Source organism: Hesperophylax consimilis, chromosome 23 (genome assembly GCF_061612785.1).
Source record: "Hesperophylax consimilis isolate HC1 chromosome 23, BYU_Hcon_1.0, whole genome shotgun sequence".
In the NCBI taxonomy this organism is placed as follows: Eukaryota; Metazoa; Arthropoda; class Insecta; order Trichoptera; family Limnephilidae; genus Hesperophylax; species Hesperophylax consimilis.
Window position 1 is genome coordinate 21,836,135 of NC_142858.1, and position 144,179 is coordinate 21,980,313.

At 34.9% G+C, this 144,179-nt stretch overlaps 1 protein-coding gene across 5 annotated transcripts; it reads left to right on the forward strand.

The window, feature by feature from the left end:
* The first annotated feature begins 15,922 nt into the window (after window positions 1-15,922).
* Imp (IGF-II mRNA-binding protein) lies at window positions 15,923-120,348 on the forward strand. 5 transcript variants are annotated; one of them, XM_089646186.1, is made up of 9 exons: window positions 15,923-16,097; window positions 18,106-18,163; window positions 24,017-24,041; window positions 108,564-108,721; window positions 108,824-109,183; window positions 109,297-109,540; window positions 110,542-110,889; window positions 111,713-111,958; window positions 116,109-120,348. In XM_089646186.1, exons 1-9 carry the CDS (start codon window positions 15,923-15,925, stop codon window positions 116,211-116,213), a joined length of 1,719 nt encoding a protein of 572 aa, XP_089502312.1. In that variant the 3' UTR covers window positions 116,214-120,348. The 5 variants fall into 5 exon arrangements, with proteins under 5 accessions (XP_089502312.1, XP_089502313.1, XP_089502314.1 ...); XM_089646187.1 differs by lacking the exons at window positions 15,923-16,097; window positions 18,106-18,163; window positions 24,017-24,041 and adding an exon at window positions 75,892-76,363 and having other exon boundaries at window positions 108,551-108,721; window positions 109,282-109,540; window positions 116,109-120,347; XM_089646188.1 differs by lacking the exons at window positions 15,923-16,097; window positions 18,106-18,163; window positions 24,017-24,041 and adding an exon at window positions 75,892-76,363 and having other exon boundaries at window positions 108,551-108,721; window positions 116,109-120,347.
* The last annotated feature ends 23,831 nt before the right edge of the window (window positions 120,349-144,179 follow it).

The window sequence follows — 144,179 nt, forward strand, 5'->3', positions numbered from 1 at the left end:
TGTAGTCTGACGGCCTGTAGAATGTCTTCCGGAAGGATCTGAATGTCCGCTGTTTCGGCTATTGACCTTACTATTTCAAATATAGATTCATCCGCTTTAAGAGGTACTCCGGATATTTCTAACGAGTCAGCCAGCATTCTATGGTCGCTTTCGGCAGCCCTTATTTCCAGATTCTTTAGTAGAATACTTTTTTCGTTTAATGTTTTTTTTAATGTTTCGATATCTGTCATCATTGTTTTTTCCGAGAGAATGGATTGGTCAATTTTTTCTATTAATTCATCATATTTATTACAAAGAAAGTCTATGGTTTTTTGTCTTTCTGCTGCTTCAAGGTTCATTTTTTTGAAAAGTTCGTTTTTTAATTCATCTATTTTTGTGTCTATGTGCGACATTAGTCGATGTGTTAGGTCTTCGAGTAATTCGGCTGAATGAGGAGTAGGAGATGCACTGGTGTTTTTACGTGATTTCGACATTTTTAAATTTGTGCTTATGATTTGGTCGATAGATGTCACTTTAATTAAGTTAAATTTAGTTCTATTGCCTTCAGTTACAATTATTTAAGTAGTCACTGTAATCTATTCTCAAGTAGATTAGGTTATTTAGTTAATTTATTATTAAAGTAACAGAAAAAAAAAAAAAACTTTTTGAAACAGTAGGATTCGAACTCACTTGGTTCAGATATCTCCCCTGTCTAGACTGCCGCTTTTGTGACTGTTTACGCCACTGCGCTATTGGCCGCTTATGACGTATCGTGAAATAGGTGCAATATCAAATTTCTTGGTAGAGAAATTTTATGAAATAAGCTGATGGATTTTTTCGACAATAATCACTGTCACTTTGTAGAGATTGATTACTTGGAATCACTTGAAATCACTTAATGAAATCACCCAGAGTTCACAGTCCGTAGAATTTAACTGTAATTTATCTTCATGTAAACGTTTACTGATATCTTGTTTGCTTTTTTTTGAATTATACGCTAAAATTCGGATAATTTTTGTGGAGCAATATTTTTGCGTGCGCTCTATGTGACGGTTGGTAAGTTTTTGTATAATATATATTTAACATAAAATTAATAAATCTTAAAGACTTTTAATGGTGTGGTGACCAAATAACGGAATTATACTCTAATTGACTACGAACTGATGAGACAAATCCATTTTATGGTGAGGTGACCAAATAACGGAATTATACTTTAATTGGCTATGAACTGATGAGACAAATGCATTTTATGGTGAGGTGACCAAATAACGGAATTATACTATAATTGGCTACGAACTGTTGAGACAAATACATTTTATGGTGAGGTGACCAAATAACGGAATTAAACTCTAATTGGCTACGAACTGTTGAGACAAATACATTTTATAGTTAGGTGACCAAATAACGGAATTATAATTTAATTGGCTACGAACTGATGAGACAAATGCATTTTATGGTGAGGTGACCAAATAACGGAATTATACTTTAATTGGCTATGAACTGATGAGACAAATGCATTTTATGGTGAGGTGACCAAATAACGGAATTGTACTATAATTGGCTACGAACTGTTGAGACAAATACATTTTATGGTGAGGTGACCAAATAACGGAATTAAACTCTAATTGGCTACGAACTGTTGAGACACATATATTTTATGGTTATGTGACCAAATAACGGAATTATACTCTAATTGGCTACGAACTGATGAGACAAATACATTTTATGGTGAGGTGACCAAATAACGGAATTATACTTTAATTGGCTATGAACTGATGAGACAAATGCATTTTATGGTGAGGTGACCAAATAACGGAATTATACTTTAATTGGCTATGAACTGTTGAGACAAATACATTTTATGGTGAGGTGACCAAATAACGGAATTAAACTCTAATTGGCTACGAACTGTTGAGACACATATATTTTATGGTTATGTGACCAAATAACGGAATTATACTCTAATTGGCTACGAACTGATGAGACAAATACATTTTATGGTGAGGTGACCAAATAACGGAATTATACTTTAATTGGCTATGAACTGATGAGACAAATGCATTTTATGGTGAGGTGACCAAATAACGGAATTATACTTTAATTGGCTATGAACTGATGAGACAAATGCATTTTATGGTGAGGTGACCAAATAACGGAATTAAACTCTAATTGGCTACGAACTGTTGAGACAAATACATTTTATGGTTAGGTGACCAAATAACGGAATTATAATTTAATTGGCTACGAACTGATGAGACAAATGCATTTTATGGTGAGGTGACCAAATAACGGAATTATACTTTAATTGGCTATGAACTGATGAGACAAATGCATTTTATGGTGAGGTGACCAAATAACGGAATTGTACTATAATTGGCTACGAACTGTTGAGACAAATACATTTTATGGTGAGGTGACCAAATAACGGAATTAAACTCTAATTGGCTACGAACTGTTGAGACACATATATTTTATGGTTATGTGACCAAATAACGGAATTATACTCTAATTGGCTACGAACTGATGAGACAAATACATTTTATGGTGAGGTGACCAAATAACGGAATTATACTTTAATTGGCTATGAACTGATGAGACAAATGCATTTTATGGTGAGGTGACCAAATAACGGAATTATACTTTAATTGGCTATGAACTGATGAGACAAATGCATTTTATGGTGAGGTGACCAAATAACGGAATTATAATTTAATTGGCTACGAACTGATGAGACAAATGCATTTTATGGTGAGGTGACCAAATAACGGAATTATACTATAATTGGCTACGAACTGTTGAGACAAATATATTTTATTTTGAGGTGACCAAATAACGGAATTAAACTCTAATTGGCTACGAACTGTTGAGACAAATATATTTTATGGTTATGTGACCAAATAACGGAATTATACTCTAATTGGCTACGAACTGATGAGACAAATACATTTTATGGTGAGGTGACCAAATAACGGAATTATACTTTAATTGGCTATGAACTGATGAGACAAATGCATTTTATGGTGAGGTGACCAAATAACGGAATTATACTATAATTGGCTACGAACTGTTGAGACAAATACATTTTATGGTGAGGTGACCAAATAACTGAATTAAACTCTAATTGGCTACGAACTGTTGAGACAAATACATTTTATGGTGAGGTGACCAAATAACGGAATTAATCTCTAAATGGCTACGAACTGATGAGACAAATACATTTTATGGTGAGGTGACCAAATAACGGAATTATACTCTAATTGGCAATGAACTGATGAGACAAATATTTTTTTGTGACGGGAAGTGAATTAACGTTTTTAATGGTTCTCAGTTAAAATTCTAATGTTTGTAATGTGTACACATTCTAGTTTTCATCAAATATAACTCAGAGGTCCCTCATTTTATTTATTATCTCCAATGTTATATGGTCTAATTGTATTGGAAATTTGTTTCGACAGAAAGTTATTAATTTACATTTGTTAACATTCAGAAATATATTGTTTTTACACACCAATTATACAATTCATCAGATATAACTCAGAGGTCTCTCATATTAGATATTACCTCCAATGGTATATGGTCTAATTCTACTTGTATTGGAGATTTGTTTAGACAGAAAGTTATTAGTTTACATTTGTTAACTCACTAACAAGAATCCATTAAATCCTAAACCATTAAATCAGGAAACAAGAAATAATTAATTCGTAAACTATTAAATTATGTATTAAGATACCATTTAATCCAGAAAAAAGAAAAAAATAAATCCTTAACAACTAAATCGGGTTTCAAGAAACCATTAATAATAATAATGATTTGGAATAGCGCTGTTTTTGTGAGAAAATCACCTCAGAAGCACAAAATTAAATCAGTAATTAAGAAACCATTAAATCAGGAATTAAAAATCCATTAAAACAGGAATCAAGAAACTATTAAATCATAAAAATATTTAAAATCCACAAAAATTAAATAGTCTAAAAATATGGTTTGACGATAACCTCCTGTCGTAATATAATGATAAAGCATATGTCATCAGCATTATATTGACGATATACCTCCAAACAATCTTACATAATCAATCTCTCACACAATACCTAATCAGTCAAATTACTGTCAAACAAAATGTTCAATTCTGAAAACAGCGGATAAATTTACATATTTTGGAATAGTTATTATAAAAACCTAAAATGGAATATTCATATCTGCCACACAATAAAGAAAATTAATTTATGTATTCTTACGACATAGAAATTTCTTATTTACGAAAAATGTATACTCAATATGTTCATTAGTACAATCTGTTCCACAATGTACCTTTATCAGTTGGGTAGCAGGTTATAAAACTAGCCTGACCACCATAGAAATTATTCAAAAATTATACTTAAAAAACCTTCCAATTGAATGCGTATTCCAAAAATTCAAAGTTCCTACATAAAAACTTATTTGTGAAAAATTCAATTATTCAAATTATACAAGAAAAAGATAAATTCTCATTCGTAACTGAAAACCGTACTAGTCTTAAATATATGTATATTTACATTCCCTAAACTAAAGACTTCTTCTGCCCAACACTAAGGAAAATATTTCTTATTATTTAACCAGGCTAAATCAGAAGCATTAATATAATATAATACAAATTGTTTTTCTTTTTACATTAACCCCTCGAAGGAGACTATGAGAAACTTAATTTCTCTCAGGGCCTATGTCATCTTTTGGGATGCTGTGTGGGAGTCTTCTTAAAGAGAAGAAGTTCTGGGAAGGTAGGGGTGGTTAGGAATCTAGGGATCAGTGTATCCAGGAGTGACAGACGTATGAACATATCTCTCCCACTGCGGCGCAAGGATATAAGTCGAGAGATCAGTATGAGATCGATGGGTCTTCTCAAACCAGCCTCTTGCGATCATTTGGTGGGCAGGCGCACACTGAACACACCTCACCCGATGAACCCGGCCACCCCTACTAAATCACCAAATGTAGCGAACCACTTGGGGTGACCTATGTGCAGAATTGTTGGTAATCCAATAAATGGTTGCCGGGGAGGCGGTACCCAAACACGCCTCCCAATTATTTAACTCTATCGAAAATAATTTAGAGTAATCAACTGCTTTTCCTACTTCCACCCGATAATCAAACAAATAATTCTATAATATTTTTTTAATCGCCATAATTTTTTTCTTCTTTTAAATTCATAATTATGTCCGTCTTTTAATTTCATGGTCATGATTACGATGTAACCATTAATACATACATTTAAAAAAGAAAAATCCATAATTCGATCAGATATGTAAACTTTTTCAAAAAATTATGCATGTACCATAATATATTGTTAACCTGTTATTTTTTCCAAATCAATGATCATTCGTCTTATGTTACGTATACATCGCGAGCCGAACTGATGAACTTAACCTCAACTTATGGGAATGAAACGAAGCAACCGCAAATGTCGCGAAACGCCGCTTGGAGTTGATTCGTTCCTTTCCCGTAATTCGTGGTACGGTTCGTGTTTCGGTTCGCAAATGTATACGTACCATTTAGTCTATGATACGTACCCTTATATCCACAAGTAAATGCTTCCATTAGAATAGCAGTATATATAAATAATAAGATACAAAATAACCCATTGAAAAACATTAATAATTGTGGGTAATAGTTTAATTAATTTTATATTAATTAAGGTAAATCAGAAGGTAGTATCAAAAAATATTTCGTATAATCCGTGTCCAGCGATTCCGAATAATTACCTTAATTTTTAAATCAAATTACCCTAAATAACAAACCATTATATCAGGAATCCAGAAAGGTGTAAGTATATAAAGGTGTAGGTGTAGTATTGGTAGTGTAAGTTATCATAATACTTTTCAAACAAAATTATACAAAACACAGACACAACAAATATAAAGGTGTTTTTAAATATGTATAAGATAAATTAAACCATGTATTGCTCTGAAATACAAAGATTTATTTTTAATTTCACATTTAGTAAAATACTAATTAAATTATTGTAACGTTACAAACATTACATGAAATACAAAGAAACGATATTTAAAGTGTATTTGTCGATCTTTTTATAAACAAATTAAATATTTCAATCACTCAAATGTCAGCCACATCAGCGAATAAACAATATTGCTGTTAAATGTGTAACCAAGACAACACATCAATGACATTTGAAAAACGCATAAAATAAAATAAAAATTCATAATTCAAACACAAAGGAATCCTAGGCATTTCTAGGTACGTACTTATTAGTACTTATTCCTTTACATACATAATGTAAAGGAATAAGTACCTACTAATAAGTAAATATATATACTTACATAAGTACATTATAAATCAGAACTGCACCAATATAATTTCATAAAACATTGCATAATTGACCAAAGTTCTTCATTGTTGTGTCTATTTAACCAGCTATTGGGTGATTTTTGGTGATGGAAACTTCTCATTTGTCAAAAGTCCATAAAAGGACATCCGCAGAAAATATGACAGAAAAGTAAAATTAAAAAATAAATTAAATTACGTTTTAATTTTTATATATTGACTACTGGCCGACCGAAGTTTCGATTTCTATATATAATTATTGTAACAATATGTATTATAGTATTTTATTTAAAGGTTTTAACATGAAATCGTAAGTAAACAGTATACACAGGAGGATATAGTATGTATTAAATATTATAATGTACTATTAAAACCTACTTAAAAGTCCATAAAAGGAAGAATGTTTGCAAAAAATGCGACATGAAAACGAACAGGTTTTAAAACAATTACAGAGTATAAAATATGAACTAATGTATTATTTCAGTAAACCGAAATATTATTTAAGTGATCCTAAATATTATTTAAGTTAACGGAAATATTATTTAAGTGCACTGACATATTATTTAAGTGAACCTAAATATTATTTAAGTGAACAGAAATATTATTTAAGTGAACTGAAATATTATTTAAGTGAACCGAAATATTATTTAAGTGCACTGAAATATTATTTAATTGTAATAATTAAATAATAACAATAATGTTTCGTATCTATATAAAAGTCAATGAAAGGATTATTGCAAAAATGCGGCAATGGCCAAATATGGATAGTTGAATCCGTATGCACCGAATTCAATAGCGTTGTGCCGCTGTGTAGGGCGACTATATAAAACAGAATAATAATATATTATGATGCATACTGCACGCAGCATCGCGGCCGCGAATGCAGTACACGGATTGAGTAGAGAGGAGATTAGAGGAGGGGGAGCGGGGCACGGTGTCATTCAGCGGGCCGAGACAAGCCGGGACCGGCCAATGGAGAACTGTTCCCGTGGGGTGGTTGGTGGCTGCGCTCACACTGCCATATGACACGATATGCGCAGAAGTCACATACGGATCTGTACGCTTGCCCTGTATTCCTCATCAACGGATGACCTCATTGAATGGTTGAAATAAATGTTTTTCAAATTGGTGTAACGTCATTCATATGCAGATTATTTGTAATAATAAAAAATATTTACTTTGAAAAGCTTTTTTTATTTTATTTGTACAATTTCAACATTGTTGGATCCAGTCATCTAAATCAGTTAAACCATTGAATCAGGAATTAAGAAACCATTAAATCATGAATTAAGAAACAATTTAATCCAGAAATAAGAAAAAAAATCCTTAACCATTAATTCAGGAATTAAGAAACATGTAAATCAGGATTCAAGAAACCATTCAATCCTAAACAATTAATAATAATATAGATTGGATTATTTGTATATCGCCGTTTTCGTGAAAAAATCACCTCAAGGGCGCAAAATTAAAAAAAAGGGATTAAAAAAACATTAAATCTGGAATTAAGAATCCATTAAAACAGGAATCAAGAAACTATTAAATCATAAATACCAACAATATAAATTTGAAATAAATACCAACAGTATACCTCCAAATCTTCAAATAATCCTACATGATCATTCTCTCATACAAAACGACGCTAACCTATGTCGACAAACATGGTCATTTCTGAAAATAGCTATTAAAATTACATATGTAGGAATAATCATTGATAAAAACTAGAGATGTCCCGACTAGTCGGTAAAGCCGACTATCCGGCCACTATTGTAGTCGTCGATTAGTCGGCGACTAATCGGCAAAGAGCGCCGACTATCCGGCTTCTTATGTTGTATGTATTTCTAAATAATATGAATGCGGGGGAACTACATGAAATAAAAAACTTGATTATATATTATTTTTTTTATTTTATAATCAGTCTTATACATTGAAAAATGTAAAGCAATCTTTCCTTTGGTAATCAGTTTTTAAAATTACTTGCTTGTAAAGAAAACATAATTATGACATTTATTGAACAAAATTAGTACCTATCCTAATTAACATAAAAAACAACATAATATCTTCTTATCTTCAATGAACATTTATAAATATTTCTTATTATTAAAATAAAAAGTAGATTTTTTAAATTAACAAACTCAGTTATATGTATTAAAGCAAGATTGTATGTACAAGATGCACAGTAATATATGCGCGAATCAGCCGTAAACGAAGCGTTACGGAAATCCCCGAAACCGTAATCGGCTTAGCCGACTAGTCGGCCGACTAGTCGGTCTTATTACAACCGACTAATCGGCTAGTCGGCGAAAGTCATAATCGGCACATCTCTAATAAAAACCTAAAATGGAAAGATCTCATCTGCCATACAATAAAGAAAATTATTTTTTATAATCTTACGAATCAGAAATTTCTTATAAATGAAAAATCCATTCTCAATATATTATGCATTAGTAGATACAGTTTGTTCTGCGATATGCCATTATCAGTTGGGGAGCAGCTTACAAAACTAGACTGACCCCCATAGAAATTGTTCAAAAAGTCACTTCCCCACTGAACGCGTATTCGAAGAATTCAAAGTTCCTTCATTTAAAAACTTTTATGAAAAATTCAATTATTCAAATTATAAAAGAAAAAGGTAAATACTCGTTCATAAAAGATAAAATATGGTGAAAAATATTTAAATCCGCAGAACATATAAATAGTCTAAAAAAAGGTTTGACGATAACCTCCTGTCGTTAAATAGTGATGAAGCATATGTCATCACCATAATATTAACTATGTACCTCCAAATCTTCAAATAATCTTTTACATAATCATTCTCTCACACAATATCTTAATCAGTGAAATTACTGTCAAACAAAATGTTCAATTCTGAAACGGATAAACGTATGTATCTAGAAATAGTCATTGATAAAAACCTAAAATGGAATTTTCACATCTGCCACACAATTAAAAGAACATTAATTTATATAGTCTTACGATATAGAAACTTCTTATCAACTGTTTACTCAATATATAGTACAGTCTGTTCTACGATATGCCTTTATCAGTAAGGTAGCAGGCATAGACTAACTATAATACATCAATGGTAGCAGGTTATAAAACTAGCCTGACCCCCATAGAAATTCGCAGTCGGTGAGTATGACATCATTGAGCGATGGTATGCTATTTTTTTCCGCTAGACTACAAATCAAAATTTCTGAGAAAAAATTGTATGAGGTGAATTTCAAAGTTTCCATTGAATTAAAAAAGCAAATATTTAAAAAATTCTTACATTTTGTGCTTTATCCTTTCCTTAAAAACTTTTCACAAGGTCTAGGGAAATTTCCCTACACGTACTGGTTGCGCTGCTCAGTTTATTGCGGGTGCAATAAAAACAGCAATATTGATGGCCTAGTAATGTAGAGGTAAGAGAAGGAAAAGGGTGGGAAATGCCACAGATTTTCCTTTGTCCGCTGCGTGCTTTTCAATGCCTCTCTTCGGATGGTCACAGCATTCACAAAAAACAATTCTCTCAAACACATATGATAATACAATAATAACACAGGTCAACTGCATTCACGATAGACGAGATCGTATTGCGGGTTTTCCAACAAGGCGGCTTTTGTTCAACACAAGAACACTGAGGTTTGTCTGTCTGTGGTTGTAGGAGCTTTTGACATTAGAAGCAACAGGAATGCATATTTTTAGCCAATAAATACCAGTGTAGATATTTTTTTTGACGCGGTGAACTCTCTCGCTGCAGCAGGTGGTCCAGTTTATTCACCATCTAGGATTCTTGCTGCAGAGTCTCCATCTTCTATCTTCGTGTCACCTGTTATTGTACTTCATTTTACTTTACTTTATATTTGTAATATTTAATTTTTTGTAATACCTTCATCAACTGTAAAGCGCCCCTGAGGTGATATCTAATAATAATTTTAAAAAAATAAGTGGTATTGAATAAAGTAATTTTAAATACGTTTTCTTAAAATCGGTGCGTTCTAGAAGATCTGTAAGCAACAAATTGTTGACATACAGAATCAAGTATATAAAACATGAACGTGTTTGATAACAATAAAGCAAGTATTATGATGCACTAATATTATAATATAGGTGAATAAATCTCCGTAAGCGCCTAGTTTCGGCACCGCCAGACGCAGAGTATGCTTTGGGTAAAGTTTCGTTTCCGAGCCCAACAACACTATCGCGGCGCACAACAATAACGAATTTTCCTACCTTTAGCACCGTTCGAAAAAGACCTTATGTTATATGAAATATGCCATGGCCGATGGAAAACATACACGTAATAAAAGGCTTGTCTGCTGTGTGCAAAATGTTTTCAAAAAATCCAAGAAAAATTTAAAACATTGTGGCCCCAACAAAATGTTTTTGTTTTTGTGCATATTTTGAAAACATTTTGTCACGCGCAATAGTGGCTCTATTCCTTATAAGGACACGTCACGTCGGCGCGGAGTCATGAGTACTGAGAGGTTTGGAAGGTTTTATTTTGGGTTTAATTATATGTATATGCAAAACTCAAGACTCCCAACTCCCCGAAGCCAGTGGGACTATGGCATCCCCAATTGGGAGCTGGGAGGGGAAGGAGAGTTGAGGAGGAAGGCTTGGAAGGCTAATGCTGTTTCAAACAAAGGAGGCACAGCCGCCGTGAATTGTACAAATATATAAAAATGAATAAAGTTGACCTTTTAGTAACTAAGTGTACAAATGCGTCGAGTTCCCATATAAGCGTCGTAGGTTTTACAAACCTCGGGCCAGAACTGAGGAGCTACAGTACCCATTTATCTGCAACGATTACAAATTTGTGAGTTCTGAAGTGTAAGTTTGAGAATTGAAATTAGTTCGTCTTGAATCGTGGGTTAACCGATTAGACATAATTCTGAGTTGCCTTGGCAGAGTCGATGTTTGAGATGACAAAAGATTTGACAAAAAGCATAACGTGTTATCATAGAAATAAGAAACTCTATGTGTGTATATGTATGTAATAATAATATTTACCCGTAGAAGGTTAAATGGTAGGCACACAATATAAACACACGGGGTCCGGAAACTCGTATTACAAGTGGGAAACTAATGAATCTACATCACAAGGAGAATCCAAAAACCTATTTTCTCTATCTGAATATTTTAATATATATTACATAGGTCAAATAAAAAAATGTTATACCACAAAAACGACTCAAAGTGTAATTTGGATTCAACGATTTCCCGCTTGTACTACGAATTTTGGACACCGTGTATTTTACCACTTGGCACGATATCGTTAAGATTTTAAATAAATATACTCCCATAAACATGGACTGTCCTTTTTTTTAAATTTAATTAAAATCAAATTTAATAATATTAAGTTCTGCAAGTATTTTTGTTTTTTTTTTATTGTTACAGCTGTTTCGGCTTTCAAGGCCATTTTCAAACTGACAATGTAACACAAAAACAATAAATTTAAAAAAAGGTTGATTCTGTATGGATCTAAAATCAGAGCCTAGTACAGAGGTTCAACGAAAAAAAACTCTCAATTATCAACCGATAATAAAGTAATTGCACAAGTATGCAAAATATTTGATAGTCTCGTCAACTCTTGTGTAAGACATTTTGTACTTTAGATCAGTGGTTCCCAATTAGTTTTTCCAGAGTACCCTTAGAGAAAGAACCCAAAATCCCTTTCCCTTGTAACCAAAATGTTAATTCAGTCCGTACCGCAGTGTCCGTACAGTGCGAGCACGTACCTCTAGGGGTATGCGTGCCATTAATTGGGAGCCATTGCTTTATTTATTTAATATCAACGGTATAAATATACCATAAACAATGATAACATGTCACAGTTAAAATCGTAGAAATATTTTTAAAAAAGAATTACAAATATATGTGGCATTTGATTGTGAAATGACATTAGAGAGTAAGAAAGTAAGTAAACAAGAGATACAAGTACATAAGTTTATGTAGTGCAAATAAGGTAGAATTAGATTAAATTAATATTGATTGAAAAGATTTGATAGCATAGCCCTCTTGTACCTAACTTGCGTGCAGTTAAATAGATCTGCCACATCTGCGTATCTATTACTAACTTCATGCAACCTAGGTACAAGCGAGTGTTTGGAATACTCAGTCCTGATATTGTTGCATTTAAACAAAATTTTAGAACGAGTAGCTCTCGTGGGTATATGGAATTCAATGAGGTTAATTAAATCAGGACTGTCTATACTACCATTTACAATTTTGAACATAAATATTAATATTAAATCAATGCATCGAACAAAATGACAGCTACAGCAATTGTGGTTGTGAGTGAGGTTATGAAAGTTAGTTTCACGCTTCGAGAGGTGGTGGGAATCTTTGGGAAGCACTGGCCTTGCGCCTAGAATGCTGGTCCTAGTCTCGTCTGCCCTTGGGGAGGCTACTGGCCTTGTCCCTGCTATTATTATTATTGCAATGTTGAAGTTATTGTATAGCGGTCAGTGGGCTGACTAGACGACCGGCTAGGGCTAGGGGAGTGGTACACACGGAGTTAGATACAACTATTTATAGAGTATAGGAGCAGACGGGAGATGGGTGGATATAGGGAAGGGTATAATCGATAATGTTACACGTTATTGAGGTATTTATAGTTAGCAAGTAGAAGAATCCACTGAAGGTATAACACGATGGAAGAGTGTTGCATGCGCTCGAAGGTAGCTCTTTTTATTACATGCATGAATTATATTTTGAGGAGATTTCAGAATATGGAAATATGGAATGTATTGCATTGTACTATCCCTGCACATACTTCAAGACTGAATGCTGTAGAAATGAGATCCATGAGGCATATGTGTGCTATAACCATGTGTGATCGTATGAGAAATGTGGAGATCTGCAAATAATAAAGGGCTGATGTAAGCGTAATGAATAAGATTAAGAAAGGGACGCTTAGATTTTTTGGGCATGTAGAGCGAGTCAGTGTAGAAAGAAGTGTAAGGAGAATATAATGACGCAAATGTGAAAATGGTATAATGGTAGCAAAAGTCGCGGACAACCGAGGAATACATGGCACGATCAAGTGAATCAGATACTTGAGTCGAGCCATGTCAAGAGTCAGAATAATAGAAGAATATGTATGAGACGATATATGAATGTGAATGAGGCAAAAGTGTGTGCCAAGAATGAGTTGTTTGGCGGCCCGTACTCTCTGCCTACCCTTGCGGGAAGTGGCGTGATGGTTAGTGATGACAATTCAACACACCTTTAAAAATTGAGTCATTGCCATGAAAAAAAGCTAACCTTTAAACCTAACCTACGTAACCCATTTAATCTAATTTTTATTTCATCACTTTTCATAACTTTATATCACTTTTTAAAGGCGTGTTTAGTTATCATTGTGTTGGGTTAAGCCGTTACCGGTGAATTTACATCACAATGAGAAAGCAAAAGAACTGCTGTTTTCGATTTGAGCATTTTGAATATTTTTTTTCATCTTTATCCGGAACTAAAGGGTTGAAAAACCTTGGGAGGCGGGTCTACACTTAAACCCATAAAACACAATAAACAGCTGATATTAACTCCATAGCAACCGATTTTATTTTAATTTTACCTAAAAATACTAACATCAGAATCGATTTATTCGAAAACAAACACCACATACATACCACTAAATCGATTTATTCGAAAACGAAAGGTTAGTAAATCGATGTAAACGTGATGTAAATTCACCAGTTTCCCGCTTCTTCTACGAGTTTCCGGACACCGTGCATTTATCAGGACATTAGTTTCTAGCTAGGAAGATTACGTGTTCTAAGAACCAAAGGCATCAGCCACTCGAAGTTATTATTGTAATTTCTGTAGTTATTGTTGTATCCGCAACTTACGAAATATATGATTAGATATGTATGTTACTGCTGTCAGCTTTAAACCAATATATTTATTTAGAATGCAAATCACAAACTGACCAATGAAGTAAACAACATTCAATATTTATTTAATTATGATTTCCAGACAACTTCCAGATTTTCAACATGCACGCAGTCGGGTAGATATTATTGTGTACGAATGGCCGATAAGGAACACATATGTTATCGCATGCTCTGGTCGTCTAGTGTAGGACCCCGCAACCAAAACACAGATATTAATTTTAATAGTCACAGGAGTCACAAAAGGTATGAGTGAGATGATCGACGATCCGATATGTACTTAGCATCAATAGCCTGCTATGATGGTACCAAACAGAGTTCGAAAACAAGTCATCAATGACCGTACAAAAATGATTAAATCTTCCTTTTCACACGTCTTGTAAACGAAAAAGACAGAAGATACAAGAATGTCATGTGTCTTTAATAATATACAGGGTGTGCGGGGTAAAGTAAAGCACTAATCCCCGATTCAAACACGAGAAACGTTTTTCACTGTTGAATTGGGTAGTTACGTTAAAAAGAAAATATTTTATTGTAATTAGTTTTTTGAACCATATGTTTTTCTCCTGTAAATATGTCATATGTACGGAGGAAGTGGTCTGTTGTCATATGTATGTATTACAAATTTAAAAATAAAAAGTGCATAACCTTGGGAGGTGATTCTACATGTACAAGTAAAAAAGATGTATGACTTTTTTCGAAATTTCATATTTTTGTAGGGAAAAAAGCAACGGAATTTCTAAAAAAACTTTTTTACTTTTACTATCATGTAGAATCACCTGCCGAAATTTGTGCACTTTACCGCCGGATTCCCTATTATGCTTGTGATAAGTTGCGAATCTTTAAAATGACGTGGTTGAGGAAAGGTTATTGAACACTGGAATAATATTTAGTTAGATAACCATATACGCAGCGGGATGTATACATGATAAATTATTGTAATTTTAAAACACTTCCAAAAATGTGGAATATTATTACATGTTGTTTACTATAATAACAGATTATGTACAATGTTTCATAATAAAGAATATATATAATAATATTTTTACTAGGGAAATCTTCAGTCGTTTTGTTCGCGTTCATCGCTGATTTTATTAGTTCGAACAGACAGTTTTACTGATCTCTTTGGCGCCCGTTGAGATATAATAAAATGATGGATTTTAAATTTGACGATGCCTATAGATGACTTTGGATTTTAAAAACTTATTTTACAAATTCTTAAATACCTTTGTCAATCCATCAGTAGAGAGCACACGCTCAATGATATTATCAATTTGGAACTCCTATTCATATTCAATAATATTTTTTATGACCTAAAAAAAATATATTATTACTGTCAATATTACTGACCGTGCATAGGCGACCTATAGACTAGACATATTTTGTAAGTAGCTATCTAATCAACACAGTATCACTTTATTGAAAATAAGAATTGTAGAATCTTTCTTATATTCGAAGAGAAACATTTGAATTCCGTCACAAAAATTTCGTTCCGTTCAATGTTATTGTTCGCGTGATAGATTTTTCTATAGCTTACTTAATACTATCGGAAGTTAAAAGCAATCGTGTACTGCTTTATCGAAAGTTTATTAGTTTCCGTTAATTAGTTATCTAGTTAATTAATACTCGACGTATTTGTATTAGAAATTCCAAGCAATCATATCCCGGTTTATCGAAATTTTCCATCGAATTAAGTTGAGTCGAGCCAGCCCAAGGAACTGAAAACGATGCTCGAGCTGAAGGCGATTGCGACCATGAACAAGCTGTACATCGGCAACTTGCCGGCTGAAGTGGAGGCGGCCGCCGTGCATCGCTTGCTGCAGGACCAGAAGCTGCCCGCCACGCGCGTCGCCATCAAGCGTGGCGGGTACGCCTTTGTGGATTTCCCCGACCAGTCCTCTGCAGACAAGGCGGTGGACCAGCTTCGCGGTATGTACAAGAGTGTTCATTTATTAACTTTTGAAGCAATCTCCACTTTAAGCGATGGTTACTCTTGATGTAGGTACCAAAGTCCTCTGCAGACAAAGCGGAGGACCAGTTTATGGTATGTACAAGAATGTTTCTTTATTCTATTAGTCTTCTACAGATAAGGCAGTGAACCGGCTTCGTGGTTTGTACGATTGTGTTTATTTCTTAATCATTGAAGCCCTCACCACATAACTTGGTAATTATTCGGAATCGCTGGACAAGGATTATATGAAATATTTTAAAATAAAACCTTCTGATTTACCATAATTACTATAAAAGGAATCTGACTGCATTTGGGATATTTTTTAATTTTAGCATTTTAATTTTTAATTACGTAAATCGAAAATTCACTTTCGTTGTATGGGATGACAGCTGGAATGCTTTCTGTTGATAAAATTTTCTTTTGTTTGTATTCCTGATACGAGTGGCTATATTTTTTACCATGTGCAAATACTAGTTAGGTACTATTTTAACCAAACTCGAAAAATAAAATAAAGATATTTAGGTATGTTTTATAAAATAGAAAAATTAAAAAAGGTGGGGTTATTATAGGTAAGGTTGGATTATTATAGGTTAGGTTGGTTTATTATTAGGATTTAGGTTAGGTTAGGATAGATTGGATATAATAGGTTAGGTAGGATTATTATTAGGATATAGGTTAGGTTAGGTTAGGTTGGATTATTATAGGTTAGGTTGGATTATTGTAGGTTAGGTTGGATTATTATTAGGATATAGGTTAGGTTAGGTTAGGTTGGATTATTATTAGGATATAGGTTAGGTTAGGTTGGATTATTATTAGGATATAGGTTAGGTTAAGTTAGGTTGGATTATTATTAGGATATAGGTTAGGTTGGATTATTATAGGTTAAGTTAGGTAGGATTATTATTAGGAAATAGGTTAGGTTGGATTATTGTAGGTTAGGTTAGGTTAGGTTGGATTATTATTAGGATATAGGTTAGGTTAGGTTAGGTTGGATTATTATAGGTTAGGTTAGGTTAGGTTGGATTATTATAGGTTAGGTAGGATTATTATAGGTTAGGTAGGATTATTATTAGGATATAGGTTAGGTTAGGTTAGGTTGGATTATTATAGGTTAGGTAGGATTATTATTAGGATATAGGTTAGATTAGGTTAGGTTGGATTATTATAGGTTAGGTTGGTTTAGGTTTGATTGTTATAGGTTAGGTTAGTTTAGGTTTGATTATTATAGGTTAGGTTACTATAGTTTAGGTTAAATAAAACAATAATTATTATATTACCTAAATATAAATAATTTAAGTTTTATAAGTAACATAAAAATATTTTATTTTTCGAGTTTGGCCAAAACAGTACCTAACTAGAATTTGCATTCCGAAATGATTAAAATTCTAGCTACTCGTATCAAGAATACCAACCAGAGAAAATGTCATCAACAAAAATCATTCCAGCTGTCATCCCATACAACGAAAGTGAATTTTCGATTTACGTAATTAAAAATTAAAATGCTAAAATTAAATATATCCCAAATGCAGTCAGATTCCTTTTATAGTAATTAAGGTAAATCAGAAGGTTTTATTTAAAAATATTTCATATAATCCTTGTCCAGCGATTCCGAATATTTACCCATAACTTTAATGAATGACTCAGACTTGGTGCACCAACTTCTCCTACTCGAGGATTGAAAAAATAAATGGCGAATAGTGTAAGGCTGCTGATTTGGGAGAAGAGAAGTAAAAGGGAGACGATACTTAAACATCTTGCTTATGCACCCATAAGTAATTTCGCTCAAGGACTATCAACTTTAGGGATGCTGTGTGGAGGGAGGAAAGGAAGGAGTGATCCTGGATGTTGAAGAGACTCATGTTGTAGGAGGGAGGAAACGTCTAGGCCGTCAAGTTTTAGTACGTATTCTGATCCCAAAATATTATTTTTTTACATATCCGTTAGGTATATTCTATAGCATTATAATCTTTTATCTTTTGGTTGTAGGTTTCGATTACTGTGGCGTGCCCCTGGTGGTGGAACCTTCGCTGACCGACTCCAAGAAGTAAGACACCTCTCGCTTTTACTTATATACTGCTATTGTTTACTATGTATCCGAATAGGGGAAAATTGCGTGGAAATTATGTGCTAATTTTGTATTTTAATACAACTGGAATAAAACTATTGATTTGTATAAATATCAAATTGGCGCCGTCCGCCCGGTGTCCGCCACGCGGTCTGCCAGAACACAGAACACTCTACTTTATATTTTATTTTATTTTTACAGTTTACGTGTTTTATATATAAATAGATAGATTAGATGTTGTTGAGGACTGAGGACAGAATTTTTGGAAAATACTCAATAGTACCGAAAACATAAGCCGTCAAAATCTTTATAGTTGCGAAAGTAATACAAATTTTCGAAACATTGAAACGTAACAGGAAAACCTCGTGAAATCGAAAAACGGATTATCCGAAACCTTTTTTCCCGAAAAGCAGAGTACGACAGCATTGTTTAACATATGCACGTAGAAACTTACGGTTATATAATATAGCGGATCTCTTCAAATTATTCTTAATCCGGTTGAAAACGGGAAGCCCTAAACCAATGAATTGATAAGTTACTTAGGACGGGTTGTTTCGGAGAATTTGAACAATTCATCAAATTTCAACGTTCATTTTCGAGTTCTGTGAAAGACTTATTCAAGTTCTGTTTTTATATCATTGTAGGCTAGTTGCTTGACAAAACTGAAATAAAAACAGAACTTGAAAAAATCTTTCACAGAACTTGAAAATGAACGTTGAAATTTGATGAATTGTTCAGATTCTCCGAAACAACCCGTCCTAAGTAAACTTTTAGTAAGATACGAATGTACAATCACAATGTTGGAATAAGTGTTATCATCCATCACATAAAAATCCGTATATTTCCACATTTCAATAATTATTTATTATTAAGACAATAGCAATTGCGTGAACACGTGTTCCCATATATTTGGAATGTACTAAAAGTTTATTAAGAAACAGCCTGCAATCCCGATTTTAACCGGATTTTAATAAATCAGCAATACTCATTCTTCCCGTGTACATGGTGGACGAACTCACCCACAGGTAAAACAATACTGGGTAGATTGCCAATAGGAGGAAAATGTGTCAATAATGTGAGCTATATAGTTGATAGTACTGATGGCAATGTCAATAAGAGGACTCTTGAAGATTTATGAAGAGTTCGAGCATGAAGGTAACATGAATAACAATCCGAAAAAACAGCATTTTTTGCTATCAAACACGGCGATGGCGATGGTCCAAAAAACATTCACACACTTTTTACATTAACATACTTTTTTGAATGGTAGAAGCAACCAAATACTTAGGGCATATCACCACCAACAAGCTTACCAACAAGATGAAGACATCGACAGTAGAGGCGAGCAGTTAGTATATAAAATCTAGCATGCTTATAGTCATTGGTAGCCTCATGGAGTAGCCCGCTGGTGAAAAGGACATTATTCTTAGCTTTTTGTACCACCTTGTACACGTGCGAGCTCTGAGCCTCGATTCTCGACGAAGTCATTCCACTCGAACAACGAGTGGTTTGACCTACTCGAATTGTAATGACTTTTGACGTTTGACGTATGTAAGTATTGTAAGTATGTACTTTTGATGAAACTCAAAAATAAGAACGTCGTGAATGTATGACGACCATTGCGAGCGGCCTGGACTGGAGAATCGACACCCTGGGCCAACTTCAAAAAGAGGACGATGGAAAGGCTTCGGGTGCATTTCAACAATCAACAACGGTGCATACCGCATGATGTTCGGACTTCTCTGGCACTACAGTTCCTCCTCTTTGTTCACGTTGCTTGCTGAAGGGCGAGTTCCTGGATTTGCAGCTCAAATAAGAATCTTGTGGCAAGAATGAGGGAAAACATCCACAATTCCAGAAATGTCCTCATCATGGAATCTCGTCCTTCTTCAGGATCGACTATCGAAGAACATTGTAGAAAGAAACTGACCCCAACAACTTAAATACAATACAATTGTAAATGTTCTCCAAAATGCCCTGGAAAGAATCTCAGACTTGTGATGTCCCGAAAGAAACCATGCATCTGTTCTGAATGCAATTACTAATGTTATCCAAATTGACCCTGGTAATAAATTACATCTTTGTGATTCTTTCAAGGATAAAGAAACCATCCTGTCACTTCGAATGCAATCAACAATGTTCTCAATATTTGTTTTGACAGCATCGCCATTCCATTGTAAGAATATTATGTATTAAATACACAATTTGGCTGTCCTGAAACGGGAATCCTTCCCAGTTGGACAGACAAAGGTTCATTTTGTTTTGTATTGTTTGTAATTTATATTTATATACAAAATTAAAAAAAAATACAATGGATTACAATTCAACGCGTTAACCATGCTAAATAAATGATAATTTATTTTAAATTGTGTTTTACTTATTTTTTTTTTATTTTTACATAAACATTATTCTGATTTCCATATTGTGTTATTACTTATTACACTGGAATAAAACAACCAGGAGTGGAACAATAATAATTTATTTTTTTCCAGGACAACGAACTTCCCAAGCACGCAGAACTTTACAACTAAAGAGCTGCAGATGTTCTACGAGGAACACCGTTCGAAAGAAAAGTGAGTCTTTTTCCTTTATTTTGTTAAGTCACATTATCTGAAATGATTTTCGTGGGGGTCACGTACTCATTGTGCTGGGCGCGATAAGTTTGAAATTGCTTCGTTGCATCATTCAATTCATTAATTCAAAATATAACAGTGCATTCTTCTTCTTTCGAATGGTGGGGGGGTCAGAGGGTGACATCTAGGTCTGCGAGCCATTCTAGAGCCTCAGGCGTCGCCATGAGAACTTCATCAATCCCGCTGGGGAATGAATGGTGCGGACATTCGCTGAGCACATGTTCGGTGGTCTGCACCGCACCACATTGTGCAACTGTCCATCATGTGGGCACAGCGGCTATGGGAGCACCTTAACCTATTGATAGCGGACCAGATTTTGCGAGGCAATGAGAACCCAGGCTGTCTCTTGGTGGGGTCCTGTATGAGGTGGGCATTTTCCACGTTGGCCGTCTGCCACTCAAGTTTCCACCTATCTTCTGGGGTGAGAGTTAATCGGAGGAGCCTCTCTCCTTCCGCCCAGAAGGACTTTTTTTACTTCAGCGGCATGCCGGTGGAAGACGACATCTTCGTGCAAAGGTATTGCCCTTTTTTGCACCGTCTTCTTGTATTCCCTCAGTGTTGCAATTTCTCGCCTGATGTTTGGCGGGGTTATGTTTGCAAGTACGGGGAGCCAAGGAAGAGGAGTAGATTTTAAAGTCCCGCTGATGGTTCGCATTGTGGCATTAAGCTGAACGTCTACCATGGAAGTGTGGGCGCTTCAAGCCCATACTGGAGCACAGTATTCAGCCGTTGAAAAAACCAGGGCAATGGATGCTGTTCTGAGTGTGTTGGCGTCGCATCCCCAGCTAGTTCCAGCTAGCTTATTAACTATGTTAAGCCTTGTCCTAGTTTTTGTACCCACTGTTTCCATGTGTTGCCGGTAGTTCAAGCTCCTGTCCAAAGTAACTCCAAGATAGCGGGGGTGAGGGTCATGGTAAATATTTTTCCATCAACCTGAACACAGAGTTTGGAATTAGCTTCTGAATTGTTAAGATGGAATTGTTTTCGACCCATTTGGCTTTAGTCGCCAATTGAGAAAATATTCTTCCATAGCCTTTAGGTCAGAATTGAGGATACCTCCTGCTGCTTTAAGGGTTTTGATGTCATCTGCGTAAGTAAATTTTCTGCCTTCAGTGTGAGGTAGGTCTCAAGTGTAAATGTTAAAAAGCGAAGGGGCCAGCACTGAGCAAAGCCTAAACAGTTCATTAATTATTAAAAATATATCTTCTCAATATCCTATAGTTACTTCCTATGAAAATATTCTTGCCAGCAATTATTTCGTCAAATGCATAGGTGATGTGAGATGGGAAGCAATTGTTAATTGACACGTAACACGTTTGTGTGTAGATCTTGTATACGTTAGATACAGTAATGGGCTTAAGCAAGTGGACTCGCTATCAGAAATGACATGAAGAAGAAAATATTTCGTCACAAAAAAGTATTGATAGTCAAATACATAAAATTCATTGGAATTCTTTACTTAATGAGAATTTATTTTGTATCAAAAAATTAAAAATAATTTTATTAATTTATGCTGTAAAATTTTTTGAAAAGCAAACAAAATACTGAACGCGATAAAAAAATGGATTACCACTGATATTTTAGAGTAAATTAAAAAAGCGATGTAATGTTTCGAAAATGGAATAATTCTCCTACTAATAACAATGATGAAAATGATTACAAGCTCATACAAAATAATATCAACAAATTAATTACTAAACGAAAATCTTTTTTTTTTATATTTTCGAAAGTGGTTGATACTAAGCAAACCTGGGTTGAAATAACTAAAATGTCGGGAAGAAAACTAAAAGTAACTGCGATGAACTAAGGACCAGACAGTGGATAGTGTAGCAAAACAATATTCGAATTTTTATTGCTCAGATAGTATAAGCCAAATGTTGCACAAATGCGATTTTAAATCTTATGTCGATCCAGTAGAATTACCACATAGCATGTATTTTCTCAAGGCAACGCTGACTGAGATTCAAAATATTGTTAAAAAATATCAAAATTCCAAATCTGTATGAATGGACAATATAAGAATGTACGATTTAAAAAAAAAAACAAGTATTTTAGGACCTCTTTAGCATTTAGTAAATAGACTTTTTACCCAAGCTGAAATGCCTGATGACCTTAAATGTGCTATTATTAGACCGATATACAAAGGAGGAAAGCTCTCAGAAATAGGAAACTATAAACATATTAGTATACTAATACATACTGCACTTTGAAAAATATATTTAATCAAAATTAAGTTAATGTATTTTTTAAATTTTTGCATAGTAGACCAAAAACAATATGGCTTCCAAAATAAAAAGCACACATAGACATATGAATATTCATATGTCTATGAAAGCACAGAAACATTATTACAGGAGTTCTCGAATTATATAAACAATGAATTAAACCATAAAAGGCATGTGATATTTTCGATAATTCCAGAAAGTGAAAAGAAAGTGTTTGTCACAATTGATCCTCAAAATTTATGAATAATTGTAAAAGTAATTGGAATCAGAGGAAACCTACTAAATTTGTTTAAAAATTATTTATTTAATAGACATATATGTGTAAAAAATATTACAAAAAAATGAATGGGAAAAAATGTGTGCTAGGGTCCCTCAGGGGTCAATTTTGGGACCCACGCTTTATATTATATTTGTTTCATTGATGAAAAAACTTTTTTGACATGCTAAACACTTTTTTTAGGCTGACGACACAGCTCTTCTCATATCTGATGAACAATTATTATCCGTTGCTATCAAATGTATCCAACAAGACTTTACGTCCCTAATAAAATGGTCACATGGCGCAGGCTTAATCACAAATACCAACAAAACCAAATTGGTGCTCACACGATCTCCACATACATTTATATATTATAGATTTCTGGTATTATTTCTTACTTCCATCTAGTATTCAACACACTGACAACAATGAATCACCTTATTTGGGTGGCTTATCTTGCTAGGTAATGAGTATTTGTACATAGGTACAAGATGCGAAATAATATTTTATTATTAAAAAACTGGGCCACTAATTATAAGTTCGAATAGTACTTGGGATTTTACGAATAAATAAATAGTTAAATCCATATTAAAGGGTTATCCTACAGATAGTTCTTAACAAGTGGGTGGTGAATTACCCCCTGTAAATATACACCTACCTTATATTTGTATTAATGTTTAATTTTTTATTGAACTACATTAAGTGTATCCTTGAGGAAAAGATCTTTACTGGAAATAAAAGTCTATACCAACACGGAAAAATATGAGTATAGCTAATATATTATAAATCTCAGGTTAAAAACGGGAAAGCATGCCTTTAACAATGAATTATCAAGTTTCTTGATACTTTTTGTAAACTACCTACCTTATATTTGTATTAATGTTTAATTTTTTATTGAACTACATTAAGTGTATCCTTGAGGAAAAGATCTTTACTGGAAATAAAAGTCTATACCAACACGCAGAAATATGAGTATAGCTAATATATTATAAATCTCAGGTTAAAAACGGGAAAGCATGCCTTTAACAATGAATTATCAAGTTTCTTGATACTTTTTGTAAACTACCTACCTTATATTTGTATTAATGTTTAATTTTTTATTGAACTACATTAAGTGTATCCTTGAGGAAAAGATCTTTACTGGAAATAAAAGTCTATACCAACACGGAGAAATATGAGTATAGCTAATATATTATAAATCTCAGGTTAAAAACGGGAAAGCATGCCTTTAACAATGAATTATCAAGTTTCTTGGTACTTTTTGTAAACTACCTACCTTATATTTGTATTAATGTTTAATTTTTTATTGAACTACATTAAGTGTATCCTTGAGGAAAAGATCTTTACTGGAAATAAAAGTCTATACCAACACGGAGAAATATGAGTATAGCTAATATATTATAAATCTCAGGTTAAAAACGGGAAAGCATGCCTTTAACAATGAATTATCAAGTTTCTTGATACTTTTTGTAAACTACCTACCTTATATTTGTATTAATGTTTAATTTTTTATTGAACTACATTAAGTGTATCCTTGAGAAAAAGATCTTTACTGGAAATAAAAGTATATACCAACACGGAGAAAAATGAGTATAGCTAATATATTATAAATCTCAGGTTAAAAACGGGAAAGCATGCCTGTAACAATGAATTATCAAGTTTCTTGATACTTTTTGTAAACTACGAATATATTATCCGACATTCCCAAACTCCGCCATTTTCCAGAACAAAAGCTTTCAAGCATATTAATTTACTATATATTACAAATCGGTATGTAATTAAATATTTTATATCGAGTATTTTTTTACCTGCAAAAATCGAAATGTACAAAATGAACGGGTTTATCGGTCTGCTGGCACTAGACCAGCTACACTAAACTTTTCTTAGAGTGTGTACCTGTACCTAATGATGACTCTAATAAATTAATATTGTCAGACCGATGAAAAATTCTAATAACGCCCAGTCAGTAAATAATATTATGTTAATTATGTAAGAAAAATGGGAGAATTTGGACTGAAATTCGATAACAGGCGACCCGGCTGACAAGACCAGATAATCTGTCACCTTTGTTCCGTTCCTCTGTCGTGTTTGACTTCCACTCCTGGTTGTTTATTTTGGAAGCTGGGCGCTATCAATATATAATATACATATCAGTGGCAAACCGGTTTCTACTGCAAACATACGTATTTTACTTTTCACTACGTCTAATGCCGTAGAAATGAGATCTCTGGTGCGAATGCATACTAAGATCATGTATGATCGTGTGAAAAATTTGGAGATCAGCAAACTTTTTTTTAATTTTGAATATCGCACAAGAATCCCGACTGCTCCCAACCATCTGGAGCCAGTGAGACTTTGTTATATCCAATTGGGGTATGTAGTGAGGCCGAAGGTGGTGGGGAGTCGAAGGAGACGGGAAGAGTAAGGTGGGGAAGTACCTGGCTCATCAGATCTAGTCACCAGACACGGCTAAAGCCATTTCAAGCAACGTTTCAATACTGAATGATGGTCTTACAACAGGGCGATACTGAGAGTATCTTTCACTCTGAAATGATTTAATCGTGAAATAACACAAATTTTATTTTATTAATTTGTGATATTTCCCAATTTCTTCATTTAAAATAATACGTAGTATGTTTGCGGTACGTTTCAGAGTGCACAGAAAAATGAGTAATGCTGATTTATTAAGAATCTCAAATTAAATTATTGGTTATCCTGTTAAAACGGGACTGCCAGCCGCTCCCTGATAAATTAAATTCATAATAATATCGGAACACGTTTTCACGCACCTTCGTTTGTCTCATTAATATATCATGACGAAATGCAGAAATGTGAGGTTTTTTATAAACACGCGTTAGGAAAACATTGGTAGTTTATTAGGATACCTATCAATTCATTTGTTAATGGCCTACAATCCCTTTTTTAACAGGCATGCGAATAATTTGAATAGATTCTTAATAAATTAGCAATATTTTTTATCAGGAAGTATTCTCCGTGTAAAAGATACTCTCAGTATCACAATGGTGTAAGGTAACTATTCTCAGAATTGAAACATTGCTTGAAAAGGTACACAAAAATCTAGAAAATCTTATTAAAATTAGAACAAATATATCACAAGATGTCACACCCGAAAGGATCTCGTGGTTCCAGGGAGAAATACAGCAAAGTATCAAAAGTAGTATATATATCCGGGAGCGAAATTATATGATAAAATCCCCAAAGAATTAAATATTAAAACATGCGAAATGTTCTTCATCGGTTCAATAATAACTAAATAGTTGATTGGCTTAGGGAGGGTGGAGTCTGAAAACTATTAAATAATGTCACTTCAAATTTTACATGGTAACCTATTAAATGGCTCATTTATAATACTTAATAAATATTCAATTTCAATATTCAATATTGATCAAAAAAAATTACAATACAACAACACTTTAATTTTACAGAATAAATTTTAAGCAATTTTAAAAGCATTTGGTTCCTTAGAACGGGCAATCTGCCTAGCTAGAAACTAATATCGACCTACAACAATTCATAATAACAGTTGTACTTATTTTTAATATACTTATACATTTATTGCAATATTAGTATCTTGTTATAAAATCTTGTGCTTACCGCTAAATTTATTGTTGGTAAAGTTTTATAATTTTTTTAAAACCGCTTTACATAAAATATTTTAATGGTAAGGTACTGCTTTTATTAATATTAAATATAAATAACTTACATCCGATAAAAAAAATATACATATTATATATATATATATTATCGTAACGAACTCGTCGGAATTAATTAATGTGAGCCTCTAGCCAACCCCGTTATTAGAGTCTTGCACGACGATTACCTGAGGGTAAACGTAACGTGTGTTATAATCTACGCGTTCATAGATAGCCCTGAATTGAGTTATTTTATTAAAACACATTATTATGATCCAAAATATTAGCGTTCAAAGACGGTTTGAAAGTGAGATATGTACTAAATACGAATGTTAGAGGGAGCGCGCTAATATTAAAAATCGATAATAATTAATCGAAAATATTTTATAAAACACGACTCGTTTGAAATGGAGCAAAATTTAACTATACTAATAAGAGCATAAACTTAACTATACTTAAACTTAACCTTACTTAAACTTCACCTTACTTAAACTTAAACTTAACCTTACATAAACATAAACTTAACCTTACTTAAACTTAAACTTCACCTTACTTAAACTTAACCTTACTTAAACTTAAACTTCACCTTACTTAAACTTAACCTTACTTAAACTTCACCTCACTTAAACTTAAACTTACTTAACCTTAAACTTAAACATAGCCTTACTTAAACTTAAACTTAAACATAGCCTAACTTAAACTTAGCCTTACTTAAACAAAAACAAAACCTTACTTAAACTTAACCTTACTTAAACATAACCTTACTTAAACTTAACCTTACTGAAACTTAACCTTACTTAAACTTAACCTTACTTAAACTTAACCTTACTTAAACTTAACCTTACTTAAACTTAACCTTACTTAAACTTAAACTTAACCTTACTTAAACATAACCTTACTTAAACTTAGCCATTACTATTACTATTACTTTACTTAAAAACCTTAACTAAAACTCTACTGTAGCTTAGGTCTATTTATTCTGACTTATTAGTAATTAGTGATTGCCAGGGAATACCTATGTCGCTAAAGCTTTTCCTAAAGCCTGACGATCTACTTGTTCATTATGATAATATCGTTCTTCAATCTGTCAATTCGTATATAGAGTATAGTCATAGTTGAATAGTTCAGTAAAATGTTTGTAATTAAGTAAAGTAAGTACCTACTAATTAAGGTTTAATGATGCTGTTTTAGTGGCTATTCTTCAAAGATTGGGAAGGGCTGGTTAGGGCACCACTGTTAGAAGGGCTGGCTGTCTGAAAATTAAACTAACCGTCAAATGTTATGTGTATTTGCATAATATTAATTATGTGCTTATTCTAATGCCTGGCGGAATCAACTCAGGCCAGCAAAACGTTACAAATGTACCTATACAATAAAATAAGGGGTACAATGTCAATTCTAAAGAACCTCTTGTCAATTGGTCAACTCTTGATGTGTGCGTGTGCCTTCTCATCTTACTCTTTATTAATAAGCGAGTGGGTTTTTCACTACCTCTGAGTATGAAAGTGTTGAGTAACTAATGTTTATTTATGTATTCATCTTTAGTTAAATCACATCACTATGTGTTCTAATATACCAAACATTATAAACATTTCCGAGTGCCTAATTATATAATTTTACAGTGTCGAGTTACTTTCTTCGTAGCATAATACCGCTTTGATAATGTATTGTAATAATATGATAAAAATATATATTATTTTCCCTTTTTGTAAGAAATAGATATAATGATATTCTCATCGGGATCTTCCATGCTGACGATTTAATTCACATATTATTTGAATTTATTAGTATAGATAATAAAAAGTTTGTAGTGTATTTTTCTAGTTGTTATTTCTCGTGTTTTGTATTATTGAAATATTGTTTTAGAATACTGTTGTTTTATTGACGTGGTGTTATATTGTTGACGATATCGTCAGTGGTAGTTCTCACAGGGACTTTCAGAATACATTTTATTATGACTTTTAATTGGTGATTTTAGGATATTGTCATTTGCACTGCCCCATCCGATAATACCGTATCCTAACAGTGATTGGCAAAGAGCCAGTTAGATCTTAATGAGGACATTTTTGATGATTTAAAAAACATTTATAATATTATTTAAATAGTTATTATTACCTTGAAGTGTTGATAATAACTTTATTTAATTAAAAGACTGATAACTTTGTTTACATTCATTGATTAAATAAGACAATAATAATAATGTTTACATCCCTTTTATTTGAGGGTACACAATCATCATGTTTCTTGGACGCAAATATTATAATATTGTTTATGTTATAATATTGTTGTGAAATTGGTATTTAGATATTTCTCTTTGTAAAAACGGTCCTCAGTTCACCAATTGTGTGAAAAGACATGAAAATTCAAAGCAAATTTGAGTTCATTGTCACGCACTATTACCAGTTTTAATTTTATTTATTTATTTACAATGCTTCGCTATTGCTGGACTTCTTCCACCACCCACTGCTGTATATGAGATATTGCGTTAAGTATTCATCCCGACTTCTTCTGCTATTTAAACCACGCTTTAAACACTCCCGGCACCATAGACATATGAATATTAGTAGACCTGCCCTAAGTGATTAAAAGCGTATTATTCCCCACTCCCCATACCGGTTCCATTGGAGCCGGCTGTGCTCGCGTATGGCCTCAAGTGAATTTAGAAAACGTGACGTCATCATTCTTGTGCGAACTATGGTCGAGGCATCATCGGTTCATTTTACGAAATAACACGGCAAAATGGTGACTTGTGGTATGAAAACTTGTAAAAATAGATGTGAAAAAGAGAATAAACCCAATTGTCGTATTACATTCCATATATAAGCATTATTTTACTTTATTTTAAGCATATTCACATCGTATAATATGGATCAGTTGTAGAAACATATACTATCACACCGAGATACGTCTGGACGCGAAACACAAAGCTGGTTGGTTGCTGAGAAGTAAATTATGAACATTTATAAAAGTGTCTTAACTAAACACGTAAGCGAAATATTCGACTCTGAAAATAGAAGAAATTTATTTTGCCGAATTTGGACTTCGCAAATTTGTTCATAACGTGGCGAGTAATTTGCGCTCCCATGTAAAAATGTCTATTCATTCAAAAGCAGATTTTACTTTTAAGAACTAAATGGTGATATTATAATGCGAGATGCCTATATACTGTCAGATTGATTTATTGACGAATCATAGTCAGCTTTACCCCCTTCGTTCTTCAACAGTTGATTTTACCCCTCATCTTTAATTTCTAGTCTATATATTCATATGTCTGTGCCCGGCACTAATAAAAACAAACATTGAAATTTTCAGCGATATCAGTCGACTACTTCTCGAGTTTTGCGAGCGCAAACATACGCAGGCTGAAGTTTTATATTATATTTATTAATCATCTACGCCTTGATAGGCTTTTATATGTTTTTACGGTTTACTAAATGGTTTTCATTTCGAACGTTTCGGTTGCAACAATCTGTCCTTAGAATAACTTAATAGCTCACTTCGTAAATAAATCATTTTCACGTTATCAAAGAATTAAACACAGCTAACATGCCCGCACCGTTGCTATATAAGCGTGTTGTGTTCACTCCTACGATCTAAGTAATAGCTAAAAGTGAAGTAAATTCACTTCTTAAATTACATGTCTGTATACGGTGAGACCCAAACGGTTGCACTGAACACTTCAAAGGCATCTGACTGGATCAGAATCAGGCAAAACAATCCGCTTCCTTAAGTACCAAACATCCGTTTTAATTAAACTATTCATATAGTTTACAAACAAAAATAAGGCGAAAAGCTCTAGCTTATAATTAACCATTTTGTCAGTTGGTTCACATTACCTCTCGTGGGCCCATAGGGTCTGGCACAGTGAAACCGACAACATTACAATATCGGATCGATAGGCGTGACTACCTATGATGTTAAACCCATTTCCTGCGCTGTTGATAGCCGGACCGATTTTGATAATAAATAACAAATACATATTTTCTGGCAACACTGGCGCATCTATCTATGAATTGATTTTCCTAAACATCAAACTGCCACGTAAAAGTTAAAAATACTAATAAATTGACAGTATTGAGTTGAAATATAACTTAATCGTACTTTGGCAACACGCTTGTACCTTTTGACGCTAAAAAGAGATTTAATTAGATAATGAGGTATTTAGCCAAAACTAAAAACATTTGTTTCTTCAAGCTGGAACGAAGTCCGTTGATCGCGTCCTAAGATGAATTAATTGAGTACATGGATCTTGTATTATCATGATCATATGATCATGTACGATTTCTTGCGCATCTAAGAGCTTCGTTATTTCACCTCCATTCATTAATAAGCCAGTTATTCTGCATAGGGAACGACACATCTGACACCTTGGAGGCCGCGCTAAAAACATCGGCTTTTGTCTATTTACTGTCGAAATCATATTCTGACCGTGTTCGCAAATATCGCTAACTGACTGTATATGTATCGTGTTGATATTAGGTTATATCGATCTAACCTGCTAAAAACCCGCATTACCTTTGGGTTCCAGGGTATCTAGCACGGCTGGTCGATAAAGAATTTATCGTTAAGGCGAAGCTTAATGCCAAATCACTATTTTGATTCATCTTTATAACAAATTGGTGTACATTATGAATACCAAAAAATATGCTTTAAATTGAAGGTTCTTCTATCGTTTCGCTTGAGTAGAATACAGATAAAAAATAGATTACTCAAATAAAAAATATAAATGAAATCTACTAAAAAAAATTTTTTTCAATATAAATGTATGAACGCATAAAGGAAACAACTTTAAAAAAATACAGTTTTATATCTAAGATTATCTGTGACAGTTTCACATGATTAAGGGATACCAAGAATATACTCATTTTAGGCTTGTAGCTTCCTCTTAATGTCGATAACTTGTCATCATTCCCAACCACGACTTGGAATATGCAAACAATAGTTAAAGTCGAATAGATTAAGAACATTTAGTCGTAGTGAACTGTTCTTTTTTTCGTTTTCGATCTACAGTCGTGTTCGGGAGCGACGACAAGTTACCGACATAATCGATAAATCGTTTATCGATCAGCGTGCTAGGTACCCAGGAGAGATAGAATATCGCTATTTGAATATGTTTGTACAACGAGATCAGGTGAAGACACCTTAATTACATAGGCCGCAGCTTGTGCCTACCGACACACTTACAGCGTATTACACGGACATCAATCTCGCGGACCCGGGCAGAAGCGTGTCGCGCGGGCATTGTCGCTGAAGGAAGCTTAGCCCAGCCCTGCACCCCTTTGGTTTCCCGACGACACAACCCACCCGGCGCACCGCGCACCGTTCTCCCCTCTTGTCGTGTTACTTTTTACTGTCCTCTATTTAAATTCAAATTTCAAACGTTTTTATTTATGACCAGCATTATTTTATTGATGTTGATTCAGTACGATTATTATTGTACCTCTAGATTTCGAGGAAGACAGTATTTTTCATTTGGGAGGCGGGTATGGGATAACCAACACTTCTGCCATAGGTCACCCCAAGTGGTTCGCTACGTTGGGTGACTTTGCAGGGGTGCGCGGGTTCATGGGGTGAGGTTTGTCCGGGTCTTGGCGACAGATACATCTGCCCACCAACTTCTTAGCAGACCGGATTGGAAGAGACTGGTTGAGGGAGACCTTTTGACCTCTCCAGCAGGACTCTCTCAGAACGTGTCACTGCTCGACACACTGACCCCAGATTCCTACCCACCCCTCATAGCTTTTTTCCTTCCCAGAACTTATTCCCCTTCTTTTCCTAAAAATATAGATGTCATAGGCCCTGAAGGGAATTATTTTCGTCAAGGCCTCCTTTGTGAAGCTAATGTAAAAAAATAATAAAATAATAGAAATTAAGGTTTTTTATACAGATTTCTGGGCATCATAAAATAGTTCGAATTCAGTACAATACTAAATCAGTTACAAATTATGTATAATAAAAATTAATACTTAATGAAAAAAATAAAAAATCCGAGAAAAAATATGAATACCTTTTGAATTAAAACTTATTTATATAAAATATTGCTTATTTATTAAGAATAACTAAAAATTATTTGTTATCCCGTTAAGACGAAAAGACGATTAAATATTATTTTTTCGTTAAGACGAAGTTTTATTTATTTATTTATTTATCTTAAGTTAGCTCACATCTTCGTGTGTGCTAATAGTTTTATAAACATATAAACATGTACATTATTTGGAAAACATAATCTTTCTTTAAATATTTCACTAAAGTCACAAAAAAAAGAAACATTAATAATTGAGATAGACATATTTTCTTAATTCATTTTTGAACTTATTAATATTTTCTATCACAGCAATTTCCTTCGGGATTTTGTTATAGAGTTGAACAGCCTGGTACATCAGAGATTTTTGGGTGCTTGTTTTTTTTCTTGTTGGCAATCTAATTTGCTTAGAATTTCTCGTCCCGTGTCCGTGTATCTCGTTATTGTAATTTATTTTTCTTTTCAGTTCCTTAGACATCATCCCTAAGTTAATTTTATGTATAAAAATAAGTACATTAAAATACACAGTTTGCTTCACCGTCAAAATATTCAGCTTGTTATTCTTGTTAAGCTTTTAGTAAAGGCGGAATGTATTATCACGGTGTCGGAACACGTTAACAAAATGATCATCTCGTATTTGCCGAGACGTTTTCAGCGTAAAGAAACGGTGACATAATTCGCCCCTCCTCTGTCAAAACCTCTTAGATCACAAGACCGGGACACTTATTTAAAGCTGCCTAGCAACTTGTCCCGACCTTGTGATCTAGGAGGTTTCGCCTCGACCCGGTTTCACTGTACTCAGCCCATGTACTTGTGTAATAGGGTGGGCCATCATTTTTTTGATGTGTCATTTTTACAGCGAGTCTCAAAAGTTGCCCGTGACTAGTGATTATGAGTTGAGTTTTATTTTTATGAATCAATTGTTATTTTGGTCATCATCAACCATCAATCAAGGCTTAGGGACAATTAGATTAGTGATTTTGCGAAAAAAATCCTCGTCCTTCTTGAATCCCGGGCGTTCCCGGGGATTTAAGCAGAGTTTTTCGAAATAACATATAAGACAGTCATTTTTAACGTCAAGTGTACAAATTTTCAGCAAATCCACCCCGGGATACTCTTCTATCTATATAGATAGAAGATAAATTTTAGCAGTTTGATGACTCGAGTGAGACACGTAATAGGTGTTCCACAAATTTAAAACTTTACTTTTGAAAAACGGTTGCTATCAAAAGTCACACTCAAATAGCCGAAGAAATTCAGCAGTTTGATGACTCGAGTGTGACGAGTAATAGGTTTTCCACATAGTTTGATGACTCGAGTGTAACCAAAAATATATTTTCCATCTATTTCCAACTGGTCAATTGAATATTTCTAATCGCCAGCTGTTATTAAAAGTCAAATGAGACAAAAAACACAAATGCATTATAAATGTACTGAAAAATATAAGTACGTATTTGTTATAAGTTAAATTTTATACAGTGAAATAATTAGTATAAACTAATGAGTTTTTACATGACACGCGTTACTTTTCAAATATGTACATCTTTTTTTTTTTAAAGCAATAATTATTAGCCTGAAACACTCATCCACATTGAAAAATCTCCTGATAAAAGATACATGACGCCAACGGGACATGAACCCGTGTCCTTTCGATTTCCAGTCGACAGCTCTGACCACTGAGCTATGACGGCTTATCTCTTATCCGCGAAATAATTCAATATATACTAGTGTTTCATTCAACAATTATTGCTTGTTACATTTTTTCACCTGAAACAACCAACATTATTTTATTACCAAAAAAAATAATAACACAGGTCTGCAACGTTTTTTTTTCTTTGAAATAAGAGGTAATTCCCATGTATTTTTGGTTGCTGAATTCGGGAATATTATCAAAAAAATTCCATCACGTAAGGTTTTTCCGCAAAACGCAAAATACTGTGGGATTGCCTATCTTAAGTCGCAAAACGGGGTTTATTGCGGAAATATATATTTTTTTATTATTTACATCTTATTATAAGATAATATTAAGTTTTATAGACTGAAACAAAACATTTAGTAACTCATGACGATAAAATTAGTCAGCTTTGAATCATATATATTGGGAGAGAGCCTCGAAACCACAGCGATGACTGCTACTTTTGTTCGTGCAATGTGCAAGGGTATAATACCAAAAATAAAAAACAAATTCGCTACCCAAACAGATTCAGCATTCCGCCCAGTCCCTCACGGACCTGGCATTCCTACACCACAAGAACCCCAAAGCCTGGACGATTTGCCATCATCAGAAAGTGAATCAGAAGAAAGTTCTAGTGACGAGTTTCAAGTAGGCGACTCCAGTGGACCTCAACAATTTTCTCAAGCTGAATTAAATGACCTGATCCGAGATTTAAAATCTTGGTGCAGTTAGTGAAGAGCAAGGTGAGAGGTTTCACCAAGATATCAAGGAAATGGAGAGAAGGTATCAAGGTCGATGGGATATAAATATGATAGGCGACTACTGCTGGATGCTGCATAGGGAAAATATAACGTCCCACAAACGAAAAAGCACAAAACGAAGCTTCCACTAAAAAAAGCATATTTTATAAAGATTTATAACTGCATATGATGTAAATAAAATATATTATGACTTAAAATTAATTAAATTTGTATAATTTTATGATTTTTCTTTTGAACATTCCCTACAGAAGTAGTGTAAGGCGGGTTTTGCCTATATTTTAATTTCCACTTTGCGGAAAATCCTTACGTGATGGGTCAAAATGGATGGCATTCTCGAATTCAGCATTCCAAAATACATATAATTCAACCATTACCATTTAAAAAAAATTAAATCTATTTGAATTTTTATTTTGTTTTCTTGAATGAATGAAAAGATACATGAAGGAATGAATGAAATGGAATCTTGGAAGTTAATGTCAATCGTTGTTGATGACAGTGCATTCTATCAAGTTTGATGCCACTCAAGCGCTAACACATGCACACACACGGATACGTTATGAAAAAATATATATACAGGGTTTTCCAATAAGAGGTGTTATTTTGATATACAATCGTAAAAGATCAATGGTTTCGTTGCTTGTGTGGCATGTAGCGCCGTTTGGTTGAAAGTAAACGTTGTCTAAATCAATACCATCCAATTCCAGCCATGAAAAATTATTAATCATTTCTCGATAGCGCAATCCATTCATTCATTCATTCTGTAGGGAATGTTCAAATCCACCGTAACTGTTGCTCCAGCCTCATTTTCGAAAAAGTAAGGTCCAATGACTCCGCCGGACCATAAACCGCACCAAACAGTCACACGTTGAGGATAGAGAGGTTTTTCAACAATAACTCTTGGGTTTTCCGAGACCCAGGTGCGACAATTTTGCTTATTGACGAAGCCACCGAGATGGAAATGGGCCTCATCACTCAAGATGATTTGCATTTGATTCACTCAAGTGAATTTTAATAATTTCAATGCGTTGTTGAAGCGTGTATCGTTCCATTTTTATTAATGACGTAGTTTTTACTTGTCAAATGTCAAAAGATGACAGCTTCAAAAGTAACATCTACCGAAATAGCGGGCTATTCAAAATAACACCCCTTATTGGAAAACCCTGTATATCGTATTTCTTTTTAAAAACGTCTACTAGTAACAATTTTTTTACGATTTGGTTTTTTAAGAAACTTAAAATATCTGTGGATATATCCACACATAAATTAAAGAAGAACTAGAAAATGCCTTGTGGGTGTGTTCCGTTATCCAAATATTTTTCCATTCGAGTGTATTCCATCATTTTATATTCAAATTAACAACTTTTGAGACCCCTGACTTGTTCAAATAACTGTTCCAAACCAAACCAACTACACGTCGATAGATATTGTTGGTTGATGCAACTATATAAGATTATAAAACATACACGGCGTGTCTATTTTGTCCCCTTACATAAAATAATGTAATCTACTTCGGTCCACAATCGAGTCCCCGTTATTAAAAAAATACTGGTTATAAGTGCAATATCAAATATTCGTAGTACGGCTAACAAAATACACGCCTTGTTTGTTCTCCCGTTTTCGGAATTAATTCACAGGAAAGGTCCGGCGTCGCACAGCGGGCTGAAAATCGCCTTTCATAGACATAGAGATTTGAATTTTCAAGGGTATTTTTTTTGGCTAGAGATGGATTCTGCTGATCATTACTACGCTATAAAATGTCGTACGAAGCAATTGCGTGTACAAATGAAGGAGTTATAATTTTTTAAAGAAAAATTTGTATGGCGCTGACATTAAAAATGAGGCTATCTCTGGAATCATAAGGTTGGCCGTTCTCTCCTTACACACAGATAATACTACTATTTATTTGTATTTTTTTGACATACTTCATATTGTGGCGCAAGGTGCGATTTTTTTTTTTTAAATCCTCAAATTTAAAAAAAACCATTTTTAATGTTGATGATTCATTTTAATTCTTAAATGCTTTTAGGCTTGCGGTGTAAATAAAATATTGTAAACTAGACAAAGCATACTCATATGTAAAGCATTTAAGCATTAAAATGAATCTTCAACATAAAAAAGTTTTTTTTTCAACTTTGAGGATTTAAAAAAAAAAAATCACAAGTTTCGCCACAATACGAAGTAGGTCAAAAAAATACAAATAAATAGTAGTATATTTGTGTGTAAGGATATAATGGTCAACCTTATGATTCCAGAGATAGCCTCATTTTTATTGACAGTTCCATACAATTTTTTCTTAAAAAAATGATGACTCCTTCATTTGTACACGCAATTGCTTCATACAAAATTTTATAGCATATTAATGATCAGCAGAATCCATTTCTAGCCAAAAAAAATACACTTGAAAATTCAAGTCTCTATGTCTATAAAAGGCGATTTTCAGCCCGCTGTGCACAGTGTTTTGGCTTGCAGTGTAAATAAAATATTGTAAACTAGACCAAGCATACTCATATGTAAAGCATTTAAGCATTAAAATGAATCATCAACAAAAAAAAAAAAATTTCACTTTAGGATTTTAAAAAAAAAATCGCACCTTGCGCCACAATATGAAGTATGTCAAAAAAATAAAAATAAATAGTAGTATTATCTGTGTGTAAAGATAGAACGGCCAACCTTATGATTCCAGAGATAGCCTCATTTTTAATGTCAGCGCCATACAAATTTTTCTTAAAAAAATTATAACTCCTTCATTTGTACACGCAATTGCTTCGTACGACATTTTATAGCATAGTAATGATCAGCAGAATCTATTTCTAGCCAAAAAAAATACCCTTGAAAATTCAAGTCTCTATGTCTATGAAAGGCGATTTTCAGCCCACTGTGCGTCGTGGGATGGGATTGGTAGAGAGTAGAGGTGAGTCGTACCAGCTCATCGAATACTCATACTTGGAACGACTAGTACAAGTGAAAATTAATACTTATTCCAAATACCTGTCCCCTAGTATTTCGCAATTGTACTTACTTACAAGTGAGATGGGATTGGTAGAGAGTAGAGGTGAGTCGTTCTAGTTCGTCTTGATACTTGGAACAACTAGTACAAGTGAAAATGAATACTTGTTCCAAATCTTCGTATTTTGCAATTGTACCTACTTACAAGTGACGATATACAAAATTTCACATTTCCGAAGTATGATTCCCTACAATGATTTTTAAATCCGTGGGGGGGAAAGTGGCTGGAGAATATCAGGAAAAACTTCTTCTCCACAATATTTTATTTTAAAATCCATGGGGGAAAGTGTAGCTAGAGAATTTCCAATGAAATTATTCCCTAATTTTTTTGTGTCCTCTGGTGGATTTGCTTTACGGGTGTTTCATATTTGGATTAGAGAATCACTCGTCTTATTAAGCGTCTTGCACGTCTATTGTATTGCATATAGGGGATACGAAAGACGCGCAAGACGCGCAATACGTACAATATTTATGAACAAATACTAAGTACTAAAGTATCTTAGATATCTGTTCCAAACATCTGTTCTAGTATATACGCTTCACCTCTAGTAGAGAGAGGTGTTGGGGGTGGAGGCGCGAGCTATGAGCTGTACATGTGAAAGGCCATGCACTCACGCTTACTTTGTGTACACTGAACAAAGTGCTGCACGCTGTATACTTATATGACTGTTTACAGTTGGTAAGGGTAGAATTCGCGCCGTTCTAAAGTTCTTTGGAAAGTAAGTTTCTTTGTTCACTTTTGGAAACAGTTCATAAAGGGATTATAGAAAAATCGTCGCCTTCCTTATTGTCATGGCGAGAAATATGATCTAATCAGTGGTAGAAAAAGAAAAAACCACGTTTTATATTCAAATCAAGAAGTTAACCATACCTCTATGATTCCAAAGTTTCCGACTACAATTTAAGAATAAATTTGAAAATCGTGATTTTTTATTCATTGTTTTATACGAAAAGACGAAAACTGTAATGACAATTGTGACACATTTGTCTAATAAAACGTGTGATTTTTCATTTTCGGCAAGTTTAGTTACAAAAAACGTAAAGTGAGTAATTTTTAAACTTTCCATTCTCGAACAGAATATGGAATTATAGGATAGTTATCTGCTACATCTAAGTAAATAAATAACCTTAATACATTAAAAAATGAATCATAAAAACCATGCTGAAAGTACCCATAAGAACAAAAGTTTTGACGCACCATATGTACAACAAATATATTCCAAAAATATTCTATCGAAACTATTCCAAAATACGGAATCCTCTACTATAATTAAATATCTTTAGTCCATCTTACCACAGGACCCCTGGTGAAAAGTTCTTTGAAATACCATTGTTATAGACCATAGTATTAACATAGATATTTTTTGTTAAACTTATCATCTCACCCTTTTCTCTTTGCTCTCCTGAATTATTAAATATTATTTGATCTATGTTATAAACTAATGTGTTCTTAAATAATAATAATAACCAGATAAGTATGGTAATGTATAAAATATAAATAAATATAAATTATAACATATGTACATTCTAGCAGCACGTTCATCCATCAAATGCATTGTACATATAGCTTTGTATTAGTGATCGACGAACCAGTGGATACAATCTGATAGTTTGACTAATATATAGTTAGTAATAACATAGATCATTGTAGAAATGTATTATTTATGTGATTTTGCAAAAAAACGGCGTTATAAAAATCATCCAAATATTATTTTTATGAATATATTATTTTCTCAATAGGACAAAATTGCACCCTAAAGAAGATTCTTTTAAGAACCTTTCCTTATTTCGAAGTTCTAAACTCTTATGTCATTAAATCATTATCAAACCAGGTATAAATAGTGGCTAGGCTAAATGTCGAAAGCAGCAAGTTAAAGAAGTAACAGAAAAAACTACGATAAGTAAATATATATTTTAATCAGAATTTTTAGCCTGTGAACATTTTTCCTGGAGATAGAAATAATAACAAACTGAAATTATTTTTTCTACCCACTCTTTGGGTCTTGTTTGACAGAACATTTCACGTATCAGACAGAGATGCTCCCTGACAGTTTGACAGTTTAATATTGCCTAGTACGGCGAAGAAACGGCTGTCACCAAAAAAACTAGCCGAGCTTATATAATGCGAGATGACAATTAAGATTTAAAAATAAAAATCCACCACTGGGTGAGTAATGGCGACAAACACGATCATACAAAATATAAGACAAACAATTTTTTTCTGTCATATTAATATTTGAAAATGGTATCTCTTAGCAACGAGCTCCACAACAGATCAATACAATTTTTTTTTTCAATTGGATTACGTTGTGTTGAAGAAAGAAAGGAGATGTGAAAGATGAAATCTGGATATTCGTAATTGGGCACTAAGCACGGCATTCGCCATTTTCAAGCAACCTACATTTCGATTCTAAATGCTGCAATTCCACATGGCTGTAGCTGTTAAGCGTCAGCTACACTACTCGCTTCGACGCTTCGACGAAGTTCTCGACGAAGTTAGCCGAAGTTCGAAGTGCGTGCCCACACACTCGTGCAACTTCGCGAGTAACTCAGTCCAGTCCTTTGACTCGGGCGCATTTACCGACAACAATCGGAAGTCGGGCGAAGCGAAGCGAAGTTGCCCGAAGCGAAGTGAAGTTCGTGCCCACACTATCGTATTCGGTCAACTTCGATCAACTTCGCGAGTAGTGTAGCTGGGCTTTTACAAACAAGATTTCGATTTTTTAATAGCGCCTTGGAAACTGGAACCAGGGCGATACTGAGAGTATCTACAACTTTACTTAAAAACATGATCTCAAAATTTAAAACTGGTCCGAACTTCTCTTCCGCTTGTACCTACCCCATTTCCTTCCGTTCCTCACAAAAATTAAAACGTTCACCAAATGAGAGTCACTCGTTCCGGGCAATATAACTTTGAAAACTTAAACCCCCGAATTCCCAATTATTATCGATTTTTCTTTTTAACTCTCTTAAGTTTTTGAATTCCAAAAAAATGTAATTTTTGAAGATAATATCCATACATCTGTTATGCCGAAACATTAATTATATATATGAAATTCCCTCGATAGAAAAAAATCGCAACGTAAGTTCTGAAAATATTAAAAACAGGTTTTGTTCCGTTATTTAATATGTTATAGTCATGATAAAATTCACAGTTTATCTTTAAATGCAACTAAAGCATTTGTCGAGAGATTTTTGATCTATTTCACACGCGTCGGCTTTTATTAAATATTTTCACCGTTTTCGCTTAATTATTATCGTTTTTTTAATATTAGTGCGCTCCCTCTGACATTTCGTATTTATATATATATAACCCTTTCAAACCATCTTTGAACGCTTACTACGGTAGAATAAAATGAGCATTTCCTTACAACGAATGGACCTTTTCAATTCGAGAACATTAATTATTATACTGTAGCAAAATTCGTAACATGCCAAGTCAATTCGGTCGAGAGGTCTCAAGGGTGCCTCACCTCTCCTCTCCACTCCTCCTTGGTTCCCTAAAGGCACCACTACTACTTAAAATCAATTGAATTACATGTGTACTTATACAGAGTGGAACAGCATGTACCCAAAGGACTTTAACCAGTGATTTCTGACCAGATTTGGAGTAAAAATGTAGAAGTCATTTTACTGCCCGACGATATTATTTTAGATTAAAAATAAAATAAAAATATATATTTTTCCTTCACACGTCGCAACTGTGTAGTTGGGTACAATCTAGCGGGTCACCTGATACGCTCTCCGTCTCGTTCCAGCAGCACGGTAACAGAGGAGACAGAGAACGTATCACGTGATTCGTCGCGAACGTAGCACTGTGGTCAGTGGCGACTTGTTATAGTAAGTATCACCGGACAGCAAAAAGACATCTGCTTTTCTAACTCCAAATATGCTCAAGAATTTCTGGATAAAATGTTTTCCCTTATCCCACTACCACCGCCGACCAGTTTGGCCTCAGTTGAACCAAAACCAAAATCACTTTTGGTTGAACTCCAATATTGAAACAAAGTCGAGGAATTGGTGGGACTCAGACGCGATGCTATTTCAACCACTGACCGCTGCACGCCGTCGAAATGCGTCGCCGGGAAATTCCTCCATCCAGGAGATAGACAGGCGTCGGTTGTTAACATGGATCATCATCATCAATACGGACATGTGTCTAGTGTGGTAGTCGAAAAGCATGTAAAAAAAACTGTATTCAATTATATTGTTATGCTGGCTTCTCGAATTCTATAAATTGGGTACAGCTCCTCACTTAGTGCGCGTGTACCGATACGATATGTTTATTAGTCTTGAATACCTCATTTTTAATTTTAAAAAGTTAATTCATTCAAAGACAAACATTCTAGGGTTATGAATAACCTGGCAGTGTTAGAAAATCGCCTACTACCACCACAGTAAGCGGAATATATTGCTTGTGTTGTGATGGAGGACTTAGCCAGTCGAGGAATTGAACACACTACGCCTGGGTGGGACCCAAGGCAATTTCAACTCAGCCACCGACCGGTCATTATTTATTATTTATTTGTTGGTTTATTATTTATTCACTTCTATTCTCTTATATGCAGCTTACATAATAAGTAACAATTGTACAAAAAAACGTTAATAATAAGTATCACTACACGGAGAAAAATGAAATTGCTGGTTTATTAAGAATCTCTTCAAATTATTCGTAATCCTGTAAATAAGGGATTGTAAACCCTTAACGAATGATTTGAAATGTTTTCTTTTAAACTTTTAGTAAAAGATGATTTTTTTTTAATTGATTTCGATGAAAAATGAATTCCACGATGTTATCAAGGCAACAACCGATATATTAGGATTTTACCAGGTACCAGGAAATGGCCTGCAATTCCGTTTTTAACCGGATTACGAATAATTTGCAGAGATTTTTGATAAATCAGCAATACTCTTTTTTCTCCGTGTAGGAGAACTTGTGGTGTAAACCGGGGGTGTTTTAGGTAAAGTTTGATTATGCCGTCATTAGTAAAAACACAACATTCTCCTAGAGATTTTCAGGGAGGATACTGTGTTTCTACCCATGGCGGCAGTATCGTAGTATCGTATACAAATTAGGTTAGTAGCAGTTAAAGTACCTACATCATAAAATTACGTAAACACAGTGTAGTAACAATTTACTAATAAGGGAATGATTCTTAATGAAGTGTTTTAAAGATGCAGGTAAGACGAAAAGAGTATAAAAAAAATAAAAGTCGATCATAATTAATGCAAGCATATAAAAAAATCTTTATTGCAAAATTCTAAACATGCCAACTAGTTTCCAATAAAATTATAGCGAATGTTAGAGATGGATTCCTGAAAGGCCAGGGGCCAAGAGACCTCAAACTTCGAACATCGTTAATGTGAAATCTGAGTTTCTGATTAGTTATGGGAATTATCGACAAATTTTAATAGCAAATACCAGATGCTCTATATTCCAATATCGTTGTCATTTTTGCGTCGTAATATACAATTCCACCAGTTTATTATTAATTTCCAAAGTATTATTTATTAGAGTGGTAGATATTCTCAGTATTGTTCCGGTGGAAACAAACAAAATCAAATTGGTTTATGTTTCATGGTCTCCATAAAACAGTGATACAGCAAAATATTACACTATACATATAGTTTTATCCGTGTCTGGTAACACAATTTACAACCTACTACTTCCCATCCTTTCCCACTCCCTTTAACCTCCCAAAATACCTCAATTGTGATGCCATAGACCAGTTGGGGCTATTTAACAAGATTTTAAATAGATCATAAATTAGAGGCATAAATTATATCGAAATGATCTATTTAAAATCAATCCGGGAAAAATTAGATATCCAAACAACAATTTTTGAAATGTCCAAAATACAAGAAGTTGGAATCAACAAATTTAAATAGTCGATATAGAGAGTTCACCGCTAATTCCACACTCATTTCAATTTCCCCTTTCTAAATGAAAAACAGATTCATTTTAAAAATCTCTAGAATTTTATGGAAATTTTCATCACAAGTTTATCGAAATAGATATCTCATTGCGGATTTTTACTAGTTCTTCTTTTGGTTCTTTGAACATGACAAAGCAAAATCACTTAATACATTGTAAAATGGATTCCAGGGAGACGTCATCAACATAAAGCCTCGGGACTTAATCCCTCCCTAAAGCGCCTTCGTGCTTCGTGCAATCGGGCGAGGGTATAAATAGCTCTGTAACTTTGATGCATTTGCTTATATGATGTGCTGTGCCGTTGTCGAATCAGGGATACTTTTTATGAGGGGAGAATAAAAACATTAAACACATAGTTAGAATATGTACCATTATGTATACTATTATAACCGAAAACCAAAGCATTACATGTTCTATGCACGACAACGAAGTATTTCGTAGACTAGATATTTATATGTCTGATATTATTAGAGATTTTCACTCCCCAAAGTAGGTACTTCGATAATTTGGTATTTGTGGTACTTATACACATAGTTAGAATATTTACTATTATAACCGAAAACCAAAGCATTACATGTTCTATGCACGACAACGAAGTATTTCGTAGACTAGATATTTATATGTCTGATTATTAGAGATTTTCACTGCCCAAAGTACTTCGATAATTTGGTATTTGTGGCTAACTAGGCGTGCTGCGCTTCCTCTTACATTAGCCAACGTTTCGGAAAGCCTCACAGTGTCCATTTATGGGCCGTTTTGATAATAATATCGCAGGCCATCAAAACAATATTTCATAAACGACTTTACTAAATTAAAGCATCTGAGATCAGGACAAATAACACAAACTCTAATTATTCCCTTTTGAATTTTGAGCGATGATATTGAACTAGCAGATAAAACCCCGCTGCCGTGGTTTGAAAACTTAAACGGTTCATTATGAAATTATAAGAGGGCGCCACCTCCGTTTACAATAATCTTAAAATGACATTAAGATGATAATACTATTAGATAAGTTTTTGCCAACAAATTGTAGCAGTATGAAAACTCAAAAGCGGTTTTCTCTAAATTATTTTTACTCACCTTATTGTGGCACGAGCATTTTTGAGTAGGGAATAGATAATTTTATTAGAATCTATATAATCTATCAAAAGTCGCAAGTAGTTAGTTTCGGCGGCGAAGCTACGTCGTGGAATAAAATTAAGAGGAAGCTACAAGCCAAAATATGTATATTCTTGGTATACCTTATATTGTAGGTAATAGGCATTAAAATCGCTTGAGAAACGGAGTGATTTCAAGCACAAAACTGGTTTTTATTTATTTTGTAAATAATTTTATAAGAAACCAAAAAAGTTAATCAAGTGAAACTGTCACAGATAATCTTAGCTATAATAATGTATTTTTTCAGTTGTTTCCTTTACGCGTTCATACATTTCTATTGAAAAAAAAAAAAAATTTTTGTAGTTTACATTTATATTTTTTATTGAGTAATTTATTTTTTATTTGTAGTCTGCTCAGGCGAAACGATAGGAAAATCTTCAAATTATCTAAAACATATTTTTTTGGTATTCACAATGTAAACAAATTCGTTATAAAGATTAATCAAAATAATGATTTAGCATTAAGCTTCGCCAAGGACTCACTGGGCCCACGTACGAGTACGTAATGTAGGCAATCCATATTTACACACCTAATTACTTTTCAAACCTTAATAACATAAAATTAAGCCAGAATCTTAACGACGTAAGTGAAACAGAAGAGCACAAAAATATGCGACGCCCGGCCTTGGCGAATTGGACAGACTTGCGGTTGAATTTACCCTATAAAATCTTTAACATAAAGTGGGAACCTTAACGACATTAAGTGATGTTGTCGTGTAAAAACATATACGGCGCGCGGCCCGGCGTAATGGATGGACCTACGGTCGACTTTGTCCTAGCAGTCCTAAAAAGCGATCTTTCCGTGGGTTTATTTTAATTATTTCTGATGAACGTATTACTAAAATCGCAAATGTTTCTAAAGGGATCCCTTGGTAAGTTACTAATTCATCGTCTAGAAACAATAATATATGGTGCTTACCCACTAATTTTATAGTTGAAAAACGTTTTACAAAATTTTAAAACCGTTTTGCATAACATATTTTGACAGTAAGGGCCGTTTTTATTAATCTTATATATAAATAACTTACATCCTTAAGGATCCCTCTGGAAACTTTTGGGATTTTAGTAAAACGTTCATCAGAAATAATTAAACTACGATCGTCGAGCAAACTCCCTTTATTCTCGGCTTACGCCGCCTTCAGTCATTTGGACAGCTTACAATAATTACAATTCATACACTTGTCACACGCAACGCAATCGTATTCTGACTGAGCTCGATACGTAATGCTACGAACACGTCCGCGAGCCGAACTGCCGAACTGAACATCAACTTATTGGAAAGAAACGAAGCAACCGCAAATGGCGCAAAATGCCGCTTGCAGTTGATTCGTTCCTTTCCCGTAATTCGTGTACGGTTCGCGTTTCGGTTCGCAAATGTATACGTACTCTAACGGTACCCAGGGTCCAGATCGGGGTGGGACGTGTGAAAGAAAGGCGGTGGTAACGGACCTTCCAACAAGTTCTTCCCCCCCACCCCCCCTTAATCACCCCCCTTTAATTAGCGTATTAAACCCGTTATCATATCTGTTACCGAATAAAATTTAAAAAGGTCCATACTGTAGCCTCGTAAACTCACATTTAAATTACTTGATTGAAATCTGGGTAAACAAATTTGAAACATACATAAATGAACTACAGGTAACACAAAAAAAGTAATCAAAAAGTTATTTCACTTCAAACCCAGAACATCCACAAAAAACATTAAGAAAACTATATGAATATAAGACATGTCTCCTTATATACAAAATAAATAATAAACTCATAAACGCAAATTATTTATTAAAACGTCCCAAGTACACACACACTTTACACGGCAACACGATTACATACATTTAAACACCATACATACTCACTATGGCAAGTAATCCATTGGTTACAAGGGGGGCATCAAATATAATTTCCTTTCAGACAACATTAAAAATGAAAAAAGTGTATGTACAAAATTTGTTGTGTTTTGAATTCTTTATTGTATTTTAGTTTGCATTTAAAGTAAATTGTTAAAAGCTTGTAGATAAAAATTAAAACGCTATAGAAAACACTATTTTAAAAACTAAAGTTTCCGTTTTTTTAATACCACCACTAGTGTTGACTGCTCACAACTGCCCGGAGGCACTGAGACTATGGCATCTCCGATTGGGATATGTTGTGGGGAGGGGAAGGAGATGAGGAAGAGGAAGGTGGGGGAGTACCTGGCTATTTAGATCTGGTTACCAAAGACGGCTAAAGCCATTTCAAGCAACGTTTCAATTCTGAAAGATTGTCTTTCACCAGGACAATACTGAGAGTGTCTTCCATTCTGAATTTACAATTACTTCAAAAATTTAATCATTGCTATATTCTGGATTATTATAAGCCACGTGTTTTTATTTGCACATTACCCCAACAACGCGAGGAATGTTTACTTTCACAGCCACTTAACAAATGTATTAATTAGGAATATTATGAAATGAAGTAAGTGACTAATGTGATAGAGAAAATACAATTCAGTACGTAACAGGTTATTAGTAAGGGCATAATGTCTTAATTGCATGGCTATGACCAACTCCCCAATTTCACCACTAAAATGACGTCGTTCGGCAACAGCTATATGAATAGTTTTGTTTTACCACTTTCTCCCAACTTTCTATTGGATTAGTCCAACTTTTTCTGTCCAATCCCAACTTGCAAATTAGTTAATAAATAAATAATTATAAGCAATAATTAGTCATCCGAAATACTAATACAAATTGAAAATATCTTCCGAGTAAAAATAAATGCCGCCAACAGGAATTGAACCCGTGCCTTCTGATGTCCGGTCAGGTGCTCTGTATCCACTGAGCTATGTCGGCTTATTTCCAACCCACCAAATGATTCAATATGTACCAGCACCTCAATCAACAATTACTGCTTATTATATTTTTTCACCTGTAAACAACCAACTTTATTTTTGTAGGAAAGGCTTTGTTAGTGCTAAATTTCTCACTAGATGGCGTCGAGACATATTATATCTTCATTTATTGGTGAAATATTTTTTACTTGTCAAATATTATTATTTTTTAATGATAAACTAACGTTTATAAGACAAGGTTTTATGCATAGCATAAAGGATAACAAATAATTATAAGCAATAATTAGTCATCCGAAATAATAATACAAATTGAAAATATCTCCCGAGTAAAAATAAATGCCAACGGGAATTGAACCCGTGCCTGGCACGAATTTCGGATGACTAATTATTGCTTATAATTATTTGTTATCCTTTGTGCTATGCATAAAACCTTGTCTTATAAAAAAATAATAGTTAATGATTTAATGAATAATTGAACATTGATTTAATAAACGAAGATTTATTTATTTATTTTTGTCTATTCTTGAATACACGTTTTACAAATTATTACAGTGGTTTATATTGCAGTACAGAGAAAAAAGTACAGAAAAAAGGTATAAAAAATAAAGAACATAGGTTGATAAAGGTAAAACTGTGTGTGGGTGATATTATATGTAACGTGAGCACCTCACTAGGAGAACCTGTGCTGAGGTGTTAACGTGTTTGTGATTAATTCGACAGGTATTATTTCATTTTTTTTCACAGACATATATTGAAACATGAAAACACACTTTTATATGCGAGTCTTTTTGGATAATTCTTGAAGAACGTGTATAATATTTAATTTTACTTATTATATTATGGTTATGTTTGGTTTGGAATTGAATATCTTGATTTTTTATCCAGGCTACGATGTGTTTTTTGAGAAAGTTTGTTGATGTGTTTGTAGTCAATAATTGTTTCAAAGTAATGGGCATACTGTTAAAAAGTTTGGTTGCGTAGTATTGAAAGTGTATTTGTCCGTGTGTGGTGTGTGTTATCGGAATGTTCAGTGTTTTATTTGTTGAGGACCTGGTTTTTATTATGGCTTTTGCTTGATTTGTAATATGAAGATTATTATGGATGAGGTGTAGGAGAGCAGTTTTGGCGTAAAGTTGTCTTATTGACTAATTGTTAATATACTTTGAATAATCATTATCAAAATGAAGCATACAGTTTTAATAAGTAAAATATAGTAAATAATAGTAAATAAAGTAAAGTAAGTAAATAAAATATAGTAAATAAATAAGTAAATTATAGTAAATAAATATAATTATATTCTTTTCAAACATACTAAAAAGCATCTTATATTTTTGGCCGGTGAAACATTGGGTTCTAAAAATATGATTTTTTTTAAGTTCTCTGTCATATTTAGTTATTTATTACATATAGTCCCGGGCATTATAATATAATTTGATAAAAGAGGAGACAGTTGACGTAAAGGTCTAGAGAGCACTTAGGCTATGGACTCATTGTTCTGTAATATAATAATAAATGTGATCTCACTGGGATCTCCCGTGCTAAGGTTTTATTGAATAATATTATGAAGTAATTTAAAATATATTTTGTAGTGGTTTTTTTGTAATAATTACAGGTTTCGGTTTCAGTCTATATTTGTTGTCAGTATATTTTATATTTCTGATCTTCTTATGTTTTGTATTCAACTTTTTATTTGAGATTTAAATGATATAAAATTGGGTAATTTTTGGATAGGGCCTGACACGCTTATTACGAATATTTTTTAGAAAAAAACTTTATATTCGCCTTAATTACTATAAAAGAAAACTTTTTGCATTTCGGGCGGCGGAAAATTATGAATTTAAATTTTCAATTGCGTTAACCAAAATTCACTTCGCGAATCGATGCGGCGGCAATCAGCTGCCATTAGGTACGTCACTGTTATGTTGGTATCCCTTGGGTAGATACGACTATGGCTAACTTCGTGGAGTCAGCCCTTTCTTTTGTATCACAAACCATGTTACACAAACCTAGCGTAGCCGTTAAATTACTTGAAAACTGGGATGTTTTTCTTGCCTTGACGCGAGCAGGCGTTATGAAGGGGCACTTTCTTTTGTATCACAAACCATGTTACACAAACATGTGTATCCCACGAAGATAGCAACGGTCGTATTTAGCTCTTGTTAATGCATCAGTGATACCAACATAACAGTGCGTTCCTAATGGCGGCGCATTGTCGCCACATCGATTCGCGAAGTGAATTTTGGTTTTACGCAATTGAAAATCAAAATGCAAAATTTTCCGCCGCCCGAAATGCAAAAAGTTTTCTTTTATAGTAATTAAGGTGAATATAAAGTTTTTTTCTAAAAAATATTCGTAATAAGCGTGTCAGGCCCTATCCAAAATTTACCTAAAATTGTTACGATTTTTTAATGAAAGTGGTATTTTGTCATAGAGTTTAGTACCATATTATAGGAAGTTTTTTGCAAATTTATTTCACTGCCTGGTGTTTACTTACGCATAGTTTTTCGAAATCAGACGTATAAAGTATATTATTTCCGTCTTATTTTGAACATCAAGTATGCAATATTTTAATGTGCGGTTTTTTTAAATCTCGTGTAGATCGTAACATTCCTCTTGTTTTGCATGTCAAGTGTGCAAAAATTTTCAATCTCGGAATAAAACTGGAGATTTGTATGAAAAACAAAACCACGCCACCAGAGTATATTCTATAAAATCGTAAAAATGAAAGTGTTAGTTTCTAGTTTATCAGAAATGCAATATTTCAGTCAATTTTCACGCTCTACAAACCGCAAGATCAAATGATACAAAATAATAAATCGCGTGTGAACACATTGTTGTTTCAACTTTGTCATTCTATGTAGTCCTACTAGTACTAACTAAACGTTGCTTGAAATGACTTTAGCCATGTTTGGTTTCCAGATCGGAATAGCCAGATACTTCCCTTTTTGATCTCCTTCCTTTCTGATGTGACTCCACACATTTGGGAGCAATTTGGACTGTTGTGAGGTGGTTTAACATTTATTGGTACGGAAGAGTATATTTTTGTTATCGATCTTTTTGCTGAACTGTTTTGTGTCGTAACCGTAAAAATGGCGCCCGGTTGCTTATACACCTCTCAATCTGAATAGGACTCTTGGTGGGGGTAAATACATACAGGGTGCCCAGTGGTACATAACCTTTGACAGTGGAAAAATAAGTTGGTAAAATTCTTGCTCACTTTATTCAGTGCCTTAATCAAACAAAAAAAAATTCTTAGTATATTTTTTAAACATCGACCAATTTATTATATATATATCCATATATCCATAAAGTATTTCTACGCCAATTGGCTTAAAGTTTTCCCGTTTATGATACGAATAATGAAGTGTGTGCTAATAGAAATACTAAAATGCTATTTATATTTAAAAACAAGGATTATTTCTATTTCTTTGGATAAGGAGTTAGTAGATTTTTTTTATTAAAAACCAGCTAAAATAAAATAAGATGTAATATAATTTTACCGTCAATGAAATCTTTAAAAATATCAACTATATCTATTGCACGTCACATGCGTGCAAACCAGAATGGTGTTTGATACTCCCATTATCGCCTTGGTAAACACCACCATTATTCAGAATCGAAACGTTACTTGTGTGGCTTTAGATGTGTTTAGGTGACCAGATCTGAATAATCATATACTTATCCAGCTTCCTCTTCCCCATCTCCTTCCCATACTCATACTGGAAAACTAAAATTTAAAGGTTTTTTGTTGTTTAATTTAATACAATGTGTATTTTTATTTATATTTTATATATTTTTATTTTTATTCATAGTCCTGAAATATTTTATCTTATATTGTAACAAACAAACAAAAATGTACTTATATAATAAATGTAATAAATAAAAAATAAAATATAAATATAAAAAATAAATAAAAAATATAAAAATTTTTACAATAAGTATACAAATATAATAAAGAATTTTTTACATGCAGCAATATAATAAAGAATTTTTTTAAAGTTTTCCTCAACTTGGAGGTTCTTTTATCTGGTGAGGAAATTCATGCTAAAATAACAAAGTCATGTGTCTAATTTAAGTATCGTAAATAATAATGAGAAAATAAATAAGTAAAGCGTATAAGATTTGTCGATAACGGAAAAAGAAGATTAAAAAAATATAATCACTGATAACAAATGTGGCGCTCATAGTAGTTTTATATAATTTCTACTTCTTGAATTTGCCGATAATTTTTAGAATTGTAGGAAAGTCGTTACAGTACTGTTATTCCTAGAAAGTTATAGGTATTCCGAATATGCTTTGTGTTTAATTTTGGAAATTAATGTTTTTTTTATATCTTGGCGATGTGTTAAATTGTATGTTATTTAATCGCCTTTCTTTCAAAATATATATATATATATATATTTGAATATTTTTCATACATTTTTCATATCGCAGGTACATGAATATTATTAAAAAAATATATACATCTCCATGCAATAATTCTACCTTTTCATCCTCACAACACACCCCTGTTATTGGGGATTCCATTCCATAGTTTCACTGACCCCGGTTATCAGGGAGCAGTTGGAACCAGTGCCGTTTTTCAGTTTTGCAGTCAACTCCCATTAAAATATGACGCACACTTGTATTATATTGGCCACAGACATATGAATATATAGACTAGAAATTAAAGATGAGGGGTAAAATCAACTGTTGAAGAACGAAGGGGGTAAAGCTGACTGTGATTCGTCAATAAATCAATCTGACAGTATATAGGCATCTCGCATTAAAATATCACCATTTAGTTCTTAAAAGTAAAATCTGCTTTTGAATGAATTGACATTTTTACATGGGAGCGCAAATTACTGAAACGCAAACGCAAATGACGGCCGGCATAGTCCAGTGGTAACGCATTGGACTGCCATTCCGAAGGTCGCGGGTTCGAACCCGGCGTGCGCAAATAAATTTTATTTGATTGATTTGTGTTATTTCACAATTAATTAATTAAAATAATATATAGTATATTTGCGGCACGTTCCAGAGTGGAAGATACTACCAGTATCGCCCTGGTGTAACACCACCATTCAGAATTGAAACGTTGCTCCAAATGGCTTTAGCCGTGTTTAGTGACTAGATCTGAATAGCCAGGTACTTCTCCACCTTCCTCTTTCCCTTCCCCACTTACCTTCAGCCTCACAACATCCCCCAATTGGGGATGCCATAGTCTCACTGGCTCCAGACGGAAGCAGTTGGGACTCTTGTGAGGTATTCACTATAAAAAAAAAAATTAAAAAAAAAACTCGCCACTTTATGAAAAAATTTGCGAAGTCCAAATTCGGCAAAATAATTTTTTTCTATTTTCAGAGTCGAATATTTCGCTTACGTATTTAGTTAAGACACTTTTATAAATGTTCATAATTTACTTCCCAGCAACCAACCGGCTTTGTGTTTCGCGTCCAGACGTATCTCGGTGTGATAGTATATGTTTCTACAACTGATCCATATTATACGATGTGAATATGCTTAAAATAAAGTAAAATTTAATAATGCTTATATATGGAATGTAATACGACAATTGGGTTTATTCTCTTTTTCACATCTATTTTTACAAGTTTTCATACCACAAGATACCATTTTGCCGTGTTATTTCGTAAAATGAACCGATGATGCCTCGACCATAGTTTGCACAAGAATGATGACGTTACGTTTTCTAAATTCACTTGAGGCAATACGCGAGCACAGCCGGCTCCAATGGAACCGGTATGGGGAGTGGGTAGTAATACGCTTTTAATCACTTAGGGCAGGTCTACTAATATTCATATGTCTATGATATTGGCATATATTTAAAATAGCGCGCCACTCAAATTCCGCGTTTAAAAATCCACGCGTCCGATTAATACGGTTGAAGAGCAAACCGATATGTGCATTATTGAGTAAGCACATATGAACTCACGATCCCAAGCAAATACTTCATACAAAAAAAACAAGATTATTGCAGTCCCCATGACAGTCAAATGAAATAACCTATGCCAAAACCGGTCAATTTTTGTGCGCAGCGATTGTGAATGCTTGACGACCGTCTTGATTTCCGGAGTTTGAAGAATGTCACCGAGATAGCTCAAGCTCTATCGGAGATCGTGCCGCTTGTACCTACTTTGAGCGCTAGTGATGTAAGTTAAATATTATTTAAATTTTTAGTAAGTTTCGTATTTTTTTCTTGTTCCTGCTTTTCTACAGCCGTAATTGCATTTGTAAATATTCTAATAAAACTAACAGATTTAAATGTGTGCCTTTATCTTCTTCCATTAAATTTCTTATTGAACTCCGATGAAAAAGACAACGAACCACCACTGGTAGGGAATCTTGTGCGGTATTCACATTATGATGTGATGAAGTCCTTTATTTAAAGACATGCAATACTTTAACTACCAAATCAGCACAGGGGACAATAATACATTGCTTGTGGACATATTTTCATTCTACCTTTTACCCATTGAACCCATTTTACACTCTGTATATTTGGCAACATTTTTTTTATTCTTATTTTTTTTCTTATTACTATTTATTAAAACATCCATGTACAATAGTGTAATTTTTTAACATCTGCCTGTTTTATGTACTTAAATAAAATTAAAAATAAACTCTTCAACATGGAGAAAAAAAAACAATTAATGACTACAAATACATCTACAAACTTTGTCAAAAAACATATCTTAGCCTGGATAAAAAATCAAGATATTCACTTTATTCAAAAGATTATAATTCCAAACCAAAAATAACCAAAATATGATAAGTAAAATTAAATATTATACACGTTCTTAAAGAATTATCCAAAAATACATACACTCACATATAAATGTGTGTTTTCATGTTTCAATATATGTCTGTGAAAAAAAAAAAAAAAAAAAAACTTTCTACTACAACACACTTAATCACAAACACGTTAACACCTCAGCACAGGTTCGCCTAGTGTGGTGTTCACGTAACATACAATATCACCCACACACAGTTTTACCTATATCAACCTATGTTCTTTATTTTTTATACCTTTTTTCTGTACTTTTTTCTCTGTTCTACAATATAAACCACTGTAATCATTTGTAAAATGTGTATTCAAGAATAGACATAAATAAATAGATATTATCCTGCGAGAGAAACTTTCATTCCTTCATTAATCCTTTATCCGTGTCCATGGGACTCAAATTTAGAACATTTCAAAGAGTTCAATTTCTTTATTCCAACTTCTTTATTAAAAACGATATTCCCTTTTCGGAACGGCTTGGCGGTCCCCCATCAACAGTCAAAAGGTTATCTACCACTTACCGGACACCCTGTATCTAAATATGCATATCATGCTTGAAATAAATACTTTATTCGGACGGCACGTGGCAATGATAATATGACATACTCGCAGCTAACAATATGTCTAATGTTCAATGCCAGGTGGCCTGCACTATTTCAGTATTTGCTACGGGACAATATATCATTAGCTACACACGAGTGCAAGACATTCAAGTAAAATTAATAAGTACCTACATTGTATTATTGATATAACTACATGTGACATACATAATAACTTTTGGTATATCCGGTCAATTGTACCCAAATAACTATTATCAACTCTAGAATTGGAGTAAACGTGGAATTTGTATCGATTACTGAACTTCCATTAAAATTTGTTCAATTAATTTTGATATTTTATATCGCTCTTCCACTTGTAAATTGCCGTAAGTTAAATTTATTTGATTAATTTTTGTATTTCACTAACTAACTAACCATCACGCCGTTTCCCCGCAGGGGTAGGCAGAGAGGACGGACCGCCAAACAACTCGGTCTTGGCACACACTCCTTGCCTCATTCACATTCATACATCGTCTCATACATACTCTTCTATTGTTCTGACTCTTGACATGGCCCGACTCAAGTATCTGATTCACTTGGTCGTGCCATGTCTTCCTCGGGCGTCCCCGACTTCTGCTACCATTCACATTTGCATTGTATATTCTCCTTACACTCCTTTCTTCGCTCATTCGCTCTACATGCCCAAACCATCTAAGCGTACCTTTCTTGATCTTACTCATTACGCTTACATCAGCCTTGCACTCTTTGCGGATCTCCACATTCCTCACACGATCGTACATGGTTTTACCAATTTAATTTGAAAAAAATATATAGTATATTTGCGGCACGTTCTATAGTGGGAGATACTCTCAGTATCGCCCTGGTGTAAGACCATTTTCATTTCATTGGCCGTGTTTGCTGAGCAGATCTGAATAGCCAGGTACTTCCCCTCCTTCCTCTTCCCCATCTCCTTCCCCTCCACACTACCTTCGGCCTCACAACATGCCAGAGTCTCACTGGCTCCAGACGGATGATAGCAGTTAGGACATCTGTGAGGCTTCACATTAAAAAAAAAAAAAAATTAAAAAAAAATAATAAATCCAACGAGGATGACTGCGAAAATTGTGACATTTAAAAAAATATATTATACTCGTAAATAATGCTTTATACTGACATCGGGTACGAACTTTGCCATAGAAACAAGCAAAATTTATAAAATTTAAAATGGACTCTTAATGTATATACTATACATGGTGTTAAGAGATGTATTTGACTTGCCAGTGATTCCTGACATTATTTTTAGATGTTGGTCTCCGGTTAGATTCTTGAAATTTCAAGTTAAAACATTAAAAAAATCATTAGGTATTGGGCAGCAAGGGTCGGGGTGAGGGGGTGGGCGGTTACTCGGCTAAGTAACCAGTGACGACACGTGGAAAAAAATGTTTTGAAAAAAGTCACCCGAGACCAAAATTTTCTTGTTTTACTCCAAATAATATCAGGAATCACTAGTTAAAACCAGTCAAATACCTCCCTTAATACTCTGAATATATAAATGAATAACTAACAAAACCCTCTCTACATACAAGCCGAGCTTTATTTTGGTCTTATATATAACATTATGTGAAATGATGACTATGCACATAGTTAAGTATTTTCTGTAAATGAAACATTATTTTTTTTAAAAACATAAATACAAAATAATATAAATCAATCAATTTGAAAACGCTCCAAACGCGCGCCCATCATTTGTATACGTTTGTTACATGAGAACGGGTCGTTTCCACGACTCTTTCTTGAGTTTAACAGCTATAATGATTTGCAGGCCTCTGTGTTCCTTCCCCCCTCCATGTTCACTTCTCTTAAAAAGGCCCTCCACAAAGCTTACCCAAAGATGACACAGGCTCTGAGAGACATATTTTCCTCAGGGCCTCCTGTGTCATTATAAATATAAAAATCGGAAACAAAACTTTCAATTTTAACGTATAAATAATATTGTTATGTTATGTTTGGGTCTTATTAATAAACGTTTTCTAAATTTTACACAAATTTTACGTAAAGGGGTTAGGTTTATTGATCTAGATGACTGTCCACTATTTCCAACTGTGAAAGCCAATGTTTTCAAAAATTCCAATGATGGACATAACGTTAAAGATTTATATAGCCTACATCTGCTCTGATGATGGCCATAACGTTAAAGATTTCTATAGCCTACATCTGCTCTGATGATTGACATAACGTTAAAGATTTATATAGCCTACATCTGCTTCGTTGATGAACAAAACGTTAAAATATAGTATTATCTGTTACATACTTATTACATCGTTTTAAGTTTGTTATAGTAAAGCGCACTTGAAGTGTTATTATTATTATGATTATAACATATGTTAACGGATGATACAGTAAATGATGGTTATAAAAATGTGTACATTAAATAATTAGTAGGTACCTATTAATAAAAATGATTGAAGAAAGTACATAACATGTCTTGATGATTTAAAACAACCCAAAATATAAAATCTGTATCAATGAACGTAATATAATATATTAATGTACCTATACAATTATAACAGATATATGCTTGGAATAAACTTCCTGCTTGGAATAAACCTCCTATAGAATTGAGATGTATACAGAATTTAGATCCAAATTAAAAACTCACTTTTTCAGACACTCATTTCCATAAATCCGTCATTCTATCCAAACATTGCATTGTTTTCCTTTTGTTATACCGTAATTGATGATTCACACACATACATTCCTTAGCGATTGCGTTCAACTACGATAAAGTCAAAATGCTATTGACTTGCCTACCAATGGACAATGGACAATATCAGCGGGAACATAACACGTCAATCGGTTTAATTGTTAGCAGATGAATCATTTGAATGCGTTAAAGATCGACGATTAATTTCATTCTTTCACTTACGATATATTTCCAGCTAATAATAAAAACTAATTTTAAAAACACCCTAATATAATAGAACTTCCTCCTTCTTCTGGCGCTTGTAAAATTAATTTTAGTTATAAGTTTCTACAAATGTAAATATATATTTTATTAAGATAGCAGTTATAGGCCTTAGACGTAATACAGTAGTTAAAGGCCTTAGTCGTAAGTCTCTAGATATAAGTCTCAGACGTAAGTCACTAGTTCTAGTATTAACCAGTTAGACAAGCGTACAAAGAAAACATAAAAACTCCGACAGTAAATTCAAGCTTTGGACAAAGACACTAACAATACCATGCTATAAAAGCTTTCAACAGTGTAAAACTTTAAATTAAAATTGAGGAAAATAAAAATAAATTCACACACAAAATTACAAAATGGATTAAAGAACAAAAAAGACAATATTATCAAAATGTCATAGCATAAAATAAAAATAAAACCTACACGTAACACACAAAACCAATATAAACACACATCACTCACAAACACACAAGATTATTTTCAATGTATTATTTTTTAATTTTAAATATATTATTATGTATTACGTATTTTTAATTTTAAATGTATTATGTAGATTATATTTTCATATTATAAAATGAAGGCCTCAGCACGGGCAAGCCTCCCAGTGAGGCCTACATTACTGGAAAACTTAAAATGTAAAAAATATTGTACCAATAAAATTTTTTTTTTTAAAAACTATTTAAGAAATATATTACAATAAAATATATTGTACAGCGTCCTTGAGGTGATTTCTCACGAAAACGGCGCTATATAAATTAGCCAAATATTATTAATATTATTTTTTATAAGGCTTCGCAAGAATCACAAGCCTTATCTCAATCTGCTTCTGTGCAACAATCAATAATAATATTGGTCAGTCGATGTTTGAAACTAATGGCTTTGAAAAACTATTAGAACGGAGGATGTGAAAGGATAAAAACTTGTGCGCAGGGGAACAATGCTTGTCTGTAAGAAGAAAGATCGCAGGCTTACATCGTACAAATAGACATCTTTACAAATCCTGTTTCCGAGTGCTAGGTAAAAAATGGGGTGGGTACTATCTCTACACTACCGTTGCTTTTTTGCGCGACAACGACTTTCGTTCGTCAGTAGGCATAATTCATTTTTTATGCCTACTTTTTAGAACACCTCAAGATCTACATGACGACACAAGAATAACTCGTTCTATTCGATTCTTTGGTCGTGCAGAGTGAATTTGACCCCCTCCCCGCTCGATAACGCAGGGGACAATGGTCTATTTTTAGAATATACGCGCCACTAACTTGGCGCCACAACCCTTGGGCCACGAAATATATATAAATATTTGGAGACAACAAAAGCTATTTCATCGCTATCTCTGGTGGGAACTTGTTATAGGAGCCTTTTTAAAAACGTTTTCACGTTAACAGGCATTTTGGAATACGATCTAAAACCCCTGGTGATGAAAAAATTATCTAAATAATCACCCCTAGAAGGCGAAGTGAATTGTTTATTTAAATGGAGTCTGGCGAGTGTCTTGCGAAATGAAGCAGTAAGTGGTGCGATCATATGCGCATACACATGAGGAAAAAAAAGCGCGAAACAAGCCGGCAATTATGGGATAGGAACGAAGCAAACCAATGGTGCGAAACGACGCTTGCGGTTGCTTCGTTCTTTTCCCATAATTTGTGGCTCATGTGTATGCAAAGCATGGGCACACGACACAATTAAGACTATACTATTTCAAATGGTGGTGCAAACACAAAACTACGATTTAAATGGAGTGTTTATGTTCATAAAACCCATTGGTAAGTAATTTATTTAGGTAATGTTCCGGAAGAGTCGATGAATCAAGTAGTATTTGCCAAGAGTGAGTTGTTTGGTGGTCCATACTCTGTGCCCACCCTTTCAAAGAAACTGCGTTAGTTAGTTAGTTAACACATTAAAAGGCGTTAGAAAGAGAAAAATACTGTCGAAAGTGTCCACAATCCTAAATATGTGTTGTTCATTTTTCTTATTTGTTTTTGGGGTGTTATGCCGTGTTTCGCTAACTCCTTCTTTAGCCAACGTTTCGGACAACATTGCAGAGTCCATCATCAGGGCAGACACATATAGCACATCTGCCCTGATGATGGACACTGTAATGCTGTCCGAAACGTTGGCTAAAGAAGGAGTTAGCGCAACACGGCATAACACCCCAAAAACAAATAAGAAAAATACTTTTGGCCGTGAAAATCTTAAATCATATGTGTTGTTCACCTCATCTCTAATATCGCCACTGATTGGCAAGTATCGCCAATGAAATGAAACATTGCGAAATTGACCCTTAATTACGTACAAATCCTTAAGAACACTTTCTGACAAAAAATGTGAATATTTAAAATATTTTGCAAATTTGTGAGACCACCCCTGCCATGAGAATTCTGCAAGTGAGTGCCCGTGGGAGTTTAGGTAGAAGGCAAATTATTTTAGAATCATTGATTTTCTTTCAGACAGATGTGACGAGACAACTTCCTACGCAATTAGCGGTAGGGTAAGAAGCAATCTTGCGCACACCGGCAGAGTTTTCTTCAAAAAAGGAGGTAGGAGATAGCAACCTATCGGGTATCAAAATCCTCACACCAACCAGGGATCGCGGAACGTTACTGGTTTTCGCATTATGGTTAATAATAATAATAATAATAATTGGATAATTTGTAGAGCGCCGTTTTTGTGAAAAATCACCTCAAGGGCGCTGTACAATTTATTTCCTAGGATCTACATTTGTTATTTAGAAATGATACCAAAACATACTTACCTGGCAAGTCACTTCCAACAAACACACTTATATTAAAAAGTTTATGCTTATAAAAGATAGAACTGCACGCAGAGGACACTATATCAAAAAACACTGGTCGTCGCATGATCTTAAGTCTGCTATAGTTTTTATTTTAATTTAAATGTATTTTAACTGTCTTAAAAGCCTACAAATTGTTAGTTGTTATCATTTTTATTTATTTATTTTTAATTATTATTTTTATTTATTTTATTTTATTTTTAGTATTTTTTACATTTTGTTAATTTAAATTTAAATTGCCGTCAACTGTGAAAGTGGAGGTTTCTGAAATTATGGATACGACTGTCTGAAAAGGTGCGTTTTAAGTTTAGACCTAAATTCTGTCGAGTCTGCGATCATTCTCAAATCATGTGGCAGTCCATTCCAGGCTTTAGGTCCTGACACGGCAAAAGCACGCTCACCGAACTTAGTATCTGGTGTGCGCTTTGGTTCCTTCAACCTTCCGATAGCTGATGACGTTGCTGACCTAAGGGTTGACTGTCGGGAGTTGGAATCTTCTGGAATACACAATTCTGATAAATAAGCCGGAGCCATTCCGTTAAGTGACTTAAATACCATCCAGCATACCTTGAACTGGATTCTTTCAGGACATTTGAGCCAGTGCAGATTTTTGAGATGCTCTGAAATGTGGGAGTATTTAGATACTCCGGTGATAAGCCTTGCCGCGGCGTTGAAAACGGATTGTAATTTGTTGATTTGACATTTAGGGAGACTTGCATATATTCCGTTGCAATAATCTAGACGTGAAACAACATAGGAATTGACTAGCAATTTAGTCGCCTCTGGTTGGTTATTCCGTATTATCTACGAAACATTCGTGTCTATTATGTAGGACCGTCTCAAGATGCCTTAAATTGCGCTTTCCTTGGGGTGTTTCAAAATCTATCCATTTGATGACCATCTAAACGACGAGCACCACCAATATGTTCTTCCAAACCTTCCGCTATCTCATCTCCTCTCCCTCCCTAATCCTTCAGTTTTACAACATACCAAAATTGGGGATATCATAATCCCACCGGCTCCTGTTTATTTTGTTATGCTTGCCGGCTGATCATCTTACATATATATATAGACCTCATTTTATGTAGACCGCCTTTACCTGTCGTCGCTATTCTCGGATATTTTACACATTTGACATACATAGAATACATGCGCAAGTCACATCCATCGTCGATATTGTTTTGACGTTTCATTTGATATCGATCAATTCAGCAGATTGTGATTATTGTTCATTACGATAACTAAAAATGCGATTCTATTCTCTTAAAACTGCCTTGAAGTATATGTCTTTCACATTGTGTGACAGATTGCCGTACGAATACGGTCCATAGAAAACACTTTCGGTACACATTTTTTTAAATTTAATTTTTCATTCATATCATATTCAAGAGTAATAAATAAAATGAAAATTCTTAATTGACAATGTATCCAAATTAAATTAGTTAAATAAACATTGAGTCTTAAGGCTCAACAATATTGTTGTTTTAAATTATTGTAATGAATTTTAATTTAATGTAGTGCGATTTGTTGAACAATATTTTTTGTCGATTGGAGAAGCGAATCAAATATTTACGTGTGGTAAAATGGGGCGTGTGTGATGAACGAAAAAAGGGGTGTAAGGAAAATGTTTTTTTTTTCGAAAATAATGTGATCTTACTGGGGTACCCCGTTCTAAGGACACATTGTACATCGTTATTTGTGTGAATTATAAATTTGGTCTAGTTTTTTAGTAAGCTAATTTTTTTTATGTAGTGTTTTGTAAGCTTGTCAAAATATGACAAGAAGAAAATTATAAAGCGAAATAATAGAAGAAAAACATAACATTAATAAATAAAAATATGTAGTTGAAAAACATACGGAAGAAATAACAAAACATAACGTTAATCTTGATTCTGCGTGAAATTAATAATGTAATATCTACAATAATATAATGTACACTTCTCTTCCAACCACAAGCTAATGGCTTTTATGGAAGCTTTGTAATAATGTAAATAAATAAATAATACAAGTAGATAAAAGTACAAGTAGATGTTTGACGTGAAAATGAATGGTAGAAGTCGAGGACGCCTGAGGAATATGTGGCGCAATGAAATGAAACAAATACTTTAAGTTTCCTCCATACTATTCATAACCCTGAGCAACACCGGGTACACGTCAGCTAGAAACTTGATAAAATATTAAAACAAGCCGAGAAAAAAAAAATTAAAAATAAAATCGTCGTTTAAATTTGAATAAAATCAAAATGGTGACCAAAAAGGTTATCAAATGAAAGCAGTTTGAAACACCCCGACCTAATTGAACCCAATGTATACAATATGTACGTATGGTCACGGACAGAGATGTGCTTTATTTCAAATAAATCCATTTCAAATGGAAATGCAAAATGCAAAATGGGTATTTTCCATTTTGCATTTTAAATGCTTTTCTAAAAACCATTTTGCATTTTGCATTTTAAATGCTTTTCTCGGTGCATTTGCCATTTTGCAACATTCTTCCTACTATCTCCACTCATCTTTTTTTCATAAGCCCCAAATATCAGTCGGTCCTCAACCTCGCTATGAGAGATAATTTACATTTGTCAAGTTGGTCCCTGGTAGGAGCCCTGGGCAATTGAGTGATACCATTACAAAAAATACTGATTCAAATACTGAACATGGGGCCATGACGCTGTAATATTAAATGTTAGATAGCAGTTTCTATGTTTTTACGTTGGCAACATTAGTCCCGTTCAAATTTTTTGTGGTTCATAATCGGTAGTCGTGGTGTTTTTGGATTTACCATCATGTAATATGTTTGTTCTACATTCATGTCCATTATTAAATGACAAAATTGTTTAAAAATTCTATAATTATTTTAATTGTTTGACCTGAGAAACCATTTTGCATTTTCAATGCATTTTGAAAATAGGTATTTTGCATTTTGCATTTGAAATGCTTTTCTAAAAACCATTTTGCATTTTGCATTTTCAAATGGAAAAGTTTTGACCCATTTCCATTTTGCATTTCAAATGGTTTTGGGTACCCATTTTGCACATCTCTGGTCACGGACAACAGTTAGCAATGTGCCGCGACGTATCATAGGATCCCTGCCAGGGGAGCGTAAGGTCAAGGTTGCCCCCCCCCCCCCCCCCTCCCCCAGGGCCATGATACAGCCACTATAAACTAGATCGATCCGAGCGACAAATTTCCATCCATAACGCTGCCAAAATTAAATTATTCAAATAACCTACTTATAATGTGCGTGTAATTTGTACCGTGGACCGGTTCCAGGTGGGATGGCAGTAGACGGCGGAAGGGGGTTGGAGAGGGGCACAAGGGTCCGCTCTGCACGAGGCTCAGCGGCCCCAGCCCACATTACAATGCAACGGGATTTCTCCAAGAGAAACGGGTCAGCGGGCTCGGGTGTCCTGGCACATTCAACAATGCGATTTATGCACACACTCGCGTCAAATAACGCACACTCTTGTACTTTCAACGATTATATTTGGGCCGTTAAATTTCAAGCGGCAACCTTCCTTTTGACAGATGTCAATCATTATTGTCAGGGTCGTTCTCGAGCCTAATAAGCACCCTCGTGCAAATATATTGGCGTGCTGCTGGGCGCTGGGCACTGCTGGGAGCTCCGCTATGACTTCTCGCTCTTTCTCAGGATGACGCATGAATCGGAAAGATAGGTTGCAATGGATATCTCAGCAGCAGAACTATTAGAACGCAACCTTGAGTTCTAAGAGCTTAGTCTTCTGTGGGGTTAACTTTGAAGGGTAACGGGGGAGTAGAAATTCATCATAAGGTATTATACATGTAGGACGTTATATTTATACAGGGTGACGTTCCATTTTATACATTCAATCAAGAAAACAAAATCTAGATTCAAATTTCGAATACCTATTAATTATACTTGTCCCTCTTTCGTTAAAAACAATAAATAGGCGTGGGCGAGACTATAAATGCCTTTCAAGGATATAACTTCTGGAAGGTACCAACACATACAAAGTACATGAATATGTATTGTTTTATAGTGCTTTTACACAAATGAAATATTGAATTCCGTAAGTCTATACTTTAACTTTACGGCTGACCTCTAATTGCGCGATCTACACAGGGTGTTAAGGGACGTACTAGACTTACTTCTAATGATTCCTGATATTATTTTTAATAAAAAATTGAAACGAAAGTTTGGTCTTCGGTGACATTTTTGATGTTTCTTTATGTACTAAAAAAATATTTTTTTCTGTAGATATTGAACAGTTAGGGCGGGTGAGGGGTTGACGGTTACTCGGGTGAGTGACAGGTGATTATATTTTCGTTCGTTTAAAACGATGTAAAAAAGTCACCGGAGATCAAAATTTCAATGTAAAAAATTTTACATTACTTTTACTCCAAATTATGACAGGAGTCCTTGGTTAAAGTAAGTCAAGTACATCCGTAGCACTCTATCGATATAAGATAAACCACTAAACCTACATTACCAACGCTATTATAATTTGTAGCATTCAACAAAGTGCTCATATAGATTCTAAAAATGGAGTCAATAAATATATCAATAGTACCCCCAAACTTGTTGCCCAGATCATGCATCATATTGGTTAGTGAGTGTTCTGATAGTTGGTTGTGTATGTATTCCAGAAGAATGTTACATTTTGTCTTGTCTTGTGTGTTAAAATGTAATAGTGGCAACGATGGCAGGGCCGTCAATTAAGTTATTAATGACTCTGTGTAACACAACCAGGTCTGACATAATTCTCCTGTCATACAGTGTTATTAGATGCAATTGATTCATCAAACTGTCATAATTAATGTATTCTATTGGATTTCTGAGCTTAAAATTTACGTACCTAAGAACATTTTACTAATTTAATCTGTGGAAATATACTTAATCCACCTATGTTGAAAGAGGTCAACTTATATATATATATCTAACAGGTATACTCGTGGGAGATCCCATGAACTTTTTTGTGCTCCGAAAGCAAGCGTCGCCGCTCCGAAGTGTACGTGTAAATAGTTTGTTGTAATGCCTATAATATTTTATTTGGTCTAGCTATTTTTACAAAAGATATCCACACTAAATTGTACATCGCCGTCAATAGATCCACATTTTGTCCATTCTACTATTGGTCAGATTGTCCGAGGAGCAAAATACCACATAAACATGATTCCCACGGGGTAAGATGCACAGCTCGAGTGTGAAGCTGTGGAAAAGAGAACATTTTAAGACATTATATTTCAATTGAAAATGTGGAAAACTCGCGAAGAATTTTCTCTGATGGCCTTAACGGAGTATGGAGTTCACATAAAATAATTAATTTTAGATAGGTACCTACATACCATGTGGCAAGCAACGAGCTAATACTAATACTAGGGTGTGACATTATACATATTATGTTATATTAAATGAAAAAACACACTTTGTAATACACCACTTTTTATTGAATTAATAACTGACAGCCAACCAGGTTTCGCCTTTATCAAGCTTCACCAGAGATATGATATTAACTAATTATAATTACACACAGACACACATATTATATACATAAGAAAATACAACGAGAGAAAGTGATCATTAGTGAAGAAAACAGCTTATTGGTGACAGAGAGAGATACAAATTGAAAAGAGGGAGACAAAATACTACAGGAGGGTGGGTAGGGTTAACGGAACAAATTAAATATGGGACTATCAGTTAAATTTATTTGATTATTAATTTTGATTGAGTTATTATTGACGGCTTTCCTAATTTCTAAGGACGGGTTGTATCAGTGAATTTGAACAATTCTTCAAATTTCAAAGTAAATCTTAAGAAAAAATGAAAGTTCTATTCAGGTTCTGTTATTATTTTAGTTTTGTCAAGTAACTGGTCTATAATGATATAGAACCCGAAAATTAACGTTGAAATTTCACGATTTGTTCAAATTCTATGAAACAACCAATCCTTAGGCTTCTAAACTTACATTAATGAAATTGATGTGTATAGTATTAACGCTAAAAATAATCTTGTTCACAGCATACGTAAATCAAGGTTTAGTTTTTACTATGTGGAGTATTTCTTTGAAGAAAAATGATTCGTTTACGATACAACCACATTGTACAAATATATTTTTTTAATCGGGCGAACTCCGGATTCGTAGCCAAGGATCGTAATCACTCAACCTCGGAGCCCGTCAAATTATTGATTTTTAAATATTTTTTAACATTTGAATATCCACACGGAGAAAAATGGGTTAATGGAAAAATCGCCTCTTCGTTCATGACGTACCCTTCATTTTACCACAAATAATTATTTGATTCGTATATTCCTCGGGCGTCCCCGACTTCTGCTATTCAAACTAATCTCTAAACAATCCTGGCACTAATAAGAACAAACTTTTAAAATTTTTGCGAAATCGGTCCAGTAGTTTTGAGTCTATAGGGTACAAACAAAAAAACATTCATTTCATATATAAATATATGCACTACCAAAATGAATGAATTCACAACGAAATTTATGGACGACTATCTCTAATCTCTACTACAAACTTTATTTTTTCAAAATTACCAAAGTTAACAGGTTAACTTTGTTTTCATAATTTATTTCTGACTGTATATGATTTAGGAGGGGTTGTTTCTCAGAGTTTGAACAATTCATCAAATTTAAAGGTTGATTTTCAAGTTCTTTGAAGGTTCTATTCAAGTTGTTTAAATATGTTAATTGCTGAAATTAAAAACTGTTCCCAAAACAAACAATTGGTAAACTTACTGAAGACTTGGCTTACTGAAAGAATTAATTTGTATTAGCCTAAAATGATATATTATTCAAAAGACTTTTAAAATTGTTATTTTTCATAATTTTCTTTTGCTATATTTCTGTAAAATTTTTATTTTTTTGTTTTATACATATAATTGTAAAAATTTAACTACTGTAAACTCACTCTAATAAGATTTATAATGTAAATAACCCGTTAGACAAACTGCTAAAAAGCAGTTTATCGGGACTTTTGAGTGTGTAAAATATAATAAAATATATATTTTTTTAATTTTAAAAATTCAGTTTTATGAAACAACTGGCCAATAATGAAATAATAACAGAACATGAATAGAAGCTTCACAAAACTTGAAAATCAACTTTGAAATTTGATGAATTGTTCAAATTCTGTGAACCAACCCGTACTTAATCCACTAACTTTTTAGCTTCCAAAAACAAAGTATATTCGACCATTATTGCGGTGTTACTATTGTACTGACATAGGCAATATTTTATCCCTACTAGATACAGGGGCCCCTAGTTTAAGAACCACTGGTGTAAAAATCATCTTGGAAGTATAGTGAGAAGGATTGCCTTTTGAGTACTGCAATCAACATAAATTATTAAAATATGTAAATTATAATAAATCTAAGTAAGGTAACTACACTAGGGAGTAGTGCACACATCGCGAAATGGCTATTAGGTAATTCATTTTATTTTACCTCTGTTTCTTATATTCACGTACCCAACCTTTTTTTATAATATTCTTCTATCGTTTCGAAAATATATATATATGTCTCAACAATAAATTTTATTTAATTTTTTTCTAATTACGCTCTCATTTTAGCTGCATTCAATTTTACGGCTGATTTCTTTGCATTCTATTTCCTAAATTTCATTTCATTTCCATTACTTCTTTAGAAAAACGTAGAAAAGACTCTGATCTATTTTGCAAATTCAAAATTATCTGCAGTATTACTGACACATCTGTTTTGTTGCAACTCATCCAGTTCAGCATCCCTTCCCGTAGACTCCGAAATAATGAATTGCTATTCCTCAATCAACATTCCACTAATTATGGTTACCATTCTCCTTTGTGCAGAATGTCGAGACTTGTCATCTGACCGTCAAGTCAAAGCATTGAATTTTTTGGTGTAAGCCTAAATGAATTTCGACAGTCGGTACGTACCCAGTACCCAGGTACCCAGGGGTCGATATCGGCTTGCTGGGGGTCTATGTCAGCGATAAAAAAAATTGGGGGTACATACGAGCGGACCCCCATTTACCTCAACTCAATATTTAGGAGTTCCGTAAAAGACACAATACACCTAACACAAATAACACAGTTTACGTAAAGTTTATACACTGAGAAATTACTTATTTGATATTTGTATGTTTATATATCGTAAAGTTGTTTATTGAGGGATATAAATAGAGTTTACGTTCCTTTTCTCGTCAGAATTAATATATTGAACCAAAACATTGCACATTGGAAGCCGCGAATTTTCCTAGTTCCCCCACTTGTTTTCGAAAAACGTTCAGAGTAATAATGATTTTCAACATTTAGATGTACTTCACACTGACTTCAAAACTAAGTTTGAAGACATTTTGACTGTGGAAATGGAATTTTGAAGAATCGGATATCATATATGACAAGAAGAACTGATCGGAATAAGCGCTAACAAAGAACTTAAGGGGCAGTTCTGTAGGGCCAGCTACAGAAAGAAATTCCCGTTGCTTATCCTTGTCTGCACAATATAAAAACAGAGGAACTATATCGCCACTCGGTTGTAGGGCAGGCAAGGGAAGGGAATCTTTTTACAAAAAAAATGATTATCACATAGGACGTTAATAGTTTTAGGAAAATTCAATATTCGGCAGGCAGTGGGGGTCTAGGGAAAAAAATTGACAAGTGGTCTACGGGGCAAAAAAGTTTGGAAACCTCTGCTTCTTCCTTCATTGTAATTGTGATTGTCTTGTAACACTTGTAATTGTCTTCCATCTGTACTTTTTACATTATATATATGCTCTCCTTTGACTGCCAACTCTGTTTCAGTGGCGGATCCAGGGGGGGGGTCACGGTGGTCATGACCCCCCCCCTGGGCCCCAGCCCAGGGGGGGTCATGACTACCTAGGTCCTGGGCCCATCCAGGACCTAGGTGGACCACTAATTAAAATTGTTAAACATAATGTTTTTATATATTTTTTGTCACAATATAAATTTTATTTAAGTACTTTCAATATTTAATTAATTTAATATGATACTTTGTTTGACGGCAAACGCATTATTTGGGAACGAACGCATCGAAAATTCGAATGTTACCGCGTCACCGCGCACCGCCACCGGCGCGCGCTTCGGCCGCCACCTTTCATATTATTATGACACATTTCGTGTAACCACGTGTGACGCTTGCGCGCCCTTTGTTTCGACTAACGTCTAGCGTCTAGCAAAACCTAACCTCAATCGGAACGACTAAACTTTATTAATAAAGTGTTTACTTTTATTTGTTTACTAAGTTAAAAAAAATAAGTTCCAATATAAGTAATAGTGTTCTTAAAAATTTTTGCTGCAAATTCAATTCATTACAAGAAATGGTAAGTTATCTAATCAGTTTCTTAATTATGCCAGTGTATGTGTGTTTAAACTCAAATGTTATTTGTTAATGTTCTAAGGCTGGGGTTAGACTCGTAAGTTTTTTTCCTGTAAATCGCTCTTGAAGGCGAGTTTGGCCAAATTCCCAATGTAAACGACACCAAAAGTCACTTAACGTAATTTTAGTAAGTTACAGAACTTATTCTTTCGGAAGTTTTTTGACAGGTCTGGACAGGTCTAACGCGCCCGCGCGAATTACCAGCCTTCCTATACTTCCTAAAGCAATTCTTAAGGCGAGACACAACCTCGTTCATCGAGGTTTTGCCCAAGGCTAACATTTTAATTTATTTCGGCGAAATTATAATTGAATTTAAAAAAAATAAAATTATGCCGCACGAGGGATGCAAGTTATTTATATTTTAGATTAATAAAACAATACCTTACAATTAATATATTTTACGTTCAACGATTTTAAAACTTTATAACCCGTGTATAACTATAAAGTTAGCGGACTTAGCGGTAAGTACCAGATTTTATTTTTCTAGATGATGAATTAATAACTTCGGAAGTGGACACATTTTTAATATTTGTAACAAATTCTTCAGAATCAATTAAAATGAAGGCTAAAAGTGTGGATAGATTTTTTTACTAAGATTACGAAAACGTTAGTAATTTTTTTTAGAAATGCATAGTATTATTTTTAATGATGGATTTTGAATGATTTACATGAAAATGTTCCGTCTCCGATTATGTTCCCTTAATTTTGTAAAATTCCACACTGATTATTTTTTTTATACGGCAACACTTTGATATCCGGTGAATTTTTGAATTTGACGTTTAACGTTCACTAGATTTATTGTTTGTTCTCTGCGAACTTAACCACTTAACCTTTGATTTGACTTTTTGTATGAGTAGGTGGTTTGGTATATTTATGCTTTTTGCTAAAGATGGCGGTGTTTTGACAGATGTTATGAACTTTTACCGTGTACTTATGATTTTATATATGATGGCGAATAACTACAACGAGGAAAAGGAAATTCAAAAAGTTGCAAGATTCCTACACACAATACTATGTTGAAGACACACCTGACACCATGTTATATTGTGGTGAAATAAGAACACGATTAATAATTATAATCTGTACTGTATTGGTTGACAATTGACATTACACGAGCCTACGCCGCCCGGGCTTGCGGAGCAAAAGACAATCTTAATGATATACCTAGTGTTACCATATCCAACAATACATACTTTTTACTTGTATATATTATTATCAAAATTAAATTATAACTTCTTGTAACTGTAACTGACCGGACCTAAGTCCTCCATCACAACACAAGCAAGCATTTTCAGCTTTCTGTGGTGGTGGTAGGAGTTATTGTTGGGTTATTCGTAACCCGGGAATGTTTGTCTTTCTTTAAAAAAAAAAATCAACTTGACCACGACTACGTGACCCCCCCCTGGCGCCAAAGCTGGATCCGCCCTTGCTCTGTTTCTTATTCGTGTAAAAAAATATGAAATTGGTAATGGACCATTTGTCCGTAAATAAATAAACTAATAATCAGACATTCGGACTTCAGTCAACCCTTGCATCAATTACTCCAAATGAGTGTACATTTGTCAGACTGAGTATCTGGTAATACCTCCATGACGTCATCGTTCAAAAATATTTAATATTTATAATACTTTCTAGCTTGTATGGGGCTAAGAGTAGGTAATATCTAAGGTATGGGGTGAAACACAGTGCGGCGCTGGTTACGAAACTGCGAGGAAATGGTTATTTAGTTAATTATTATCAAGTAATTATTAATTACCATAATATATGTACCTACCGTTTTATTGGTCAATAATGTAAGAAAATAAAATAAAAGTAACAGTAGAAGAAGCGGGGACCCCCGAGAAAGATGAATGAAGTGTGCGTGTGTATGCATGTCAAGGCAGAGTCGTGTGGCAGTCCATAATATATAGCGCAGTTTAGTGTCATTTAACTTCAATTGACTTTTTTATACAGGGTGTCCGGAAACTCGTAGTACAAGCGGGAAACTGGTGAATCTACATCACATTTGGAGTCGATTTTGTAGTATATTTTTTTTATTTGAGCTTTCGTTATCGAGTAAATCGAGTTTGAAGTTGATTTTTTTTTTTTTTTTTTAATCAAATTCTTATAAATTATTACTGAAGATCAAAGTACCCAACTAATTAAAACTATTTGAAAGTAAAACAAATGAAGAAACTCGGATTTGAAGCATTATTTTGAAATCACCCTTCATTTAACCCGGTGTAATCATAAAATATTTCTGCTCTGCAGGGTTAAAACATCTGTTATTCAACCCTAAACACCAGAAAAAACTTTAACCCTAAAATAGCCGAAAAATAGTTTTTTTTGGTTTTTTTTTTTTTTTTGAAAATGTTCAAATCAAAAAACTTTATGTTTTTTTGGGTTCCCCATGTGGTGTAGATTCTCCAGTTTCCCGCTTGTACTACGAGTTTCCGGACACCGTGTATAGTGGCATACAGATCTCCGGGCCAAAAGGGCCTCTTTCTCTTTCATCATGAGTTTTAATTGGGTTGTTGGAAATTATGATTTAGTTTTTGTGAACATTTATTTGCAATGGTACATGGCTGCAGTTAGGGGGGTAATTTACGTAGGATTTGTTTCGGTTTTTTAATTTAGTTTTGGCGTTTACATCGTACTGGGCGAGACAATTGATAGACGCGTTTTTATGGGTTGGAATGTCAGAGTAAAAAGATTCCGCGAGAATTAAGATGTGGTATTTAAGGAGAGGGACTTCAGAGTCCCGGTGAAGCTGGGAAACCCACATCCACTTCCAGGACAATGCGAATGGCTTTATTTTGGAATGTTTGTAATCTATAAGCGCCCAGATTGGGCTTGCGTGGGTTACTTTTGGTCTTATCGTGGATTTGTATATTAAAAGTTTATTTCTTGGAGATAATTTCTCGTTTCTTTTGCATATCATAGGGTAAAGGGCTACAAGGGGTTTACTTCAAGTGCGCTTTACTATAACAAACTTAAAAATGGTAATTTATTGGTGGTCAGTTCGGTAGTCGGTAGTAATATTAGTAGTCATGTTCTTAAAATTATTCCTACAATGTGCCTTACCCAATACAGATCTAATGTTATAACACTTAATATACTGTTTATACAAAGTGATGACAAAACTTAGAATAACAATAACAGCAGGACAGGACAAAACAAGAACATTAAAACTAAAACATAATCTAAAACAATGAGAATCTTAGGTAAAATAAGGAGAAAACCAAAACCAAAACCATCCTCTCTGCCTACCCGTGGGGAAACGGACTAAATAATTAAATGCTAACGTTCATTTTGGGGGCTTTTTAGTAAAATTATACAATAAATATAAATCTCTTTATTTTATTTTTTTACATAATTGTTCCAGTAACAATATTTTGTATAATTTAGTGATAAAAATTAAATATGTTATTTCTTTTCTCATACATACATATTACAGATGATTACAGTTTAAATAGATAATAATCTCCGATAATACAAAAAAATGTTCATAATCAGTAACAGTATGTAAATAAGTTATTATTTATAGTAATATTTTGTGAACACCTTACTAAGAGAACTTGTACTGAGATGTTCGCGTATTTTTGATATGGCGTTATTCTACCGTCAAAATAAATTTTAGATAGGTACCGTATTAATATATGCGGCGACTTTTGAATTGGGGGTAGGGGGGACTTTGATTATCGCCAAGGGCGTACATAAGGGAGGGGGTTTAGGTTGTCCAACCCCCCCCCCCCCCCCACCATCGTCCCAGTGTTGCGTAGGAAAAAAGACGATAGTACTCATATATTACATTCCTGTAAAATACAACAATACTATTTGCACTAACTCTTTTATAAATGTTTTATAAATAATAAGCGGGGGTAATTAGAGGTCCCTAGAGGTTCTGATAAATTTTTGAACCCAATAACTGGCAATTATTTGTGAGTTAATGGTAATTAAATTTCGCTTTCTATACTGTGCAAATATGATGAAATAATAATAAAAAATATATAAAAAAGTGTTGTCATGGGCGTAAACTCAAAATACAATCGTCTGATTTATGTTGAAATAAAAAAATGTTCATTAATAAATTTAAATTTCTACCAAAAAATATATTTTGTAAATGTTTTTATTATTTTTTTATTTTATATCTCATTCTATTGAAACAGTAGGTATGGTAAGGTTATTATTTTATGAATTAATTCATTAACTCACAAAAAAATGTTAAAGTTGTCTCTAAAATCATGTTAAATTTAATTATTTAATGGCATCTATTTTATAATTAAATACACATATAAATATAGTAGCACATATCCGTAATACAAATTTGCTAAGTATACCTTTTGGTTAAAATAATATTTTTTCAGTTTTGTCAAGCATTTTGTCCTCAAATCCAAATTTTATTTTTGTTTGAAAATGGCCGTGCAGCCGTTCCTCAGTCCTTGACAGTCATAGTGCTTTCATCAGCCTAGCATTATTTGCGAATCTTCATAATATTTCTCACACGATCATACATTGTTTTACTACATGTACGTCTCAGGGATCTCATTTCTACAGGATTCAGCCTCTTGTCTTCATGCCTCACTACCATAATATCGGGTAGGTACTAATAGCACTACATGGAGGACTGCCAGCTTCGCTTCTTTGGACAATTTTTGTTAGCGCCAACCTGTGTTCGGTCCTCCATTTGAAGTTTCTTGTTTCCTCTAAAAGTTTAACAAACTTAAACAATGCAAGTATTTTTATGTACGGCACCCTTGAGGTGATGCTTTATAAAAATGGCTTTATACGAATTAGCCAATTATTAATAATAAACTCTTTGAAAGGAGAATAGAGGTAGGTACCTAGATATTATTGTTATTTGTCCCGGCGTGAGTGTATTGTCCGCAGCGAGTGAGAGCGACGGGCAGGCACGGCCCCGAGCAGCGGGCGCCGGGCTGCGTGCACGCGTCGCGCGAGCCGAGCGCCGGGAGGGTCGGCCCCCTCGCGCCGGGCCCTCGCTTGCTCGCTAGTGTGCGTACAGTGCCGGCGCGGGGCCTCTGGCAGGAGACGCGAGGCGTGCCGGCGCGGGCCGCGCTGCCATACTCTTGCGGCGACTGTACCGGCGCGCGCTCCCCCCGCCTCCCCGGTGCCCTCCCCGCTGCCAAACTCCGTCTTCTTGCTGCCCGACCGTCATACGATACGGACGTATCGCGCATCAATTTTTCATTCCTGCACCCATCTCCGGCGAATTCTTTTTTCTGAACACATTCTGCCCTTTCTCGATTGTGCCCGAGTTTTGTCATAAGTCGGAACGGTCCCCGATTAAGTTAATTGCGACAGAGTTTTCTCTGGAACACGTGTATTCCCTACCGTGTAAGGGTTTTTGGCGGCAAGGTTTTCGCGGCAATCGTGTAACAAAAGTGGTTGTTGGTGATAATTTCGCTAAGTTTAAAAGTACTTTGATTGGAAGACAGTTGTCCTAGTGAATCGCATCTGTTCAGTGTATCTGTGAACGAGCATCTTTAGCAGATGTCCAATAACATGGAGCAGCAGTTCGATCTAGGCTTGTCTCAGGAGGGCCATGATCAGATCTTCGAGCCCGAAGACCAGGAGACCCAAAGGTACCTTTCCAGTTTATTGTGGCCTAATTGAGATTAACCAGAGTGCGGAGGCGTGGGCGGCTGCGTGGAGCCGGCGTGACTCGCCATGTGTCGGCCATTCGCTGCTGGCACTGGTGCAGCCGGGGCACGCCGCCTTCACCGGCCGCCAGGCTCCTATTCCCGCCCGCCATGCTTTACAATTACAATTCTAGTAGCTCTAGTAAAGTCAAGAAATGCCGACTAGCGCCCTGAATGTAGCTGCTAGCGGAGTAGCTCAACAGGGCGGACCAGAGGGCAAATTTGTCGTCAACAAATGTTTTTGCTGATCTTTTGACATGAACCATTTGTTTTTCATATTGCTCAAATATCATTACCACAATCTATTATTATTTGTACGTACACATTTGAAAATCGATCATCATCGTATTTTAAAATCATTCCATATTATATTCCCGGCTCGTGCTAGTCACTGTGATAAGACGCCGTCTGGCAAATCTCACGCGAGTAGAGAGATAAAAGCGGCTCACGCGAGCCGCGGGTACGTTTATAGAAATCGTGTGCCCCTTTTTGCCCGTTCTCACAGATGAAAACAACAAGTATGACGTACGCCATCGCCATTGTACCTACGTGAAAGTATCGCACGCTCCCATTGGGCGGACACGCCCCTCGCCCGGCCGCCGGGCCTCATTGGCCGGCGCGGATATAGAATTCAATTATTGAGATATTATTTTAGGGGATGTCAAGGTGCCCCAAGTGGGGCCTGCTGGCATCGAACGGGAGACCCAAGGTTGCCCTTCAGGGCCTTAAACTCGCAACTAAACGTGCCTATGTTGAAGCCGCGAAACTCAGTTTTTAAATGCTTATCCTTTCTGGGGTCAGGTATTGTAAATAACTTCTGCCAAAACTTGACCAAACCTTACCCTCCCGTTTCTTGTGTTTACTTGTCAGTTGTAGTAATAGCCTTCTGTCAACCGCTGACACAGATCGCCGAGCCTTTAGGTTTTATTGGCAGGCAAATTTCCACATTCTTGTCAGCCTTTGATTGATTTCCTGTGAGAGACGGTGGTCAACTTACCGAAGTCAATAATGTAATTTGTCCATCGAATGATCCGGCGTGGTTGAATCACACTGTTGTAGTACATTATCTTACATTTGTGCAATTTGAATGAGAATAAAGTGAAATAGAAAAGTTACGGGTAAATATTTACCTAACCTCCGCATTTTTAATCTGCACAGATTATGGAAATTACAATTAAAAAAGGTGTTAATTAAGTGAGGCGTTTTTGTGGGAAATATTTGCTCAAGAAATGTATGAGAAAATAGACGATGCAAGATATACAACTAAATTTAATAAATAATGCACATTATATTTGCCTTCCATGTGGATTTAAATGAAAACCAATGTCGCCATTGATTTCATACCTTTTGGTTCTGGCCCGTTTCATTCCTGTTAAACTCCGTCTACAAGCTCAATCTTATTTGCACGAACTCAAGTTCGCAAAAGTAAGCATATACGTTAAGACGGCAAAATGTTACCTATACCGCGCAAACGGCTTACACACACGTTAATTTGCTTTAATTTGCACAAGTAAGCATGTGCAAAGACTTGGGTTGCGTGCACTCCAAATGATTGCGACAGGTTTGCACAGGTTATCTTGCGCGTATGTACGGGGGGAGGCACAAGCTTATCTCCACAACACAAGCTTATCTCCACAACACAAGCTTAAGCGTGTGATCACAGTGTTCTGTGTTTGCGCAAACTTTTGCATAAACCGTTTAGACGGACCTTTACACTTGCGCTTCGTACCTATATCGCCATCCATTTAAATTTTATAATGATGATGAAACACATTCCTGTATTTGAAATTTAATGTCCGAAGAAACATGTCCACGTCTATGGTCGGAATAATATGAATGTAGTTAGAAGATAAAGTACGACTAATGAGAAGAAAGTGGAAATTAAACATGAGAACACGTGTTGGCCACGTGAAGCGCCGACCTGTAACAAGTTACAATGGCGAGGGACAGTGTTTTGGTCCTGTTCTGTTCGATCCCTCCAAATGCATTTCTTCTCGAAACACTATACTAAACCGGTATTATGGGTCGACAACAACAATAACAATAATAATAGGCTAGATTACTTTGATTTGGTTCTAACCGCTGCTGGTATTATGCTAGCATCTTCGAAAGCGTTTGCACATAAAATTTCTTGTGAGAAACCTCAAACCTAAAATTCCGTAAACTATCTTTAGTCCAAATTTCAGGTATTTTCACTTATTGGTATATTCCTTCGTAAGGGATAAAGAGAGTCCATAAACACCTTCAAGTATACTCGGGTTGTCTTCAGTGTAGTATACTTGATGGGTGTATGGCCGGCCTGGTAAAGAGACGCATAGATGGTTTGGTCATGTAGAGCGGATGAACGAAGAAAGGAGAATGTGAGGAGAACGAGAATGTGAATGGTAGAAAAAGTCGGGGACGTCCGAGGAAGACAGCACGACCAAGTGAACCAAATACTTAAGTACGATCTATTAAGGTTACGTTTGAATGTGAATAAAGCATGAATCTGTTTGTAAATAATTAAATTCGATAGAGCTTAAAGCCCTTGAGGGTTTTTCGATCAAATCGACGATCAGCGTAATTTAGAAAGCTTACCGTTAAACGCCGATACTCGGCCCGTTTTAGCATTTGATGAAATTTATCAAAGAGCTTTAAAAATTTGACCGCTTGCTAGAAATTTGATTACAATTTGATCAATCACTGAAACGGGACGGTAATCAGCATTCACAGGAAAATGTTTTCTTTTATCGATTTGAGTTAAAATGTTTATCAATTCTCGGACAGTTTCAGCTTTTTATCAAATTGTTAAAAAAAAATCAAGCATAACGTCATGTTTGTGATGCTTTTCAGCTGCGATTTGATGGTCAGCAAATATATAATAGTTTGAAAAATCCCACTCTTAATAATACTGATTTCACGGTGTTGTGATTTGTGATGTTGTTTGCATTTCGCGAACCTTACATAAAAGGCTAAATGGCTGCCAAAAGAACATCTTATATGTAAATTCTCTGAAACCACTGAATTACCCATGGTCGTTAAAACCCCGTGCTTCTTGATTTGTTGAAAAATATATTAGTTGTTTATGAATTTGACACCCCCTTTGTGTTCCGTGATACCAATCATATCAAATTTCATGAGCTTAGAATTTTCCAAGGGAAGCCAAAACATGATGTTTTGAATCAATTAAAAACATGTATCTATTTCTGAGCGTCTGTGGCCATCAAAACAAGAGGAAGGTTACTGTCTACATGAGATTTCGAAAAACCACCCCATACCCCTTTCCCACCAAAGCAGAATGTTGATACTTCTTGATGAAGTTGTGCACACTCGACGTTCAAAATGAGAGGAAAATTCAATTTAGTTTCTAAATAAATTACATTAGAGTAGTTTTTTGTATGCTAGTATTATATATATTCATTTAAATACAAGGAACAGCTGTTTACACTTTCGAAGGCATTGCGTGACCATACGTTCTGAAGGCGAAACAGCTGCCACTCGTTAAAATGAATACCTGTCGGTAGTTGTTGACGAAGTTCGGCAAAATAAATATGATTTTATCATCCTTGTTCTATTGGGGGTGAAGTTGACCCATCGCCTCGTCACCTGGCGTCCCTGTCCTGTGATACCTACTTCTCCCGGCCTCCGTCCATTGCAGGCCCCAACCTCTATTCGCACAGTTTCTGAAACATTGTAAGTGGTGTTGCAACCTGGATTCTTGAAATCCTTGAAATTGTGCAGAGATCGCTTTTCTCGAATTTTGATATTGTTCAAGCCACCCCTTTGCTACTTATGAAGGATAGGTTTAGTTCTGTTTTGACTGAGGATTGAACCACCTTCCCCCGGGTCTGGAGTCAACCGCGCTAACAACTGAGCCAAATACCTTTTGGGCAGGACCGACATTTATTTCGTAGGTAAACTGCTATAATGTCATGCAATTTCGACAACGTGTGTGTTTGCCGAGTTTCAGCTCTGTTGGATGTCGGGAAGTGGGTTAATTTCCATAAGATTAGACATTCACGAAATTCAATAGATGTACATATTTAAAATTATTGATGGATGAACTGAACTCACGTCCATTTCGATTGGCCTGAATTAATTTCAATCTCTTAACAATCAGGCGCACGATCATTTCCTGCAGCTTTCCATTAAGCCTGTGACAGACTACGGCTATATTCTTTTGGCTTGACTGATTTTAGCATATCGCTCGCCATACATTCCAATTAGGATTATATGGCGACTGACATGCTATAATAGGCGAAGCCATGATGCGTGTAGCGAACTCTGTCAGCTCCATTAAGCTGCAGCATGAGCTCGACTTTTTTCCGCCCGCATTCCAACGAGATCGACCCCCGGTGCCGCCCTGGGATTAGCGTAGGTTGTGGGTCGTCATGGTTACAGCTCCGGGCCACGTGGTGCCATGGTAACGAACCACCAGACCCTCCCACTTCCCCCATCCATGACCACCCACCCCACAGCCCGCCCACCAGATGCTATTTTCCACCCGCCCCCGAGCCGCAAATAACACCAGCCCTTGGCGAGAACCCCACACTATGCATGAAGTTAATTTTGTCGCTAATTTCCCAGCGAGATTCCGCACACATTCCTCGGGAAACGTGTTTTATTGCGATGGTCCCCCTCGGAACTTCCATTCAGATAAGATTATTTTGTTTTTAATATCACATTTGTATCGTATCTCCACCACGGGATACCTCTGGAGTATTTCTGAAGAAATTGAAGGATTATCTTCATTCAATGGAAGCGGGATTGATTGCTTCCTGAGTCTGATCTTCTGCTAAGAAAGTATTTTTAAAGCCAATCTAGTACAGAAATTCTCTGCTAGAAATAGCTACGTTATAAAAGGGAGAAAGCACAAAACCGCCAATCTAATCAATCATTCGAAGATTATTATTTTTTTTACATTAACCTCAGACAGGAGAGGCCCTGAGGAAAATAATTTCCCTCGGGGCTAATTTTACCATTTGTAATGCTGTGCGGAGGATATTTTTTAAAGAAATTCTGGGAAGGAAAAGGTACTTGGCGTGGGTAGGAATCTAGGGATCAGTGGGTCCAGGAGTGACACGAATGTAACCCTTCCACAGACCAATCGGAGAGGTCAAAAGGTATCCCCAAACCAGCCTCTCCCGATCTGGCACACCACGTAGTTGGTGGGCAGGCGCATCCTGAACACACGTCACCCGACGAACCCGGGCACCCCTTCTAAACCACCAAAGTAACGAATCACTTTGGGTGACCAATGGCAGAAATGTTGGTTATCCAATAAATGGACCCCGGGGCGGCGGTACCGAAACCCGCCGCCGAAATTACCATAAATTATTATACATATATTTTATCGTTTAACGTATCGCTTTAATTTATTCTCTTACAAATTTGTCACGTGCACCGTAATCGAAATACGAAAAATGGTACGACTTAGTATAGGTTGTTTTAAAAAAATTAAACAATTCGTCAAATTTGAAAAATTCATCAAATTTCAATGATGATTCAAGTTCTGTGAAGGTTGTATTCAAGTTCCAGTCCAGTCATTTGAAAAAACTGAAATAATAACAGAACTTGAATAAAACCTTCACAGAACTTGATTTTTTTTAAACAATCCATCCCAAGTGTCACAAATCTCTTGTTAGTATTCATCACTTTGTAGCGTTGGTTGTTTAACATTTCGTACTCATCTTGAAATGCAACACGTTTTAAATGGGATCCATTTAAGTCTGCGAAAGTTTATTTACCTTTTGAGAGATTAAAACGTGTTGAAATGACAACCTCGAAAATGACACGTCCTTCCTCTTTAACTAAATATTTACTGTACGGTGCGCCTCGTACGATGTACAGAAGACCCGAAATTATCATTTATGACTAAGCAATAATTTGTGGTTTATTAGATCAAATTGAATTTGCCCTCTGCGACACGTAAATCCCGATTCCAAGCCTAACTTCTGTATTTTTAATGTTTTTGCGTTCTCTACCAAACTAACCAATGATGTGCTAACTTTCTTGCTTTGTTTTTTCTCTGCTGTTTTCTTCCTGTGCATGCGGCAAACGATTTGCGAAACTCCTCCAAGATACGTAGTCAAACCAGCAGCACTCAGTTTGATTAAAGTGACGCAAGTCAATCGTTCCTGTGTTGCCGACATGTTCATCTTTCAACTAAGTGCTTTTGGTGATCCAGGTTTACTACCGATTCTGGACATAATGAGATTTCCAACAAGTCGGTTGCCGCCTGGGAACTAATTTTACCGCTGCTTTATCTTATGCATGTAGCGCCGCGCCGAATGGAGGGACACAATCAAATGCGAATGGAATCGAGCGATAAATGAATTCTTTATAAATGGAATGAAAATGTCATTGTTTATAGTAGCGTGTATCACAATAGAAGCGTGACTGTTTGAATGCAAGGTCGCTTGAGTCATTGTCCGCCGTCAGCAGTCTTTATCAGTATATTGTCTGCCATCGCACTACTTTCCTTTCTCAGACTTACGTAATGCATTAATCAGTGTCACGATGCAATCTGATACATTCCCGTTTGATTGTGTCTCCGTTTCATTTTAAGGGGCGATTTTTTTAGTTTAATTCATACATAACACAAAGGTAAATGCAGTGTGATGAATTATTATCATAACACTTGAGATGTCCGGTCGAGGGGCGAGGCCGCGAGGTGCTGAATGGAAATAAATACCGCATCATTAACGGGTCACTCTTTGATTCCTGCGGCTGTCTTTTGTGCGACCGGAATGCAGTGTATACGGCCTCCATTGTATGCAGTGCGCCCATGCAAGCAGGTGCCGGTGCATGTCGCCCCTCGCCTGTTGCGCATTGCTCCTGCTGTGTGCATTCGTTTTTATCTCGGTAGAGAAGTTTGCACTTTGCCCATGTTTGCACTGCACTTGTTGAAACGCTTGCACTCAAGGAAATTATTAGTTTTTTTTGCTCGCCGTTACACGAGTACCACAATGCAATCAGCCAACTACTTACTCCTTGTGTTGGCTAGCGGCCGAGCCGAGTCAACGGGGGAGTGTTGGCCCTGCGTTAAAGCGAAGCTTAATTCCAAATCACTATTTTGATTAATCTTTATAACGAATTGGTGTATATTATGAATACCAATAAATATGATTTAGATAAATTGAAGGTTTTCCTATCGTTTCGCTTGAGTTAGAATACAAATAAATAAATAAATTACTCAATAAAAAATAAAACTAAAGATACTAAAAAACATATTTTTTCAACAGAAATGTTTAAACGCATAAAAGCAACAACTTAAAAAAATACATTATTTTAGCTAAGATTATCTGTGACAGTTTCACTTGATTAACTTTTTTGCTTTCTTATAAAATTATTTACAAAATAAATAAAAACCAGTTTTATGCTTGAAATCGAAAGATTGCAGACTCCGTTTGTCAAGCGATTTTAATGCCTATTACCTACAATATAAGTTATACCAAGAATATACATTTTTTTTTGACTTGTAGCTTCCTCTTAAGGCGACACGAGACTCTAATAACGGGTGTAACATAATTTAATTCATTCCGACGAATCCGTATAGTATATTTATGTAAGTTATTTATATTTAGGATTAATAAAATCGGTACGTTGGAATTAAAATATTATAAAACTTACTATAAAATTAGCGATAAGCACCAGAATTATGTTTCTAGACGATGAATTATACTTCTCGAGGGATTCCTCTAGAAACATCTGAGATTTTAGTAATACTTTAATCAAAAAGATTAAAAATAAACCCAACGGAAATATAAATTTTCTAGGCCTGCTAGCACAATTGATAATATCTTGATCACTTTATTCTAGAGATTCGCTAGGGCAAATTCAACCGCAGGTCTGTCTAATACACCAGGGCCTCGGTCGCATATTTTCGCGCATGACTTCTTAACTTACGTCATTAAGATTTTAAGTAATTACCCGTTGCACGTTTGACCCGGCTACTGGCAACAAACATACTACCCACAGGCATATATGCTCGCCAGGATAAACAAAATCGCCGCCGCCAAGAACATTGACATGCCTTGCATAACTACATTACGGAACGTGGTTTGCCTCGCCTTGATCATAAATCATCTTAACCAACTAAATTCTGTTTCATGCTTTGAAACCAATGAAAGCTAATTATTATTATCAGCTGAAATTAAGTATAATCACATGGTTAAAGCACTACCTATGACAGTATATGCATGAAAATGTCAGGACAGGTCCATTCATATATCATTGGCGTTGCCGGTTTTTTGGGCTTGATGATTTACGTCAAACGTATTCATTTAGCTTCTTTTACCATCATATCATTATTTTTAATTGCCTAAAATAACAACAGCTCTGAAGATAGTCACGGTCATGAACCGAATGCTTTCTGGCAACACTGAATCCATATTTGCCATTTCGCCGATTTCATCAAAAAAATAATAAAAACGGAAAATTATCACGTGATTTGCGAACAGTAATTTTATTTCCGTGTTCGGTTATGCTGAGATAAAGGTTTATACTGCCTGTGGTGAGAATAAATTGTAATCTCCGGCAACTCAGTTGTTGACCAATGCGTTTAGTGAAGTGCATGTAGTGGTGGAGAGATTACGCAATATGCAAGCCACGATAATATGGTCTTGTCAGTCTTAAAACGCTTTGTATACGCTTGCCTTGTAGGGCGCGGATCGGTGAGTTACACCGAGTATCCGTGAGTTCACGCCGAGTATTAGTGAGTTCACGCTGATGAGTTCACACTGAACATCAGACATGGTGAGCTTATTGACTTGCGGGACTCCTCTGTAATAGGCACTTGTATGTAAAGCTGATGACTCATTTAAACCAACTCGTCCTCTCAACCTATTTGTTATAAATGCACTTTGAGGGTTAGGAACGGCTTCACCAAACATAACATAATCCTCAAAGGCGAATAATTTCCCCAGAGTCAGAAACATGGGTTCCGATAGTCTTTCATAGATATTCATACATACATAGGGACAGTAAGCTTTAGTGCCTTTTTCGGATCCTACACTCCAAATGACAGCGCGTGGGATGCAATTATTTTCAATTCCTGACAATATTTGAAAATCTATCGTTATAATCAAAAAGTTTTGCTCGTATCATGATGAATAACTTAAACTTATTTAAGGAACCGAATGCATTCGTCCACTCAGTTTCTAACCGTATATAACCGATCTGAAAGAAAACTGATGTCTCCAATTCTTTTCAATGAAAATAACTATCTCTTCAAAAAAGAATCGGAAAATGTTGGACATTTTTCACGAGAAGTACGGAAGAAAAGCTTTTTCGGGTACATGTCGGTCTTAAAAGACACTGATTCTCACTCGCACGAGGAATTATAATTTGTGGTTAGAATTTATTACGACATAAAACGAGGAAGTTAAGAATCATTAACATGGTGGTGATATTTGTTGGAGTTGATGTATATTTACTATTACAATAAATAATGTGATCCGAGTGCAAATGTTGGCTTTGCAATCCTCACAGTTTTGGCCTTGTCTTGAAGCAACATTAACTTTACCATATACTAATTTTTAGAATTTACACCTAATCAACATAACTTTACTACCAATTTTTGCAATATTTAATGCAATTTATTTTAAATAATTTCAAAAGTCAATTCAAATACATGCAAAATATTTCGATATTTTAAGTATTTTCGATTATGAAACGATGTTTCTATAAATTTTTTTAAAAGGATTAAATTTGCCGCCAGAACGCCATATTCGTTTTTTATCGTGAATTCGGCAGCGCTGACGTCACGCCGCGCCGGGCGACATTGGTGTCAACTATCTTACCGTACCAGCTTTATCTGTCAAAATGACGTTGTAGCGAGTTGGAACCATTTAGAAATGTGCGATTTTAGATCGTTATTGAAATTAATATTTATTAGTGAAAATATTATAATTACATATTTTTAGCACTATAATCAGAGTCTGAAAAATACACTTTTAACTCTTACACACATTTTAAGCGGCCTATTCATAGTTTGTGAAAATATCACATTGCTGACTGACTAATCGTTTACTGAGGAAAATTAAGTGATTGACAATTGAAAACATTGACGGGGGAATTATGTGTATTTTGATTGAGCGCGTAGACGCCATAGACGGTCTCCGTGGTCGAGGGTTAAGGCTCTCCACTAACAATTTCGATGGTTCAAATCCTGGGGTGCGTAAGAATTTTTTATTTGATTACGTTGTGTTAGTTAATGTATACATTAAACATAATATATTTGCGGAACGTTTCAGAGTGGAAATTCGAAATTGAAACGTTGCTTGAAATGACTTTGGCCATATTTGGTGACTAAATCTGAATAGCCAGGTACTTCTCCCACCTTTCTTTTCACAATCTCGCTACATTCAGCTTCATAACATGTCATAGTCTCATCATTGGCTTTAGACGTCTGGGAGCAGTTGAGACTCTTGTGCAGTATTCCCATAAAAAAATAAAAATAAAGACGATGAAGAAAAATCGTTTCGCTGTGCAATTGTCAATTGTTCCTTGAATTGCTTTATCGAGCCCTTTGAACTTCAGTTTCATCGCAGAATGAGATTTGTTTTGTTTTTTTTTTTGTAGATTAATTAATTACAATTGCATTGTCTCGCCATTATATATGGAAAATCCATAAATATGGAAAATAAAACACACTTCTGTTCTGTTTCCGCAGACTTCAAAAAAGCAACCGAGGTGAAAAGATTGACGTGAAGTACCGTCAATCGTAAATTGCCAATGAAGTAAGCACATTGACCCCCCCCCGTAAGAATGTTGACGTGTATAAACGTAATTCCTGCGAAGTTTGCTCACTCTGCGTTGCCCTGGGGCACATGGAATCGAGTCTACTCGATACGTCTCTGCTCGGAAACATTATTTCCTTTCATCCTCGTCTACCAGTCGCTTAATTGAAATTCCAAACATACTTGGATCCTAAAGTATTCCCAGGCAGAGATCGTATGCACGTCATCACGGAGCATTCGAAAGGAACGTACGTCGTAATTTTTTTTATTTTATTTTGGTTTTTTTTATATTATAGAAACAAACAGTCCATGATTTACAGAGGTGAAACAATATACATGAATAAGATACTTCATGTTGTGTACCTATGATATGTTTCCTTGTAATGTCTGCTAAGTGATACGTTTAATCCTTAATTACCAGGTGAGTGTAGGTTATAGGTGTGTGTGTGTGTGTGTGTGTGTGTGTGTGACACATGTGTAATGTATGAGTGAGTGTGTGTGTCTTTATGTATGTATGCGCATTGAATAGTTTAAATTATTGACATTATGCCACGTTTGAATTTGGGCAGTGAATCCGAAAAAATGTCAATGTTAGAGTTAAGACAAATATTATTTAGAGTATGAAGAGCTCGGTTAATTGGCGAATTAGATGCTGCATTTGTTTTATAATTTAGCGTGTGGAATAGCACTGTATGTCGTGTACGTCTCAAAGGTATGTTAAAGTTAATGATCGACAGAAGTTCAATACAGTCAATGTCATTGTTTAAAACTCTGTGTATAAATATTGAGTCAGCTACTGCTCGTCTTCGCTGCAAAGTTTCAAATGTATACTCAAAGTTATTGTTGAATCTGTAGGTAATATATTTTATAAATTTGTTTTGGATACGTTTTATACTATCTATGTAAAGTTTATTTTCTTATAATATAAATTATTCAGATACGTAATATATTTGTTTGCGTCGTAAAATCGAAATAAAAACTCTAGTTAGTGCAAGAATTTTATTTATTCATATATTCGGCCTCCGTGGTCGAGGGGTAAGGCTATCATACCAGCAAGCTGGAAGTCGCAGAGTCGATTCCCGGCGTGGGCAAGAAAATTATATTTTATTCATTTGTTATTTCATAATTTACTCATTTAAAATAATATAAAGTATATTTTCGGCACGTCCCAGAGTGAAAGATACTTTCAGTATCGCTCCGGTGTGAGACCACCATTCAGAATTGAGACGTTGCTCGAAATGGCTCTGGCCGTGATTGGTGACCAGATCTGAACAGCCAGGTACTTCCCCCACCTTCATATCGCCCACCCCTTCACTCCTCACTACCTTCAGCTTCACAACATACCCTAATTGGGGATTCCATAGTCTCACTGGCCCCAGACGGTTGTGAATCGTGCGGTTTCACAAAAATGTACATTTTATCTTGTTCAGTGGAGAAAAAGTCTAAAAAAATATATATATGAATCTACAGAGAAACATAAAATTTAACAAATCATTCGTTAAATAATATTTTCACAAATGAAAACCAGTTAAAGAGGTAAATAAAATGTAATTAACATTTCGTTAGGTTTAAATTTTAATTCGAAGTGTTACATATGTAGAAATTAGTCTTCCCGGACAGGAACTTATTTAAACTTTATGACGATAGTGTCTTTATTTTTTTCGGTAAAATTACTAACGAATCTCAAAACCTGTGCGAATTTTATTACCAATGTGTGCATTTTTCTGGCTTTATAACTGGCAATACTATAATAATTATACGATGCGAAAGAAATAAACGTTCGCGAAATGCGTACAGGAATATGATTAAAAACAATCGACATTCTAGTCTTCCGGTTTTCGTACAAGGAATGTGATGAGGAAGATTTTTATGAACTGATTTAGGACGATTGTCGCATACGATTTCTCCTTGAGATTAGTATATTATTTACTGCGGGGTTTTCAGTGCAGGTTGCCTTCAGTCCACCTATACAGGGTGTATCGGCACGTAAACTTTAACCAGCTATTCCTTAGCACATTTGGAGTAAAAAATGTTATTGGCACTTTGCTGTCCGGTAACATTTTTTTTAATAAAAAATTTACCATTCATATTTTCACCACATGTCACCACTGTTTTATCCTTTGTCACAGTTCGAAAACCCATCTGGCAATATTTTATTCGAGTTTCGTTCAATAATATACGTACGTACCTACATTGGCGCGCTTTTACCATCACAACGAAATGGCACGGCACCATTCGTCTCATTTTTAACTATTATTATTTAGTGTGTATGAAAGAGCGAAGACGCTTTTTGACACACTTGCTAATAACAGCTGTTGAACACGAGAAACAATGCCAATGACAGTGACGGAGTGTGGATTTTTTTATAATTTTTTGTTCTTAATTGAAAAAAAAATGTTACCGGACAGCAAAGTGCCCATAACATTTTTTACTCCAAACGTGCTAAGGAAAAGCTGGTTAAAGTTTGTCGGGTGCGTGCCGATACACCCTGTATATTCGTGCATTTCATGCATATACCTACGTCATATTTCATTGATGTATGTATGTATTTTTAGAGGCATGCTTACGTGAAATATCTTTGCTCAAAATACACGTTGCATTATATGCACTACACGAGTTTATATTTGGTTTATTTATCAGTATTCCTTACCGCAGTTCGCACGGGAACGGCTGCTATTCCTATTCATATAAAACTTAAATTTGGATTTAAGGACGAAATACTCAACTGAAAAATAAATATTTTTAAAAGGGTATATCAAGTATCTTGTACGGATATGTGCTACTTTATTTATTTATGTTTATAATTATAAAATAGAGGGCATTAAATTTTAGAAGCAACTCTTACATTTTTGTGAGTCGGTTGTAAAAAAAATTACCTAACCCTACCTACTGTTTTAATATAATGAAAAGAAAAATAAAAATCTTAAAAAATATATATACTTTTAGTTTATTTACGACCATTTTTTTCAATGCAAATCGGTCGTTTGTAATTTGAATTTAAGCCCATGAAAATACATTTTTATAATTTTTTTATTTCATTTTAATCTTTTCTGATTTTATGTCCGGGTTAAATCTTCCCCATAGGAAAAACTAAACCCTTCCACACACTTTTCCACAAATGATCATCTAGTCAATCAACATTATGCAAGTGCATTATATAAGCAAAATAAATACAAAACAATACAAGAACAACACGTCAACTCACCAGAGATCAAATGTGAAAATAATTCACTGACTCCAGATATTTTCATATCAGAGGGTTCGGCTCGGTAGAACTTCTAACAGGGCCTATAAATCCTACTGATCCCTCAACATAAATATTTAAAAAATCTTTCGTAATCCTACATGTATTTAATATGACTGAATTTTGCATTTTTATGTATAAATTTTTTGATAGATCTAATACGCCTAAATTTTGAATGAGAGAGCTAGGTATAATGCCAGTAGCCGAAATAACGAATGGTAATAATTTTATAGTCTGAGAATGCCAAATTATTTTTATCTCATTTCCTAAATCTTTGTATTTTCTTATTTTTTCATTAACAGATTTTTTAATATTACAGGAATTTGGAATAGCGACATCAATAATATAAGTTATTTTTTTTATTTTTTTTATTTTCATATTACCATTAACTTATAACAAATAATTACCAAAGTTGCATCTGAAAACATGAAAAAATGAATTCTTTAATGCTGTATACAGGGTGTATCGGCACTAACCCGACAAACTTTAACCAGCTATTCCTTAGCACATTTGGAGTAAAAAATGTTATGTGCACTTTGCTGTCCGGTAACGTTTTTTTTTAATAAAAAATTAATTAAACATATTTTCACCACATGTCACCACTGTTTTATCCTTTGTCAAAATTTGAAAGCAACATCGCAACTCTCGCGTGTTGCTGCGAACGAAGCCCGTATTACATAATCCAGTACCAGAAAAGAAATATTTTATTTAACAATAATGATTATTCACATTTTTCGTATGCGAATCACTGATTGTCTTCTTGTATTGTACACATCAGTTTTATTTTTGTATCTAAATTGTTTCACCTCTGGAATGCTTTGGTTTCACCTCTTACGCGTTTCACGTATTAAATAGTCTAATTTTGAAACTAAGAAACTAATTAGTAGATTTCCTGAATTTATAATCGAAGTCCAATAATTCTGAGCACTTTTAAAAACAATTTTCCTCACTTAGGTACTTATCAATAATAATAATTGGATTATTTGAACAGCGCCGTTGTTTTTTAAATCACCGTAAGTGCTCTGTCAAAATGTTACTTGCTAGGCTATCCTACAACGTATATTTTTTAATAAATTTAGTTATTTACAACTTCGCGGAATGTGATTTATGAATATTATTGCTTATGTTAAAAGCCTTCCAGAATTACCGGAATATAACGAGCAGCTTGACACACTTAAGTTTATTTCCACTAATTTGAAGGTACAAAGAATGTATAGTTTTAAAAACAATCCCGATGAATCAAAAAACGGTTCATATAAAACTGCTGCGCAACACACTGAGACAAAGGAAAGCACTCACACAGACGTCATGACTGCATTGGATTGACCACCTGCAAATGAATGCTGCCAGATTGCTAATTTATTTAAACAATAATTATTAAATTTTATTTAAAATATCGCAATTTTTTTAAAAAATCGACAATAAATTACAACTATAATTTAAAAAAAATATTCTTAACCCCACGCTTTTTCGTAATTGATTAATTAATTCAGAATTTAAACGTTGCTTGAAATGACTAGCCGTATTTGGTGACCAGATCTGAATATCCAGGTTCAGAATTTAAACGTTGCTTGAAATGACTAGCCGTATTTGGTGACCAGATCTGAATATCCAGGTTTAGAATTTAAACGTTGCTTGAAATGACTAGCCGTATTTGGTGACCAGATCTGAATATCCAGGTTCAGAATTTAAACGTTGCTTGAAATGACTAGCCGTATTTGGTGACCAGATCTGAATATCCAGGTTTAGAATTTAAACGTTGCTTGAAATGACTAGCCGTATTTGGTGACCAGATCTGAATATCCAGGTTCAGAATTTAAACGTTGCTTGAAATGACTAGCCGTATTTGGTGACCAGATCTGAATATCCAGGTTTAGAATTTAAACGTTACTTGAAATGACTAGCCGTATTTGGTGACCAGATCTGAATATCCAGGTTCAGAATTTAAACGTTGCTTGAAATGACTAGCCGTATTTGGTGACCAGATCTGAATATCCAGGTTTAGAATTTAAACGTTGCTTGAAATGACTAGCCGTATTTGGTGACCAGATCTGAATATCCAGGTACTTCCTCACCTTCCACTCCTTCCCTTAGCCATAAAACTTACCCCAATTCAACATAAAAATTGTTTAAATTATCGGATGTAATGAAATGCATAATAATTAGACCCCAAAATACTTAATTATTCAGGGAAATAAACCCCTGAGTCATCAGTTGGAAATACCAACGACATTAAGTGAAATTAACAATGCAATAATCCTATTATTGCATTGTTTAAAATTTCACTTAATTATTAGCATTAGCAAATAATATTGGGATTAGCAAATAATAATTTACGACAATTTACTCGGAAATCAATAAAGCCAGAATAATAAAAAAAGAAAGTTATCACTTACGTCGTCTGTAAGTGGCTTTACCAAAGTTTGATAATGCCGTCAGAAGGTGAAACAGCTGTCACGCGTAATAATAATTACAACTAGCAGAACTTGTTTATAAACACACTGTTTTTATAAATTTTTTAATAAGACTGTTAAAATAAAAAAAATCTCTAAATTGAAATGGAGTTCTACAAACTAAACTTAAAATCAAATAAATTTATTGCGAAGGTTCAAAGTACTGTACTGTAATATTATATTAAATAATTTTTACGTGTTTAATTATTGTTTAAAGTCAGATTAAAGCGATTAAAAAACCCACCTGGCAATTCTTATTCGAGTTTCGTTGTTTTTACGTATTGGCGCGCTTACAAGCATCAGTCGTCTCATTTTTAACCATTAATATTTAGTGTGTAGGAAAGAGAGAAGACGCTTTTCGACACACTTGTCGAAAAACTTGTTGAATGCCGACGGGCATACTCTTCTACAGATTTTATTAAATATTGATATGTAGGTAATATTGATGTGTAAATGAATGACATTGTGAGAATTTTACCAATAAATAATAAATGAAAATGCGGACATGTAGTTTATGTTAATTTTTTTATTGGAGCATTTGTTCGAAGTGACTACCATTATTTTCGATGCAAGCGTGTAGTCTTGTTATATTTTGATTATTTAAGTTTGCAGGATTTGCTTTAATTTCTGCAGCGGCTTCCATCACTCGTTCGAGCAGTTGCTCTCTTGAGGCTATTGGCTTAGCATACACTTTTTCCTTGAGAGCCCCCCACAGGTAGTAATCCAGGGGGGTCAGGTCGGGTGATCTTGGTGGCCAAGCAATGGCCGGACTTCCACGGCCTATCCAACGACCAGGAAACTCGACATCCAAGTAGTTCCGCACGGCAATCGAATAGTGTGGTGGGGCTCCATCGTGCTGGAACCACATTCTCCGTAGTAATTCGAGGTTCACATCTTCCAGAATCTCGCCCAGTTGCACTTGTAAGAACTCCAAATACATCGGTCCATTTAGTCTGGGAGGCAACTCGATTGGACCGAGTATTTGATTTCCCAGGATTCCTGCCCACATGTTGATGGAAAATCTGTCCTGGCTCGACGACTCCCGAACAAGCTTGGGGTTTTGTTCAGCCCAATGGTGCAAGTTGTGCACATTTAGCACTCCTGTTTTAGTGAACTGTGCTTCGTCGGTAAACAATATGTTTTTCATGAAGTCTGCATCTCTTATGACATTATGCAGCATTCTTCTGCAGTACACGACTCTGGAAAAGTGGTCATTCTCCATGAGGCCTTGGCAGCGCCTATAGTGAAAAGGTTTGAGCCCGTGCTTCTTCAGAACTCTCCATACCGCCATGTGTTCCCTGTGTCCTATCATCAGAGCGACCCGACGCACGGACAGCGTGGGGTCTTCGGTAATTAAGTTCAGGATTCTCTCCTCAACTGCCACAGGAACGATGTTGTGTCCTCCGCCGGCGCCTTCAATCCGTCCGATGCCACAGTCACGCAATTGTTGATACATCTGAAACAAAACAACAAATAACAACTGCTTTTATTATTCAGCTCAGTAATAATGTCAAATAAACAATCGCGGGCTTTTTCACTCATTTTATTTTTAAAGAACACTTATTTTAGGCACATATCAGAAAACTTACGTTTTCTCTTCATTTATTTCATTTTTTTATAGTAAAATGTATAACAAAGTGTTTTAAATTATAATTTTCTTAACTAGGTACGGTTGATATCTTGGATTCACAGGGGTGAAATTGAATTCAAGTAATTTAAATAATCCCATGGTGAGAAAGGGAGTGAATTCAATTGCAGTGAATGATGCATTTATTAGAGATTAAAATTAATTAACTTTTTAAAACGCCGTTTAGTGACCACTGAACACAAATCACCTAAAGTACAATTTACATTTTTAAAGTTGGTGGCCCCTTGTTATGTTTTTAATGTTCCCAGTTTAAATTTCAAAAGCGCTTTTTGGCATTATCAATGAATGTAAATAGTTTCAATAAACAATTGATAGGGTACAAACCTGGACAAAGGTAGCATGGTGTGGGACGCGTCTTCCAGGAAACCTCATGCGATACTCCCTTACGGCTGCTCGTGAATTTCCATTGCAAAATCCATAAACAAAAACAATATCTGCTTGCTCGGCAGGTGGATAATTGAGGGGCATATTTCAACAGTAAAAACTTAGATAACAAAACAAAAACGAAACTAGAAACTTGATGACATGCGAACTCCCAAAACAGCACTGACCACTGATACGAGACGGGGTGGCGGGAACCACACGGGACTTGAGACAGAATATGTGTGAAAGAGATGACAGTAGCGCGGCGTTGCCAATTATTTTACCCCTATACTGTGGGCAGTAGCGGAGTGTGGAAATTTTATTTATTTTTTGTTTTTAAAAGAAAAAAAATGTTACCGGACAGCAAAGTGTACATAACATTTTTTACTCCAAATGTGCTAAGGAATAGCTGGTTAAAGTTTGTCGGGTTAGTGCCGATACACCCTGTATTTTATAATTAAAAACATAATAAATAATGTAGCACTTATCAGTTATACATATATTTTTTTTAATAAGTATGTAGTTTGGTTAGGTTTTTTGCCTCCCAGCCGTTCCCCTTAAGGTTTGGCAGATGTATTTGTGTTAACATTTCTAATTAATAATGTTTTGCGGCAACGATAAATGGATTCCGCGGTCTGATGCGTAGACCACTACGGTACCGAGGTCGCCGCTTTGTTAGTAATATCGGGGCCAAGCATGTAATGTATATTTTCATATTATCTAGTAAGGCACGTGGATTATAACGAAGACGATGCGTAATTTCTAGAGATGTTCCGACTAGTCGGCGACTAGTCGGTAAAGCCGACTATCCGGCCACTACTGTAGTCGGCGACTAATCGGCAAAGAGCGCCGACTATCCGGCTTCTTACGTTGTATGTATTTCTCAATAATATGAATGCGGGGGAACTACATGAAATAAAAACCTTGATTATATATATTTTCTTTTTATAATCAGTCTTATACATTAAAAAATGTAAAGCAATCTTTCCTTTGGTAATCACTTTTTAAAATTACTTGCTTGTAAAGAAAACATAATTATGACATTTATTGAACAAAATTAGTATCTATCCTAATTAACATAAAAAACAACATAATATCTTCTTATCTTCAATGAACATTTAAAAGTATTTCTTATTATTAAAATATAAAGTAGATTTTTTAAATTAACAAACTCAGTTATATGTATTAAATCAAGATTGTACGTACAAGATGCACAGTAATATATGTATATATTAAATATATAAATATCCAAAAATTCTAAACATGAACTGTTTGATAAAAACAAAAAAAAATGAAAAAAACATATTTCTTATAACCATACCTACATAATCTAATCAAATCAAAGTCACAATTGTGACAACCAAAAATATCATAATCTCCTTATATTTTTTATAACTTACTTATATTTTTTAATTAAGGGTAAATTATGATGTACGAAGACTAAAGCTTCTGCCCTTTCTGGTAGCAATCGATTTCTTTTTGTTTAATATATGTTTCTGGCCTCTGAGAACATCTTCTCACTGTAAACAGAACTTGCGGGACAGCAGAGGTACACTTTGGCCATGCGCGACATTTCAGGGTACCTAGAACTATCCCCGAAACCGTAATCGGCTTAGCCGACTAGTCGGTCTTATTACAACCGACTAATCGGCTAGTCGGCTAGTCGGCGAAAGTCATAATCGGCACATCTCTAGTAATTTCCATTAAAATTCATCAACAGTAGGCATTTCATGTTAATTTTACCTCAACTCTCCACTCTAGTGAGTGAAGTAAGTTTTTAATCTCGAAAATAATAATTATTATTATTGGATTATGTGTATAGCGCCGTTTTCGTAAGAAAATCACCTCAGGGTGCTCAACAACTTAATTTGTGCATTCCTATCCTTACACTTATTACTAGTGGCTTGTAGCTAAGATTAATGTCTATTGATTTAGAACTAAGAACGGGTTGTTTTTTCACTTGGAACAATTCATCAAATTTCGAAGTTCAATTTCGGTGATGGTTTGAATCATGTTCTATCATTATTGGTCAGTTGCTTCACAAAACTGAAATAATAACAGAACTTGGATAAAAACCTTCACAGAACTTGAATATCAAATTTGAAATTTAATGAATTGTTCAAATTCTGTGAAACTACCCGTCCTAAGACTTAACTGGTGATTTCATTTTTATAACGACATTTTTAGTTTATTTTTACGTAAATGAATAAATTTTCTACATCAGTTTAAAATATGGCATTTTTGATTTGTTGTCAAAACGACACGTTCGTTTTTGATCGTGAATATAGCGGCGATGACATCACACCGGAAACGTTGGTGACAGCCGTCTTACCAGACATTGAAGTTTTCTATGTAATAATGACGTTGTAGCCAGTTGGAATCGTTTCGAAATGTGCGGTTTTAAATCAATAATTAATGAAAATATTGAAATTAGTCATCGTAAGACGGAATAGAATCAGTTTTTATTATATTCGGGATCTTTTTAACGATATTTATAGTTTGTGAATGTACCCTCATTAATTATTATCGGTACCCATTCATGTTTCTATCCAAATAAAAACCATTCGTTAAAGCCCATGTAATATATGTAAGTCATATAACTTTTCATTTCAAATTCACTGGACGAATGAAAACCAATTTCTACTAACAAACTCCCATTAACTAAGAAATTCACTGCCAATCCAAACTCAAGAAATTAAAGAACGCCGCCGCTATTGAGTATTTTTTACGTAAAATTCAAGTTTCTCTCACCCTAATCCCCCCAGAATATAATAGAAAATTTTAAACAAATCGATTTGAGACTCTAAAATGCATTAATGCCGGGAAAAATGTTATAACTGCTCCCTTGAAATATTAATTTTAGTTTGTCACAGCCGTAAACTTAAGAAAAATGTTTTTTAACACGCGTACAAATAATTGTTGCACTAGGCAGTACCTTAAAGAAATCGAAATCCATTCAAATCATAATTCATAGAGTTAAAATGAACATCTCTTGTCACGATGAATACAACGCGCAGATTGATGGCTCAGCTTTGAACGATTTCAGTAATGGCAATAATAAACAACCGTTGCGCGAGTACCATCTGTTTGTTCTGCAAGGAAAATAATGCGGAGTCGCTCGCTGCGTCCACCTCATCGATACATCGCTATGGCGGGATCAGGTCTCGGGAATTCAGAACAGCATTCAGAAAACTAGCAGCGCTGCGAACCTGCCGCGCTTTGTGCCCGCTACCGGTCCGGGTGGACTGGGTCAGCGGTCACCGGGCAGACAATAGGCACTGCCACACGTACACTTCGGAGCGCCGGTACCATGCACCGCTCCAGGCCGCCGCGCCGTGCAGATTGGACTGCGCTGTAAACCGTTAGCTTTCTTTGGTGCGCGGCGGCCTGGAGTGCCGCTCTGAAATGTACGTGTGGCCAGATCTTTATGCTCGCCACTGCGACTCTCGGGCCGTGCTCGGTGGTGTTGCAAATATGCAGCCCCGTGGCCAATCGCCGGACAAACTCTGTACGAAATTTGATTAGACTTGCTACGATTGCAATAATAATAATTAACAAAGTTGGTTGCTAATTGTTTGATTTTTTTTTAAATACAGCTATTTGAATTTCACTTTTGTTTTCGCTAATGGATGAATGCAAATCTTGGAAGCGGAAATTAACCGACTTCCCGACATCCGATCGTGTTGAAACTCGTATAGACTCGTCGACAATGCATTCTATCAACCTTTTGGTGGCAATCACGTACACACACGCGAACAAATACGCATTTCTCTGATATCAAATGATATTACGTACTTGATAGGAAGGTTCAATTGTAAGTTTTAGAAGACATTTTAAAATGGATGTACAGTAAATTTTTTTTATGGTTAATTAGAATCAGACAACTGAAAATAAGTGCATTTGAACTAAATGCGGGTTATGATTAAAAAAATTTGCAAAAATCTGGTTCAGTTTAATTTGAATTGGTTTAGTATGTTATGTAGAAAAAGGTCCGTCTCCTGAAGCAAAATGTTTTCAAAACATCCTACAAAAACAAAACATTGAGTCTAGGCCACAATATATATTTTTTTATCGGAAACATTCTTAATTAGCGTAGTGTTTGTGAAAAACAATTCATTTTTATTCATACTTAGATCGTGACCATTATTTTTAATTTAACAATAAGAGTGTCGTCGTTCAAATCATTAAAATAATATTTCTCGTCAATTTGTTTCCCAATAAGTCCGTTACCAGTGCAGAGAGAATTGGAAGACTTTGTAGTAAATTGTGATATTATTCAGGACGCATAATGTAACGAACGTTGTATGTACAAATTTCCATAATATGTAACTGCCTAACTAAATATTTGAATGGCCCTTCTATTAGTCAGACACGACACTATACATATATACATGGTGTATCGGCACTAACCCGACAAACTTTAACCAGCTTTTCCTTAGCACATTTGGAGTAAAAAATGTTATGGGCACTTTGCTGTCCGGTAGCATTTTTTTCAATTAAAAACAAAAAAAAATAAAAATTTCTACACTCCATCTTTTCATGTTCAACAGCTGTTATAAGCAAGTATGTCGAAAAGCGTCTTCGCTCTTTCGCACACACTAAATAATAATAGTTAAAAATGAGACAAATGGTGCCGTGCCATTTCGTTGTGATTGTAAAAGCGCGCCAATATAGGTACACACGTACATTATTCAACGGAATTCGAATAAAATATTGCCAGATGGGTTTTCAAACTTTGACAAAGGATAAAACAGTGATGACATGTGGTGAAAATATGAATAGTACATTTTTTATAAAAAAATGTTACCGGACAGCAAAGTGCCAATAACATTTTTTACTCCAAATGTGCTAAGGAATAGCTGGTTAAAGTTTGTCGGGTACGTGCCGATACACCCTGTATACAGTGTGGTACAGATAGAGCCTATTCAAACAATCAGTCCGGTAAACGTACTAATAGTGATCACATTCGTTGTACGAACAACAACACGTAAAAAGTCTTCACGATCCTCCAGAAGGATCAGCCAATCAATTCAGTATTTAAATCCATTTGGACACGGTCTAGCCCGAGCCGAGCCACCCATTTGAATCTACATCACCATCGAGTGAACAACTCGAACTTGTGAACTAAAACTTTAATATTATATGGGTAGATAAAATTGATTATCTTTTCACAAATATTTAACAAAGGTTTATTTAAAATTAAATATTAAGAAGTAGGTACATAAAATATGTACATTTTTCTACAAAATCCAGAAAAAAATCACGTCCGTTTGAAGAGGCCGTACGACTCGAGGTCTGAATTCATACGGGACGGATTTTGGCTCGGTGATCGCACACGTTTTTTTGGGCTTCCCGAATATCAAGCGGAGCCTGCCGAGCCGTCTGAGTTTCACCACACAATATGAGTTATCTCAGCTTGTGACCATTTGGCTCGGCTCGGGAACATTTGGCTCGGCTCAGGAACATTTGGCTCGTTTGCTCTGCCGTGTATGTCCAGCCTAATATTTCCCGTACCAAAAAACCGCTAATTTCTAAAATAAACATTTTAGTGATAATTCACCATTTTGAAAGAGCAGGCGGCCTAATTATTGGCCGGTTCTCGATATCTAGTGTAATCGGACGCACTGTAATACTTGTTAAATATTGCAAACAAAATCTAAACTATGAACATTAATTATTTTATTTTTGCACTCGTACGACAGTAAAATGCACCATGCAACCGACGTGCAACACGTGATTACGATTGTGTTCGAGATGAGAGGGTAATAAAGTCTTTGAAATATGACCAGTAAAATGTTCAACAGTCTGCAACTGTAGTACCTTTTCCTTTCCAGTCGTAATTTATTTGCAAATGATGACGTCTGTTTGGACTCAAGTTCTTGTTAAACCATTTCTCGTTCCGTTCAGCTTTGTAAAGGACAAGCCCCTTGGACAGAAATAAATCAAACTGACTCACCACTCCCTCACTCACTCACTCATTGCGAGTACCTACAACTCAAACTTTATTGCATATTGTAAAAGAAACAATATATGTATTGTAGGTACGTTCAGTCGGTCACCTTTGAACGGGTAGAATCCATTTATAAACAAGTGCTATTTCGAAAATACCCTTGAAATTAGACGTCAGTTTCATTAAACCTGCTTCTAGATTATGGTTCTGCCGATGAGAGCTATTGTGTAGCATCTTCCTCTTTCACATGTGTAACAGTTGCCCATATCTCTCAATCTAACATTAAACAGTTTTTATCACTAACTGCTGTAGATTCGCAAATAATTCAAGGCTGATATATACGTGAATAAGTAAGTCTAAGAAAGGGATGCTTTGATGGTTTGGGCGTGTAGAGCGAATGAAATGAAGAAATGAGTGTAAGGACTATGACTCGAATGTGAATGGTAGAAGAAGGGAACGCCCAAGGAAGACATGGCACGGTCAAGTGAACCAAATAGGGCCATGTCAAGAGTCGGAATAACAGAAGGTTATGTATGCGATGATGTATGGATGTGAACGAAGCGAGGAGAGTGTGCCAAGACCGAGTTGTTCGGCGGCTGCCAATCAATCAACCTTATCGGCGCTTTAACCCATTTACGCCCAAGACTAAAGTAATCGTAGAAAAAAGAATAAATGCATTTTATGTAGTAGGAAATAGAGTTTTTTAACAAAAATAAAAAAAAAATATTTAAATTTTTTTTATTTACTAGAAAAAAAAGTGCCGTGCTCAAATGGGGACACTGGGCACATTCAGTATGGTATTTCTCGAAGCATGGTTTTTCAATACACAAAGTTTTTTTGCATTTTTTGCACTCCCAACGTGCCTTTCTATGGCAAATAGTGCATCGCAACTGTTTTGTCAACTTCTCCGGAAAGTGGCCAAAACCATCAAACTGTAAATTGAGCACTACAGAGGCTGATGGGTGAAATTGTAGCTGGTCCATCTTCACGTCGTTACTAAGTATGTGTAGACGCCACGCATTGGTAATGCATAGATCGAACATGTATTTAAATAACACCCACCACTACTTCTTGCCTCGTATTGAAGTTCGATACCTTGAAATCGACTGATCGGCTTGATCGACACCGTCCATGCCTCTGTTGTAATTCATAAATACTTGAGGAATATTTTCATCGGTTTTCTTCTTTTCGATTGAGCTCGGAAGAAAATTATCGTAGTTTGTTTCCACTGTACAAACGCTGTTATCCAGCCAGCGAACAAACAATATTTTATTGACCGTGTCAAACCGGTAGTCAAAGTCAGCACGACTTTTCTTTTTCATCTCCTTGACGGGTGTGAGAGGACATTTGCTGGTCCTACCCTCACGTACAGTTCCTGTAGCCAGATTCCCATAAATCCCGCAGGAATGCATAGCTAGTGAAAAAATTATCGAAGAACACAACATGGTCTCTAGGATCTGTGTTTAGCTTGTTGAACAGGTTTTTCACAACCGTGTACTCAACGGCTCATTGGTGGGTATTTGCGACTTGCCGCAATAAATATCAAAATTGTAGCAGTAGCCATCAGCACTAGCGAGCATCCAATTTTTATAACCGAAGCGTACAGGCTTAGCTCGAATAAATTGTTTCGATGGATGACGTCCAAAATATTTCACCATGGATTCATCTATTGACAGATTTGTGTGAAACACTCTCCATTGCATAAATTTCTTCATGAGAACCTCAGCAAGGGTTCGCATCTTGAACATTTTATCTGATGTTTCAGCAGCTACAGTATTATCACAAAAATGTAGGTACTTTTTGATATCTAAAAATCTGTTTCTCGTCATTGCCTTAGAAACAACAGGTACATTACAGTCCTCGTCTAAAGACCAAAATAGACGTTCGCGAGGCAAAGTGTGATAACCAGATAGAGATAGAATGCCCAAAAATGTTTTCAACTCACCAACGGTAATATTGATATCATGTTTATTGTTTTGTGATGCATACAAATCAGAATATTGAAGAATCATATCGATTACTTCCTGATCAAAAATCTTCTCAAAAATTGAAACAGGATTTTTACCTTTGAGATCAGTAATTAGGTTTTTGCATCGTTGTTGTACATTATTCTCATCAAAAGGCATGTGATCGTAGCTAGGCTCGCATTTACGCCAACGGGGCCCAACATTACATCGTTGCCTTCTAGCGGAATTTGACAAAGGCTCTTCATCAGAACTGTCCCAATATTCTTCGTTTCTGTTTACAAAAACTTCGATATTTCCAGGAATATCTCTTGGCATGTCATTGGTAACAATATTGTCTTCATCGCCTTTTTCTTCATCAGTGAGGATACTTGTTTCTGGGGGAAGAGCAACGATATCAAATTCAACATCTGAGTCCTCTTCTGCCATAATAGCATCAAGGGCCTCCTGGAGTCCATGATAGTTATCGCTTACTTCAAATTGCCGTTTTGACATATTTATGTGCAGTCAAAACTCTGTAAAAAAAAGAATATTTTACTCTTTATGTGCCCACTGTCCCTATTTGGGGACACCAACAAAAAAAAGTAGTTCACAGTTCAGTAAATTATATATTTTACCTTATCAAATTTTTATTCCAAAGTAAACAAAGTGTTCAATAAGATTATGTAGAAAAATTAAGAATTTACGAAGGTAAACATATAAAAAAAATACTTACATTTGGTAATCACCGCGACTCTGAGATTCACTTTATTTATGACACTAAAATACTTTTTATAAATGGTGTTATCCAAAATGTTTGATATAAAATGTAAGACACATCAATCAACTCGACAATAATGCACTGTTAGCAAAACTTACCACATTAATAACAAAATGGTGGGTAGATTTGAAGGCGTCCTCGTTTGGGCACGGCAGGCGTAAATGGGTTAATACCGTGGAGAGAGTTCCCCCGACTCCTATTGTTGGTCTCCGCATCGTCAGTCACCTTACATTTAGTATCCCTGCACTCTTCGCCCTTAGGGTTTATTATAGAATCCTCTTTGGTGGTCGGCTTTCTTCTCTCCTTACTTACATATCCTGCCCCTGCTTTCAAACATTTCTACAGTTTTTGGTTTGTTTATTGATAAATCTGGTGTGGATAATGTAGAATTTGCTAAACAAATTGTAGTAGATCGAAAAAACACCTTCAAGGTACATAATATAAATAGTGTTGTTTCACAAATTTTGGACAATTCATCAAATTTGAAAGTTAATGTTAAGTTCTGTGAAGTTCCTACTCAAGTTCTGTCAATAAAAACAACTTCCATTGAACGCAGAACTTGAATTTTTAGTATGAAATTTGACGAATTGATTTTCGCGACAGTATGGCGGTTTGATCACGCGTGCACGACACTGTATTGTCAAATCCCGGATTGCGTGAGAGTAAGATTGCTTTTAATATTTCGTATAATAGTTATTTTTAGAAAAGCTCACGAGAATAACGAAAAATAAAAATATACATTACGGGCGACGCATTCACTGAACTTCCAGATTGAAAAGTTTTTCTCGTCTGTGTTAGTCCGAATGATTTAATACCGTTAAATTTTGATATTCCGTAAAAAGTTTTACTTCGACCACGAACGTAATAAAGGATTAATTTGTTTTTATCCTTCCCCGAACAAAGGATTCTATAAAAAGTGTTGCTTTACAGCTTTTATAAAATTAGATCTCTAGTTAAAAAGAAACCGTGTAAATGACATACACACGCCGTCTTGGATCTCAGGGCGATCTCTGGTTCAAAAAACATACTTACTTCCCCACCTTCCTCTTCGCCATCTCCTTTCCCTCCCCACTGCCTTCAGCCTCACAACATCATGCCATAGTCTCACTGGTTCCAGACGGTTGTGACTAGTTCGGTACAAGGCGATGCCAACGAATGCCAACCTCAGATATTCTAGATCAAAAACCATATAATTGTAAATCACTCTGATATCGATAAAGGGCGTATTTCAATAAGTATCTACAGCGGAACAAGCGGACTGGCTCATTCCATCTTATGGTTTTCTTGGCATTTTCGATATTTTTGTTTCACGTTTTATTTGAATCTTCGATTTCAATAATTTTAATTTTGTTTTTATCAATTTAGCTACGTCCAAGTAAAATTTCACACAGTGGGCTCAAGTAATGGTATATGTAAAGGGAATCAAAGGGCGGGTTGTTTTACAGAATTTGAACAAGTCATCAAATTTTGTGAAGGATTCTATTAAAGTTCTGTCATTATTTCAGTTTAGTGAAACAACTGGCCAATAATGATATAATAACAAGACTTGAATAGAACCTTCACAGAATTTGAAAATAAACTTTGCAATTTGATAAGGTTCAAATTCCATGAAAAAAACAATTCTAGTGAGGTTTCATCCAAATGGATTTCAAATAATCGTAGCTTTGCAGCGTCTCTAGTTACTTATAATTTTCTAATTTCCTTGCCGGCAATCCGGGAGTTTACTGCCATTAAATATTAAATACACGGTGTACCCAATGCACGTTACTTCTTATATTACGTTTTGTACGTTACCCGCCTCATTAGACCAAGTCTGTTCTGAAACAGGATATTGAGTCTGAACTTATTCATGTTGATTTTATATTAATCGAAAAATCTGTGGTAGTTATTTTCTATACGTTTTCACAAACCTTCCCAGTGATATGTTTTTTTCACGTTCAGAGGGGCAAACATATACCTACTGCTAAGAAACAAAAACCGCCCGCGGGCCTTTGAGAAAAAAACTAGTTTTTTTATTACGTAAAGTCGATCTTTGCGATCATTGAAGTATGAAAAAATTATTAATTTTTTTTCTTCTATTTTATAATATGAAATCGAAAACAATTTCGTTCAATCACGTTCGGTTTGCAGGAAGAAAACGCTTAAAATTACGAAAATACTCTGAAATCTGTTTTTCATTTCCGTCGATTTCTAAAAATATTTCGTCGTGTTGCTTTGAGATGACCGGCACATTCTCGAGATGATGTCTTGTCTGTCTGGGTACATGTGCGGTGTGACGTGGTCTAATGGGCCCTACAGACCATTCAGTTTGGTGGAGCGGTTGTATATAGCGGTGGTGGAGCCGTCGTGCGTAGTGACGAATACAAATAATAAAGCCGCGCCGTGAAGATTTGACTTTTTTTTTAAAACTTTATGTCAGAATGTACTTTGATGAGAGATGCCAGGAACGAAGCTCTTTTGGAGAAGTTCAAATGTACCGAAAACGAATAAAACCGTGAACAGCATTTTTTTATTCGTTTAGTAGAATCGTATGACTTTGTTTATTTTTATTTGCGTTCCCCAAGATAACAACCGACGAACTTGAACCAACCAATGAATGCAACACCCAACAGTAATCGTCGCTCTAGTTCGTTTTTATCCAACAGACCTAAACGTAAATCGGGAGAAATAGCGCTTCAAAGTTTTTTTTACGAAAAACGCATACACAATGAAATTAGCTCTTTCTAAGCTTACTAAAGTGATAGAGATTATTATTTTTAAGTAAAATTCGTTCGAAATGTTTAAAATTACGCAGAAAACACGTTTTTAATTTGAATGTAGGACAAAGTGTTGGACAAACACGCTCTGAATGTTGTTTAATTTTGCTGGACTTGAGACAAACTGCGTCTTGAAAACACATAAATTTGTTTTTTTTTTTTATCATTTGTATCGTATGAATAAATGCTTTCTGAGAACAACTGTATACTTAACTCAATTTCGCCAAAAATGGTCTGTTGGACAAAAACGAACTAGAGTGACGAGTTGACAAACTGTTGAGTGATCTGTATGGGGTTTTGCGACTGTCTGGTATCGCGGGCGGCGCGTATCGCCGTGTTGCCGTACTGTCCCGCCTCTCGGTATTGCGGCTTGACTTAATTAGTTATGCTGCATCAGTGATAAGTTTCATTGTGTTCAACAATCGCCGATATTTATATTATGAGCTATTTAAATATTCGCTTGATTTTACTGAATGATTTGAGCCAATTTATTCACATTATATTCTTTTCTTTACATACTATTTGAGCTTAATGTAGTTATTTTTCTTCTTGTTTATGAGTGGGGGTGGGCTAAATCTAAATAAATTATTCCTTTACAAATTGTGTACATATTTTAATTATTATATATATTTTTTAATATTAATAATTTATGCTAATAATGGATAATTCTAGTTTAGAGTGCAAGAGTAGTGTACCATTAATTAGATATGTGATTTTTACTATTGATTAGTTTTCAAACACGCCATCTTGCAATGATGCATTTAGGCATGTTATTTTTGTTTCAAATTTATGAATTTTGCAAAGCAATATTAATTTGTTAGTATCATGTAGGTACTATTTTCTGGTTACCAGACAACTTAGCACAGTGACCATTCAATACACCTTTTAAAAAACTATATGAAGTCATGAAAGTGATGAAATAAAAACTAGGTTTCATTTACAGGTTAGTCTTTTTTCATCGCTTTTAATTACTTTATGTAATTTTTTAAAGGTATATTGAGTTATCATGGAATCCTATTTTCTGAGTTAGCTACATCCAAAGTACACACACAACACACTCTCCACATTGATAAATTACTTATTTAATGTTTTTTAGTAAAGGATTTGAACAGTCTACAAATAAAGAGCAGTGTTAATATTGAAATAATAGTCACCTTGAGATGCGAGCTCATTCCCAATGTGACGTGTTGCAAATGATAAAAACAAGCAAGCACTTGTTGTTGAGCGGCTCAATGATGCATCATCTCTTGACGGGGTACCTCTCCTTCCTGCTCCATTAAAGCCGTAATAATTAAAACCAGTTTTATATTAAAAACCATAACTTTCAGACTTTTACCATAAATAGTTGATATTATATGAAGAGATGTTTTCACACCTTTTCTCTACATTTTAATTGCATTAACAATAACCCTGGGTTTTGCCTTTAACATCTGATTTTTTTTTCTCATCACAACATGATTCTTAACACTTAACAAGTTGTTTCTCATTAACTCATGTTTCTTCTTATTAAAACATGTTGTTTCTCATTAAAACATGTTGTTCTCTTTAAAACATGTTGTTTCTCTTTAAAACATGTTGTTTCTCTTTAAAACATGTTGTTTCTCTTTAAAACATGTTGTTTCTCTTTAAAACATGTTGTTTCTCTTTAAAACATGTTGTTTCTCTCTAAAACATGTTGCTTCTTATTAAAACATGTTGCTTCTTATTAAAACATGTTGCTTAACACTAAACAAGTTGAACTTTCTTTCTACTTTTATGACCTAAGTTTATTTTCTCTTGTTGAAATAATTTTATCTTTGTTGTTACGCCTTTGGGGTAAACGGATGCGATATACGCCTTTTGTAGAAAGGAAAGTTTGGTTACACTTGCTGTGGAGGATTCTAAAACATCCTTGGTGGTTTTGTTTAGATTTTGCTTAGTTTAATCAATGAATTAATTCTAATTTAATGTGATGTTTTTCAGCCGGTCAGAGTTAGTAGTGCTTTCACTTGTTTGTATTATACTTTCCTGTGTTCTAACCTTTTCCATGGATGTTTTCAGATGTCCCAAAATCCCTTAGTGCGTTGGTTGCTAGCCATACGAATTCCTGTTTGACGTAGTTGCTTTGTCCCAAGTACTAACTCCCACGGTTCCGCCCTCCTGTAATGGGTGTCAGCCGTACTCCCGCACTTGACCCTTGCTTTGGAATAACTGGGAGGGGACCAGAATGGGGGGTATTGTAATTTTATTTGTGGACCACGTGGATTAATATGTATTGGGGTTTCCATACAGCCTTTCGTCAAAGATTCTGATCAGCGGGGTGCCACTCCACGCGTGCTTCGAAGACATAGAGCCGTTACTAGCGCCGTTTGGTACCGTGGAGAGGTGCGACAAGGTCAACAGCCGGGATGCCAACACCCAAACGGTGCACATCACGTACCAGACCCAGGAGCAGGCTCAGCAGTGAGTACCACTTGTAGCTCTGGCCCCCCCACCCCCTCCCCCCTCCCGAGTAGTGTGAGATATGCGTCTCCCGAACCCACACCCACGTGCGCACTGTTTCAGGGCCGTCAACGGACTCAACGGCATGGAGATGGACGGCAGTCGGCTGAAGGTGGAGGCACTGGAGAGGCGCGGAGGGCGAGCCCGTGGCGGAGCGCGCGCGGGGGCCCAGGCGCGGCCCACGGACTTCCCGCTACGCCTACTGGTGCAGAGCGACATGGTTGGCGCCATCATTGGCCGCCAGGGCAGCACCATCCGCCTCATCACGCAGCAGAGCCGCGCACGCGTCGACGTGCACCGCAAGGACAATGTGGGCTCCATGGAGAAGGCCATCACCATCTATGGCAACCCCGACAACTGCACCGGCGCCTGCAAGCGCATCCTCGAGGTCATGCAGCAGGAGGCCAACAGCACCAACAAAAGGTACATACATCTTATCGAATTATCTTATCCAATACATATTGAAATATACCGTCATACCGCTTCGTGATACTCACTCAACAATACCTTTACTAATTTAGCTCTTCTCCCGACAGTGAAATATCACTGAAGATCTTGGCCCACAATAACTTGATTGGCCGTATCATTGGCAAGGGTGGAAACACCATTAAGCGCATAATGCAAGATACAGACACAAAGATCACCGTGTCCTCCATAAACGACATCAACAGCTTCAACCTGGAGCGAATCATCACAGTGAAGGGAGGTATTGACAACATGGCCCGCGCCGAGGCGCAGATCTCTGCCAAGCTGCGCCAGAGCTATGAGAATGACCTACAGGTAATAACCCACCATCAACATGTTATTGACATTAAGAATGCTATTTATTCCTGATGCCTCAAAATTTTCTCTACTTTAACTCTTTTCCCTGCCACGAGCTGCTTAACTAATATAACTGCAACGTTCGTTATAATCTTTGCGTTCATAGATGTTGTTAATTAAAATATGCTTTTTGTGCATTCTGCTTCACAATATTATGACAAATTATTTGTTTTCGCCCGTTAATACCCAATATGAATATGAATATGAATAAATAGTTTTGTCCATATAAAAACTCTAATCCTTCAAGAAAGGCATTCAAATATAGTATTGTATCGATGATTCGATCCAATATTGTATTCGTATGCCTTGCTTGAAAGAATTGACTTTTTAAATGGACACAACTATTTATTCATATTGTGTTGGTACAGATGCAAACAAATAATTCCTCTTAATATTGTAAAGTATTGCTTTACTTGAATGTATTTTAATTAGCGTCATCCATGAACGTGTAGATAAAAACAGATGTCTTGTTTAAACATAAGATGAGACAATATCCTAAAATAAAGCCAGAATCTTAACGATGTACGTGAAGCTGCCGTGCACAAAAATATGCGATGCCCAGCCCTGATGTATTGGACAGACCTGCGGTTGAATTTGCCCTATCAAACCTCTAAAATAAAGTGGGAATCTTAACGACACAAGTGATGAATTCGTGTAAAAACATTTTTCGTCATACCTATTGGCAACTAGAATATTTTACACCTATACTAGTCCCAGCAAAAGGTTGTACGTGATAATGATTGTTCTAGTATCTTCTGTCAGTTTCATACAAGATGTTTGAGAAAGAAGAGGATGATGTAGGAGCCCTCGCTGGGCGCTAGTATAGCAACTGCAATGTGGTCCTTGCAACTGGATTTGGCTTCTAGGAAACATTTTGCACCCTCTGTGTTTACTATAAAGTCCTTCCGATTATTCAGTACATGTATGTATTGGTATTTAATGATGTATGTTTCTTGCAGGCACTGGCCCCTCAGAGCATAATGTTCCCAGGCCTGCACCCCATGGCAATGATGGCCACCAGCGGGCGCGGGCCGTACTGCGGCGCGCCGCCCCCGTTTGCCCCCTCGCTATACTCGCCCGCCCCGGGGCCCCAGGCTGGAGCTGGCGACGCCCAGGAGACCACCTTCCTGTACATCCCCAACAACGCAGTGGGCGCCATCATCGGCACCAAGGGTCTGCACATCCGCAACATCATTCGCTATAGCGGCGCCTCCGTCAAGATCGCACCCCTCGAGCAGGAGAAGCCTGACCAGCAGGCGCAGGAACGCAAGGTCACCATCGTCGGTAGCCCTGAAGCCCAGTGGAAGGTAACTTAAAAAAACCCAGTCCAATTCCAATCAAACCCATTGAGCAAAACAGTGACACCCGGATACCAAGTTATTTATAAAGTGAACTTCTCTTTTTTTTGATATTTTTTTTTTGGGGTGTTATGCCGTGTTGCGCTAACTCCTTCTTTAGCCAACGTTTCGGGCAGTATTGCAGTGTCAATCATCAGGGCAGATGTGCTATTTTAAAATAACAGTTAGTTAATAAGAGTTAGCGCAACACGGCATAACACCCCGAAAACAAATAACAAAAATACTTTTGGCCGTGAAAATCTTAAATCATATTAGTGAACTTCTCGTTTTCTTTTCCAATCATCCCCCTTCGCAGTATAAACGGTGTACAGAACCCAAATTTAGTTTTTTTCATCTTTTGGCAACTAAAAATTAAAAAATTTCGGGGCCAGGTCTACCCTTCAACGCATTTTTAAATATATTCAACAGCTGATATTAACTCCCTTTCGCCCTTGAGGTGATTTTTTTACAAAAATAGCGCTATACACAAATTATCCAATTAGTATTATTAATTAGTGATAGATTTTTTTTTAAATTTTACCAAAAAATTGCAAACTTCATAATCAACTCCAAATATGATTTAGTTTCACCAGTTTACCGCTTGTACTGAGTTTCTGGACACTGTATATATTTTTCCCATTCTTATTCCCCTTTTCAAAATAAGGGTTCTGTCTGTTTTTCTATTCCTTCTTCTCTGGTGTGCTAACCATTTCAGTCTGCAGATTCACATTTTCTTTTTGATACTTGGTTTTTAATAATGGTTATTGTAATGCTTATTGTAATGCTTCCCTAGGCTCAGTACCTGATCTTCGAGAAAATGCGTGAAGAGGGATTCGTGTCTGGAACGGACGACGTGAGGCTGACAGTAGAGATCTCGGTGGCCAGTTCACAGGTGGGCCGCATCATCGGCAAGGGAGGCCAGAATGTGCGTGAGCTGCAACGTGTCACGGGCTCGCTCATCAAGTTGCCAGAGCAGGGTGCCGCCCAGCTGCACCAGGACACCACTGTTCACATCATCGGACCGTTCTTCAGTGTCCAGGTAAGACGCTTGCCCGATATGACTGGATTATCAATCGCCCACACGTAGTGGGCTGTCACATTTTTATTGCTTCATTCATGTATCAGCGTGTACCTAAATGACTTTAATCAGCAATTCCTGAGCATATTTGTTTCCACTAATCACACTGCAACACATTGCACGGAATCATGTCTATTGCGTTTTAGTAAAATTCCACAAAATGAAAACTAGAGATTATAATAAAAATTTTAATTTATGGATTCATTAAAGGTTATTTGTTTTTCAAGATGTTGACGTAAAATATTGCGATTCTAATTATAATATAAGATATTTGACGATTGAGTAATTTAACCCACAGTTTTTTCAAAATATTCTAAAAAGAAGCATTAACCCCTCCGACTTTTCGCGAACTTGAAGCTAAGATGTCTTTACCGAAATGTCAATTTCACGAAAACGTTGTGTTATTACCGCCTCACAATCAAAGCTCTATAAATGAAACATTACTGAACGGAGCCGAATAGTAAAAACTGTTTTAGAAAGGTTACAAAATAGGCTTTCAAATTGTTGTATCATAAATAAATATTAACATTTGTAAATATTTAAATTTAGAATGGAAACATGAAAAAATTGTAAAAATGACTCACCTGTAATGTTTTATGTAAAAACGATACTAAAATCACGGATAATGTAAAAAAAAAACACTTATTTCATCGTACAAATGTACAATAAACAATTCTGTCACTTCACTTTTTGACCATTTCATACAAAATATATTTTTAAAAAAATAATTAAACTTGCGAGGCGGGTCGGCACGTCAAACGGCTTTCTTGGCGTCGTTTTACGATTTGGCGGGTAAAATTTGCTTCCACTGAGTAGGTCTTTTTACGGGTTTCTATGGATAACTTTGAATAGAGATGTGAAGCTTCATTCAATACGAATATTCTACTTTTTGTTTTAGGGATGTCACTAGAAGAATAACGGAGTTATGACGATTTTTGTGGAAACACACGCGTTGACGTGTAAACACGCTTATTGTACTTGACTGCTATCGTTATTTTATCGTGTATATCTGCTTACGTTGCTGACCGGTTAATTTAGTTTTTAGTATTAAAATTGTATTAATCGGTCAAAATTGAAAACTATTCTATATGAAACCCCTGAAAAGTAACAATCTCAAAAAATGTGGAGTGAAGTGTTTTAATCAAATTAAGGCGCTGCGTCTCGATGGTACTGCTGGAACGAGACTGAGTGTGTGTATCACGTGATGCGCTAGGTTGGTGTGATGGAAAAAATATATACATATATTCTTTAAATCAAATAAAAAAGTCATGAAATGAAATCTACATTTTACTCAAAATATGCTCAGAAATGGCTGGTTAAACCGAGTTGTAATGTTTTCAGAAGTCCGCACCCGCCGATTGGCGTTGGGTGTCAAATAACTTTCAGTGTTCATCCGGCAAATGACGCGACGTGTTGTTTTTATTGAAAATTAAAATACATGATATTTGGCACTCAATTTATAGTACATAACATAAAGCCGAAATGATTATAAAAAGAAAACATCAAGAGGTTTTAAGCCTTCCCGTCCGGCCCAAGGCTAGCGGTGAACCTGTTCAAGTCTGTCGGGTAAATGCTGGTACCTCCTTTTTGTAGTACCCTCATAAAAAGACAAAAGCAGTTTTGTTAATTTTTGATTTTCCCACAGTAAGAAGTTTTCTTTCCAGTCCTCAACCCTTGGTCGCAATCCAGTTTGACTGACTTCATATCTTAAGACAAAAAACAATGCTTTTACTTTTTTGTAACCAAATTTACACTTTTTTCTATCCGGTTTATAAACTGTGTGGTTTGTACTTGTAATCAATTACTAATCATTCGAAGACTGAAAGAAAAAGTTGACATTGACTTTCTACAATTTACTGAAAACAATGTTTTTGTCTCGTTCAAACCATTTTTTGTAACCGTTTTGCTGTTTGTATTGACTTTTTCTGAAATTGATTATAAATCATATGTTTTGCGTCTGCGTTTTTTTGCGATTTTATGACTACTGTTGAATCCATTGTTTTGGACGTAAGTATTGAAAATATATATCTTTATAAAATATTCTTAATTTATTTTTGCCAATATTGGGTTCAGTGTGAAATAACTGTGTTCATTTTATTTAATGCATTTCCATGTAAACAAAGTTATTCTCATTAACAGTTTGATCTGGTGTTGAGAAGAGATGGTTCAAGATGAAATGAGAGAGGCATGAGATATGTATGCTATGGTATTGAGATGTTAACAGTGTGAAATTGTATGGATTGATTTGAGATGTTGACAGTTTGAAATTGTATGGATTGATTCGAGATATTGAATTATTGACGTAAGTTTGAATTTGTTTAACATTATGTTAAGTTTAGTTGTCAGAACCTGATTTATTTAACAATGCTGAAATGTCTTAATTAAAATACAATGTTGTTACTTCACACTTGACCCTTTTAATACAGCTGTAATTTTGTTTATTTGTAATAACATGCAGGTAACTTGTATCTATAAGAAAATAAGTAGTTTAAAAAACCCATCACAGTAAAACCTCGTAAATTTGAAATCCACGGGACATACACAAATCAAAATTCATATGAAAAAATTCCGAAATTGTAAGATTTTTTTTTATTCTCTGAAAATTGTTTCCTCGGGGTCCCTTTAAATTCAGGTAGATTCTTGGGAGTAAATTCGTGATAATATAACTTATTCCTAGATAAGTCAAATTTTCACATCCGATTACCGTCACGGCCGGCCCATAATAAAATCTGAAGATATTTTGTAAAAATTGGACATATTTACAAAATAAAAATATGACAATGTATAAACCTCATAAATTAACTTTTTAGCGCAACTTCTCAGATTCTGATTTTATTTTCACTACAAACTTTTAGAATTATCACGGTTTGAATTAACGGGGTTCTACTGTAGTGATAAATGTTAATTTGTACGAAAATTGTATTTTAACCTTTATTATTTTCATTCCAAAAACAGTAAAAATGCATTGTTCTCAATAGTCAATGCTTGCACAAGCGTCCTCTTGGCTATGGGGCAACAATATTATATTCTCTTGTGATTCTAAGGTACCTGTTGCATTATGGCATGAAGATGTTTAATTTGCGTGCGAATGTATTAATGACTTAATAACTGTATGCATTACCATTCAAATTATGTTGGTATATTTCTCTTTATAGAAAGCGTGTGAGGCGGGTTGAGCTGAAAGAGGCAAAGTTGGTAAAGACAACAACTTGCTCGCGATCCCGGGTCGCTCCACGAGTCGCTCCGATTAGGTAATACAACCTTTCCCCTTGCTTCTAGGAGCACAGCGACGCGTGCGGACATGGCTCTGGATCCAGAACTGAAATCTATGTTGGAATCTTTTGTTTATGATTTGCCTTAATTACATAATTTCACTATAGACACAAAGGAAGAATGTGATGGCAGTCATTCTTGACTACTGTTTGTCTTTGCAACAAGACTTTGACGTCTGATTATGATTACTCTTTACTAGAAATAAAAATGATTTCTGCACTCTTGTTTAAAATGTGTTAAACTTGGCAGCGGCCATGTTACCCTTTTTTTTTAATTTTGCGTGTATGTTAACTATACTAATAAAATAATTGTGCGTAAATAAATTACTGGAGTCAAAAAGTAAGCTGTTCATAAGTTAAAAAAAAAATATATTAAATTAAGTCAGATCATCAATGAATTTAAGTGATCAAAAATGTACGTTTTAAATAATTTTGCAGTTCTCTTGAAAGTGTATTTTGTTTCTAGTTTAGATAGCAATTATTGTTATACAGTGAAACTATCTTCAGAAGTTTTCCAAAGTAAAATCTTATTTGTGGCAAAAATTGGGCAATTTTTTCTTCAAGGGACTGAAAAAACCAAACTTCTTAAGCAAGTTTCACTGTAGTGATCTTCTATAATGGTTAATTTATGAATCTTATTGTTTATTATTTGCTGCGGAACTGTAAAATTATGTAATATTTATTTTATAAAAAAAAGAGTGCGTAAGATGAATTGTTTTATTCCATCCAAAATGTACCTTCTCCTAATAATCCCTTGTCGCTCAAGTAGAATGTTTGTTGTACTGTATTGTATAGACGTGAACAGTGTGCTGATATGGTGGTCACTCTCGTTGTTTCAGTCGGCACAGCGCCGCATCCGCGCGATGGTGCAGCAGGCAGGCGCGCCGGTGCGAGGCGGGCGGCGCGTGGCCTCGTCCAGCGGCTCCCCGCAGCAGCAGCAGTAGAGTCGGTCGTACAGTCAGCACGGTCGGCCGTCACTTCGTACATTGAACATTATGTACAGCATCATTGTGAATCTTCATGGAATCTATGTAAAAGTGTCTTGATGTAAATTATTTATATTTACCTTTGAGTGTACCCCGTTGAGGGGATTGACTGAGCCCTAGGCCTGCGCACCCCGCCCCTCGGGGGGGGCGCCGTGCTCACGCCTACTCGGGTGTGTGAAGAACCCACGTAACGTGTATGGTGCTTGATATGTCTGGAACATCTGAATTTGTGTAATGGTTACTGACTATTGTTTCTGTAATCATAGGTGTTTCCATTTTCTGTCTAAATATGAAACACTTACTCGAGGTTATACTTTTTGATGCATTTATAGTGCTAGCTCCGACAGTTATTTTTGGATATTAAATAATGAAATATCTATAGCCCGTTTCTACCTCCAGTCACTTGGTCGCTAAGTTAGGGTACGGTTGGTTTGTGCGTTGGGTGGAGAGCGCTAATGTAATGCTAAACATAAGAATTGGGACCAATTTGACCATTCCCGCTAAAGTTGTTGCCATTGCTGGCCACTGGACCAGTCTCAGTCTCGGCCCTCCCCCACCAGCCACGCCACTCTCACTCAGCTCGCTGCAATATCGTGCAAATCCCTGCCCCAGAGGATACATTGGATGGCAGGAGCAAAGGAGGCGATGCAGAAAGTTTGCAGATTCAAGTATATTTACTCTGTTTGGATTGTTTTAATTATGAAAACCAACTACCTCCTCTACGAATTACGATAATTATAGCTGAGTTAATGTAGGTGACTACAATGTTTTGAAATGGTTGAGAACTTTAATAAAATAGTTGAACTACTAATTACAATGTTGACCTCACAAACAGTTTTATTAAACAGAGTTTATTCCCTTTTTCCCCCCGCCCACCGGCGAGGGGCCCACAGTTCACATTTGTGTTAACATATAGAATTTATCTATACATATACACCGAGAGATTGTTGCATATTTTTATGTATTATCTATTTATTTCAACTTGTAACCTAAGTGAATATTACTGGGGTATGAATACAATGTGTCTATTGTCTATCTGTAAGTCATTAAGGTATCTTGCATAATAAAGGAAAGAAACGTGCACCGACCCTTGTAGTGGACTCCCGGGAGGCAGTTCTGTACAATATGGGCACTGGCAGAGGAACTACGAGGGTTCTTTCTATTCTTATCATCAAATATTAAATATATTTATAAAGACGTAAAATAAAGATACAGGGTTATTCAGGAGTGAGTTGGTTGGGCTCACTTGACTTGTAGACTAGCGAGCCGCGCTCCCGCACTCTGTATTGTTTCCCGAGCCCTCGGCCTGGGCTCGAACATCCGGCCCGGCTCAGGTGTCCCTTGATAGTTCATTGTTAATAAATGTCATAATTAACTGTGTTAAATGTGATTTCTGTTATAACTGTACTATAAGCTCACGTGTACATAATATGCTTATAGAATTGAAATGATGTTAAACATTTTGTGTTAAATTAATAATTGGTTAACTTGGATTAGTTAAAATTTCAACCAATCCATCTCTCACTCCTTCTACCCCCCCTGCCCCCTGCCTCACTAGACTTGTTGAATTTGGTTTTCTCCATGCGTTCTTGCACATAAACAATTAAATGTCCACCAGACAGAATATAACTTTGACAGCATTTTGTCTTGGAGGTGTTCTTCAAATGTTAGATAATGTTTCTTGTGATAGCTTTTCTTTTTAATTTTTGTATTAATTAACTTTATAAGGAAGGGTTATTGGACGTGATACCATAGCAAATAGTGATATTTTGTCATTGTTTTCTATCATAGGATTTATTGAAGTATTGAATATTGTACATTTTGTATGTGCCAAGTGAGATATTTTTAAATGAGATTATAATATCAAAGTATTAATTTTTTGTTTAAAATCTTTCCGTGGCTGCCCCAATTACCTTTGTTTAAAATCTTTCCGTGGCTGCCCCAATTATCTTTGTTTAAAATCTTTCCGTTGCTGCCCTAATTACCTTTGAATGAGATTCTTCAGTTCAATTCACAAAAAGCCATGTTTACGTAGAAGTCATTATTCACAACTTGTTACTAAAAAATTAAGATAATAAAATATCTATCTATCTATTATTATTATTATTAATTGGGCATGTCATAGCCGGTTCTCCTTTCCGTGAATATTTTCTCATTTCAATATCTCATTTCCGAAAGCCTAGATATAGGCGAGCGTGGGCCTGTGTGTGACGGACCCGGCTCTGGGTTTTCAATAAGTCTCCTATCCAACCAACCAACAGACGTGTATTTGTTTAGCATACGGCGATACCACCTACGGGACGTGATGGTAAACCTGCTGCAAGTGTTGCACCGCCGAATGCCGAATGTTTTACCTTAGATTTCCTTACCTAGGATTTAACAATGTTTGCTGTTATAATCAATCTTGATGTTTCATTTTTATGTCTAATAGTTTGTTGTCCTCTTTGAGTTGATCCGAAGCATTTATTTATGATGGGAGTAAATGATCAGTTTATATAAACTTATTTTTACATTAGATTCTATTGTGATTGTGAAGTATCTTATTAGAGGATTTCCTATTTTGTACAAGTTTTGTAGTTCCCGTGGAAGGATAATGAACGGTTGTTCCGCTGCCATTATCCATATCCATTCTTCTATTTCTTTTTATTCTTTTTTCGGAAACAAATTTGTACATTTTATAGTAAGTAGTTATAGTTTTGTTGATTTTTTGCAGAACTCTTGAACTTGAGTTTATAATTTTTCTTGGTTGCTCTTGAATGTGAGTTTCCAAAATTATATTTTCTTTATTGATAATATTATCTTACACATGAAAAATGGATTTCCAACAGCACAATTTATTTATTGATTATGTTAGATGTCATTAACATGGGTTTCAAATATCATGATTCATTTTTTGCTGCTCTTTCCAGTTTCCAAAATCATAATTTCTTTAGGTATTCATAATATTGCTTAGGTTCCCAATTATGATTTTTTTTGGGTTGCTCTTGAATGTGAGTTTCCAAAATTATATTATTGATTGTATTATCATTAAGCTAGTCTCACTCGAGCGCTATGTCCTCTTGATATATGTGGGCTCGGCCTATTTTACTATATTCACATTTGGAATGTATGGTGAACGGGCCACGCCCACATATCTTATGAGGGTATAGCGCCCATGTGAGACTAGTACTAGGATTGGTTTCCAAAATCATAATTTTATCATGAATTCTGAGGTTTTTTTTTTAAATTTCTCTTGACAACATCTTAATTGATATAATATTATCTTTGACATAAACACTAGTTTCCAAGTGTGAATTTCCGAAATCACAATTCAAAGTAGTGATTTATTTTTTTAATGCCCTTGGCAGTTTCCAAAATATTTTTTTTAATATTGATTATATTGACATAAACACAAGTTTTAAAATCAATTTTTTTTAGGTATTGATTATATTACTTGGGTTTCCAATAATGATTTTTATGGTGTATCTTGAATACGAGTTTCCAAAATTTATATTTTTTCTGTATTGATTAAATATATATGTATTGTCATCATAAGTTTAAAAAACATTTTTTTAAGTTATTGATTACATTACTCGCATTTTACAATAATGATTTTTTTGTATATGAGTTTCAAAATTTATATTTTTTCTTTATTAATTAAATATAAATGTATTGTCATCACAATTGCCCCACGAGGAAATAAAATTAAGCTAATGTTCCGTTAATCTTTCTCTTATTTTTACACACAATTACATAATTATTTTTATTTAAATTTTTCTTGTGAGTTCATAATTATAATAAATTCATATTACAATTACTCGTTTTTTTTCTGTACATTAATTTGTTTAGCTACTGTTTTTCTTGTTTCCTCTGATGTACATTTATTAGTGTTATAGTTTTTTTGTAGCGTATGCTTTCGGAACTATGTTAAACTACCTCAATATTAATTAAAGAGTTCATTGAATTATCTGATTTGGGATTAACAATATACTGAAAAAATAGACATAAGGAAGAATTTTTGGAAAATAGTAATCAAATGAAATAATAATTAAACACGTAATAGAAATGAAATCAAGATTCTACATGTAATAAAAATGAACAATTCATCTATGGTAATTCTTCATGAATAAAATGAGTAAATAATATTTCCTTGTTTTAATTATTCCCTATTTTCTTTTTATAGAGGCTATTACCAGATTACCACTGGTGGCGTACGCGCATTAGAGTGTACAAAGATTGCTTAGCACCGTGATACAGCAGTTACGCCAGGGGCGGTTCTTCCCTTAAGTCAATTGGTTATTGACCCCCAAAATTATAAGACGGCAATAATAATAAATTATGTGCATCAATACAACTGGTCTTATTCTTATTTTATTTAAAATGTACCGCGAAATAGCAGGGTTGCGAGCGAGAGCGGCGAGATGAGCAGTGACATCTATTGTCTCTAGTTTCTAACAGAAGCTTTTATTCACAAGTCCATACGATTCGCTGGTTCAATTTAAAGAATCCCGGCTTTGGCACCTTCTGTCCCGCCATAGAATAAACGAGATGGTACTATGTCTTTCGTCTAAGTAAAAATTAGGTACCGAAGAAAGTTTAGGTCATGGCGGTGAGGGAGACAGCATGATGAATATTATGTGAGATGGTGACCTAAAACATACGTCAGTTTTTTTTATTTTACACGCTTGTGTGTGGAACAATGGTTGTTTTTCAATTGGACAGTTCGAGAAAGGTTTGGAATAATTCTTTATGTTGTCATTGATGTAGAATGATATAACAAAAAACGTAAAAGATCTCTGTCAAATAGAATTGCAAGTCTAAATTTAAATCAAATTGATAAACGTCGCACCTTGGAACCACCATACTCTTATTGTGGTTCCGAGGTGCGACGGATATATCTTTGGGTACTGCGGATGTGTGTTTCAGACTCTCATTTTTACTTTTGCTGCGCACAACTACATTAAAATGTATTGTCTTTAAAATAATTCACCGTAAGTACATGGATTGTGTAGTTATTTCCAATTTAATATATTAAACCACTAGACCATTGGGACCTATTTATTGAGTGCCATATTTGTTGGTATCATATTTCACTCGTGAAGCGTAGATCCCTGCTTGGCCGACAGATATGTGAGTAGTGCCTCACAGGCGCACTGTGGACATGCTGAGTCTGTTATACACATATTTTAATGGAGCCGGCTCTAAATACCTACCAGCATTGAACCCCAATGCACGGGTGTATGTGTGTAAATCTCGACATACACGAGCGGAACACGTTGATGTTGGCATCATTAGAACGGGCCGCTTCTTCGACTCGTTTTGTGCAATACCGGTCGTATGTCGAACGAGCTACCAGTATCGGTTTTTCCTCCTTCATATAATCCGGGCCTCTTCAAGACCCGCATTAATAAATCCTTTCCTACAGCCCAACTTAACCCGCCTCACAATGCTGCCCAACTGGGAATAGCACCTCCACCTTTACACCCCACAGGCTCTTGTGAGGTGTCACATCAAAAAAAGCAAATAACATACTTATTCTCTATTCGATTGTAATAGCCAAAGATTTTATAATACAATATTCTATTATCTTAGGTAAAAGCTCATTGTGGTGTATGTATTAATAAATTAATCTTAATCGATCTTTAGAGCTCAATTGCTCGTCAGTTGGGAATGCTGTCCTTGTTCTACCGGTATTTTAATGAAAGGTGAGTAGTCGTGAAACACGCCAAACACATGCCCAACACATACTACTCGTTCTCGAGTTCTTGAGCTCGGCTGTGGAACTATATGCCAGCCTCTGTGTTTCCTCCTTCTTGCAATATAGAGGTCAAGACCCATGTTCACTCCTTCCTCCTCAGGGCCTCCTGTTTGGAATGTAAGAAAAATAAATCCACAAAATTTGCTAATTGCAATTATTCATACTGTCAAAAGTAGACTTACTACTGAAATGAGAACGCACTCTGCAGGAAAACCACTAGCATTCTCCAAATGCAATTATCAGTGACGGACATAATAAACTACTAAGTCCGACCCGCAAGTGACACACAAACATTTTGAAATAGATCTTGGTGTCAAAAATGGTGAGGACCTCTGCTGTAGAAGAAGGTTTAAAAATCAAAATTCAAGACACTGTTCATAATGTTTATTTATACTCATTATATAATCAAAGTACTCATAATATGCATGTAAAATTATAAAGAAATGTGCCTGTTCATTAAATTAGTATATTAAAGTATAAGTGGATAAACAGGTCTTTAAAACACGCGCGATTTTTCGAGCACGACGGCGTAGCCGAGTGCTCGAAATAAAGCAAGTGTTTAAAAGACCAGTTATCCACAAATACTTTACGCTATTTTTTTTTATTGGTACACTTTGAAAACATAAATATTGATATTATTATGAAAAATTTGGAAATAAGAACTATTAATGAATTCGTGATGTGACATCACAATATCTTGTTGTCATGGAAATGAAAAACACAAACATTAATTTGCAATCTGTCACATAAGATTAATAGTTGGATTTATAGTTAAAAGTTGACATTTAGACTGTTGTTAGACTGACACATTTTGTTGATTTGTTGATGTTGCCATGGTAACTTTAAAAAACGCGCGTTCCATAAAGTGCGATTTAAACACGCTAGAGCGTACTTTAAATGAGTAAAAAAGGGCACCAATAAAAAAAATATATTTAACTTAAAATAGTTCCACTTCATGTGGTTTTGTGTAGGCACAATTGGAGCAGTCCGCTGCGGGCTGCTGACTCGGCGAGGAGCCAAGGCACTGATAATTATTTTGTGCCTTTGAGGTTTTTACATTGAAATTTGATGATTTTCTCAAATTCCTGGAAACAACTCGTCCTTAATCTAAGGTACATTCTTAATTCCATCTAAACTACACATTTGGCCACCTATGTTAATTCTTCCCTTGTGGGGAGTGGAGATGAGAGATGAGGCTCTCTTCCCTTGTGGGGCCTTCAGGGAACTAAGGGTGATTGAAGAGGAGATATGAGACCTGCGAAGACACATTTTGGAACCAGAAGACATAATCTCAAATACAATGACAACCCTGGTGAACTTTATAAAAGGGCCCGGGTGACTAATGTTTTAGTCTAATGTTTTCTTTCTGTTGTGTATGATGTGTGTGGAAGTCTTTATTGTAATATATTTGGTCTCTAAAGTAAGTAAATTGATAGTAAACATTTTTTAAGTTATTCTCTGGAACAGGGGTGTCCAAACTAGATGGGACCCAGGGCCAATAAAAAAGACTAAATACATTGGTGGGCCGCAAAATATTTATTAAAATAAAATACTGGTAATAATACGTAATATCGTTATTTTATTATCTACTTTTTCATTAATTTGTCTTTTACAATTCTGTCAACATCAACCTCAATACTAGTGGTAGCTAGGCGCAGTGCATGTTTAAGTGAAGTATCTGTCAATGAAGACCTGTATTTCGATTTAATAAACTTCATTGTTGAATATGCACTTTCACAAGGTAGGTACTGCCCATCATCGAGCCCATTTTTTGCCCGAAATTCGTCAGTTTCGGGAAAAGTTCAGCGAGGAGCTTAAAAAAATCAATTCCTGTTTCCGGACTTTTTTTTGAAGTCGGTTAAAAAAAGGTTCAATGGGCCGCAATAATCTAAACCGCGGGCCGCATGCGGCCCGCGGGCCGTGGTTTGGACAGCCCTGCTCTGGAACTATACTTAATTCGCCTATTTTGAAAGAGTTTAGCTTATATGTGCCTATCAACTGCACTCGTGGGAGATTCCATATACTTTTTTATGCTCCAAAAGCGAGAAGAGTGCGCCAATCAACAGAGCGACTCAACTTCTTAACGATTCTGCATTGACCGTCGAAATTTTCAACATCACTTACAGACCAGTTCGGCTGTAACTGTCTTTTGATGCATATCACAAAATAATAAAACTGCCCCCATAACCTTTTTATACTTATATACTTTTAGAGTTTAACCCTTTTATGGAGAACATGAAGAAGTTAATATGTTGTCACATTCTATTTAGTAGGTTCCGAAGGCTTCACAACAATTTCCTCAAAATGATTCCATTGATATGGGAATTGTAGTTAGTTATCTTCATACACAAGACTGTTGAAAGTGGCACTGTTTTACTCCTGTGTTGTGGGAAGTAACAAGAGTAGCTGACATACAGCAGAAACTTTTGGAAAATACATGGCGAGTTGGAGCCAACGTGTAACGTGTACAGGCGCTACAAGTTGAAATAAACTGCGCTTCGTAAATTTACAAAATCCAAAGAGAAATATTTACAAAATCCTTTTTTTTCGTGAGACAGTTTTAAATGAATAATCACTTAATAATAATTCTTTTTTGCAAGAAAATCTTTTCATTTAAAATATCTGCGAGAAAAACTAGTCACGTGTTCCACAATTACACAATACAGACGTAAAAAAAGATGTTTAGAACGCGTGTAAAGGTGTTTATACATAGTGTGTGTAGTAGAACTTGCGCTTAAAACTAATTTTCAAGATCATACTTTAATCGAAAATTCAAAATTGGAATGTTTTTAATACGATTTAATATGTTTTTAATGAAGTTTATTCATCTCTCTACCACCTTCACTCCGTGTTTTACGACGGTTAGCCATGCTTTTAAAAGATATTAATTCAATTCGACATTGTCAAATAATCAGGTCGAGAGACCTTTCCTTTTCTCTCCCCTCTAACATTATAGGGATTTCTACCTATTTCAAGAAAAAAAGTGGAAAACTGGAACTTGAATTTGGTACTTTTTTTACAATTATTTTCGGAGCAGTCGGACAGAATTCTCCATACAAAAAACTTCCAAACCTAACCTAACCTAATAGGCCCCGAGGGAAATTATTTTCTTCAGGAAAAGTTGAGCTAACGTTTGCGAAATACCCATACATTTTAGTTCTACAATAAAATTATTTTTTAAATAAAAAGACAAATTTATTTATCTTTTATGTACCAAATTCCACCCAAAAATGACTATTATAATAATTATTTAAATATTATATTATGATACAATGTATACCTAGGCTAAAATTGTGATAGGAAATCAGAAAAATAACTTTATTTTTTATATAACTGGGGAACTACTCAGACACATTCAAATAAGATAGTAATGACTCGTTTACATTATATACCTACCTAGTTACTTCACTTTTACGTAGATGTAAGCATGTTGATGTTTCTCTTTGTAAAAATGTAACATTTTCCATTAACATAAAGCAGTATACTTTATTTGCCATTTCGTAGACATTTACAAAAAACAAACATTTTTGGGTAGATATTTCTCTCTTTAAAAACGCTCCTCTATTTAATATTTTTGGTTATTAACACCAGGAATAATTATTGTAAATGTGTAGGTTTAAAAAAAAAGTATTTTAAAATTTTGGTTTTTATTTTATTTTTTGAAATTACATGTGATTTATACGCTAAGTTCGACGTGTAGATACTAGTGCTGTAAAAGTAATAATATTTTTTTTACATAATATGTACGAGTACCTTGTTTATAAATAGAATCAGATAAATATTTGATTTATAAAATTATGTAAATTGTGTAAATATTTGATTTATAATATAAGTATAAAAATTATTTTTGATATTTTATTTATAATATAGTATAAAAAATATATAAATACTAGATTTGAAAGTAAAATAACATACATTTGATTTATAAATAAAATAACATACATATATTTGATTTATAAGTAAAATAATATAGGTACTTAAATATGTCGCCACGCAATACATAATCACATCTAACTACTTGCACACATATTCCATTTTGTAATACTTGAACATAATTATTACATCATGTATCTACTCTAAAAATATGTAATACCTACACAATTATATTATAAATATAACAGACTAAAATTTGCGTTTATGGTTTTATTTTTCTACACCACTGATGTTTTACATATTTTATAATTGTGCTTGATGTGTGACATATTTGTATTAATATTTAATCCAGCTTAATAGGGTGCCTGCCCAAAACTTGCGATCCGTACATAGATTAATCTAGCTTAATGGAGTGCCTACAAAACACTTGCGATCCGTAAATAGATTAATCCATTTTAATAGAGTGCCTGCCAAACAGTTGCTATCCGTGAATAGATTAATCCAGCTTAATAGAGTGCCTGCCAAACACTTGTGATCCGTAAATAGATTAATCCAACTTAATAGAGTGCTTTGCCAAAGAGTTGCGGTACGTAAATAAATTAATCCTGCTTAATAGAGTGCTTTGCCAAACAGTTGCGATCCGTAAATAGATTAATCCAGCTTAATAGAGTGCCTGCCCAACACTTGCGATCCGTACATAGATTTTTTTAACGTCGCCTCGTCGTATAGTCCGATGTGTCCCCCTGAAATTGATCATTTTATATTAAGTTGAAGTGTCCTACAGTGAGATACATAATTAAAAGGATAACTTACATAATAATACAACGTATTATAGATACTTTTGGAAGGCAATGCAAGAAAACATCAATATACAGTATATACACGGTGTCAGAAAATTGATTTCCACCGGGAGAATTGTGAATTTACATCACGTTCAGTCGATTATATGGAATAAGTTTTTTTTTGATTTGAGCTTTCGTTATCGAATAAATCGAGTTCGAAATTGGACATTTTTAGGTTAAATTTGAACCAAATCGGCTAATAAGGGTTGATGTCAGCTGTTCTTGCATCGATGAGTAGTTCCGGCTCCAAAGTTTTTATTTAAAACAATTAATAATAAATAATTCGAAACACTCGGATAAAAAAGTCATCTTCATTAATGTTTCGGTGATGTAGATTCACCAGTTTCCCGCATGTACTACGAGTTTCCGGACACTGTGGTATTATAATATTCGGCTGCTGAAAGTATGAGCATAGTCGATTCTTTTGGATGTAAGAGTATTTAATTTTAGTACAAAAAACATTATTTTTAATCACTAATTTTAGCAATTTTACGAAAAGAATTTGAGAACTTTTAGAATTGGTACCATTTTGCCAGATTTTCGATTTATTAATAATATTTCGAAAATTTTGCTCCCAATAATTAGTTGGAAAACTTTCTCTCACCATAATTAGTAAATCTCCCAAGTCCATTGTGTCAGAAACTAAAAACTGTTTAAAATTTTTGAATGCACTTTGGATATAATTTTTAGTTACATAATTTTTATTTTATTTTTAAATCGCTACATAATAAATGCATGCAATAAAAAAAGGTTTTCTTATTTTAAAAATGACCATTTTGTACAGGCAAAGTATTTAAAATCCTAAATTTTAGAATTCAAACGACGATGAGATAAAACGATCAGAAATATTATTATTAAGTATTTATTTTTATATAAATACAAATATTTCCGGGTTATGAATAACCCTAAAATATTTGAAAATCTCCCACTTCCATCATAGGAAGCGGAAAATATTGGTTGTGTCGTGATGGAGGACAAAGCCTTAGACGTAAGTAACAGACCCAAGTCACCAGTTTTAAGTCAGTCGTACTTAACCGTAAGTCACTAGATATAAAGACTTACGACAGTTATATTTATGTACAGCGCCCTTGAGGTGATTTTTCACGAAAACGGCGCTATATCAGCCAAATATTATTATTATTAGGAATTGAACTCGCGACACCTAGGAGAGAAAGCAGCAACTTATTTATATCGTTTAACGTATTTTAATTTATCATAAGTTATATTTTAGATTTAGTAGAAATATTAATTTATTAAAATATGCTCAAAGATAACATAAAACAACTTGAACATAATTAAAATATATTAATAATGTGTACATTTTCCGCAGCATAACCCTCATTAGTGATACATTGTGCAATTAAAGTTTAAAAAAATTCTCAAGTTATGAGTTGTTTTAATAATTTATTATCTATAGTTATAAAGTAGGTTTTTTTAGGTGATTTTCACAAGAACGGTAATGTGAAAATCATTTAAAACTATTATTATAATTCGAATCTCAATTTGTGAACAAATAGACCTACGAGCTTTTATAATTAAAGTGACGAAAAATAATGAATTAAATAATGTTATTACTTCTTGAAGGATTCCCCACTCCACTAGGAACACCATAGTACTGATATAGGGAAGATCCCGAAATTGCTGGAGGGAATAATACCTCTTGTGTTGCGATATCTTCAAAGTCCTCCGGCGAATCTCTTTGTTCCAAGGAATATTCCGGCTCTCTGTATTTGTCAGGGAATGTTATGAATTCACTCGTCGGTTTACTGGGGTATCCATGGCCATCTGCATACGATTGAAATCCGGAACTTTTGCTTGGGTATCCACTACTTTGAAGACTATTCATAGGGTAAGCAGTTGGTTGACCTTGAAAATCGTATTCACTTGGTTGACTGTTGATTGTGTATACATTTGGTTGACTGTTCCCAGTGTATCCTAATTGTGGTGGTCTATTGATTGTGTATCCATTTGGTTGACTGTTGTCAGGATATCCTAATTGTGGTTGATTGTTGAGTGTGAATCCACTTGGTTGACTGTCGATCGTGTATCCATTTGGTTGACTGTTACCAGGGTATCCTAATTGTGGTTGCTTGTTGAGTGTGAATCCATTTGGTTGACTGTTGCCAGGGTATCCTAACTGCGGTTGAGTTTTAGCCGGATGCACAATTTTTATAGGGAAAGAATTTTGTTGACCCCTTATAGGGTCAGAAATTTGTTGAGCCTTTATAGGGTAAGAACTTTGTTGAGCCTTTATGGGGTAAGAACTTGGTTGAACCTTTTTTGGGTAAGAACTTTGTTGATCTTGTATAGGATAATAATTTTGATGAGCCTTTATAGGGTAAGAACTTTGTTGAGCCTTTATAGGGTAAGAACTTTGTTGGCCTTGTATAGGAAAAGAACTTTGTTGACCCTTTATAGGGTAAGAACTTTGTTGACCTTGTATTGGGTAAGAACTTTGTTGATCCTTTGTAGGGATTTGTTTTTGGTTTGTAAGGGAAAATGGAGGTTGTTGCATTTTACCCGGGAAAGTTCCTTTTGATGGGTATCCACCGAGTTGCGTTTTTATCGGGGTTTGTACTGAAAATTAAAGATATTATTTTAGAAATAATTTTCATTTCAATTCTGATAAAATTGTCAATATTTAAAAGTGTGTATTTTAAAGCATTTATTTTAGTTATTTAAGGATCGTATTTTTTATTGGCTAATGTTAGTTTTTATTATTTAGAAATAAAATTATTTACTTCTTATTTGGAAAACAGGTACAAATAAGTATTAAAAATGTTTTATTACAGCTAGAAACATTTAGAATTTATCAATATGAAAAATCGACTACGATAATGTTTTTGGTCGTGAAAATCTAAAATAATATTGCCACCTTAATTAGTAAAATTCATTTTATCAACATTACTGAAGGAACCAAAAACGGTTAATTTGTTGGTTAACGAAAAAATCAATATTTTAAAATTAAAAAAATGTCTTTTCTTCCTCTCTTTCGTATATCATTGACTGCTTTGATTTCGTCCGATTTCGTATGTGTACGTGATTGCCACCAAAAGTTGGTAGAATGCATTGCCGTCAACGAGTCTAATATGCCGAGTTTCACCTCGATCGGATGTCGGGAAGTGTGTTAATTTCCACATCCAAGATTTCCATTCATTCACTATCGAAAACAAAAGCAATTCAAATAGACGTATTTAAAAATGGAATTCATCTCAGGAAGTAAGGATTCACATCAAGGTGGATACTAAAAACTATTAATAATTTTAATAAACTCGGAAAAAAGTGCCTTTGAGATGTGGATCAGATAGTGGTCATCACAAAATTATCCTGAAAAGGTGCAGTAACAAATTTACATTGATTTTTCGGGTATTACGCTTAGTATTACAATCTTTCGTTTCTCCAACATCAGGAGAGATTTACATTTGTCCTTATGGTACTGGTGATAGATTCTTCAAGACTGTCTGAAACGTTGGCTAAAGGACGAGGAAGCAATAATAATACTCAAAAAATCAACCCTGATAATATTTTTGGCCGTGAAAATCTAAAATCATGTAGCCACCTTAAGGAGATGCACTACGAAGTAATTTAAAATCATGTGTTTTGGTTTTAAAATTTAGTCGCCTAGAAATGTTTCAGATGCTTTAATTAAATACTGTGAGTAGAATACATCCTTGCCTTTGAAATTATCGAGTATTTTTTAGATAAGTCTTTTTATAAGCCCAGAAAAAAATAAAGTATAGTCCCATGAAAACTGCTTTAAAGTTCAAAATCTCCTACTTACGAACCCATTTTCGGTTATGGTTTGATTGTGTACTGTGGCAAATTAAGTTATTTATAAAATGATCGAAAAAAATTTCAATATTTGTGCCTGAACATCCACAAAATAAAATAAAAGGAACTTTTTGGCCATGTTTTTTTCTTGCATAAATCAAAACAGGTGAATACCATATGAAGTGGGAATTTAAGGCTTATCGCCATCTAAGTAAGGTGTGTTATTGATAGCGGCTCGATTCAAAATATTACACGACGTAGTGCATCGCCTTAATTATTATAATTCATTTTATCAACGTTACAAAAGGACACAAAAATGTTTATTTTTTAAACAAATACGAATCTTTAACTTTTTTAAATACGCAATAAAAGTATATATGTTTTTTTAAAGTCGGTCAATTTTTTTTGCAAAACATCAGACAAAACCAAAACATTGAGTCGGGGACACAACGATTAGTTTTCCGTCGCCGGAGACGCGCCTTAAGAAATAAAATGTTATTCACTACAATTTATTATGGACTTAAACTTTCCAAATCAGATTACAGAAAGTAATAAAATAGTACCGAGGACTAGAAATACTTAACATTGAAGACGATACGAACGACTTTTAAAGGAAAAATGTGAAACAGAAAATGTCAATTATTGTTTTTAACGAAGCATTATAGATATAGGTAAATTACTAAGGTAGGTATATGTAGGTAGATATACCTAGATAAATTACTAGAGAATCGCGAAAAGTAATCATTCGGTACTAAAGCATCAGCACGGGTAAGCCACCCAGTGAGGCCAACATTACTGGATTGTACTAGGAAATGTAAAATATTGTACCAAAATAAATAAAAAAAAGTAATCGTTACTCACCATGTATTCAAAGTAACGATTATATTACTGTTACTTTTATACCGATTACCTGGTTACTATTTGTACCGCTGAAGGCGCTAGAGCCGGCAGTAAGGCATGGACCTAAAAAGCCCTGGACTGAGTTATTCGAGAACATTGGAAGCAGCCGGGTGAGGGGTAAGATGTATGAAAAATGCCAAAAACTACTTAAATTTTTTAATGACATATCCCATTCCTTTTCTTATCAAATAGCCAAAAAATCATAAGCCATTATAACAACACACAAATACAATTATAATAATTCATTATGCATCACCTTGCATACAAATCATTTCAAAATCTTGTCATACAAGATGGCTGCCAAGCAATTTCCCCTCACCGTAGATTTGGCTTCAAAGCCATTTATACAAAATCGCACTAACGCTCTGTCCAGGGCTTTTTAGGTCCATGGTTCAAGGAACGGTATTGCCAGAGACAAAAAATACTCTTGTGTTTACCACGGTAAAAATTACCACGTCAGACCATAAAATTTTTATTTTTATTTTTTTTATTAGTTTTTGTATACATACATATGTAACATAATCATGAGTAATTAAGCCTGCAACATTGATTAAAAAACTGTAAAAACACATATATGTATACAATATATAACCTTTACGAGAGTTAAATTACTCGTGTGTAAAGGCGGGAACATAGAGAAGTTTATTAAAAATTAAAATTAAAAGTTAAAAAATTATAACACAATATATACGTGCATAGATAAAAAATAATAATATTTATAAATATATATAATAAAAAATAATAAAAAAAATAAATAAACTGTCAATTAAGTATTCTTAATCAATTGCCAATGCGATTCTAGGTAGCCAACCTATTTAAGATATCATTGTTTAGTCTATTTTTGAATTTATTATAGTCAGGTTCCAACCTCAGTTCCATTTCCAATTGATTAAACCACATCACTCCATTGTATGTGTAGAAGTGTTGTGCAAAACTGGTATGCATTAATGGCGTACTTAAGCGACCCACTGTGTTATGTCTATTGCTCTCTACGCGTACCATGGCGTGGTGTGACTTCTTAGAATCTTTGTGTATTTGAAGCAGCGTATTTTTTATATATGTATTTTTTAGAGGTGGGACAAAGTCTTGAAAAAGTTGAGAGGTTGAATAATCTGATGGTTTCCTAGTAATAATTTTTATTATTAGTCTTTGGGTAATTTCCAGTGGCAAAATTGAGGTTTTGTAAGCTCCTCCCCACGCAACGATACCGTATTGTATTATTGAATGGGCTAGTGCGTAGTATATATTTTTAAGGATTTTTAAGTTAAGTATATTTCTTAAATTAATAAATATGTATATGAGTTTTCTTAATCGATTTATAATATTGGTTATTTGAGTCTTCCACTTAAGGTTATTATCTATTATTACACCCAAATATTTTATTTCTTTTTTATTTGCTATGCATAGACAATCATTATTTTGGCATGTTAATATTTTAGTGGCGCATTTTCTTGAATGAATTTTAATATTTAAGGCGATAGGAGGTATTTTTTTGTTATTTATACTAAAAAGTATATAATAGGTTTTTTCAATGTTTAATGTTGATAAATTTTTGTCGAACCATTCTTTTAAGGTATTGATATCATGATTAGCAGTTGTTTCAAGTTCATTCCATGAATTTGCTTGGAATATAATTGCAGTATCATCTGCATATGAAATAAGTTTTCCTGTTATTGATAATTCAATAATAAAAATATATTTTAATTTTGTGTACCTTAAGATCCATGTATTTTGACAGTAGATACCTATTACAATTTTCCGATAATAATTAATATTATTACCACAGTAAAAAGTTAAAGTTTTGTTATAATAATTTTCTGCTTCTTATACTATAAGTTTTAAATTAATTCTACATTTTCAAAAAAAAAAAAACACGCTTTTGATTGATTCATATTATAATAATAAATATCTATAAATAGGCTTACGTAAATAAATAATTAAAAAATGTGTTATAAATTACCACTAGATTATAATTATATTTTATAAAACTATCTTGAAGTTAAATATGATTTAAGATTTTCACGGCCAAAAGAATTTGAGGCAAGGCCTCACATCTGCCCTGATGATGGACACTGTAACGTCGGCTAAAGAATGAGTTAGTGCAACACGGCATAACATCCCAAAAACAAATAATAAAAATATCCCGAAGTTATCAAAAAAATAACGAAAACTCAAAACTCGCATGTAAAATAATATTACATATTTCAAAGGAAAATGACACGACAGTCCAGTGTATTAATATGAAATTTCCGATCAAATTTGCTTATATTAACAAAACCGAGTTGGGATCTCGTTGTAAATCTATGTTCAAAAGAAATCCCCTTTGGAATTCCCAAAGGAATTGTTTATAAACGTAATAATCTTGACACATTATCCAACGCCTTTCATACTTAATTCTAAGAACTAAGGAGAATGGGCTTTTGTTCGTTGATTAAATAATAACGAAAGAAGTTCAATCGTCATTCGTTCACGTTGCTTCATGCTCTACCGTTTTGTTAAAGCATTTTGGGTTAGTTATTTAATATGTTTGCGTAATAATATATTTTATGTGTGTTATATATAAGTAAAAAATATTGATTGTAAATACAATTTTTTTTTGTGATTTCAAATGAAGTGATAATGAGATTGGTATTATTTGTTTTCAATTAAAATGTGCCTAATTAAGTAGTTACTCTAAATAAATGAACCCTTTCGCAATTTTGGGAATTATCCTTCACAGACAACAAGCTGTAAAGTCATTTAGGAAGATATATCTCCCAGCCTGACACGGTCTCATAAAAGTTACTATATCTCATTCTGTATCACAGTGAGAAATATTATTTATACAGTGTTTGAAAGAGATAATAGCCCCACTTCAGTCTGTATTAAAAAAATACAATAAATAATCGCCGAAAATTTTAAATTACTCTACAAAACAACATTCAGCATTTTAAAAATATTTGTCGAAAAAAAGTGAAGTGGCAATAAGTTTTATAATATCTTTGTCTAAATAAATACTTTTTTTAGTTTCGTGTAAAGTAGTAAATTACACTTTACAAGATAAAAACCATCGGTAAGCGACTTATTTTTTTTAATCTTTATTTGCATTTGCGTTTTTTAATACAAAAATTTGAAAGAGTCTTTCATCTGCTTTCAAGATCAGTACTTTATTTTGAATTGTGTAGTTAAAAAACATAGAATTTATGTGGAAACAAATTTAATGCGATTTTATGAAATTGACTTGGTACTAATGTAATACGTGGGTTATTTTAACTGACAAAATTTTAGTGAGTCGTGTTACAGTAAAACCTCCTAGATCACAAGGCCGGGACGCTGAATCAAATCAGCCTTCTAACTTGTGTGGAAACCTCCATAAAATGTGTTTTTTTTAATTAACTAAAACATTTTAAGATGTTTTAATAAATAAGAATAAAATGAAAAATAAATAAAACGATTTTTTGTAAAATCCCATACAAGTTAGGAGGCTGCTCTAAATGAGTGTCCCGGCCTTGTGATCTAGGAGGTTTTGGTTACAGTCGCCGAATCAAATTTGCGTAGTGTATTTACTAGATTTTAAGCTGATAATTTTTGGAAAATTTGTATAGAAATATTTTTATTGAATTATTATTATTATCACAGCAATTATGTTTCTATTTTTGATGCAATTATTTAATTTGTAATTGTTTCGGCAACCAATTTTGAAGGGAAAGAACATAGAATACAAAGATTTCCTGAATATTCATTTAGAATTTTAGAAAACCGTCAATCGGTATTCTATATTTAAAAAAAAAATAGGAATGTTTTTCCGAGACACTATCTACGTTACAAATCAATTCATTAGAAATAATTTGTGATCATTTAAAAAGGTAGCTGCCATAAATATGGGAAAAATTAGTTGCAAGATGATATTGTTAATTCTGTATTTGAATTTGAAATATAAATTTGACAATCATGAAGTTTAATAGGTTCCAATGGTCGAGTGGTTAAGACACTTTCCCGTTAATACAAGAGATCCTGGGTTCGATTCCTAGTTGTGACCGTTATCTATTTATTTTCTGTGTCTTGTTCTGTTTCATGTTTCGTATACATTTATTAGTATTATCTTCTTCTTCAGTGATATTATATATGTATTTTTTATTACTATCCTCAAAATATATTAGGCTTTCTTAGCCCGTAACTTAAAACCATTATAATAGTTATTTTTCTATATATCTTAATACAACAATAATAGTCATTTTTCTATAAATCTTAAAATAACTATAATAGTTATTTTTCTATATATCTTACAATAGCTATAATAGTTATTTTTGTATATATTTTACAATAACCATAATAGTTATTTTTTTCTATATATCTTACAAGAACGCCCACGAACAAGCCATATTTAAAATGCGCGGCTCCGTAGTGGAAAAAGCTCGTGAACGGCTGTTAACGGCTGGGTATGTCATCCGCTGAGGTGTTCGGGATAAAGTTTTGCCTCGATGAAGGGGTTAGGATGGTATCAGGAACAGTATAAACAGTTAAAGAAGGAGGTAAATATGAATACTTGTCGGTGGCTGGGGAGAGCAGTCGACCGACTGGGAGCACAGGCTGGTCTTGCCGTCCAGCAGACAGATGCAGGTGCGGCAATGCTTCTTGTAACGCTGCCCGGCGATGCACGGGACGGCTGAGCGCAAGCGGAATAACCCTGCCAAACAAACACGACAAACACGTACTGATCTGTCCCATGGCAAAACAAAACATTGAAAATAAGTTAATTCGTCGAAAGCAAACTGTTCCATTAATTCCTTAGTTCGAAGATTACATACTAAAAATGAGTATGGCTAATTTATTAAGAATCTCTTCAAAATATTAATAATCCGGTTAAAAGCGGGATTGCAGGCCGTTTCCTGGTACACTTTTATTATATTCCTAATATATCGGAATTACTAAAAGTTTATGCACCTGCATTTGACTTCATAATATATAATGCCGAAGTGCGAAAATATTAGGATTTTTATGTATCTACACGTGTTCCAACATCGTATTTTACTAAAATTTTACCTCCAAACCTATCAATTTATTAAGGCGTTTAAATAATAATACTTGGATGACTTGTATAGCGCCGGTTTTGTGCAAAAACACCTCAAGGGCGCTGTACAAACTTATAATACATTTCTACAGTGATCTATGTTATTACTTAACTATTTATGGAGAAAATATACAGTACAATACTTACCTGGTAGGTCACTTGAGATTAACACTTAATTAACATTATCTAATTGTTTATTGGCGAAATTTAGATACAGGATTTAGGTATAATTGAAAAATTGAATATAACTGGACTTTCTCTTAGGATTGGTATATTTAATTTAAGGTTACGACAGCTTAAAAAGGTAAGTTTTTAGTTTATACGTTTTTAAACAGATTACGAATAATTTGAAGGATTCTTAATAATTTAGCAATACTCATTTTTCTCCGTTTATGTTCAGAAACAAATTCAGATTTCGTTTTTCATTAGTTTCTCACAGGAGCCCTGAGAAAAAATATTCCCTCAAAGCCTTTAGGGACCTCATCTTTGGGGATGCTGTGTGGAGTTTTTTTTCAAGGAAAGAAAGGAGAGGAAGATCTGGGAAGGAAAGGGTATGAGGGGTGGGTTAGAACCTGGGAGTGACGGACGTATGAATCTATCCCTTCCACTGCGGTGCAAGGCGATGGGTCGAGATAACCCGGCTGGAGAGATAAAAAAAGTCTCTCTCAATCAGTCCAATTCGGCCCGCCACGCAGTAGGTGACCTATACAAACCTCACCCTTTGAACCCGGGCAACCCGGCTAAGTCAACATACGTAGCAAACCACTTGGGATGACCTATGGCAGGGGTGTTGGATATCCAATAAATGGTTTCCTGGCGGCGATACCCAAACCCGCCTCCCAAAATTGGTAATATTGTTCATTTCTGCATTCAAAAATCTAATATTATTTTTTAGTTCAAAGTCAAGTTGAATATGTTTGTCGAGTTTATTTTCAATAATAAATAACTGATCATCATTCAACCGCAATAAACATCTCTTATAAACAAGTAAAAACTAACCACTTTACACCATCTATCTGGATCATCCATCCATCCATCCATCTAAGGATTAATGAAGGAATATTTAGGATGTACGTAAAAAAATACAACTTACTCGTTGGATTAGCTGTGAAAATGTCAAAATTAAAAAGTTGAAAGTTGTTCATACCCTGACCACCGGAGCGCTGCATGGCGTTGGCTAATGTCAACACATTTAGACCATCCATCTCCTCGTCAGCCAGGTTTCCTAGCTCTTTGTGATCATAATGTTCTGAAAATATCACAAAAGGTTTGAGTATATATTTTTAAATTACTCTCAATACAACAACTATTCAGTTCCATTTTATTCTGTCTTCTTGACACTGAGAATATTTATAAAAAGTAATGAATGCCACTGAAATTATGAAGTTAAGAAAAAAAAACTAGCATCTCTCACTCTAGACAGTGGTTCTTAACCTGGGTTTGATCGAACCCCAGGGGTTCGGTGAGTCCGTCTCGTGGATTCGGCGGAGGTCAACACACACCCGACTCATATGATATCTTCGCAGCTCTCAATCATCTCAATAAACAGACGAAGGTCGGTGGAGTCAAAATCATCGAAACGGAAAAAAACCTGAAGGCTTTTCAAAAAGTTACCGTTATGGAAACGACGAACAGAGAACGATAACTTCGCAAACTTTCCCCTGTTAGACGACTGTGTAGTGTGTTAGTAAGTTCGAAGATGTATCTGGAATCGAAGACATTCCTGTACCCACGAAACTGAAGCAAGCAATTGCCACGCATTTAGATGAGCTTGCAAAACTCTCTCTATACTTCCCTACAAAAGAGTCATATCCAGCATAGGTGAGACAGCCATTCACGTTTAGTGTTGAGACAACAGATGTCAATGATGAATACCTCGATGAAATCATTGAAATTCAGCAGAGCCAGGTTCAACAGCAACTCTTCAGAACAACAACGCTCTCAAAGTCTCGGTGTCAACAAATGGTAACGTACCCTGTTATTGCTAAGAAAGCTCTGGAAATTTTTGTTACAATATAATCTTTTGTTACAATATAGGTATCTTTGCGAGCAATCTTTTTCGAGAATGCTGGACATAAAAACGAAGAAAATTAGAAAAAGGAACAGACTTTGTTGCGAAATATCATGAGAGAGGCACTTGAACGTCACGGTGAGACCCAAACGGTCGCACTAGACATATCCAAGGCCTTTGACCGGGTCTGGCACCGAGGACTTGTCAACAAATTGCATTCTTACGGACTTCCCGCATCCCTGTGTACGTGGATTGCTGACTTTTTAAGGGATAGGTCGATTCAGGCGGTTGCTGACGGTTTCACCTCTTCCTCGCACTCCATAAATGCTGGCGTCCCACAGGGATCGGTTCTGTCTCCGACTTTGTTTTTGTTGCATATCAATGACCTTTTGACATGTGCACCGATTCATTGCTACGCGGATGACAGTACAGTTCATGATAGCTTTTTGTTTGACAAGCTCCCAAAGGGCACACAAACTCCAACGGCTCGGAGGGCTTTGAAGCAGAGAATGGACGGTTATCTCGAGAGTATTTCCTCCTGGGGTAAAAATAATCTCGTCGAATTTAATGTTTCAAAGACCCAATCCTGTCTGATTACGTCTAAAAGGGATCCAAATGATAATCTAGTCTCCTTCAACGGAAGCAATCTTCCGAACAGGCCTTCCATTGATATGCTTGGTGTAACTATAAGTGACCAGCTCAGGTACGGGAGCTCCATCGAAGCCAGAGTAAAGTTGGCCTCTCAGAAGCTGGGCGTACTGTACAGGGCCCGCAGATACTTTAATAGTACACAACTGCTCACCCTGTACAAATGGCAAGTGCGCCCTACTGTCGAATTTGGCAGCCATCTCTGGTCTGGAGCCCCAAAATACCTGAAAAAAACCCTTGACTCTGTGCAGAAACGGGCGGTCCGTTTGATAGATTCCCCAATCTTAACAAACGGACTGCAATCTTTAGAGCACAGGCGTCAGGTAGGTATGCTGTCCTTGTTCTATCGGTATTACAATGGAAGATGCTCTGAGTAACTAGCGTCATTGATCCCTTCGGCACCGGTGCGTAGTCGGGATACACGCCAAACGCGCGCCCAACATTTGTACACGGTTGATATTTGTCACATGAGAACGGGTCGCTTCTACGATTCGTTCTTAAGTTCAACAGCTCGGCTGTGGAACGAACTGCCGGCCTCTGTGTTTCCTCCCTCCTACAACATGGGACTCTTCAAGACCCATGTTCACTCCTTCCTCTCCACAAAAAGACCCTCCACACAGCATCCCCAAAGATGACATAGGCCCTGAGAGAAATTATTTTCTTCAGGGCTTCCTGTGTGGAGTTAATATAAAAAAATAAAAAAAAACTTGACAAGGTAAAGCTGCGCATTTCCAAACTGATCTCTGAAAGGCAACAGCAGAAGTGATTTGAAGTAAATATTCATTATTATGTTTTTGTGTGAAAATTATATTTCAATGGTTTGGTTCATTGTTCTTAATGGTTTTGTTCTTTGGTTTTTTATTTCATTTTGTGCACAAATGTATAAATATATACCTATGTATTGAATAAAAAAATCATATTTTATTTTTACAATTAAGAAGGGTTCGGTGAATGCGCTGGCGAACTGGTGGGGGTCAATACCTCTAACAAGATTAAAAACCACTGCTCTAGACTAATACTCATAGATTGCATATCTGGAAAGTACTTCAATAATATTAGCGCCATCTCTTTTTAATCAATATGATGTAAATAATAAATTGTAGAGTAAGTAGAATTGTGGTAGTAGAATTTCCAAATAAACTTTCTAATACATTTTCCAACCCCCCCTCAACTCACAGGGTCGAACCCTCCCCTTGTGAATGCTATAGCTACGCCACTAGTATAATATATTATAATATCGTGTTATTTTTTGTCACTTTTGTTTTACCCGGTTAGTTTTGTTTTCAATATGTGTTTACCAGAGTGGAAGATACTACCAGTATCGCCCTGGTGTAAGACCACCATTCAGAATTGAAACGTTGCTCCAAATGGCTTTAGCCGTGTTTAGTGACTAGATCTGAATAGCCAGGTACTTCCCCACCTTCCTCTTGCCCTTCCCCACTTACCTTCAGCCTCACAACATGCCCCAATTGGGGATGCCATAGTCTCACTGGCTTCAGACGGGAGCAGTTGGGACTCTTGTGAGGTATTCACTATAAAAAAAAAAAAAAAAACCTTTGCTGTGAAATGAACCGAATTACAATTGTCGCCGTGCCCTTGTGACCGAAGTAAGCTCAATTTTTACTTTACTTTTTGTGCAACACATTTCCAAATATCTAAATTATTACTTGAACAGGAAATCAATTTTATTGGTCCTTCTTAGGTCTAGGAGTCGTAAGGGCTTATGTGAAATAGTGGCATAAATTTTCATTCAAGTCGTTTAGGTGTTATTCGTCAAGGTGTTTACACTTCTAGGCTGTATTCTTTAGAACCTGTCCGTTACCCAATATTCAAATAAATTAATAATTACTTTTTTTAATTTTTTAACAATGAAATCTGTGACAGCGGCAATAGCGTCCGCGGTGCTCTTGTTTTCTTGGAACCCGTATTGATTTTCTGAGAACAGTTTATGGCTCACGAGGGATCTTACCAGCTGTGAGTTGATGACATGTGTTTACAAATACTTTCGATAGGCTTGTTAGTAGGGTTATATTGAAGTCTGTCTTTTTTCCTGTTTTATGTATAGGATTAACGATACCTTGTTTAAGATTTGAGTGGAAGTGGCCCTGAGTGATACTAAGTTTTAATAAATGTTCTAGGGGCAATGCAATTTCCGTAGACAGCGTTTTCAAGATCTTGGTTGTTATGCCACCAACCTCGGCTGAAGAAGTGATTTTTAGGGAATTGATTATTTTTAGAATCTCTTCTCTCCCGACACCGTTTGGAAATTGAGTGTTCTGTTGGAGTATTGAAGTCCTGCTTCAGTAGGTTGAACATTCCCATAATTTGGTAGACGAGAAGCAAGATTTGAACCAATATCAATAAAGATTTTATATAAAGGGTTACCAATATTTCTTATCCAAAATATTTCTTGATACATACCGTCTCCCGATCGTGATTGTTCGGAATTGTCTGATAATACTGCCGTGTCATCATCAAACTTGTCAATATATTCTGTAAAGAAGATGGACTTAATTATTTTTACTTCACATAAAACGTTAAAAAATTAAGATATTTCGCATTAAATATTGGTCACTTTGTGATGGAACATTATTAATCAAACATTGAAACTGTATGTCCATCATATACGCCAAATAATTTCTGACACAACCATGCTTTTATCAAGACATCTTGGGTAAGTATATCCTTACTCTTGTCCGATTGACTTTGTAAGAAAAAGTGGATGTAGAGAATGATACCGCTAGGTTCAACTCAAATGAATTCCCTATTGCCATTCTATCAAGACATCATATCACAGTCATATTTAGAGGCAATCACGCATACACACGCAGTTTTAGAATTTATTTTTAAATTTCACGGCAGTTTAAGAACCGATTGAATCCTCAAACAAACAAAAAAAAGTTTGATATTGGCTACTAGCCGGCCCAATAGATGTCTCAATTAGGTCGAAAATTGAAAATAGATGTATTATAGTAAAAAAAAATGTTTTTTACTTTGTTGATTTCTTCTTTCTCCTTGTGAAATAGTAACCGATATTTTTTATTATTAAAGGAAATCTTTTATTCGTATTATAAAAAATAGAGTCGAACGACGAGAATTGAGTAAAATGCTCTGTGTCATTGAGGGAAACACCGAAAAAAACATCATCGGCGCCAATCCTTTGAGTCTTGTCCGCCTCTGGGACATGTCGCCGTTCCTGACGGTGTCCTGTTTTTTCCCCTCCAGTTCCTTGCGTTTAAGTCTTTATTTAGATATTTGTTTCCACACCATCGTGCAACTTAATCTTCTATCAAAACTTTTAGCACGGCTGTTTTATTAAAGAGGTAACCCTTTACAAAGCTACAGATTTTCATCATGCAAATTAAATCAATTGTTGATATAACTACCTCTTTTTTGCCTTCCGAAGCCTTTGGAATGTTGTCCGGATAATTGATTTTGTTGACCTTTTAGTCCGGTATAACTATCCTGACCTATAAGTTGTCCGTTTAATCCATATTGACTTTGCTGTCCTTTAAATCCGTATGGGGTTTGTTGACTTTTCAATCCAATTTGGCTAGCATCTGGAAAAAAGTTTAAAATCACCTTTATTCGGCCAATTAGGAATTTTTAATATTTTTGTCAATAAATTTAAACTATTTACCTCTTTTTTGCCTTCCAAAGCCTTTGGAATATTGTCCGGATAGTTGATTTTGTTGACCTTTTAGTCCGGAATAACCGTCCTGATCCATAAGTTGTCCTTTTAATCCGTATTGACTTTGTTGTCCTTTAAATCCGTATGGGCTTTGTTGACTTTTCAATCCAATTTGGCTAGCATCTGAAAAAAGGTTTTAAATCACTTTTACTTGGCCAATAAGGAATTTATAATAATTTATGTTAGTAAATTTAAATTATGTACCTCTTTTTTGCCTTCCGAAACCTTTGGAATATTGTCCGGAAAATTTATTTTGTAGTCCGGAATAACTGTCCTGATCCATAAGTTGTCCTTTCAATCCGTATTGACTTTGTTGTCCTGTAAATCCGTATGGACTTTGTTGACCTTTCAATCCAATTTGGCTAGCATCTGGAAAAGAGTTTTAAATTAGTTTTACTTTGCCAATTAGGAATTTATAATAATTTTTGTTTATAAATTTAAATTATGTACCTCTTTTTTTCCTTCCGAAGCCTTTGGAATATTGTCCCGAAAATTGATTTTGTTGACCTTTTAGTCCGGAATAACCCCCCAGATCCATAAGTTGTCCGTATTGACTTTGTTGTCCTTTAAATCCGTATGGACTTTGTTGACCTTTCAATCCAATTTGGCTAGCATCTGGAAAAGAGTTTTAAATTAGTTTTACTTTGCCAATTAGGAATTTATAATAATTTTTGTTTATAAATTTAAATTATGTACCTCTTTTTTTCCTTCCGAAGCCTTTGGAATATTGTCCGGAAAATTGATTTTGTTGACCTTTTAGTCCGGAATAACCCCCCAGATCCATAAGTTGTCCGTATTGACTTTGTTGTCCTTTAAATCCGTATTGACTTTGTTGATCTTTTAATCCAATTTGGCTAGCATCTGGAAAAAAGTTTTAAATCACTTTTACTTGGCCAATTAGGAATTTATAATATTTTTTGTTAATAAATTTAAACTATGTACCTCTTTTTTGCCTTCCAAAGCCTTTGGAATATTGTCCGGATAGTTGATTCTGTTGACCTTTTAGTCCGGAATAACCGCCCTGATCCATAAGTTGTCCTTTTAATCCATATTGACTTTGTTGTCCTTTAAATCCGTATGGACTTTGTTGACCTTTTAATCCAATTTGGCTAGCATCTGGAAAAGAGTTTAAAATTAGTTTTACTTTGCCAATTAGGAATTTATAATAATTTTTCTTTATAAATTTAAATAATTTACCTCTTTTTTGCCTTCCGAAACCTTTAAAATATTGTCCGGAAAATTTATTTTGTTTACCTTTTAGTCCGGAATAACCGCCCTGATCCATAAGTTGTCCTTTTAATCCATATTGACTTTGTTGTCCTTTAAATCCGTATGGGCTTTGTTGACCTTTTAATCCAATTTGGCTAGCATCTGGAAAAGAGTTTAAAATTAGTTTTACTT

Bases quoted from the DNA above. Each gene is read 5' to 3' on its own strand.
- Imp (XM_089646186.1), top strand. From the start codon at position 15,923: ATGAACAAGCTGTACATCGGCAACTTGCCGGCTGAAGTGGAGGCGGCC. The intron at 16,098-18,105 runs GTATGTACAAGA...TTTTGGTTGTAG, and splicing joins GGCGGTGGACCAGCTTCGCG to GTTTCGATTACTGTGGCGTG. The intron at 24,042-108,563 runs GTCTATACCAAC...CTTTCGTCAAAG, and splicing joins GATCTTTACTGGAAATAAAA to ATTCTGATCAGCGGGGTGCC.